Source organism: Cherax quadricarinatus, chromosome 31 (assembly GCF_038502225.1).
Source record: "Cherax quadricarinatus isolate ZL_2023a chromosome 31, ASM3850222v1, whole genome shotgun sequence".
Taxonomy (NCBI): domain Eukaryota; kingdom Metazoa; phylum Arthropoda; class Malacostraca; order Decapoda; family Parastacidae; genus Cherax; species Cherax quadricarinatus.
In genome coordinates this window covers 7,927,141-8,035,511 of record NC_091322.1, presented here as the reverse complement: position 1 = coordinate 8,035,511, position 108,371 = coordinate 7,927,141, and the positions used below count along the sequence as shown (strand labels likewise).

The 108,371-nt window shown below is 41.4% G+C and overlaps 1 protein-coding gene across 13 annotated transcripts; it reads left to right on the top strand.

The window, feature by feature from the left end:
- Positions 1-36,199: 36,199 nt before the first annotated feature.
- Positions 36,200-91,906, top strand: LOC128697715 (histidine protein methyltransferase 1 homolog). 13 transcript variants are annotated; one of them, XM_053789618.2, is made up of 10 exons: positions 36,259-36,340; positions 39,101-39,255; positions 40,979-41,051; positions 45,904-46,043; positions 58,891-59,005; positions 64,985-65,063; positions 68,837-68,918; positions 85,894-86,252; positions 88,128-88,243; positions 91,146-91,906. In XM_053789618.2, the coding sequence occupies exons 3-10, from the start codon at positions 41,009-41,011 to the stop codon at positions 91,187-91,189; spliced, it is 978 nt and encodes a 325-aa protein (XP_053645593.2). In that variant the 5' UTR covers positions 36,259-36,340; positions 39,101-39,255; positions 40,979-41,008; the 3' UTR covers positions 91,190-91,906. The 13 variants fall into 13 exon arrangements, with proteins under 13 accessions (XP_053645568.2, XP_053645593.2, XP_053645585.2 ...); XM_053789610.2 differs by lacking the exon at positions 39,101-39,255 and adding an exon at positions 36,855-37,025 and having other exon boundaries at positions 36,272-36,340; XM_070090170.1 differs by lacking the exon at positions 36,259-36,340 and adding an exon at positions 36,400-36,414.
- Positions 91,907-108,371: the final 16,465 nt, after the last annotated feature.

Here is a 108,371-nt window from a genome sequence, read left to right as displayed (position 1 = left end):
AACTTAAAAGCCTGGAGTGCCAATGTCCACCTCAAGAGGCGACTGTTGGTTCCCTTAAAAGTTTCTAGGTATATCAAAGGTTTGTGGTCCGTTTCTAAAATGAATTCTTTTCCCAGCAAATAAAATTTAAGTTTGGAGATACCCCACACAAGGGCTAAACATTCCTTTTCTATTGTGGAGTCTTGTTTCTGCGGGAAGGAGTTTCCGGCTTAGGAAGCATACAGGGAAGGGAGTACCATCATGGTATTGTAGTAGCACCGCACCTAAGCCAGTATTGGAGGCATCAGTTCTCAAACAAAATGTTTTATTAATGTCTGGAATCTTAAGTATAGGGTCTTTCGCAAAGATACTTTTAATCTCATTAAACTTTTCCCGAGCTACGTCGGAAAGTTCAAGAGGTTCCTTCACAGACTTTTTAAGGAAGTCCGATAAGATGCCTGTAAGATCAGCAAGATTCGGGATAAACCGTGCATAAAAATTTACAGAACCAAGAAAGCTACGCATGAGTTTCTTGGTTTTGGGGAATTTAAATTCTAATAAAGCTTTGATCTTACTGGGGAGAGGCTGCAGAGAGTTATTAGAAAGTATCAGTCCAAGATATCTAATCTTGTTATACCCAAGGAAGCATTTCTTCGGCTTGGCAGTGAGGCCATGTGAGCGTAACCTACGCAAAACTGATGTTAATGTTTGGATATGTTCGCCCCACGTAGATGTCATTACGTAAATGTTAATAAAATAAACTGAAACATTTGGCATATTACCCAAGACCTTTCTCATCAGTCTCACGTAGGTAGCACAGGCAGTTACCAAACCGAAGGGCATAATTCTATACTGCATCAGTCCTTGGTGTGTAGGAAAAGTGGTGTACTGCTTAGAAGAAGGATCTAACATTACTTGATGATATGCCTGTGCAATATCAATCTCTGAAAAGAAGGAAGAGTCATAAAATTTGTGTAGATCGCTATCTATTAAGGGCATAGGCTCAGCATCCCACCGAGTTATAGCATTAAGGCCTCTGAAGTCAATAGCAAGTCTATATGAATTATCCGCCTTCTTAACCATGACTACTGGTGAGCAATATGCAGATACCGAAGGTTCAATGATCTTTAGTTTTAATAATCTGTCTACCTCTCGGTTAAATGCATCCCTAAGGTGAACTGGAAGTGGGTATAATTTCCGTTTGATAGGATTGTCCGTCAATAAGTCAATCTTATGGACTACCGTGGAGGTAACACCTGGAATATCAGTAAAGACGTCTGAAAAGTTACTCACACATTGAAGTAGTTCATGTCTCTTATGGTCATCCAAAGATTCATTAATATTAATGTTGGTTGCGCCCGAGTGGTCAAAAGTCACCAAGTCATGTAGTTCTTCATCATAGTCTAAGTTAGAGGTATCAATTACGCACACCTTACATTCTTCAGTTGTCGTATCAAGTTCGTGTGGAAAAACTAAGTCAAAGTTATTAAGGCAGTTAACCGAATTTCTTCGGTAATATTTTTTAAGGATGTTGATATGATAAAGCTTAGGTTTCCCCTTGACTTCTATGAGGTAGTCAACTTTCCCACAAATTTTTAATACTTTATATGGACCTTTCCATGCTACTAATAATTTATTTGACTTAATCGGCAAAAGTACAAGAACTTCATCCCCTACTTTAAAACTTCTCCTCTGACTTTTGGAATCAAAATATGTTTTGTACTGGTCCATTGACAAGCTTAGGTTTTTCGAAACTATGTCAGAGGTCTCCTCAAGTTTGGATCTAAGGTCAAGGAGAAACTGGTAAGAAGACTGAACCTCAGCATTTACCTCCTCATTAGTCCATAAGTCATGAAGGATGGACAGTGGACCTCTGGCCTGTCTACCATAGAGAAGTTCAAAAGGTGAAAACCCCAAAGAGTCACTGGGAACTTCCCTCATGGCAAACAAAGCACAGGGTAGGTAACGATGCCACTCCTTAGGTTTAAGGGAGCAAAGTTTCCTTAAAATGGACTTGAGAATCGAATGCTGGCGCTCAATCCTCCCATTACAGCTGGGATGATAGGGTGTGGTGAAGAGAGGCTTCACTCCCAGAAGTTGGTATAGATGTTGCATTAAGTCAGATGTGAATTGTGTCCCACAGTCAGACAAAATTTCTCTAGGGATGCCCACTCTTGAGAAGATGGACAAAAGGGCTTCAGCCACCTCTGTAGTAGTTATGGTCTTTAAGGGAACGGCTTCAGGGAAACTCGAAGCATAATCAACTAATGTTAATATATATCTATGTCCCCCAGATGAAAGTGGAGATAAAGGACCAACGATATCAATAGCTACTCTTTCAAAAGGTACCGTAAAGACTGGCATTTTGACCATAGGTACTCGCCTGGTACCTCGGGAGGATGATAGTTGGCAAACTTTACACCATTTACAATAAGTAGTGACATCTGAGGACATTTTTGGCCAAAAATAGGTTTCCCTAATTTTATTTAAAGTTTTACGATGCGAGAAATGTCCGGCCACTGGCAGGTCATGAGCCATTTTAAGAACAGTCTCTCTGCATTGACTTGGAACAACTAAGATGGAATAGTCTGTCTCATCTGAATTTAATTTGAATACTGACTTGTACAAGATACCTTTTATATATTCAAATTTATATGAAAAGTTTTTCCTTTGGATAACTTGATTTTGTTTAGTGGCATTATGGCAATTCTGAAGAGAAGGGCAATTACGTTGCAAATTGACAAAGGAGTCCTTCGATATGTCTAAAGGCTTAAAGTCAGGGAAAATCAAAGGATGGACAGTAGGGGAAGCCTGGGCTTTGGTCTGAGCCCTAGTCAAGACATTTATGGTATCAGAGGTGATATCTTCACTTTCATCTAACAAGTGAACCGGTGATCCTTCTTCCTCGCTTTCGAGAGAAGCATCACTGATTTTTAATCCCACATGAATCTCGCGAGACATTGTCTCACCTGAACTTTCGAGCGGCATCTCTGACTCTACAGGAAGAGGATCTGAAACACTTATGTCCATCTTTGCTGATGAAAGGTCAACCTCTGAAGGAAGAATGGCACCTTTTACATTACCTATTAGTACAGAGCAAGAAGTGATGGGAGCTAGTATGGCTTCAGACCAACCTGTGAACCATTTAGACCTAATGTAACAACGGATGGTAGGAAAAGTGTCTGTACGGCCCAAGTAGTCTGAAAGTATAGCAGAGGAATTAGTTTCTTTAAGATTAGGGAACAGCTTATCAGAAATGACTATACATGTGCATCCAGTGTCTCGTAAAATGGTAGATACATTAAGTCCATTAACTGTTCCTGAACAGAAGGGTGCTTGGTCATTACAGTCTTTAAAACATCTTCCAACTTTTTGGACCTTCTTAGGACAATCTGGACGTTTATGTCCCTTAACACCACACAAATGACAAACAGGAATAAAAGAAATCATTTTACTTTTCACTAGAGGCTTTGATTTCTTAAGGTCTGATGAACCCTTGCCCTTAGGGTTCGATCCCTTTAGGTCTTTATAGGAATTGTGAGCCTCAGCATACAGGTCAGCAGCCTCAGCAACTTCCTCAGCTTTAATCAGGTTATGTTCTCTGATGAATGTTCGTATCTGGTGGGGAAGAGCTGTCGGGAACTGGTCAGCAACCATGAAGTCTCTAAGAGATTCATAACTGTGATCAATTCCTGAACTCTCTATCCAAAAGTCAAACAAACGAAAGAGTGTTACCTGTAGCTGCTGAAAGTTCTGGCCAGGCTGTAAGGTGGCATACCTGAAATCTTTCCTGTAAGAATTTGTGGTTTTTTGATATGCTTTAAGGATCGCCTTCTTCAGTAGGTTATAATTACATATAATATCCTGCGACAAAGTTGCATAGATATTCAAAGCGGTACCAGAAAATAACATTCCTAACCTGGTAGCCCAGGTGTCAGCAGGCCATTCACAGAGGGTAGCAGTATTTTCAAACCTGATAATGTAAGAAGTTATGTCTTAACCCTCTGTGAAGGGAGGTAAATTAGGTGTTGGAATATGTGCACTAGCTGCACGTTGTTCCATTACTCCTTCATCTAATTGCTGTTGTGAGAAAGTTAACTTCTTATTCTCTAATTCAAGGCGAGTTTGTTCGAGCTCACGATCCTTTTCTCTCTCTCTTAACTCATGTTCTCTGTTCTTTGCTCTTTCCTCAAGTTCCCTTAATTTAACCTGTTCCTCACGTATCTTAGCTTGTTCCTCACGTACTCTAGCTCTCTCCTCATGATCAAGTCTATCACGCTCCTTTTTGTCTTCTCTTTCGATTCTCTCTCTCTCCTTTTTCTCTTCTCTTTCCCTTTCTAACTGTCTTTCTTGGATCTTAGCACTAATGAAAGTTTCTAAATTTTTCCCTGTTATTCCTAACTTACTTCCAGCATTCATCCAAAACTGGTATTCATCCATACTTGCAAGAATAACTTAAACTATCAGGGGAAATGAAACGGGTATTAAAGAAAACGGAGGATTCAATTCCTGCTCCGCTCAAACTATAAATAAACCAGAGGGCTCGATCCCTGCTTCACTTAAACAATATGTATTAATGAAAACAAAGGGTTCTATGCCGGCTCCGAGCAAACAGTAAGTAGAATGGGGTCCCTTGACCATCCAATCTTCTCACCAACAAATCAAGAGTGTCCTATGACAGATCCCTTGATATAATGAAGAGCTCAATGAAACAAGTTGTCACTGGAAAATCTCGGGTCCCTAGAGTCTAATCCTCCAAAGTGTTTCAAGCTCACAAGAAAAAGTGGCAGAATTAACTATTATATCCTGCCTGACTTGACTTACAATAAATTGAGACTATAACAATCACCAAATCTTTTAAATACCTGTACCGTAGTCCTACCATAGAGAATGATTACTCATGGCTGGTGGTAACCGTCTGTGGTATGCGGCGTTGAAGTTCCAATGGTAGATTCGAGATGGAGTTGAATCTTGATTCAGTAGAGTTGATCCTGGCAAGGTCGCCACTTGTGAAGGCTTACTCAGCCCTGTAACAACTTCAGACAGTATTACTCAGGCTGGCTCCTCCTCAGGAAAATTAATGAATAGAAAAAGAAATAATAATTCACAAAGATAAACACCAGCATTCATCCAAAACTGGTATTCATCCATACTTGCAAGAATAACTTAAACTATCAGGGGAAATGAAACGGGTATTAAAGAAAACGGAGGATTCAATTCCTGCTCCGCTCAAACTATAAATAAACCAGAGGGCTCGATCCCTGCTTCAATTAAACAATATGTATTAATGAAAACAAAGGGTTCTATGCCGGCTCCGAGCAAACAGTAAGTAGAATGGGGTCCCTTGACCATCCAATCTTCTCACCAACAAATCAAGAGTGTCCTATGACAGATCCCTTGATATAATGAAGAGCTCAATGAAACAAGTTGTCACTGGAAAATCTCGGGTCCCTAGAGTCTAATCCTCCAAAGTGTTTCAAGCTCACAAGAAAAAGTGGCAGAATTAACTATTATATCCTGCCTGACTTGACTTACAATAAATTGAGACTATAACAATCACCAAATCTTTTAAATACCTGTACCGTAGTCCTACCATAGAGAATGATTACTCATGGCTGGTGGTAACCGTCTGTGGTATGCGGCGTTGAAGTTCCAATGGTAGATTCGAGATGGAGTTGAATCTTGATTCAGTAGAGTTGATCCTGGCAAGGTCGCCACTTGTGAAGGCTTACTCAGCCCTGTAACAACTTCAGACAGTATTACTCAGGCTGGCTCCTCCTCAGGAAAATTAATGAATAGAAAAAGAAATAATAATTCACAAAGATAAACACTATTTATTAAATCAAACATAAAACAACAAAACATGAAAGGTATATCCTATTTGAAAGAAAAATGAAAAATGAAATGAATAAAATAACATTTGAACTCAACGCTAATATCTACAAGGGTGTCTGGTGTTGGTGACACTGTTGTTGAAACCGTAGCCATTGCTGATGATAAGGGGGGGGAGGTCGCAGGTGTTGGTGACCATCCACTGGCTAGTTCTTCACAGAGAATCGCCGTGATTATTATCCCGATGACAGGAAAGCAGGTTCATTACCGCTGCAATGCTGTGGAGTTACGTCCTGCACCTTCATACAGGTGCACAGGTAGTTCAATACAAAATGGAGAAGTCTCTGGACGTTAGTCCTTCTCCTGTTCTTCTCGTTGATTGACAGGTGACCCTCACTGTCATCCAAGCTGAAAAGATAGACAGGTTACCCACTGCTTAAATAATCACTCTCCATGGCAGTGTACATTACTCAAAAGACGTGGTGATTATTACAACAGTCAACCTAGAGCAAGACAAAAAGGACTAAGTTTATTATTGGTCAAAAGTGAAGCTTTTAACCAATAAATCCACTAGAATACAAGGGTGGAGGCTCGACCGTTCGTCATTGTAGGAGTGCCAGCAGTCACCGGCTCTTCAACACGCAAGTTATACTTTTGTATCAATCAAATCACATATTACTCGGGTAGATAATTTCCAGTAGATCCTTCATGTGTTAGCTCAAATCACCGACCAGTATGGTTTAAATAAGTGACCCACTGATCAGATCAGATAGACTGGTCCGAACCCTTGACTGGTCCGAACCCTTGACTGGTCCGAACCCTTGACTGGTCCGAACCCTTGACTGGTCCGAACCCTGGACTGGTTTCAAATGGTTTCGTTGTGCACCACCTAGCAGGTTATTAATAGAATATTCAAGAGGTTGCTAGTAGAATTGCAGTAAATCAACCATTCAAATCATTATGAAGCTGTGTGTAGTCTGTGGTCAGTCAAACAAACGGGCTTCCACATGCATAAATTGTCATTTCTGTGGAAATTGGTGTCACGCCCCTTGTGCAGATATCCAAGAACTAGCTACAAGCAGTATTAAAACAGGGAAGTGTTTTTGGGTATGCCCAAATGAGATAAATCTGTGGACTAAAATCACAAGGGTATTAAAAGAGGTCAACATCAAAGCTGCTTTCATAGAAAACCTGGAAGCTTTCTACAACAGATGGGAACATAAAAAGTCCGGGCTGAATGGTACTGCCCTTGATACTGGCCATGTAGTCAGAAACTGTAAGGCTGGAGATGATGTCCTGGTAGTCAGTAAATGGGGGGCTGATAGTGCTGTCCTGGGAGACAGTAATGGGGAAGCTGGAGGTGCTGTCCTGGGAGACAGTAATGGTGAAGCTGGAGGTGCTGTCCTGGGAGACAGTAATGGTGAAGCTGGAGATGCTGTCCTGGGAGACAGTAATGGGGAAGCTGGAGATGCTGTCCTGGGAGACAGTAATGGTGAAGCTGGAGATTTTGTCCAGGTAGTCGGGAATTATACGCAGGAAGGAATACATATAAATGACCCCATAGGGGACAGGAGCCATAGTAGGGAAACAAGTGTAGTCAAAGATAAGATAAAACCAATATTGCAAACTAGAAATACCGCAGGAAATAGCAAACAAGAGGACTCCACTAGCAATAGTGAGGATATATTACCAAAAACAAATGGTGGGAGCTCCATTGTTGGTGCTAGGGAGGATAGAAGTAAGACAGGGAAACATGCACCAACAGGGAATACAGTCACAGAAACCCAAGGCAAACGGAAACCAAGCCTGTGCACATACTATGCACTCGGTATCTGCTGGCATGGGAAATCTGGAAAAACAGATGGGACGTGCAACTATGACCACCCTAGGAAATGCCACGCCCATATGACAACAGGAAAATGCAAACTCCCTTCCTGTAAGCTTTTTCACCCTGAACTGTGTACCTCTTCAGTACAGGAAAGACTGTGCTATAACTTAAATTGCCAGGCATACCATCTAAAGGGGACAAAAAGATACAAAACATCCAGGCCATGGGAAAACCTGGGTAGCCACAGCCACTCAAGAGGGAGAGGTTTTTTAGTGCCAGGAAGGAAAAAAAACTGGCAGGAAATGGCAGAAATCGTACACCAAATCCAGTCATTCCTGGAGTGGAACCACAGTCGATGGCCTCCACTCCAAACCAACAGATACAGATACTAATGCCGGAAAAAAAATCCCCCCCCAGTACCAACAATACCACCAGTCCGATAACATTCTTCTTTGCAAATATACAGGGTCTAAAGCCAGCAACAAACAACAAAATACCTTTCATCCGTGGACTGCTTGCAGAGGCAAAGGCAATGTTCGCGGCTTTCACTGAGACCCACATAAAGGATCATTTGGACAACGAAATATGGATCCCAGGTTACAACCTATACAGATGTGACAGAGTGAACAGGCAAAAGGGGGGGGTTGGCCTGTACATTGCAGAGTCACTTGTTTGCACAGAACTGCTAAATGCCTCAAATGATGTAGTGGAAGTTTTAGCAGTAAAGGTCGAGAACCAAAACCTAGTCATTGTGATAGTCTACAAGCCTCCGGATGCAACATCCCAGCAATTCCAGGAACAGCTGTTAAAAATTGACCACTGTCTGGAAAACCTTCCAGCTCCTGCACCCAACATCTTGCTCCTGGGGGATTTCAACTTAAGGCACCTAAAATGGAGGAATATAGCAAATAATATTGTTGCAGTAATAACACCAGGAGGCAGCTCTGATGAAAACTCACACTCACGCGAGCTTTTAAATCTCTGCACAAAATTCAATTTAAACCAGCAAATAATAGAGCCTACTAGACTGGAGAATACACTAGACCTCATCTTCACTAACAATGATGATCTGATAAGAAATATCACCATATCAAAAACAATATACTCAGATCACAACATAATTGAGGTTCAGTCATGTATGCGCGGAGCCCCAGACCGACATAATGAGATTAGTCACGAGGGAGCATTCACCAAATTCAACTTCAATAACAAAAACATAAAGTGGGACCAAGTAAACCAAGTCCTAACCGATATAAGCTGGGAAGATATACTAAGCAACACAGACCCCAACTTATGCCTAGAACAGATTAACTCGGTGGCACTCGATGTATGCACAAGGCTTATTCCTCTAAGAAAAAGGAGGAGTAGATGTAAAACAGAAAGAGACAGGCGCTCCCTTTACAGGCGACGGAAAAGAATAACAGAGCGGCTAAAAGAGGTCAATATATCTGAAATGCGTAGGGAGACACTGATCAGAGAAATAGCAAGCATCGAACTTAAGCTAAAAGAATCCTTTAGGAGTCAGGAATCGCGGGAAGAACTAAAAGCCATAAATGAAATCGAAAGAAACCCAAAGTATTTCTTCTCCTATGCCAAATCAAAATCGAGAACAACGTCCAGTATTGGGCCCCTACTTAAACAAGATGGGTCCTACACAGATGACAGCAAGGAAATGAGTGAGCTACTCAAGTCCCAATATGACTCAGTTTTTAGCAAGCCGCTAACCAGACTGAGAGTCGAAGATCAAAATGAATTTTTTATGAGAGAGCCACAAAATTTGATTAACACAAGCCTATCCGATGTTATCCTGACGCCAAATGACTTCGAACAGGCGATAAATGACATGCCCATGCACTCTGCCCCAGGGCCAGACTCATGGAACTCTGTGTTCATCAAGAACTGCAAGAAGCCCCTATCACGAGCCTTTTCCATCCTATGGAGAGGGAGCATGGACACGGGGGTCGTCCCACAGTTACTAAAAACAACAGACATAGCCCCACTCCACAAAGGGGGCAGTAAAGAAACAGCAAAGAACTACAGACCAATAGCACTAACATCCCATATCATAAAAATCTTTGAAAGGGTCCTAAGAAGCAAGATCACCACGCATCTAGAAACCCATCAGTTACACAACCCAGGGCAACATGGGTTTAGAACAGGTCGCTCCTGTCTGTCTCAACTATTGGACCACTACGACAAGGTCCTAAATGCACTAGAAGACAAAAAGAATGCAGATGTAATATATACAGACTTTGCAAAAGCCTTCGACAAGTGTGACCATGGTGTAATAGCGCACAAAATGCGTGCTAAAGGAATAACAGGAAAAGTCGGTCGATGGATCTATAATTTCCTCACTAACAGAACACAGAGAGTAGTCGTCAACAGAGTAAAGTCCGAGGCAGCTACGGTGAAAAGCTCCGTTCCACAAGGCACAGTACTCGCTCCCATCTTGTTCCTCATCCTTATATCCGACATAGACAAGGATGTCAGCCACAGCACCGTGTCTTCCTTTGCAGATGACACCCGAATCTGCATGACAGTGTCTTCCATTGCAGACACTGCAAAGCTCCAGGCAGACATCAACCAAATCTTTCAGTGGGCTGCAGAAAACAATATGAAGTTCAACGATGAGAAATTTCAATTACTCAGATATGGTAAACATGAGGAAATTAAATCTTCATCAGAGTACAAAACAAATTCTGGCCACAAAATAGAGCGAAACACCAACGTCAAAGACCTGGGAGTGATCATGTCGGAGGATCTCACCTTCAAGGACCATAACATTGTATCAATCGCATCTGCTAGAAAAATGACAGGATGGATAATGAGAACCTTCAAAACTAGGGAGGCCAAGCCCATGATGACACTCTTCAGGTCACTTGTTCTATCTAGGCTGGAATATTGCTGCACACTAACAGCACCTTTCAAGGCAGGTGAAATTGCCGACCTAGAAAATGTACAGAGAACTTTCACGGCGCGCATAACGGAGATAAAACACCTCAATTATTGGGAGCGTTTGAGGTTCCTAAACCTGTATTCCCTGGAACGCAGGAGGGAGAGATACATGATTATATACACCTGGAAAATCCTAGAGGGACTAGTACCGAACTTGCACACGAAAATCACTCATTACGAAAGCAAAAGACTTGGCAGACGATGCACCATCCCCCCAATGAAAAGCAGGGGTGTCACTAGCACGTTAAGAGACCATACAATAAGTGTCAGGGGCCCGAGACTGTTCAACTGCCTCCCAGCACACATAAGGGGGATTACCAACAGACCCCTGGCAGTCTTCAAGCTGGCACTGGACAAGCACCTAAAGTCAGTTCCGGATCAGCCGGGCTGTGGCTCGTATGTTGGTTTGCGTGCAGCCAGCAGCAACAGCCTGGTTGATCAGGCTCTGATCCACCAGGAGGCCTGGTCTCAGACCGGGCCGAGGGGGCGTTGACCCCCGGAACTCTCTCCAGGTAAACTCCAGTGTTGGGAGCTGTGAGTCGAGTGATTTACTGTTTGACCAGAGCCCCACACATCACCTTTCGAGGGGGGGTGGAAGAGGGAGGGGAAGGGATAGCGGGAGCTAGACTGACCCTACGTTAACAAGCAGCCGGCAATCAAACTATCACTTTCAGGGAGGGGGAGAAAAGGCGGGAAAAACGGGAGCTTGACTTACCCTACCTTAACTAGTAGCCGGTAATGAAACTATCGTTACTATATCTCTACTCCTATCTATTGAACTTTTCCCTCACAGAGCCAAGGACAGCAAAAGGATTAGATGCCGGAGTGGCTATGGGAGGGGTAACAACAGAGGAGGCTGCAGAAGATGGGACCCCAGAAGTGGGGGGATGTTTGGAAACACGAGAGTAAGAAAAACGGGGTAGTCTCCCTTGGAGGCGGAGATGAGTAACTGCCATAGCATAAGGGAGACCTTCTGCCTCTTTGAGGCAACGGATTTCACGTTCATTTAAGTAGACCTGGCAACGGCGGGAGTACGAAGGGTGAGCTTCATTACAATTACGGCAAGATGGAGGTTGACTGCAAGATGTATTAGAATGGTTGTCGGCACCACAGACTGGGCATTCGGCCAAAGATCTGCAATATTTCGCTGGGTGACCAAAACGCCAGCAATTTCTACATTGTTGCAGTGTAGGTATCACCTTTCGAACTTGTAACCGATGTCCCGCAACATATACAGAGGACGGGAGTTCTCGGCTGTCAAAAGTTAAACGACCCACATTGCAAGGGTAACGTCTCCGCCCCCGGGCAGGAAGGACATAAGTGTCTACTTTGAGGATTGGGAGATCCTGGAGTTCCAGCTGTTCAAGAATGTCATTGCCACATGACTGGAAATTCTGTTGGACTATGGTATGGGGCAGAATGACAGTACCACTACAAGAATTGAGAGAAAGATGTTTTTCAATAGTGATAGGAGTAGTATCGATATTCGAAAGGAGAGAAAGATCATGAGCTTGGGTAGCATTCTGGACAGTGACGATGCGCGTACCGCTCTTGAGAGCATGAAATGAAATATCTCTACCAACATGACGCAGGAGCGCTTTGCCAATACTATGGTCAGAAAGGTAGGCAGAAGAAGAAGTCGGTCTTAAAGTAAAGAATTTAGTCCATTGTGTGGTCCGAAACTGAGCATGGAGAGGGAGTGCTTGATGTGTTGGTCTTTTCCGAGTAGAATGGGAAGGTAACGAAGGAGCATCATCAGGAGATTGACGTTGGCGTTTAGGAGTAGGACCGGAGTTGGTCCGGCGTGAAATGGGCGGGCGATTCGAAAATTGCCGTACCATAGAGGGAGAAGCCAGAAGCATAGTCAAAGGAAAGTGGAGGTCAGACAAATCGAAGGAGTCAGTGGAAGCCCCGGTACCTGAAGCGGGTGAGGAAACAGCACCAGCAAGAGGTACAGGGGCATCAGGAGTGTCCGAAGAGTGGTCTAAACACAAGGCAGGGTCAGAATGGGGTGCGGTGTCAAGAAGGGGCCAGGGGGTAGTGGGTTCATGGATTGGGTTCTCCATGGTTAGGTTACTCCTTTGCTTTTTGTTTTTAAGAAAAAAAAAGAAAGAAGAAAAGAAAATAAAAATAAAAAAAAAGAATAAAAAAAAGGGGGGAGCGGGGAGGAATAGTTCCTAGGAGGAATGAAAGGGCCAGAAATCTCCCTCCGCGCCCAGAGGACCTCAGCACCGCTAGTAGCACAGATGCAGCATGGAACCCGTGCCATACCCTACCCTTCATGCCAGTAAACCAGCAATCCGGGATAGCAACCTCACATCTGCCGAGCTACCTCGGTGGACAAAAGAGAGGGCGGCCGGATATCCCCCACAAAGCATACCTCCTTTGGCCACCACCCCCGGAATCTGAAAGGTGGCTTCCAGAGATACACCCGTCGCCCGAAAGACACCCAAAGCTACTCCGGGATACCGGAGAGGGATCGGGACATCCCCAGGCGATCCAGATTCCATGGCAAACTACGCCACCGCCAAGAACCTCAACGGAATGGGATGGACCCCGGTGTCCTTTCCCCTACCTAGGAACTAGCGTGCCTGTGGGAGAAATCCCAAAGGCCAAAAAGAGGAAGGGCAAAAGGGAGGGGTGGGGAGGAGGAGGAATGGAAAAAGGGGAGGATGGGATAGGGGAGGGGAGAATGGGGGGTAATTAGGTTCGGTCTGAGAAAGAAGACCGACAGGTCTAATTCCTCAGACCAAGAGCCTCTTCACCACGCCAAGGAGCCCCCTTGAAGAGGGTGGGATGTTAAAGCTATTGGTCTATAGTTCTTAGCTACTGCTTTGCTGCCACCTTTATGGATTGGGGCTATATCTGTTGTTTTTAGTGACTGTGGAATCTCGCCTGTGTCTAAGCTCCTTCACCATAGCATACTTAGGGCCCGTGAGAGGGGTTTCTTGCAGTTTTTAATGAACACCAAGTTCCACGAGTCTGGGCCTGGGGCTGAGTGCATGGGCATGTCGTCGATGGCTTTCTCAAAGTCTAGTGGAGTTAGAGTTATGTCATAAATCTGGCCTATATTGGCAAGGTTTTGAGGTTTTCATGAAAAAATTGTTTGGATCATCTATCTTTAAACTGGTTAGTGGCTCACTGAACACTGAGTCATACTGCAATTTCAGTATCTCGCTCATTTCTTTGTTGTCGTCAGTGTAGGATCCATCTTGTCTGAGCAGGGGCCCTATACTAGAAGTGGTTTTTGACTTGTTTTTGGCATATGAAAAGAAATATTTCGAATTTCTTTCAATTTCATTAATCACTTTTAGTTCCTCTTGTCTCTCCTGGATCCTGTATGAGTCCTTTAACTTCAGCTCAATATTTTCCACTTCCCTGGTTAGCACTACCTTCCGTGTATCAGATAATCTGGCATTCTTGAGGAGCTCAATTATTCTTCGTCTTCTCCTGTAGAGGGAGCGTCTCTCTCTCTCCAGTTTACTTCTTCTTTTTTTTTGTCTTATATGTGCATAGAGTTTTTACACAGTGTGATATGGACACGGGGTACATCAAAAAGAGATCTGTGTCTTGTGTTATGGTCGTGTGACCTGTTAAGGTTGGTGAGGAGAAGTTTGAATGGAGGGTTTATGTTTGAGTGTAGTGTTCTATGTATGTAGTAGGCACATAAGTAAGTATGGATGTTCTTTACGGTGAGCAGTTTTAGACTTCTGAATATTGGTGGAGTATGCTGTCGGGAGTGGGAATTTGTTATTCTGACTGCAGCTTTTTGCTGGGTTATTAGTGGCCTTAGGTGATTTAGTGTTGTTGAGTCCCATGCACAAATCCCATATGTGAGATAAGGGTAGATGAGTGAATGATAGTGCAAGGAGAGATGATTGTGGAACATAGTACCGTATCTTTGATAGTATGCCTACAGTCTTGGAGATTTTCTTGGAAATTTGTTGTATGTGTCTGGAATTTGAAGCTACTGTCAAGGTGAATTCCTAGGAATTTTCCCACTGTGAGTCTTGTGATGGGTAATCCGTTTAGCATTATGTTAAGTGGAACATCTGCAGCTCTGTTTCCAAACTGAATGAAATAGGTTTTGTCAGTTCTGAGGGTAAGCTTATTAATCATCATCCAGGAAGATATTTATTGCAGTTCGCCATTAACAGTGTTGGCCAATATGACTGGGTTTGGGTGAGAGAAGACATATGTAGTGTCATCTACCTGGAGTTTACCTGGAGAGAGTTTCGGGGGTCAACGCCCCCGCGGCCCGGTCTGTGACCAGGCCTCCTGGTGGATCAGTGCCTGATCAACCAGGCTGTTGCTGCTGGCTGCACGCAAACCAACGTACGAGCCACAGCCCGGCTGATCAGGAACTGACTTTAGGTGCTTGTCCAGTGCCAGCTTGAAGACTGCCAGGGGTCTGTTGGTAATCCCCCTTATGTGTGCTGGGAGGCAGTTGAACAGTCTCGGACCCCTGACACTTATTGTATGGTCTCTTAACGTGCTAGTGACACCCCTGCTTTTCATTGGGGGGATGGTGCATCGTCTGCCAAGTCTTTTGGTTTCGTAGTGAGTGATTTTCGTGTGCAAGTTCGGTACTAGTCCCTCTAGGATTTTCCAGGTGTATATAATCATGTATCTCTCCCGCCTGCGTTCCAGGGAATACAGGTTTAGGAACCTCAAGCGCTCCCAGTAATTGAGGTGTTTTATCTCCGTTATGCGCGCCGTGAAAGTTCTCTGTACATTTTCTAGGTCGGCAATTTCACCTGCCTTGAAAGGTGCTGTTAGAGTGCAGCAATATTCCAGCCTAGATAGAACAAGTGACCTGAAGAGTGTCATCATGGGCTTGGCCTCCCTAGTTTTGAAGGTTCTCATTATCCATCCTGTCATTTTTCTAGCAGATGCGATTGATACAATGTTATGGTCCTTGAAGGTGAGATCCTCCGACATAATCACTCCCAGGTCTTTGACGTTGGTGTTTCGCTCTATTTCGTGGCCAGAATTTGTTTTGTACTCTGATGAAGATTTAATTTCCTCATGTTTACCATATCTGAGTAATTGAAATTTCTCATCGTTGAACTTCATATTGTTTTCTGCAGCCCACTGAAAGATTTGGTTGATGTCCGCCTGGAGCCTTGCAGTGTCTGCAATGGAAGACACTGTCATGCAGATTCGGGTGTCATCTGCAAAGGAAGACACGGTGCTGTGGCTGACATCCTTGTCTATGTCGGATATGAGGATGAGGAACAAGATGGGAGCTAGTACTGTGCCTTGTGGAACAGAGCTTTTCACCGTAGCTGCCTCGGACTTTACTCTGTTGACGACTACTCTCTGTGTTCTGTTAGTGAGGAAATTATAGATCCATCGACCGACTTTTCCTGTTATTCCTTTAGCGCGCATTTTGTGCACTATTACGCCATGGTCACACTTGTCAAAGGCTTTTGCAAAGTCTGTATATATTACATCTGCATTCTTTTTGTCTTCTAGTGCATTTAGGACCTTGTCGTAGTGATCCAGTAGTTGAGACAGACAGGAGCGACCTGTTCTAAACCCATGTTGCCCTGGGTTGTGTAACTGATGGGTTTCTAGATGGGTGGTGATCTTGCTTCTTAGGACCCTTTCAAAGATTTTTATGATATGGGATGTTAGTGCTATTGGTCTGTAGTTCTTTGCTGTTGCTTTACTGCCCCCTTTGTGGAGTGGGGCTATGTCTGTTGTTTTTAGTAACTGAGGGACGACCCCCGTGTCCATGCTCCCTCTCCATAGGATGGAATAGGCTCGTGATAGGGGCTTCTTGCAGTTCTTGATGAACACAGAGTTCCATGAGTCTGGCCCTGGGGCAGAGTGCATGGGCATGTCATTTATCGCCTGTTCGAAGTCATTTGGCGTCAGGATAACATCGGATAGGCTTGTGTTAATCAAATTTTGTGGCTCTCTCATAAAAAATTCATTTTGATCTTCGACTCTCAGTCTGGTTAGCGGCTTGCTAAAAACTGAGTCATATTGGGACTTGAGTAGCTCACTCATTTCCTTGCTGTCATCTGTGTAGGACCCATCTTGTTTAAGTAGGGGCCCAATACTGGGCGTTGTTCTCGATTTTGATTTGGCATAGGAGAAGAAATACTTTGGGTTTCTTTCGATTTCATTTATAGCTTTTAGTTCTTCCCGCGATTCCTGACTCCTAAAGGATTCTTTTAGCTTAAGTTCGATGCTTGCTATTTCTCTGACCAGTGTCTCCCTGCGCATTTCAGATATATTGACCTCTTTTTGCCGCTCTGTTATTCTTTTCCGTCGCCTGTAAAGGGAGCGCCTGTCTCTTTCTATTTTACATCTACTCCTCCTTTTTCTTAGAGGAATAAGCCTTGTGCATACATCGAGTGCCACCGAGTTAATCTGTTCTAGGCATAAGTTTGGGTCTGTGTTGCTTAGTATATCTTCCCAGCTTATATCGGTTAGGACTTGGTTTACTTGGTCCCACTTTATGTTTTTGTTATTGAAGTTGAAATTGGTGAATGCTCCCTCGTGACTAGTCTCATTTTGTCGGTCTGGGGCTCCTCGCATACATGTCTGAACCTCAATTATGTTGTGATCTGAGTATATTGTTTTTGATATGGTGACATTTCTTATCAGATCATCATTGTTAGTGAATATGAGGTCTAGTGTATTCTCCAGTCTAGTAGGCTCTATTATTTGCTGGTTTAAATTGAATTTTGTGCAGAGATTTAAAAGCTCGCGTGAGTGTGAGTTTTCATCAGAGCTGCCTCCTGGTGTTATTACTGCAACAATATTATTTGCTATATTCCTCCATTTTAGGTGCCTTAAGTTGAAATCCCCCAGGAGCAAGATGTTGGGTGCAGGAGCTGGAAGATTTTCCAGACAGTGGTCAATTTTTAACAGCTGTTCCTGGAATTGCTGGGATGTTGCATCCGGAGGCTTGTAGACTACCACAATGACTAGGTTTTGGTTCTCGACCTTTACTGCTAAAACTTCCACTACGTCATTTGAGGCATTAAGCAGTTCTGTGCAAACAAGTGACTCTGCAATGTACAGGCCAACCCCCCCCTTTTGCCTGTTCACTCTGTCACATCTGTATAGGTTGTAACCTGGGATCCATATTTCAATGTCCAAGTGATCCTTTATGTGGGTCTCAGTGAAAGCCGCGAACATTGCCTTTGCCTCTGCAAGCAGTCCACGGATGAAAGGTATTTTGTTGTTTGTTGCTGGCTTTAGACCCTGTATATTTGCAAAGAAGAATGTTATCGGACTGGTGGTATTGTTGGTAAATAATATGGGTTTGGGTAGTTGTGGTGATGCATTCGGTAGGTCACTGATGTAAATGAGATAGAGTGGGCCAAGGACACTTCCTTGTGGAATATATAGCTCTTTCGATCGCTGCAAGATCCGAGAAATGTATCCCCCATATATCTTAATGCACGCAAGAGGTATATTGGTACCTCAAAAGACAGAGATGTGAGTTAACTTCCTTTAGAGACGTAATAATCGTAGCTCAACTCCCCCAAGAAATCCAGGGATTGGAGATCAACACTTTAAAGAGGCCCACGAATTTTTTCTTAATATACTTAAGATGTCTAGCACCTGTAGGTAAACATCCTAAAAAACAGAATCATAGATTAACACTCTTACAAGGGCCAGGAACTGGAACACAACTCAGCCTAATACTAAAAATATGTTGTCGTCTGAACATGGGAAATCCATAGCGGTTGTCAGAATATCTTTTCCCCTTCGGAACGCTTGGTTCGATCAGCTTCAAATTTACAACACTGGTGAGCTATAATTAGAGGTCATGCAACTATTGGAAAGGAGCGGTTCCCTTCGCAATTTTTATAAATCTATCACTGATTTTGGTTTATGTGATAACCTGAGAAAGCCGCTTCTGATTGGCTTCAAGCATAAGGCAGAATTGCAAAACCTCCTCAAGGAACGGGCAGGATTCGAACAAATAGCAAACCAGTCTTAAAAAGTAGCAGGACAGTGCTCTAAATTAGTTCTCACTAATTTACATTTAAATCTGTCGGCAAGAGTAAGATAAGATTTTAAATAAGGAGGGTTAGCCACCCAGGATAACCCCAGAAACGCAGTGCATCATCGATGGACTGTGTCTTATTTCCAGTGGGGCCCTCAATCTTGTCCCCCAGGATGCGACAAACACCAGTCGACTAACACCCTAGTACCTAATTGCTTGCTAGTTCAACAGGTGTAAGGGAACATGCCAAATGTTTCCACAAAAGGCCAGGGATCGAACCACAAACACTCAGCGTGTGAAAATGGTTGCCTACCAAGCCATGAGCCACCCGTACTAGGCCAAGGGCCAACTGTGACTTTTTATTAATTGCATCTACCCAACTCATAATCCTTTGTTATTTTCATGGGTAAATTCGGTATAAATTTTATAAACTAAATTTATGTTAGCTTGAGGTGGAAAACGGGATACGTTGCCAATGAGTTTCGCAAAAGGCATGGTTTAATTTAGGCAAATTTATGGGTTAGGAATTATTCACAATTGGCTAAGCCAGGGTATTTGTCCAGAATGGCTGATAATATGCCACTGTGGATAAAATACTTTGACACTTCTTTAAACATATTTGAGCGAATTGTAAATATCTGAGGTCCAGCGGTAGGACTTATACGACTCCTTGAGCTGTCACGACCCTAAAAAAAAAATCACTGTGAAGAATGAGTCAAAATACAGTATCTGAAGCAATTCACAAATAATCGCTATGGTCTGGAGGCAAAGCTGGACTTTTGTGCAGGTCTGTAGGACTTTTTTTTTCAGTGCCAAACGAGGGAAAGAATTGAGCATTTAAACATGGCTGACCGGCATCCAAACAGCCGCTACTGCCAGACGTACAACTAGCGAAGTGAAATTCTCATCTTTACTGACGTTCATCTGTTGACAGTAGCATCATATCTGTACCACTATCATATCACCTGTACCAGTGCTAACGAGAGGGAAACACAGGAGACATCGTCAAATCAACAGTACAAAACTCCAAGGTTATAGGTCAGATATCCCTCAGTGCCAGTCGTGGGAAAGAAGTGAATAGTTAAACAGTCAAGGTTAATGTTTTAGTAGCTGACCTATATTCAGCTGACCAGTGTACAGTGAGAGAATCATAGCAGAAAACGCCAAATATATCTATAAACTCAAGGAAAGTCAGGTTGTAGGTGGCGTTACTCCCCTCAGTGTTTTAAAAATGGCTGAGTCAGCAGAACAGGTCAGGCAGTCAACAACACCACACAACCCCCGATAAATGGAATTGAGGGGGATTTGGAAGGATAAAACCATGGATTAAATCTTTCTGGTCTACCAGAATGGAAAGGAGTTAGAAGTTAATTGGGGAAGCCAGACTGTGAAGTGAGATGGGAAGGGGAGTGTGTAATAAGGGGTTAACTGTAAGGGTTTTGTGAAGTAAAGGGAAAAGTGAGCAGTGAAGAGGGTTTTGAAGAGGAAATTTTACTAGTAATTCAGTGGTGATTGCTAAAGCAGATACTAAGTGTACTAGGGACTGGAAAAGAGAAATAAATATTATTGTATATGAGTAAAACCTGGAGTTTACCTGGAGAGAGTTCCGAGGGTCAACGCCCCTGCGGCCCGGTCTGTGACCAGGCCTCCTGGTGGATCAGAGCCTGATCAACCAGGCTGTTGCTGCTGGCTGCACGCAAACCAACGTATGAGCCACAGCCCGGCTGATCCGGAACTGACTTTAGGTGCTTGTCCAGTGCCAGCTTGAAGACTGCCAGGGGTCTGGTGGTAATCCCCCTTATGTGTGCTGGGAGGCAGTTGAACAGTCTCGGGCCCCTGACACTTATTGTATGGTCCCTTAACGTGCTAGTGACACCCCTGCTTTTCATTGGGGGAATGGAGCATCGTCTGCCAAGTCTTTTGCTTTCGTAGTGAGTGATTTTCGTGTGCAAGTTCGGTACTAGTCCCTCTAGGATTTTCCAGGTGTATATAATCATGTATCTCTCCCTCCTGCGTTCCAGGGAATACAGGTTTAGGAACCTCAAGCGCTCCCAATAATTGAGGTGTTTTATCTCCATTATGTGCGCCGTGAAAGTTCTCTGTACATTTTCTAGGTCGGCAATTTCACCTGCCTTGAAAGGTGCTGTTAGTGTGCAGCAATATTCCAGCCTAGATAGAACAAGTGACCTGAAGAGTGTCATCATGGGCTTGGCCTCCCTAGTTTTGAAGGTTCTCATTATCCATCCTGTCATTTTTCTAGCAGATGCGATTGATACAATGTTATGGTTCTTGAAGGTGAGATCCTCCGACATGATCACTCCCAGGTCTTTGACGTTGGTGTTTCGCTCTATTTTGTGGCCAGAATTTGTTTTGTACTCTGATGAAGATTTAATTTCCTCATGTTTACCATATCTGAGTAATTGAAATTTCTCATCGTTGAACTTCATATTGTTTTCTGCAGCCCACTGAAAGATTTGGTTGATGTCTGCCTGGAGCTTTGCAGTGTCTGCAATGGAAGACACTGTCATGCAGATTCGGGTGTCATCTGCAAAGGAAGACACGGTGCTGTGGCTGACATCCTTGTCTATGTCGGATATGAGGATGAGGAACAAGATGGGAGAGAGTACTGTGCCTTGTGGAACAGAGCTTTTCACCGTAGCTGCCTCGGACTTTACTCTGTTGACGACTACTCTCTGTGTTCTGTTAGTGAGGAAATTATAGATCCATCGACCGACTTTTCCTGTTATTCCTTTAGCACGCATTTTGTGCGCTATTACGCCATGGTCACACTTGTCGAAGGCTTTTGCAAAGTCTGTATATATTACATCTGCATTCTTTTTGTCTTCTAGTGCATTTAGGACCTTGTCGTAGTGATCCAATAGTTGAGACACACAGGAGCGACCTGTTCTAAACCCATGTTGCCCTGGGTTGTGTAACTGATGGGTTTCTAGATGGGTGGTGATCTTGCTTCTTAGGACCCTTTCAAAGATTTTTATGATATGGGATGTTAGTGCTATTGGTCTGTAGTTCTTTGCTGTTGCTTTACTGCCCCCTTTGTGGAGTGGGGCTATGTCTGTTGTTTTTAGTAACTGTGGGATGACCCCCGTGTCCATGCTCCCTCTCCATAGGATGGAAAAAGCTCGTGATAGGGGCTTCTTGCAGTTCTTGATGAACACAGAGTTCCATGAGTCTGGCCCTGGGGCAGAGTGCATGGGCATGTCATTTATCGCCTGTTCGAAGTTATTTGGTGTCAGGATAACATCGGATAGACATGTGTTAATCAAATTTTGTGGCTCTCTCATAAAAAATTCATTTTGATCTTCGACTCTCAGTCTGGTTAGCGGCTTGCTAAAAACTGAGTCATATTGGGACTTGAGTAGCTCACTCATTTCCTTGCTGTCATCTGTGTAGGACCCATCTTGTTTAAGTAGGGGCCCAATACTGGACGTTGTTCTCGATTTTGATTTGGCATAGGTGAAGAAATACTTTGGGTTTCTTTCGATTTCATTTATGGCTTTTAGTTCTTCCCGCGATTCTTCACTCCTAAAGGATTCTTTTAGCTTAAGTTCGATGCTTGCTATTTCTCTGACCAGTGTCTCTCTACGCATTTCAGATATATTGACCTCTTTTAGCCGCTCTGTTATTCTTTTCCGTCGCCTGTAAAGGGAGCGCCTGTCTCTTTCTGTTTTACATCTACTCCTCCTTTTTCTTAGAGGAATAAGCCTTGTGCATACATCGAGTGCCACCGAGTTAATCTGTTCTAGGCATAAGTTGGGGTCTGTGTTGCTTAGTATATCTTCCCAGCTTATATCGGTTAGGACTTGGTTTACTTGGTCCCACTTTATGTTTTTGTTATTGAAGTTGAATTTGGTGAATGCTCCCTCGTGACTAATCTCATTATGTCAGTCTGGGGCTCCGCGCATACATGACTGAACCTCAATTATGTTGTGATCTGAGTATATTGTTTTTGATATGGTGACATTTCTTATCAGATCATCATTGTTAGTGAAGATGAGGTCTAGTGTATTCTCCAGTCTAGTAGGCTCTATTATTTGCTGGTTTAAATTGAATTTTGTGCAGAGATTTAAAAGCTCACGTGAGTGTGAGTTTTCATCAGAGCTGCCTCCTGGTGTTATTACTGCAACAATATTATTTGCTATATTCCTCCATTTTAGGTGCCTTAAGTTGAAATCCCCCAGGAGCAAGATGTTGGGTGCAGGAGCTGGAAGGTTTTCCAGACAGTGGTCAATTTTTAACAGCTGTTCCTGGAATTGCTGGGATGTTGCATCCGGAGGCTTGTAGACTACCACAATGACTAGGTTTAGGTTCTCGACCTTTACTGCTAAAACTTCCACTACATCATTTGAGGCATTTAGCAGTTCTGTGCAAACAAGTGACTCTGCAATGTACAGTAGAGTGAAAATGGCAGGCATTAGGGGGGTACAGGCTGCCATAATTATATTTATATTTCTTCTTCAATTCCATGAAGAAAGAAATCAGTCATGGGGGCTGGAAAAGGTGAATGGAGTAATAGCGCCCTGGACAGTAAAAGCCCAACAGTTGCCATCCTACCAGAAAAGTAAATGTCACTATCGCCGCAAGGTATGGCAACACCGCATACCCAAACAAAAACAGTGGCACACAGCTCTTATTGTAGCGCTCTTAAGTGGTGATATCCAAATTAATCCAGGACCTCAAACTATTGTGCAGAGGCAAAACAGACAGATAAATGACGGCGATAATGACGGTCTAGTAGCTAGGAATGATAACCTTAACTCCATATGTAATGCATACTGTAGTGATACTGGTCCTGTGGGGAGCAGCAGCAGGATAATACTGCACCACCTCTTGGGGCCCTTAACAACAACAACAGTTTGGTGTGTGTCATGGGCGCCAACACATGGTGTGTGATTCTCTCCTACTATATCCATTTATCAGTGATGCAGATTACATGGTGAGTTTAAATATGTGGCCTGTAGTTATAACTTTTCTCTTGACATATGCAAGACATCACCATCCCTGTAGAAGCCATTATTAGATGTACTAGTCATTATATTTTGTTGTTGCAGAAGTACTATGAAGATTCTATGTTCAATAAAGCCTAGAGATAAGGCCTGTGTTTCTATCACAACAATTTATTGAACATAGAATCCTGGGCTACCTGGTGGTGATCCTGAGCTAGACTACATCACAACATGGAGCGTTTACTGAAACCTGAGAGGCTAGACTGTGACCCCAGCTTATCAACGGCTGCTCAGGAATGGAAGCACTGGTTTAAGACTTTCGAAAACTTCTTGGGAGCCCTTCCTAAAGAAGATCTAGATAAACTAAGTCTGCTCATCAATTTTGTGTCACCTAAGATATATGAGGCTATTTCTGAGTGTAAGAGGTGGCCCGGTGGCCTGGTGGCTAAAGCTCCCGCTTCACACACGGAGGGCCCGGGTTCGATTCCCGGTGGGTGGAAACATTTCGACACGTTTCTTTACACCTGTTGTCCTGTTCACCTAGCAGCAAATAGGTACCTGGGTGTTAGTCGACTGGTGTGGGTCGCATCCTGGGGGACAAGATTAAGGACCCCAATGGAAATAAGTTAGACAGTCCTCGATGACGCACTGACTTTCTTGGGTTATCCTGGGTGGCTAACCCTCCGGGGTTAAAAATCCGAACGAAATCTTATCTTATCTCTTATACCTACGAAGATGCTATCAAAACCCTCAAGTCTCAGTATATTAAACCTACAAATGAAATCTTTGCACGCTATCGCCTTGCAACTCGCCGCCAGCAGATTGATGAATCCTTAGAGGAATACTTTCAAGCACTGAAAATTTTAGGTAAGGACTGTCACTTCCAAGCAGTGACAGCTGCTCAGTATTGTGAAGAGTCCATCAGGGATGCTTTTATCAGTGGCCTGCAATCACCAATAATAAGGCAGCGTTTATTGAAGAATAAAACTCTCGACTCAGCCGCTGCCTTTGACCAGGCAAGAGCTCTAGATTCAGCCCAGAAGAATTCTGAAGTATACAGTACCACTCAGCCTTCTCGAGTGGTAAGTGCTGCAATTCCTGACCAAGACTCTTGCAATGAAGTTACTGTGGAACCTGCCTCAGTGACAGCAGCAGCAGGTACGGTGTGTTTCTTTTGTGGTTTTTCAAGACATCCACGTCCAAAGTGTCCTGCTCGTGAAGCAATGTGCCATAAATGCCACAAGAAAGGTCACTTTGCTAAAGTATGTCGTGCTAATGCATCAACAAGAGCTAGTGCCTCCACACATTCCAGTGATCATGCGACTCTAGCAACAGTGACTTCTGCGGCTACTCCAAATTCACTGTCAAAGGCAGTTGTGAAAGTATTCATCAAAGGAACAGAAGTAGATGGTCTTATTGATAGTGGCAGCTCAGAGAGTTTCGTCAACCTTGACTTAGTTAAACGGCTCTCCTTGACTCTACATCACTCATCAGGTACCGTTTCCATGGCATCAACATCTCTCTCTATTCAGACCTTAGGGTTTTGTAAGGTAAATCTCAGAGTTAATGGAAAGGATTATCAAGATGTACATTTAGCTATTCTGCCACAACTGTGCTCTGATGTTATCCTTGGTCAGGACTTTCAGAAGCTGCATGGTAGTGTCACCTTAACATATGGAGGTGAACTGCCTCCTCTTGTTGTCTGTGGACTTAGCACTTTAAGGGTAGACCCACCAAAGCTGTTTGCAAATCTTACCGCGGATTGCCATCCTATATCAGCTAAGTCACGCCGCTATTCTTATGAGGATCGGATGTTCATTGAGAAAGAAACTCAGAGGCTGCTGAAGGAGGGTATTATAGAACCGAGTGATTCCCCTTGGCGTGCACAGGTTGTTGTTGTTAAAGATGGTTATAGGAAACGGAGACTGGCTATCGATTACTCTGAGACAATCAACAAATTTACACTTCTTGATGAGTACCCTCTACCTCGAATTGACGATACAGTGAACAAAATTGCTCAGTACTATGTGTTTAGCACAACTGATCTACAGAGTGCCTATCATCAAGTCCCTATAAGGAATGAAGATAAACCATACACAGCGTTTCAGGCTAGTGATGGCCTGTATCAGTTTACCAGAGTCCCTTTTGGAGTCACCAATGGGGTAGCCTGCTTCCAACGAATTATGGATTCACTCATTCAGGAAGAGCAACTCATGGGAACTTACGCGTATTTAGATAATGTTACCATTTGTGGCAAGACCCAGGAGGAACATGATGCAAACCTTGATAAGTTTTTGGAAGCCGCCAAGAAGAAAAATATCAGTTACAATGAGGAAAAGTGCACTTTTTCAACTAAAAGGCTTAGCATCCTTGGTTATGTAGTGGAAGGAGGTTCAATATTCCCAGACCCTGAACGACTACGACCTCTACGGGAACTTCCAATGCCTCAAGACAAAAAGTCACTCCGAAGAACTCTTGGTCTCTTTGCTTATTACTCACAATGGATCTACAACTATTCAAGTAAAGTCCGCCCATTGAGTGCTACCACATTTCCTGTGACAAAGGAAGCAGAAGCCGCTTTCCATACTCTCAAACAGGACATTGAAAACTCAGTAGTTCAAGCCATTGATGAGTCCCTACCATTCGAAGTGGAAACGGATGCATCTGACATTGCCATTGCTGCAGTCTTATCTCAGGCAGGACGACCAGTAGCCTTCTTTTCGAGAACTTTTCAAGGATCAGAGAAATGTTATGCTGCTGTAGAAAAGGAAGCCCAGGCCATCATAGAAGCAGTTCGCCACTGGAGGCATTATTTAACTAGTAGACATTTCACCATAAGGACTGACCAACGGTCCGTGATGTATATGTTCGACAAGAAGCACAAAAGTAGGATAAAGAATGACAAGATATTACGCTGGAGGATGGAACTATCGTGTTATGACTTTGATATTCTGTACCGACCGGGTCAAGAGAACATCTCACCTGATGCATTCTCTAGGTCCCACTGTGGAGCAGCATGTCATGATTTGCAATCACTCTCAGCTCTCCACAAGGCTTTGTGTCACCCAGGAGTTACACGCCTGTACCATTTTGTCAAATCAAAGAACATGCCCTACTCAGTGGAAGATGTGCGACAAGTGATCAGAGCATGCAGAGTATGTGCAGAGTGCAAGCCAAACTTTCATCAGCCAGAGAAGACTCATCTCATAAAATCCACCCAGCCTTTCGAAAGATTGAATATAGATTTCAAAGGACCTCTACCAAGCACAAATCAGAATAGGTATTTCCTTAACATAGTAGATGAATATTCAAGGTTTCCCTTTGTATTCCCCTGTGCAAATATGGCTGCTTCAACTGTTATTAGTTGTCTTTCACAGTTGTTCTCTATTTTTGGTATGCCAGCTTATATCCATTCAGACAGGGGATCCTCGTTCATGAGTAACGAACTTCAGGAGTTTTTGGCTAGCAAAGGTATTGCCTGCAGCAGAACAACAAGCTACAACCCTCAAGGCAATGGTCAAGTGGAGCGGTTCAATGGTACTATATGGAAGGCAGTTACAATGACATTGAAGTCGCGCAATCTACCTGTTCAACACTGGCAAACTGTCCTACCTGATGCTCTTCACTCTATTAGATCACTGCTGTGCACAGCTACTAATGCAACCCCTCATGAAAGACTCCTCAACTATTCACGTCGTTCCTCTACGGGAGCCTCTGTGCCCACTTGGTTATGTCATCCTGGACCCGTTCTCCTGAAGAGTCACCGTAGAATGAACAAGACGGATCCTTTAGTGGAAGAGGTAGAGCTCCTGCAAGCTAATCCACATTACGCCCACATTCGCTACCAAAATGGTGAAGAGACTACAGTATCTACAAGACATTTAGCCCCAGTTGAAATCCCTATTAGTGTGGAATCTCAAGATACACCAATAGATGTGAAAGATGCTTCGTTTTCTCCTGGAAAGCCCCTTGAGACTACCCCTATGGAAATAGAGGATTCTGCTCCAGCAGTTAATCAAACCCCGCTGGAAAATATCGAACCTGGTGAAGAGGCTCAAGGGCTACGAAGGTCGGGACGTGTACGTCGCCCACCTAACAGTTTGGGAGATTACTGTCTCTGATATTTTAGAAGGGGGAGATTGTAGTGATACTGGTCCTGTGGGGAGCAGCAGCAGGATAATACTGCACCACCTCTTGGGGCCCTTAACAACAACAACAGTTTGGTGTGTGTCATGGGCGCCAACACATGGTGTGTGATTCTCTCCTACTATATCCATTTATCAGTGATGCAGATTACATGGTGAGTTTAAATATGTGGCCTGTAGTTATAACTTTTCTCTTGACATATGCAAGACATCACCATCCCTGTAGAAGCCATTATTAGATGTACTAGTCATTATATTTTGTTGTTGCAGAAGTACTATGAAGATTCTATGTTCAATAAAGCCTAGAGATAAGGCCTGTGTTTCTATCACAACACATACATAGGTCAATGTGAGACAATACAGCCATTATTATCTCAAACACTACCAAACAGGTGCATACACTGTACTAAAGTACGCATGAAAAACAGAAAAGGCACCTTATGTAAAATGTGTAAGGGGTGGGTGCATGATGGATGTATGTACAATTATAGCAACGGTGCCAGAATTCATTTTGTGTGTAACAAATGCACTTTGGCACAGTTACCCTTTAGCAGTGATGACATTGATTTACCTAATTTTAATACAAATGACCCATTGCCATATATTGATGATTATGATTGTTTTATGAAAACAGGCCTTCACTTTATTCATGTCAATGCAAGATCACTTCTTCCTAAATTGGCAGAGATTAGGATTCTAGCTAACAAAATTAGGGCGGCAGTTATAACCATCTCTGAATCTTGGTTGGATGATACGGTGACTGACGACGAGGTCAAAATAGATGGCTACAATATAAAACGCTTAGATAGGAACAGAAAGGGTGGTGGAGTATGCGCCTACATTAGAAATGACTTAGCTTACAACCCAAGACCTGTTTTAAATAACAATAAACTGGAGATTCTATGGTTTGAAGTGCTGCTTCCTAAGACCAAACCCATCTTAGTAGGAACTAGTTACCGCCCTCCTACCCAGGACCAGTTCTTAGAAGACTTTTCCAGAGTCTTGTCCCGAGTTGAAAACAATTGCGAGACAATAATACTGGGCGACTTCAATGTCTGTTTTCAGCAGCAAAATAACGGGCTATGCAAAAGGTATAAGCAAATTCTAGGATTAAATAGTTACACTCAACTAATTAATACTCCAACCCGGATCACACAGTTCTCAGCCACCCTAATTGACCACATACTTTGTAACCGCGCTGAGAACATTAGTCAGTCAGGCGTCATTACCACAGGTCTTAGTGATCATTTCATGATTTACTGCACCAGGAAAATCACTAGGGATAGGATAGGCCTACACAGGACAATAAAAATGAGGTCAACTAGAAACTACAGTAAACACTGGTAAATAGGCTACACAATTGTGACTGGACAGAGATAACAAGTTGCACGGACGTAAACGATGCCTGGGAAAAATTCAAAACAATGTTCACTACCATCCTTGATAATATTGCACCAGTTAAAGAGGTTAGGATTAAACGAAGAACTGAACCCTGGATGAATACTGAGATATTAGATAATATGAAATTCAGAGACCAGCTGCTAAAAAGATTTAAAGCAAACAGACAGGATATTGCAGCACTAAATGAATTCCAAAGGGTGAGGAACAGAGTACAGAGACTTATAAAAGGAGCAAAGGCAAAGCACTACTGCTCAAAAATTGAAGAGTATAAGCATAACCCCAGAAAGCTCTGGCAACAACTAAAACAGTTGGGGTATAGCCATAAGCCAGTAGATAGGTCTAACATAGTACTCACTATCGATAATGAGGTATGCCACGAAACATCTAAGGTGGCAAATTGCTTTAATTCATACTACACATCTGTTGCATCAACACTAGTAAGTAAACTACCAGCTGCATCAAATACCTTTAACACAGACTCTGATAAGTTTCAAACATACTATACCAATAAAGGGGTAACCCCAAACAGTTGTCAACTAGTAAGTGTATCTCATGACTTTATTCAAAAAGAACTAAGCAGGTTAAACCCAACTAAGAGCACAGGCCCTGATAACATCCCGTCTAAGTTCCTAAAAGATGGTGCTTCTGAACTGTCAATCCCTATTGCTCACATAATAAATCTATCAATCACCACTAATACCGTACCGGAGGGGTTCAAGGAGGCCAGAGTTACTCCTATCTTCAAGAAAAATAGTAGGTCTGATGTAAGCAACTATAGGCCTGTTAGTATACTCAGTATAATGTCTAAAATTCTAGAGAGGGCGGTGTATTCTCAAGTAGTTAAGTACCTTAATGACAACAACATTCTCCATAGCTATCAATCGGGCTTTAGAAGATCCTACTCAACCGACACCTCCCTTATTAATCTGATGGATTACCTGAGAACTGAAATGTCAAAGGGGAACCTCACAGGTATGGTAACCTTAGACCTGCAAAAGGCCTTCGATACTGTCAACCACAATATATTATGTAATAAACTTCAAGCTATTACCTGGACTGTAGACTGGTTTGAGTCCTACCTTAGCAACAGGAGACAAATAGTCAAAATCAACAAAACAGAATCAGAACCCCTGCCGATAACATGTGGAGTTCCCCAAGGTAGTATTCTGGGTCCCTTATTATTCTTATGTTATGTCAATGATATGCCTATCAGTGTCAAGTGCAAACTCCTACTGTATGCAGATGACAGTGCTCTGTTAGTGTCAGGTAAAGACCCACAAGATATTGCTAATGTTTTAACACTGGAACTGGAGTCCTGCAGCAAATGGTTAGTAGACAACAAACTATCATTACACCTAGGGAAAACTGAAGCCATTCTCTTTGGCACGAAACATAAACTGAGAAGGGTAAATAATTTTAATGTTCAATGTAATGGGGAGCCCATCACTTTGGTTTCATCAGTAAAATATTTGGGAATCCCCTTTGACCCATGCATGTCAGGAGAATTGATAGGGAACAGTGTAGTAAAGAAAGCGAATGCCAGACTGAAGTTCCTGTATAGACAAGCACAGTGTCTACCTACTGAGGCTCGCAGGACCCTATGTCTAGCCCTTATACAATGCCATATGGATTACGCTTGCTCTTCTTGGTACTCTTCCTTGACAAAAAGAACTGAAAGATAGACTGCAAATCACCCAGAACAAAATCGTAAGATTCATCCTGGACCTGGGACCAAGAGAACATGTAGGCCAGGATGAATTACAGCAGTTGGATATGCTGAATGTTGAAGACAGAGTAAAACAACTGAAGCTAAATCATGTTTATAAAATTGCTCACAAACAATGTCCAGAATATCTTGCTGTCAATTTTGTCAAGGTTGGGAACCAAAGCAATCATAGTACTAGGGGGAGAGAACACAACTTTGTAGTACCCACAGTCAGTGGCCAGGCTTCAAACACCTTTTATTGTACAGCAATAAAGGAATGGAACAGACTACCCGCACATGTCAAAGCCAGTCATAGCATGAACCAGTTCAAGAAGAGTGCCAAAAGGTGTCTGATAAATGTAGCTACAGAAAGGGAGGGGAATGATTTTCTATTTTTTAGCTAACATACGTGTAAATTTTACCTTATTCCTAGTAATGACCCTCGTATTGTAGATAGTTATGGAAAATTTTCTAGGGTGCTTACCTGTATGTACCTCAACATTATATACATACCAGTAATCTCATTGGGAGACAACCATATTGTTTACCGTAGTCACCCCGTGTAGACATGTGAGAAAACTTAACCACCCCTGGTCACGGCAGGTGGCCCCTTCGACCTCACAATCTTATCCATATCTATCCGAGACCAGTATGGATTGGTTAGCACCCACAAGTACGGTGCTACTAATTAATTGTGGGCTGTATAGATTGTATTAGTTTAGCTGAATGAAGGGGGGGGGGTAGGATACACATGGATACATCCATCAAGGAAAAACATTTGTACATAATCCCACCACTTACCAGATGTTCTCTGGTGGTCACTTGATGTAGCTGGATCACTCATAACCTATCCAATTACAACATACCCAACTGGCCAGCATCAGTCTGTTATAACTAGAAGGGTTACTTAACTGTGGGTGATTGATACTCCTTATTTCCTCCATTCACCATCTCATTTCGATGTCCTGCTACACCGACACGGTTCTCATTCCAGCAGGACGAGGTATCCGTTGGTTTGTCCCGCTTTAGAAGTCGTGACTCAATGAACTTCACTTTCCTCGTCTCGGGAACAACGAGGTCTAACGTGTTCACTCGGAGCAAGGCGACTTGTTTCACTTCACGCATTATCTTAACTTAGCGTTATTATCATTAATTACATTACAATTCACAAGACGATTTAATGTCTTATAATTATTATACACATTAGAGATCACTCCATTAAGATCTGAGACCGATGAGTGATGATTAAACCAAGGGTAATTTTCCCCGGGACACAGTCCATGGTGATGCGCCAGTCACCACCGGTCCTACCCTTATTCACTCATTTTACCACTCTATTACCGTGGTCCCGTAAATCATGTTCCCTCACTCTCCACCAGGAACAGTTACGACACTTCCTATTATGAAATGAGGCCTATATTAATCCTTAGGCCGCCGTGAATGTCAATTTCGTGGTTCCATGCTTTCCCAGCCTCCTCACCACATTCAAAACACTCCCGCCTCCCCCATGGCCCGAGTCCACCTATACCCCCGCACATCCGCGCATGCGCAAAGGGAACTCTTGGTTCTACCCTATTGTCAAATACATTTTTGACTCATATCGACACATTAAACACCTATTAGGCGCTATAGCTTCGGAAAATCAAAAAATTTTCCACAATAGTCTTAATGACCTTGGTGTAGTAGATAGTCTTTTTAGTATGATAATAAGATGTTATCTTCATTGTAGAATAATAAGAAAATATTATAACCTTCATTTTTTTTTATTATTATCACACTGGCCGATTCCCACCAAGGCAGGGTGGCCCGAAAAAGAAAAACTTTCACCATCATTCACTCCATCACTGTCTTGCCAGAAGGGTGCTTTACACTACAGTTTTTAAACTGCAACATTAACACCCCTCCTTCAGAGTGCAGGCACTGTACTTCCCATCTCCAGGACTCAAGTCCGGCCTGCCGGTTTCCCTGAACCCCTTCATAAATGTTACTTTGCTCACACTCCAACAGCACGTCAAGTATTAAAAACCATTTGTCTCCATTCACTCCTATCAAACACGCTCATGCATACCTGCTGGAAGTCCAAGCCCCTCGCACACAAAACCTCCTTTACCCCCTCTCTCCAACCTTTCCTAGGCCGACCCCTACCCCGCCTTCCTTCCACTACAGACTGATACACTCTTGAAGTCATTCTGTTTCGCTCCATTCTCTCTACATGTCCGAACCACCTCAACAACCCTTCCTCAGCCCTCTGGACAACAGTTTTGGTAATCCCGCACCTCCTCCTAACTTCCAAACTACGAATTCTCTGCATTATATTCACACCACACATTGCCCTCAGACATGACATCTCCACTGCCTCCAGCCTTCTCCTCGCTGCAACATTCATCACCCATGCTTCACACCCATATAAGAGCGTTGGTAAAACTATACTCTCATACATTCCCCTCTTTGCCTCCAAGGACAAAGTTCTTTGTCTCCACAGACTCCTAAGTGCACCACTCACTCTTTTTCCCTCATCAATTCTATGATTCACCTCATCTTTCATAGACCCATCCGCTGACACGTCCACTCCCAAATATCTGAATACATTCACCTCCTCCATACTCTCTCCCTCCAATCTGATATTCAATCTTTCATCACCTAATCTTTTTGTTATCCTCATAACCTTACTCTTTCCTGTATTCACCTTTAGTTTTCTTCTTTTGCACACCCTACCAAATTCATCCACCAATCTCTGCAACTTCTCTTCAGAATCTCCCAAGAGCATAGTGTCATCAGCAAAGAGCAGCTGTGACAACTCCCACTTTGTGTGTGATTCTTTATCTTTTAACTCCACGCCTCTTGTCAAGACCCTCGCATTTACTTCTCTTACAACCCCATCTATAAATATATTAAACAACCACGGTGACATCACACATCCTTGTCTAAGGCCTACTTTTACTGGGAAATAATTTCCCTCTTTCCTACATACTCTAACTTGAGCCTCACTATCCTCGTAAAAACTCTTCACTGCTTTCAGTAACCTACCTCCTACACCATACACTTGCAACATCTGCCACATTGCCCCCCTATCCACCCTGTCATACGCCTTTTCCAAATCCATAAATGCCACAAAGACCTCTTTAGCCTTATCTAAATACTGTTCACTTACATGTTTCACTGTAAACACCTGGTCCACACACCCCCTACCTTTCCTAAAGCCTCCTTGTTCATCTGCTATCCTATTCTCCGTCTTACTCTTAATTCTTTCAATAATAACTCTACCATACACTCTCTTTTATCCCCTTTGCCTTTATACAAAGGAACTATGCATGCTCTCTGCCAATCCCTAGGTACCTTACCCTCTTCCATACATTTATTAAATAATTGCACCAACCACTCCAAAACTATATCCCCACCTGCTTTTAACATTTCTATCTTTATCCCATCAATCCCGGCTGCCTTACCCCCTTTCATTTTACCTACTGCCTCACGAATTTCCCCCACACTCACAACTGGCTCTTCCTCACTCCTACAAGATGTTATTCCTCCTTGCCCTATACACGAAATCACAGCTTCCCTATCTTCATCAACATTTAACAATTCCTCAAAATATTCCCTCCATCTTCCCAATACCTCTAACTCTCCATTTAATAACTCTCCTCTCCTATTTTTAACTGACAAATCCATTTGTTCTCTAGGCTTTCTTAACTTGTTAATCTCACTCCAAAACTTTTTCTTATTTTCAACAAAATTTGTTGATAACATCTCACCCACTCTCTCATTTGCTCTCTTTTTACATTGCTTCACCACTCTCTTAACCTCTCTCTTTTTCTCCATATACTCTTCCCTCCTTGCATCACTTCTACTTTGTAAAAACTTCTCATATGCTAACTTTTTCTCCCTTACTACTCTCTTTACATCATTCCACCAATCGCTCCTCTTCCCTCCCGCACCCACTTTCCTGTAACCACAAACTTCTGCTGAACACTCTAACACTACATTTTTAAACCTACCCCATACCTCTTCGACCCCATTGCCTATGCTCTCATTAGCCCATCTATCCTCCAATAGCTGTTTATATCTTACCCTAACTGCCTCCTCTTTTAGTTTATAAACCTTCACCTCTCTCTTCCCTGATGCTTCTATTCTCCTTGTATCCCATCTACCTTTTACTCTCAGTGTAGCTACAACTAGGAAGTGATCTGATATATCTGTGGCCCCTCTATAAACATGTACATCCTGAAGTCTACTCAACAGTCTTTTATCTACCAATACATAATCCAACAAACTACTGTCATTTCGCCCTACATCATATCTTGTATACTTATTTATCCTCTTTTTCTTAAAATATGTATTACCTATAACTAAACCCCTTTCTATACAAAGTTCAATCAAAGGGCTCCCATTATCATTTACACCTGGCACCCCAAACTTACCTACCACACCCTCTCTAAAAGTTTCTCCTACTTTAGCATTCAGGTCCCCTACCACAATTACTCTCTCACTTGGTTCAAAGGCTCCTATACATTCACTTAACATCTCCCAAAATCTCTCTCTCTCCTCTGCATTCCTCTCTTCTCCAGGTGCATACACGCTTATTATGACCCACTTCTCGCATCCAACCTTTACTTTAATCCACATAATTCTTGAATTTACACATTCATATTCTCTTTTCTCCTTCCATAACTGATCATTTAACATTACTGCTACCCCTTCCTTTGCTCTAACTCTCTCAGATACTCCAGATTTAATCCCATTTATTTCCCCCCACTGAAACTCTCCTACCCCCTTCAGCTTTGTTTCGCTTAGGGCCAGGACATCCAACTTCTTTTCATTCATAACATCAGCAATCATCTGTTTCTTGTCATCCGCACTACATCCACGCACATTTAAGCATCCCAGTTTTATAAAGTTTTTCTTCTTCTCTTTTTTAGTAAGTGTCTACAGGAGAAGGGGTTACTAGCCCATTGCTCCCGGCATTTTAGTCGCCTCATACGACACACATGGCTTACGGAGGAAAGATTCTTTTCCACTTCCCCATGGACAATAGAAGAAATAAAGAAGAACAAGAGCTATTTAGAGAAAGGAGAAAAACCTAGATGTATATATATATATATATATATATATATATATATATATATATATATATATATATATATATATATATATATATATATATATATATATGCATGTGCGTGTCTGTGAAGTGTGACCAAAGTGTAAGTAGGAGTAGCAAGATATCCCTGTTATCTAGCGTGTTTAATAATAAGGTAAAAGGACCCCAATGGAAATAAGTCACTCTGTCTGACTTTTTTGGGTTATCCCAGGTTCTCTACACATATGCTGCTATGTATGATAATTCTATGTAACTGTATTTGTGTATACCTGAATAAACTTACTTACTTACTTACTTACCTTGGCGAGATACAGATCTCTCGTTCTACCCCCCTACTCTGAATAATAAATGACGAATTTCCTCCGCTCTCTTCCCGGGAAGACCTCGGGAAGAAGCCGGTTAATGAGTGAGAGTGTCTCTTCCGAGATTTACGCATGAGTCCACCCGACCTACCGTAGGTGAGAAAGATCATTCCAGTTTCAGGGCTCAATACAGCGTCGGTTGTGGCCCTATAAACCCCCAACAAAAAGAAGTATTTGTATACACATTTTTAACAAGACATATATAAACTTTTACAATGATTTTACATCGTAAATTAAGCAGTATTTAATCTGGGATAACCCCATGAAATCAAGCACTCTGGCTTATTTCCATTTGGATCTTTGTGTTACACTTTTACCTAGTTTTTAACCCCGGAGAGTTTGCCACCCAGGATAACCCTAGAAAGGCAGTGCGTCATCGAGGGACTGTCTGTCTTATTTCCACTGAGGTCTCCCCTCAAGGAAGGTTCCTTGATGTTGGTGAGGGGCTCTTGATTTAGGGAATTGGATCTGTGCTCCAGTTCCCCGAATTAAGCCTGAATGCCTTCCACATCCCCCCCAGGCGCTGTATAATCCTCCGGATTTAGCGCTTCCCCCTTGATTATAATAATAATAATAATAATCCACTGAGGTCTTCAATCTTGTCCCCCAGGATGCGACCCACACCAGTCGACTAATACCCAAGTACCTACTTGCTTGCTAGGTGAACGAGACAACAGGTGTAAGGAAACATGTCCAATGTTTCCACCCTTGCCGGGAATCGAATCACAGACACCCATTGTGTGAAGTAAGAGCATTGCCTACCAGGCCACGGGCCACCCTGGTGAGATTAAATTATTTTGATATAATTACACAGTTCTGGGTGATTACAATTCTTATATAGGACCATGTTTAAAATATCTAGGCTAAGATAAAATTTGTCCAGATTTTTAACCCAGAGGGTTAGCCATCCAGGATAACCCAAAAAAGTCAGTGCATCATCGAGGATTGTGTCTTATTTCTATTGGGGTCCTTCAATACTGAGCCCCAGGATGCATCTCCTAACAGTCGTCTAACACCCAGGTACCTAGTTACTGCTAGGTGAACAGGGATGGTAGGTATAAGGAAACATGTCCAGTGTTTCCACCCTTGCCGGGGATTGAACCATGGACACTCAGTGTGCGAGGCGAGTGTGTTGCCAACTGAGCCAGTGACCTATTTTCATTGGGTCCTTGTAATACTTGACTATTATATGACTAGAGGTTATGCACTAGCATACCTAAAGTCCTACCTTAACAACAGACACCAAGATTGTTAAATCATTAAGAGCTGTTAACAGAATGTACAGTAAATTTTTTCTCACAGGGTACAGTTCACTATTATACTTATGAATAAATTTGCCTGCTGAAATCATTCAAGTTAAATCAGTGCTCAATTTAAAATATAAATGGGATAAACTCATCAGACAGTATGTAATGGGACCCTTCATAAGTCCAGAAGCTGTTGGTCAAACCCTTTCCCAACACAGCTAGGTTAGTAATATGTCAAAAAGATAGATTGATATCAGAGTACGTACGAGGGAAAGAAAAGTGAAACTTAAACCCTTCAAACAATTAAGCAGATAAGCAGTGGCCCCAGAAGCTAAAACTCTCCCCTTTCAAACAGCTAATTAGATGAATAGCAGGCTCAGGAATAGTTTATTTGGACATGATATATAATTGTACAAGGAGCACAAAGCACTAAATTATTTTACATTTAGCTACAGTCTTTGTAAGATCATTTTATTATTTGAATATTATAAAATATGAGAGTTTAAGGTATAGGCCAATGAAAAGCAGGGGTGTCACTAGCACGTTAAGAGACCATACAATAAGTGTCAGGGGCCCGAGACTGTTCAACTGCCTCCCAGCATACATAAGGGGGATTACCAACAGACCCCTGGCAGTCTTCAAGCTGGCACTGGACAAGCACCTAAAGTCGGTACCTGACCAGCCGGGCTGTGGCTCGTACATTGGTTTGCGTGCAGCCAGCAGTAACAGCCTGGTTGATCAGGCTCTGATCCACCAGGAGGCCTGGTCACAGACCGGGCCGCAGGGGCGTTGGCCCCCGGAACTCTCTCCAGGTAAATAGGTGAACATGTGCTGCATATTCACAAGTCAAGGTATACAAAATGTAAATCTTTTATGTACACTGGATGTTTTTTTTTTGTTTTTTGTTTTTTTTTTTGCAAATACATGTATAATTTCAAATTTATGATTTTTTATAACTAGTACTCAACAAAATTACCAGCACAAAAAGTACACAAATATTACATTTATTCTGTGAGATTTAGATGTGTAGTATTAAAATTGTTGTGATCATTAAAAATATTTTTGCAATTACAGATCATGTGTATATGGCAAAAGTAGTGAATATCCACAAAACAACCAATTATACTACTGTGTGAAGTAAAACTTTTTATATTATTTTTTACTATCTATTAATATAATATATAATTATATTACTGTATTCAAGTGTGTTTCATGTTAGGACAGCAGTTATTACTTAATTTGTTAAAATCTAAAACTTATTCTTACAAATAACATCTTTTTTTTTTTTCAACAAGTCGGCCGTCTCCCACCGAGGCAGGGTGACCCAAAAAAGAAAGAAAATCCCCAAAAAGAAAATACTGTCATCATCATTCAACACTTTCACCACACTCACACATTATCACTGTTTTTGCAGAGGTGCTCAGAATACAACAGTTTAGAAGCATATATGTATACACAACATATCCCTCCAAACTGCCAATATCCCAAACCCCTCCTTTAAAGTGCAGGCATTGTACTTCCCATTTCCAGGACTCAAGTCCAACTATATGAAAATAACCGGTTTCCCTGAATCCCTTCACTAAATATTACCCTGCTCTCACTCCAACAGATCGTCAGGTCCCAAGTACCATTCGTCTCCATTCACTCCTATCTAACACGCTCACACACGCTTGCTGGAAGTCCAAGCCCCTCGCCCACAAAACCTCCTTTACCCCCTCTCTCCAACCCTTTCGAGGACAACCCCTACCCCGCCTTCCTTCCCCAGTAAGTAAGTAAGTAAGTTTATTCAGGTATACACAAATACAGTTACATAGAATTATCATACATAGCAGCATATGTGTAGAGAACCTAGGATAACCCAAAAAAGTCAGACAGAGTGACTTATTTCCATTGGGGTCCTTTTACCTTATTATTATAATATAAAGGTTATAATATTTTCTTATTATTCTATAATGAAGATAACATCTTATTATCATACTAAAAAGACTATCTACTACATGAGGGTCATTAAGACTATCTACAATACGAGGGTCATTACTAGGAATAAGGTAAAATTTACACGTATGTTAGATAAAAAATAGAAAATATAGATTTATATGCTTTCCATGTCATTCTACTTTGATCCATTCTCTTTAAATGACCAAACCACCTCAACAACCCCTTTTCTGCCCTCTGACTAATACTTTTATTAACTCCACACCTTTTCCTAATTTCTACACTCCGAATTTTCTGCATAATATTTACACCACACATTGCCCTTAGACAGGGCATCTCCACTGCCTCCAACCGTCTTCTCACTGCTGCATTTATCACCCAAGCTTCACAACCATATAAGAGTGTTGGTACTATAATTTCATACATTCCCTTCTTTGCCTCCATAGATAACGTTTTTTGACTCCACATATACCTCAACGCACCACTCACCTTTTTTCCCTCATCAATTCTATGATTAACCTCATCCTTCATAAATCCATCTGCCGACACGTCAACTCCCAAGTATCTGAAAACATTCACTTCTTCCATACTCCTCCCCAATTTGATATCCAATTTTTCTTTATCTAAATCATTTGATATCCTCATCACGTTACTCTTTTCTATATTCATTTTCAACTTTCTACCTTTACGCACAATCCCAAACTCATCCACTAACCTTTGCAATTTTTCTTTAGAATCTCCCATAAGCACAGTATCATCAGCAAAAAGTAACTGTGTCAATTCCCATTTTGTATTTAATTCCCCATAATTTAACCCCACCCCTCTCCCAAACACCCTAGCATTTACTTCTTTTACAACCCCATCTATAAATATATTAAACAACCATGGTGACATTACACATCCCTGTCTAAGACCTACTTTTACTGGGAAGTAGTCTCCCTCTCTTCTACACACCCTAACCTGAGCCTCACTATCCTCATAAAAACTCTTTACAGCATTTAGTAACTTACCACCACCTATTCCATATACTTGCAACATCTGCCACATTGCTCCTCTATCCACTCTATCATATGCCTTTTCTAAATCCATAAATGCAATAAAAACTTCCCTACCTTTATCTAAATAATGTTCACATATATGCTTCAATGTAAACACTTGATCTACACATCCCCTACCCACTCTGAAACCTCCTTGCTCATCCGCAATCCTACATTCTGTCTTACCTCTAATTCTTTCAATTATAACCCTACCGTACACTTTTCCTGGTATACTCAGTAAACTTATTCCTCTATAATTTTTACAATCTCTTTTGTCCCCTTTCCCTTTATATAAAGGGACTATACATGCTCTCCGCCAATCCCTAAAAAAAAAACACTGATGTGTGCAAATGTATATTATCAGTGATATTAAGACTACATCATTTTCTTGTAAAAAGTAAATGGTAATTTTCTATTTTGAATTTCTTTTCATTAGGATTATGTATTATGTGTAGTGTAAAAAATACTCCTTATTCATTAGTGCCTGATAAATGATTGTTTAAAATTTATTTCAGGAATCCCAGGAACTAAGGTTCCTAAACATCATGTTCAAGTTCAATTTCAATGTGGAAACTGAGGATGAAATTGGTAAGGTAACTGCAAATTAGAGATAATGTTCAGTTGTATATACAGTACAGTACAGTGGACCCCGGTTAACGATATTTTTTCATTCCAGAAGTATGTTCAGGTGCCAGTACTGGCTGAATTTGTTCCCATAAGGAATATTGTGAAGTAGATTAGTCCATTTCAGACCCCCAAACATACATGTACAAAAGCACTTACATAAATACACTTACATAATTGGTCGCATTGGGAGGTGATCGTTAAGCGGGGGTCCACTGTATTATTATATTACAGTATACAGTGGAACCTTGGTTCTTGATTGCCCTGGTTTTCGTCAAATTCGGTTTTTAATGACTTTTTCCTTAAAATATTGTCCCAGTTTTTGTTCATCACCTCGGTTTTCGTGTGCTGTACTGAACATGTCCATCTGCCCACACCCACACAAAGCATCCCACGCACGCATTCTGAGTCAGTTTGGCTTTGTTTCTTATCAAGTGAGCATTACCCTGCGCATTCATACGAAACATTTTGTAATAATCCATTGTTTTTTGTGCTTGCTTATTGAGTGCGACTGCTAAATAAGCCACCATGGTGCCAAAGAAAGTTGAGAGTGCAAGCCCTTCGATAAAGTAGGCGAGAAATTATTCTTGGGTCCTCCAGCATCACTAGTAATCCTCTTGGTTTCTATAGTTAATATCCAGATACAAGTGGGCAATGACAATAACCAGAATTAATTGATAAATATTTGAATGCATGAAGTAGGCGATGCTTCCAGAAAACAACTCCAGGTGGTAGTGGGAGAGAGGGAAGCTGTTTTTTTTTTCTTTATTATTATTAACACATCAGCTGTTTCCCACCAAGGCAGGGTGGCCCGAAAAACAAAAACTTTCATCATCATTCACTCCAGTACTGTCTTGCCAGAGGGGTGCTTTACACAGTACTGTCTTGCCAGAGGGGTGCTTTACACTACAGTTATAAAACTGCAACATTAACACCCCTACTTCAGAGTGCAGACACTGTACTTCCCATCTCCAGGACTCAAGTCCGGCCTGCCAGTTTCCCTGAATCCCTTCATAAATGTTACTTTGCTTATGCTCCAACAGCACATCAAGTATTAAAAACCATTTGTCTCCATTCACTCCTATCAAATACGCTCACGCATGCTTGCTGGAAGTCCAAGCCCCTCGTACAAAAAAACCTCCTTTACCCCCTTCCTCCAACCCTTCCTAGGCCGACCCCTACCCCGCCTTCCCTCCACTGTACATCCCAAAAAGGCTCGACCCTTAGCCCCAGCTTGGGTTGTATTTGAAAAATTTCAAGGCATGCAGAACCCAGATTTTTTTTGTTATTTGATTTCCACATTATATCAAAATTTTTGGTTGCATTTTTTAATTCTTACAACAAAATAATTATGTAAAGTTCCATTTTAAAAAGGTTTACTGTACATTACACAGTGTAGCGTTCATTATTGTTGTTTCCTTGTATAAAAGGTAATGTATAACCTTTAGAAAACTTGCTTCACTTTTATTCTAAGAAACCGTAGATTTTTTCCTGCCCTGGCTTTTGGCTTTTATACCTATACCTATTATTAATCCCTGAGTATACTTAAATCTTGCCCAGAATGCTGTGCATAATATGGGCTTTGTAAAAATATTGCCATTTAAATACTGTGTACGTTGTTCTAAACCTATGGCCATCGTGGTTTTTAAATCAAGATTTGAAGTGAAACATTCCAAGCTTATGCATAGTGTTTGCTCATATTTATTAAACATCAGTCATTCTATTATACCCATTTTCTCCTTAAAACCCTTTCAGGGTCCGTCCCGTAGATCTACGGCTTTTCGGTGAGTGTCCAAACCGTAGATCTACGCCAAAATTCTAGCGCCGTCAAATTTAGCGCGAAAGCGCTCATAGGCCTACATGTGAGAGAATGGGTCTGCGCCGTGGGTGTGCGCCATAAACAAAAAATCTAGGCGCCTGCATAGCATTGTGGGAACGCCGGCTCAGTCACCCTTGTTCACCATGCCTCGTCGCAAGTCAGCTCTCACTCCCCGGAAAATTGGGACTCTCCTCTTCCTGTCTGATAGTTCTGACACTGATGGAAGTGGAAATGAAGACGAATTCTACGGCTTTGATAAGTTAGTGACCGAAAATAATGACCAGGATATCGATAATAGTGCAGAAAACCCCAACGATCCTCAATCTTCTACCTCTGGTGTGGGCACTCGTGACTCACGGTCGGGTGTTCCTAAACGTAAGAGAAAACTAATATTTTCCCATGGCCTGGCCTCTGACTTCAGTAATGACGATGATTCTGACGTGGATTGTGATTTTATTGCGCTCGACGATCATTCGAGTAGTGATAGTGAGGAAACATATTCACCAGTGAAGCGTCGGTATGTTCGCCGCCGCATGTGCTCGGGTAGTGTACCCTATGCTGTGCCCAGGGGACGGAGTACATCCCGGAGTACATCCCAGAGTACATCCCGTGGCCCTACACCCGTTTTAGGTAGTGATAGTGAGGATGATGTGGCTACACTTGGCATGGATGGGCCACAGGCATCAGTGGATGGTGTTAGTGGTGCTGGTGGTGGTAGTGGCACCGCCATGCGTGACTCACTGTGCCACGCGGGGACCCACGCTGCTGACTCGTCAGTTCAAGGACAAAGTGGAGCGTCACCCACCAGCCCGCCACAACCACCCGTACAACCAGCCTATGATGTCCAGTATCCACCAGCAAACCGTATCTGGGATTGGCAGCAAAATCCCAATTTTGTTCCCAGCCCTCACCACTTTGATGACTCTCAAAGTGGAATTCTACCTACCTGTCCCCTTGGAACCACGGCCAATGAACTGGAATTCTTTGAATTATTCTTTGACCAGCCATTGATGGAAATTATTGTCAGGGAAAGTAATAAGTATTTTCAGTACACCATGGCAAATACGATCTTATCACCACAGTCAAGACTACACAGGTGGAAAGAGACGACTGTTGCAGAAATGTATTTGCTTTTTGCAACAATAATGCTTATGCCTCACGTCTATAAGCATAATATAAAAGCATACTGGTCCACAGATCGGCTAATTTGTACCCCATCCTTCAGTGAAATAATACCAGTGAACAGGTTTATCTTACTGTTACGTATGTTGCACTTTCTGACAAAACCAGGCCTGACAGAAGTGACAGGTTATACAAGATTAGAAATGTTTTCATGTATCTCAAACAAAAGTTCAGAATATACTTTTATCCATTCAAGAATCTTGTAATTGACGAGTCTTTGATTTTGTTCAAAGGTAGACTGTCATTCAAGCAGTATATACCGAGCAAGAGGAACCGCTTTGGTATAAAATTGTTTGTACTCTGTGATTGTGACAGTGGCCTGGTGTTGGATATTGTTGTATACACGGGTAGTAAAACATTGAAAGATACCAAGATGTTATTGGGTATCTCAGGTGACGTAGTGAGAAACATGATGGCACCTTATCTTGGTAAGGGCCATACATTATATACCGATAACTGGTACACAAGCCCATTACTCAGTGATTTCATGCGAGTGAACAAGACAGATGTGTGTGGCACAGTGCATTCTAATCGTAAACATATGCCCAGGCTCAACGCAGGTGTTCGTGGTGATGACGTGCAGGTGTTTACTGCCAATGACATCATGGCATTACGGTGGCATGACAAACGAGATGTCACATTGTTGACAACCATTCACCGTAATGAAATGCAAGACAGTGGCAAAGTTGATCGAGTGACTAATGAACGTATTCGAAAACCAGTGTCAGTGATTGATTATACACAAAACATGCGCTTGGTTGACAAGTGTGACATGCAGATTGGTTTTGTTGACTGTGTTCGTAAGAGTTACAAGTGGTACATGAAACTTTTCTTCCATCTCATGGACATTTCAATGCTGAATGCATATAATATGTACCAAATAAAGACTGGTAACAGACCACCGTATGGTGAATTTTGTTTGTCTGTTGTCAGACAACTCATAATGAAGTACCAGGTAACAACACCTGCAATACAACATGGTCCTCGAATTCATCACAATATACCCAAGCGTTTGAGGAGAGAAGGTGATCATTTCATAATACAGCTTCCTTCAACTCAAAAGAAATTTGCTCAGAAGAGATGCATTGTCTGTGCACAAACAAAACGACGGCAACAAAGACGCAAAGACACTCGGTTTATGTGTGAGGAATGTAAGGTGCCTCTGTGCATGGTGCCTTGTTTCAAGGAGTTCCACAAGCTCCAGCAGTTCTAAAACCATGTCCAGTGATTGTAAATATGTAAATATATGATAGAACATTAGTATTATACAATATTTGTGCATGTTTATTGTAATAAACAACAGTGGTAAACAATAATATGATAATAACTTTAGTGCGGTTATTGTGTTCAATACAGTGAGTATATATATATATCAATTATATACAGTATTGGTCTCTCAGGCCCCAAATGTTAGTAGGAATAGAAAAAAATTGGAAAAGAAAAGAAAAAACAACTAAAACAACAAAATAATATAATACGCGTATGTGGAATTCGTCGATGTTGCCGCCACCACATCATTTTCTATAAACTTCTTGGCACTGTATCTCGGTAAGTAATGATCAGATTCTAATTTTTTTTGTTTTATTACCTTCACAAAAATATGCTCTTTAATTCTGTAAGAAAAAATAATTTTTTTTTTTTTTTTTCAAAATTTCTTGGACACTGGTGCGTGACTTCAGATTTTGGCCTTGGACCCTGAAAGGGTTAATAAGTAGTTCATTCCTGTGCTGTAACTTATATACATCATTGCAAGAAATTATACTATAATCTTAAAGCATAAATGATAGCCCACATTAATGTGTGTTATATTTGCAGAGTCTTCATCTGTTTCCTCAGAACAAGTGATAAACTCAAAACAATGGCTACCTGCACAAAAACATGAAGTTAACTCCAAACATATCCAATCTTTGTCTTTAGACACTGTTGTTGAAGAAGTCACAATAGGACAAACCAAAGTAAGCCTAATTTAAAATAATGTTTGTAGTACAGTGGACCCCCGGTTAACGAACTTTTTTCATTCCAGTAGTATGTTCAGGTGCCAGTACTGACTGAATTTTTTCCCATAAGGAATATTGTGAAGTAGATTAGTCCATTTCAGACCCCCAAACATACACGTACAAACGCACTTACATAAATACACTTACATAATTGGTCGCATTTGGAGGTGATCGTTAAGCGGGGGTCCACTGTATTTCATTTTTTGAGCTTATAATTTACTGATTAAACATTATATTATTACTGACTTAAAGCTTTCAACACTTATGTTCATAGCAACATCAAGATCTTCCACCTCACCTTCAACAGTATGTAGATAACATTCTCATGCTTCAGCTTCATATCATTCCAGACCATGGAGCTGAACTCTTATCTAGGCTGAGGGACTGACCACCTCAAACTACTACTCCAAGGCTGATGGACTGATTGCATCATCTTTACATCACCATTACTCCTACTGCCTACAATACATTTTCCTCTGTATTTAACTTATGAAGCCTACTGCATAGACAAAACATTTCAACAATAAAGATACCCAATTGTTGCACATATCTCAATCAACTCATTGGTATTTTATACCATTTTCAACATGCAATTAATCATATGCAACATTTTAATTCTTTTTTAGGTGATTGCACATTTTTTTCTACACATTGGCTGTCTCCTACTAAATTAAGGCAACCCAAAGATGGAAAACACTTTCACAAATTATTGTTAGCTAAAAGGCTGATTGACTTCAATCCTCTATGGAAAAACTGGCAGTAAAAAAAATATACCCTTTTATTAACCCTTTGAGGGTCGACAGGCCCTCTCTGAGACTCGTTCTCAGGGTCGGCCAAATTTAAAAAAAAATAAAAAACTTTTCTTATGAAAAGATAGAGAATCTTTTCCCGATCATAATGACACCAAAAGTATGAAATTTGATGGAAAACTTACGGAATTATGCTCTCGGCAATGTTTACGCATCGGCGATTTTGCCCACTTTGAGCCCCATTTTTGGCTAATTCCACTGTACTAGTCGACAAAAAACATGAATATTTCGCTAGAACTCCATTTTTTCTATCAAATGAGTGCAAGAAACCACCCACTTACCAATTTCAACTATCCAGTACAGTGGTCAGAATTTAGCAATTTTGCCAATTTCACACAAATTTCAAAAGATGTCAATTTTTGAATAGGGTCCAGAATAAACAAGAAAGACATTCCTGGCACTAAAATGACATTTCCTCCGTTCATTAGTCACGTCTCAAGGCCCCTCTTACATTCTTTTGCTTTCCACTTTGAATTTTTATGCTCACAAAAAATAGAAGATTTACTGTTATGCAGACTACTGCATTAGTGTAAAAAATGGTATAAATAATATTGGCGCTCTTGCGAAAGAATATTAGACTCACCAGTTGACGTGCATTGGACGCTTGGCATGATTTGTTTACTTTTGAACTTTGGTAAAAATCGAACATTTCTGCTACTTTGAGCTCAATTTCAAGGTACTTTTCATTGTAAAAGCAGTCAAAATCATCTCAATTTCTGTAATATGTCTTCCATTCTATAAAATGAGACCAAGAAAACTAGAATACAACAATAAATACCATACAAAAATACAGTGAACCCCCGCATAACGTTGGCATCGCATAGCGTTAAATCCGCATAGCGATACATTTTATCGCAAAAATTTTGCCTCGCATAGCGCTAAAAAATTCGCTCAATGCTATTCGTCCGAGACACGTCCATGCGGCCTGAGCCAGCCTCACATGTTCTGCCAGTGGCATTGTTTACAAGCCAGCCTCTGCGGTAACATTCAAGCATACGCTCGAAACATTTCGTATTATTACAGCCTTTTTATAATGATTTCACCTGAAAAATAAGTGACCATGGGCCCCAAGAAAGCTTCTAGTGCCAACCCTACAGGAATAAGGGTGAGAATTACTATGGAGATGAAGAAAGAGATCATTGCTAAGTATGAAAGTGGAGTGCGTGTCTCCGAGCTGGCCCGGTTGTATAGTAAACCCCAATCAACCATCGCTACTATTGTGTCCAAGAGAACGGCAATCAAGGAAGCTGTTCTTGCCAAAGGTTTAACTGTGCTTTCAAAACAGAGATCACAAGTGATAGAAGATGTTGAGAGACGAAAAACAGATAGCAGGAGATAGCATCTCTCAAGAGATCATAAGTGTAATAAAGTTGGTAGAATTACCGACAATATGTAAAGTAAAAGGACACAAGTGCAACTAATGTGACATTCATTGTGGCAACGTTTCGCTCTCCAGGAGCTTTATCAAGCCATTACAAACAATACATGGACACAGAGGGTATATAAAGGCTCAGAGTGAGGTGTAATACTAGTGAGGTACCATTTCGATGTTCACTAGTGGTAGTAGTAGTAGTAGTAGTGGTAGTGACAAAAGTAATACAATATGGTAGAGCAATTAATTCGTACATGAGTAAAAGGATATAAAATCTATTACTTGGGTAACATAAAAATAGGTTGGACAAATATAGACTGGAATGAGGAAGCTTGTTTCAGTGTTCACTCTCTGTGCTGTGTGTAGTATAACAGGAGAGACTATGTGATGGCAGGGTTTACTGTTTTCAGGAGGATTCTTGCTAAGACTTCGGAGATGGTGAAGCTGCCGTTGTTTTGTTTAATTGTATTCGAAACAGCGATCAGTGCTGATTCGAGGCACTTGCGTCTGCGGAAATTAGTTTCTTTGATCACTAATTGGGCGTCTCTGAATTTCATGAGATGATTGGTGGAATTTCGGTGTTGTACACAGGCGTTGTTCAAGTTATCGTTCCTACATGCGTAAATGTGTTCATTGAGGTGGGTGTCGAGGTTTCTGGCTGTTTCACCTACGTAAATCTTGTCACAGCCTCCACAGGGTATAGTGTAAACTCCTGCATTGACTGGTTTGTGGTGCTTGGATTTTGTCCTGGTTATATCCTTTATTGAAGTGCTAGAAGCGATGGCAACTCTGGTGTTAGCTTGTGAAAGTACTTTTGAGACGTTCAGTGCAACCTGACTGTTGGGAAAAATTATAACTTTGCTGGGAGTGGTGTTGATGCATGGAGAATTTATGATCTGAAGAGCTCTTTTCTTGCAGTCTTTGATGAAAAAAGAAGGAAAATGTAACTCTGTGAATGTTTGGTGAATGTATGTACACTCCTCGTCAAGAAACTCAGGACTACAAATTCGGTATGCTCTTAAGAAAAACCCGATGATGATGCCTCTTTTGGTCTTGGTATCTTGACTGGAATAGAAGTGTGTGAGATCATTTTTATTGGTGGGTTTCCGATAAACTTGAAATCTTAGGTTGTTGTCTACTTTGTGAATGAGGACGTCGAGGAAAGGTAGCTTGTCATTGGACTCTTCTTCTAGTGTAAACTGGATCGCCGGTTCAACTGCGTTGAGCCTTGCCTGAAGATCCCGTACATCAAAACGTTTTGGAGTTATTACGAGGACATCGTCCACGTAACGTAACCAAGTGACGCTTGAAGGGATGATGTTGGCGAGGTGTTCAGACTCTAGGTGTTCCATGTATAAGTTGGCTAGGACGGCAATTATGGGGGACCCCATTCCCATGCCGTAGGTTTGTTTGTAGAGCTTGTTATTGAAAGAAAAACAGTTGAAATTAACACAGAGTTCAATTAAGTCAACAAAATCTCCGGGAGGTAGAGGAAGATTAAGGTCCTGATTGACTTTACGTCGTAAAACCTCGATGGCTTTTTTGGTAGGTACTTTTGTGAAGAGGGAAGTCACATCCAAACTGCTTAGTTTCTTGTTACGGATGGAGAGGTTACGGATGCGGTTGAGAAGGTCACCTGAGTGTTTAAGATGAGCGGGGCTGATGGTCCCCAGAAGGCAGGAAAGATGTTTGGCAAGAACTCCGGCTAGCTTGTGTGGAGCACTGCCTATTCCTGACGTGATTGGTCTGAGAGGAATATTGTGTTTATGGGTCTTGGGTAAACCATACATGTGTGCTGGTTTAGGGTTGCTTGGTAACAAGTACAGAAGTTTCTTCCCTTCTCTAGTGCGTTTGAGTATTTGTCTGGTTTTGTATAGAAAATCTTTGGTGAGCGTCTCCCACTGTTGAGTGCTGATGGGTTCGTATGTAGATTGATCATTCAAAAGGTCCATCATTTTAGTGTTGTAGTCACTGGTGTTGAGGATGACGACTCCACCTCCTTTGTCGGCGGTGGTGACGATAATGTTGGGGTCGTTGGCGAGGTTCTTAAGGGCAGTGATGTATCGTCTAGGAAGATTAGAAGAAGAAGGTTCACATAAAGCTGCAGTGAGAAGGCCCTGCATATAACCCTTCTGGAAGTTGCTGTCACTGTGTCTATGGTTCCTGGTAACTAGATTGAGTTGATAGTTAGGTTTGCATATGTTGGTGGTAAATTTGAGTCCCAGACTCAGTGCTTGTTTTTCGTAGCCAAACATCTTTCCTGCCTTCTGGGGACCATCAGCCCCGCTCATCTTAAACACTCAGGTGACCTTCTCAACCACATCCGTAACCTCTCCATCCGTAACAAGAAACTAAGCAGTTTGGATGTGACTTCCCTCTTCACAAAAGTACCTACCAAAAAAGCCATCGAGGTTCTACGACGTAAAGTCAATCAGGACCTTAATCTTCCTCTACCTCCCGGAGATTTTGTTTACTTAATTGAACTCTGTGTTAATTTCAACTGTTTTTCTTTCAATAACAAGCTCTACAAACAAACCTACGGCATGGGAATGGGGTCCCCCATAAGTGCCGTCCTAGCCAACTTATACATGGAACACCTAGAGTCCGAACACTTCGCCAACATCATCCCTTCAAGCGTCACTTGGTTACGTTACGTGGACGATGTCCTCGTAATAACTCCAAAACGTTTTGATGTACGGGATCTTCAGGCAAGGCTCAACGCAGTTGAACCGGCGATCCAGTTTACACTAGAAGAAGAGTCCAATGACAAGCTACCTTTCCTCGACGTCCTCATTCACAAAGTAGACAACAACCTAAGATTTCAAGTTTATCGGAAACCCACCAATAAAAATGATCTCACACACTTCTATTCCAGTCAAGATACCAAGACCAAAAGAGGCATCATCATCGGGTTTTTCCTAAGAGCATACCGAATTTGTAGTCCTGAGTTTCTTGACGAGGAGTGTACATACATTCACCAAACATTCACAGAGTTACATTTTCCTTCTTTTTTCATCAAAGACTGCAAGAAAAGAGCTCTTCAGATCATAAATTCTCCACGCATCAACACCACTCCCAGCAAAGTTATAATTCTTCCCAACAGTCAGGTTGCACTGAACGTCTCAAAAGTACTTTCACAAGCTAACACCAGAGTTGCCATCGCTTCTAGCACTTCAATAAAGGATATAACCAGGACAAAATCCAAGCACCACGAACCAGTCAATGCAGGAGTTTACACTATACCCTGTGGAGGCTGTGACAAGATTTACGTAGGTGAAACAGCCAGAAACCTCGACACCCGCCTCAATGAACACATTTACGCATGTAGGAATGATAACTTGAACAACGCCTGTGTACAACACCGAAATTCCACCAATCATCTCATGAAATTCAGAGACGCCCAATTAGTGATCAAAGAAACTAATTTCCGCAGACGCAAGTGCCTCAAATCAGCACTGATCGCTGTTTCGAATACAATTAAACAAAACAACGGCAGCTTCACCATCTCCGAAGTCTTAGCAAGAATCCTCCTGAAAACAGTAAACCCTGCCATCACATAGTCTCTCCTGTTATACTACACACAGCACAGAGAGTGAACACTGAAACAAGCTTCCTCATTCCAGTCTATATTTGTCCAACCTATTTTTATGTTACCCAAGTAATAGATTTTATATCCTTTTACTCATGTACGAATTAATTGCTCTACCATATTGTATTACTTTTGTCACTACCACTACTACTACTACTACCACTAGTGAACATCGAAATGGTACCTCACTAGTATTACACCTCACTCTGAGCCTTTATATACCCTCTGTGTCCATGTATTGTTTGTAATGGCTTGATAAAGCTCCTGGAGAGCGAAACATTGCCACAATAAATGTCATATTAGTTGCACTTGTGTCCTTTTACTTTACAGATCATAAGTGAAAAGGCTAGGAAGTTGCACGAGGATTTAATTAGAAAAATGCCTGCAACTAGTGATGATGTGAGTGAATTTAAGGCCAGCAAAGGTTGGTTTGAGAGATTTAAGAGGCGTTGTGGCATACATAGTGTGATAAGGCATGGTGAGGCTGCCAGTTCGGACCACAAAGCAGCTGAAAAATATGTGCAGGAATTCAAGGAGTACATAAACAGTGAAGGACTGAAACCTGAACAAGTGTTTAATTGTGACGAAACAGGCCTGTTTTGGAAGAAAATGCCAAGCAGGACCTACATTACTGAGGAGGAAAAGGCACTCCCAGGACATAAGCCTATGAAAGACAGGCTTACTCTTCTCATGTGTGCCAATGCTAGTGGTGATTGCAAAGTGAAGCCTTTATTAGTGTATCACTCTGAAACTCCCAGACTGTTCAGGCAAAAGAATATCCTCAAGGCTAATTTGTGTGTGCTGTGGAGGGCAAACAATAAGGCATGGGTCACTAGGGACTTTTTCTATGACTGGTTACACCAAGCATTTGCCCCCACTGTGAAAAATTACCTAACTGAAAAGAAATTAGACCTTAAGTGCCTCCTGGTGTTAGACAATGCCCCTGGTCATCCTACAGACTTGGCAGAGCGACTTTGTGGGGACATGAGCTTCATTTAGGTGAAGTTTTTGCCTCCTAATACCACTCCTCTCCTGCAGCCCATGGACCAGCAGGTTATTGCAAACTTCAAAAAAATGTACACAAAAGCTCTGTTTGAAAGGTGCTTTGTAGTGACCTCAGAAACTCAATTGACTCTAAGAGAGTTTTGGAGAGATCACTTTAATATCCTCAATTGTGTAAACCTTACCTATAAGGCTTGGGATAAAGTGACTAAGAGGACCTTGAACTCTGCTTGGAAGAAACTGTGGCCAGAATGTGTAGACCAAAGGGATTTTGAATGATTTGAGGCTAACCCTGAGAATCCTATGCCAGTTGAGGAATCAATTGTGGCATTGGGGAAGTCCTTGGGGTTGGAGGTTAGTGGGGAGGATGTGGAAGAGTTGGTGGAGGAGGACAATGAAGAACTAACCACTGATGAGCTACTAGATCAACTTCAACAGCAAGAGGCCACACCTGAGGAAATTGCTTCGGAAGAGGGGAGAGAGAAATTGAAGAAGTTGCCTACTTCAAATTAAGGAAATGTGTGCAAAGTGGCTTGAAGTGCAAACCTTTTTTGATGACAATCACCCTCACACAGCTATTGCAAGCTGTGCTGGTGACTATTACACTAACACTGTTGTGAAACACTTTAGGAAAGTCATAAAGGAACGAGAGGTACAGGCCACTGTGGACAGATATTTTGTGTGACAGAAGTCCAGTGACTCTGAAGCTGGTCCTAGTGGCATTAAAAGAAGAAGGGAAGCAACCTCGGAAAAGGACTTGACACCTCAAGTCCTAATGGAAGGGGATTCCCCTTCTAAACACTAAAACCATCCAGTCTCCCCTCCTCCCATCCCATCAATCATCACCACATCTTCAATAAAGGTAAGTGTCATGTAACTGTGCATGTTTTCTTAAGTTTGTGTGTATTAAAATTAATATTTCATGTGGTAAATTTTTTTTTTTTTCATACTTTTGGGTGTCTTGCACGGATTAATTTGATTTCCATTGTTTCTTATGGGGAAAATTCATTCGCATAACGATAATTTCGCATAACAATGAGCTCTCAGGAACGGATTAATATCGTTATGCGGGGGTCCACTGTACAGTGCAAAGTCACTGTTTTATTCCAAAAAAACGGTCAAAGTTTTTTTTTTCTCATTATGCACTGTGTGCTGCAGGATTTTTTTTATACTGTGCACATTGACCACATAGACCCATTCTTTCATACGTAGGCCTACCAGCTTTCTCCCACTAGATTTGAGGGCGCTAGAATTTAGGCGTACTAGTACGTCAAAAACCCTGGGTTGTAAGCCGTACTAGTACAGCCGAAACCCTCAGAGGGTTAAATGATAGTTCTTTTTCTTGCCAGTAGCACTTTATGGTTTCTTATAATTCACCACATCATCCTTCCAATAAATCGAATATTCCCTCTTTTGATTTTTTGGCTGTCACTTATACTGAAGGTGGGAAGTATGGTGCCTGCACTCTGAAGGAGGAGTGTTGATGTTGCAGTTGTTTAACTGTAGTGTAGATGCACCTCTGGCGAGACATTGATGGAGTGAATGATGATGAAAATGTATCTTCCTTTTCAGGTCACCCTGCCTTGGTAGGAAATGACAGGGTGAGCATGATGACAGATATATGAAAAGTTACCCCTTCTCCTGTATAAATTACTAAATTTAAAAAGAGAAACTTTTGTTTTTGTTTTTGTGTCACCCTGCCTCAGTGGAATATGGCCAGTTCGTTGAAAAAAAAATGAAAAGTTATAATACAGGTCTTGAAATGTTGGCAGAAAAAATATAAATAGATTCATTCAGATTGGTTACAATATCTTTTAATGCACAATAACAAATACAGGTTGAGTATCCCTTATCTGAAATGCTTGGGGCCAGAAGCATCTCAGATTTTAAAAATTTTCGGATTCTATAATATATGTAATGAGATACCTTGGGGATTGAACCCAAATTTAAACATGAAATCCATTTATATTTCATGTATAGCTTATACACAATATTTTGAATTACAAAAATAATTTTTTTAATAAAAGCAGCACAGCAGCATTGGCAAAATACTTGCATCAGCTGTCAGAAGAAAAAACGGCAAGCTTTTAGTCTCCACCTACAATGCCATATTTTTATTAAAACACTGTTACCCATAGGGGTATCTGCAGGCCTTTTTGACATTTTCAACACTACCTTTACACCACAGAGCAGAGAATAAGCACAAAACACATGGTAATTACAGTGAATGCACATAGGTCTGGTGTTGATTGTTGATAACAAACTGATACCAACAGAGCTTCAGAGCCCTACCCAGGGTATGTGAGGTCATGTGTCACAACTGTCTGGGTATACAGAGACATGCACAACACCAACTGAAATTTTTCCATTTGTGGCATCATGTCAGAGCTCGAAAAAAGTTTAGGATTGCAGAGCTTTTCAGATTTCGAAATTTCAGATAAAGGATACTCAACCAGTACAATGAAACATCACCAGCTGTTTGTATCTATTAAATTTTTGTTTTTCAAATAGTTCAGTGTCAGTTTCTTACAATTAGGTGCTTTAGACAGTGCATAACTCACAACAGATTATAATAATTATTATTGTTACCATTATTTTAATTATTATTATTATATGTATTTGGAAACTAAGAGTTACATCAATGTGGGTTATACAGTGTAATTATAGATTGGAGTGTATGGGTAGTGAAAAGTGGAGGCAAGAATTAGTGAAGGTGTACAATTAATGTCATAGGTTAGTTTTTGTTAAAAAGTCTCAAGAGGGAGTCTGCATTTTAAAGGTGGCACTTTCAGTGAGGAAGGCACTCAAGAGTTGTGCATCAAGGCATTGAAGATGTCTGTAATGAATTCTGCTTGCAGAGAGGTGCTGGGCATCTCATGAAAGGTATCAAGTTTAGCAATAGAAAACTTGAAACCATGGGAGGTATCCCAGTTATCAGCATGATCAATAGTGTGTTGAAGAGTGGTCACTAAGAATCGAAAGTGTGGCCCTACACAAGTGATGACAAAATCTACACATAAAGACCAGACACTTGTGAGAAGGACTGAAGTAAATTTGTTAATAGCTATGCCTAGCACAAAATCTGGGAAAGGCTGTTATTCAAGTGAACATTAGATTGTCTCTCCTATGGAAAATATTTAAGGTAAGGCAGCTGTCTGCCTCATAGGCCAAACATGGGACAAACTAACTCCATGTAGTGTCATAAGCTTTTTCTAGGTCAAAAGAGATCACAGTAACTGAATTGTCTGCAAAGGCATTTCGAATGTAAAGTTTTTTTTTTTTATTATCACACCGGCCGATTCCCACCAAGGCAGGGTGGCCCGAAAAAGAAAAACTTTCACCATCATTCACTCCATCACTGTCTTGCCAGAAGGGTGCTTTACACTACAGTTTTTAAACTGCAACATTAACACCCCTCCTTCAGAGTGCAGGCACTGTACTTCCCATCTCCAGGACTCAAGTCCGGCCTGCCGGTTTCCCTGAATCCCTTCATAAATGTTACTTTGCTCACACTCCAACAGCACGTCAAGTATCAAAAACCACCTGTCTCCACTCACTCCTATCAAACACGCTCACGCATGCCTGCTGGAAGTCCAAGCCCCTCGCACACAAAACCTCCTTTACCCCCTCCCTCCAACCCTTCCTAGGCCGACCCCTACCCCGCCTTCCTTCCACTACAGACTGATACACTCTTGAAGTCATTCTGTTTCGCTCCATTCTCTCTACATGTCCGAACCACCTCAACAACCCTTCCTCAGCCCTCTGGACAACAGTTTTGGTAATCCCGCACCTCCTCCTAACTTCCAAACTACGAATTCTCTGCATTATATTCACACCACACATTGCCCTCAGACATGACATCTCCACTGCCTCCAGCCTTCTCCTCGCTGCAACATTCATCACCCACGCTTCACACCCATATAAGAGCGTTGGTAAAACTATACTCTCATACATTCCCCTCTTTGCCTCCAAGGACAAAGTTCTTTGTCTCCACAGACTCCTAAGTGCACCACTCACTCTTTTTCCCTCATCAATTCTATGATTCACCTCATCTTTCATAGACCCATCCGCTGACACGTCCACTCCCAAATATCTGAATACGTTCACCTCCTCCATACTCTCTCCCTCCAATCTGATATTCAATCTTTCATCACCTAATCTTTTTGTTATCCTCATAACCTTACTCTTTCCTGTATTCACCTTTAATTTTCTTCTTTTGCACACCCTACCAAATTCATCCACCAATCTCTGCAACTTCTCTTCAGAATCTCCCAAGAGCACAGTGTCATCAGCAAAGAGCAGCTGTGACAACTCCCACTTTGTGTGTGATTCTTTATCTTTTAACTCCACGCCTCTTGCCAAGACCCTCGCATTTACTTCTCTTACAACCCCATCTATAAATATATTAAAGTATTGTGTAAAGTATTGTGAATTAAATTGGAGAAAGGGGTCTGTGGTGGAATGACCATTTCTAAAACTGAATGGAAACTATATTAGAACAAAGCTGATAGTGGTCTCTTTTTTTTTTCCCCACCTTCTGTCTAAATGTTCAGTTTTACAAAAGGGATAAATCTTCCCATTAATAAGGTCAGATGGAGCAAGGGAGGATTGGGGGTTATTTGAATTAGTTTCAAGGAAGGAAACAGAAGGTCCAGTTTCTTGGATCAAGAGTCCCTTCACTGTGCAAGGGACCTTCCCTTGAAGGAAAAGCACCCTGAAGCAACTGGAGGCTTCTGGTTAATGATGAAATGAAAATTGTTTTGTATATACAGTCATTCCTCGGCATCAGTGGGAGATTGGTTCTAGAACCCCCCACAGATATCAAAATCTGTGGATGCTTAAGTCCTGCATTCCCTTCCCATGTTGAGTGTCCCAGGGTAGGTGTGGTGGTGAAGGGTATAGTGCTTGGTTCTTTCTCCTCCATCTGGCAGTGAGGCTCAGAGTTCCATTCATACATGTCTAGTACCATACATTGGCCACACACCACCCACACCAACTGCTCAATCAGCTTTTCCCTTATCTGTGGCTAGATGCCCTTGCTGCACACCCATACAGCCCACAAACCCCACCCAGACCATGCACCCCTACAATTCCCCCAGTTACATGCCTTCAACCATATGTACATCCAACCCATGCCTTCCTCCTCCCACCCCTATAATTCCCCCACAGCTACATGTCTTTGCCCACACCATTCCAACCAGCAACTGCCACCTAAACAACTCTCCATGGCCACACTATCTAACCAACAACCTACCCTTACACAATTCCTCCCACAGCCACATGCCTATACTTACACCATTCCCCTACTATCTCAAGACCACACCTTGCCTAGTCCCACACTATTTCCCCATGACCTCTCATTCATACCTCATCCAATCTTTCACCCTAACATGCAGTCCACATACCTAATCACTTAGTTGCACACCCCACTCATTATGGCCTACACCAACCCCACACACTCACCCACTCAGTCATTCATTATCCAGTCACCACCCACATCAGGCCACTGACCACACCTATTAAGAACTATCAAGAAAATGGAAGAAAACTCAGATGGCTGTTTTTACATGTATGCAGCCATCCCTTGGTGTCACCTACACATCATTTCACTTGTGTGGATTTGTTGTAGTGCTTGGCATGTGACAAATTCAAATTTTGCTTTTTGCAACTTTCTGGATTTTTTTTTTTTTTTTTTCAAATATTTTTGATTCGTGATTGGTTGAATCCATGAATGCAGAACCCGTGGATACAGAGGGCCGACTGTATTGACGAAAACAGGAAGATAGCATCACCAAAACATGAAAATATAACATCTTCCACAGGTGTCCCTCTTCCTGTTATTTATCACAAACTTCTTTTTTTTTTTTACAATTTTTAGCATTAGTAACAAAGACACGTTTTCCAACCACATTACACTATTTTAATATTGATGACTGTAAAAATGCTAAAAATTCTGCAACAAGCTAAAGTAATAATACTGATATAAGCTAAAGTAAGGGAACTGTTCTATTAAATCAAACATTTGTTTTGCAGGTTAAATATTTGCATATGACGGATGCTATACAAAACCTACAGAAAGCAGGAGTTTCTAGCAATATTTCACCAGCATTTGAAGATCACACTGACCTTGTACCTGCAGTTTATGAAGGTTAGAACACTTCTTTGACTGTACCTCACTGACTGAGGTCCAGTATTTTATTTTTAACATATAACCTGTATTTGCATCTCATAGTGCATTCAAGGCTTCATTATCCAAAAATTAACTGACCTACTTGTGATCAATTCAAAATACAGTGGACCTTCGGTTATCGGCTGTAATCCATTCCAGAAGGTCGGCCTAAATCCAAAAAGGCCGAAAACCGTAATAACATTTCCCATTTCGGTGGGAGACGGCCAACTTGTTGAAAAAAAAAAAAAAATTAATCCACTCCAGACACCCAAAAATATTAACAAAAAATAAATTTTTTAAAGATTAACTATAATCTTTAAAAAATGTATATTTTGTTAATATTTTTGGGTGTCTGAAATGGATTAATTGGATTTACATTAATTCTTATTGAAAATGTTATTTTGGTGTTCGGCATTTTTGGATTTAGGCCGACCTGGAATGGATTACGGCCAATAACCAAGGGTCCACTGTAGTTTTGTACACACAAAACAATGAGAAAGAAAAAATACTTTCATCATCATTCAACACTTTCACCACACTCACACATTATCACTGCTTTTGCAGAGGTGCCCAGAATACAACAGTTTAGAAGCATATACGTATAAAGATACACAACATATCCCTCCAAACTGCCAATATCCCAAACCACTCCTTTAAAGTGCAGGCATTGTACTTCCCATTTCCAGGACTCAAGTCCGACTATATGAAAATAACCGGTTTCCCTGAATCCCTTCACTAAATATTACCCTGCTCACTCTCCAACAGATCGTCAGGTCCCAAGTATCATTCGTCTCCATTCACTCCTATCTAACACGCTCATGCACGCTTGCTGGAAGTCCAAGCCCCTCGCCCACAAAACCTCCTTTACCCCCTCTTTCCAACCCTTTCGAGGACGACCCCTACCCCTCTTTCCTTCCCCTATAGATTTATATGCTTTCCATGTCATTCTACTTTGATCCATTCTCTCTAAATGACCAAACCACCTCAACAACCCCTCTTCTGCCCTCTGACTAATGCTTTTATTAACTCCACACCTTCTCCTAATTTCCACACTCCGAATTTTCTGCATAATATTTCAACCACACATTGCCCTTAGACAGGACATCTCCACTGCCTCCAACCGTCTCCTCGCTGCTGCATTTACCACCCAAGCTTCACATCCATACAAGAGTGTTGGTACTACTATACTTTCATACATTCCCTTCTTTGCCTCCATAGATAACGTTTTTTGACTCCACATATACCTCAACGCACCACTCACCTTTTTTCCCTCATCAATTCTATGATTAACCTCATCCTTCATAAATCTATCCACCAACACGTCAACTCCCAAGTATCTGAAAACATTCACTTCTTCCATACTCCTCCTCCCCAATTTGATATCCAATTTTTCTTTATCTAAATCATTTGATACCCTCATCACCTTACTCTTTTCTATGTTCACTTTCAACTTTCTACCTTTACACACATTCTCAAACTCATCCACTAACCTTTGCAATTTTTCTTTAGAATCTCCCATAAGCACAGTATCATCAGCAAAAAGTAACTGTGTCAATTCCCATTTTGAATTTTATTCCCCGTAATTTAATCCTACCCCTCTCCCGAACACCCTAGCATTTACTTCTTTTACAACCCCATCTATAAATATATTAAACAACCATGGTGACATTACACATCCCTGTCTAAGACCTACTTTTACCGGGAAGTATTCTCCCTCTCTTCTACACACCCTAACCTGAGCCTCACTATCCTCATAAAAGCTCTTTACAGCATTTAGTAACTTACCACCTATTCCATAAACTTGCAACATCTGCCACATTGCTCCTCTATCCACTCTATCATATGCCTTTTCTAAATCCATAAATGCAATAAAAACTTCCCTACCTTTATCTAAATACTGTTCACATATATGCTTCAATGTAAACACTTGATCTACACATCCCCTACCCACTCTGAAGCCTCCTTGCTCATCCGCAATTCTACATTCTGTCTTACCTCTAATTCTTTCAATTATAACCCTACCGTATACTTTTCCTGGTATACTCAGTAAACTTATTCCTCTATAATTTTTACAATCTCTTTTGTCCCCTTTCCCTTTATATAAAGGGACTATACATGCTCTCCGCCAATCCCTAGGTACCTTCCCCTCTTTCATACATTTATTAAACAAAAGTACCAACCACTCCAACACTATATCCCCCCCCCCCCTGCTTTTAACATTTCTGTCATGATCCCATCAGTTCCAGCTGCTTTACCCCCTTTCATTCTACGTAATGCCTCACGTACCTCCACCACACTTACATTCTGCTCTTCTTCACTCCTAAAAGATGGTATACCTCCCTGGCCAGTGCATGAAATTACCGCCTCCCTTTCTTCCTCAACATTTAAAAGTTCCTCAAAATATTCTCGCCATCTACCTAATACCTCCCTCTCCCCATCTACTAACTCCCCTACTCTGTTTTTAATGGACAAATCCATACTTTCCCTAGGCTTTCTTAACTTGTTTAACTCACTCCAAAATTTTTTCTTATTTTCATTAAAATTTCTTGACAGTGCCTCTCCCACTCTTTCATCTGCTCTCCTTTTGCACTCTCTCACCACTCTCTTCGCCTTTCTTTTACTCTCCATATACTCTGCTCTTCTTATAACACTTCTGCTTTGTAAAAACCTCTCGTAAGCTACCTTTTTCTCTTTTATCACACCCTTTACTTCATCATTCCACCAATCACTCCTCTTTCCTCCTGTCCCCACCCTCCTATAACCACAAACTTCTGCCCCACATTCTAATACTGCATTTTTAAAACTATTCCAACCCTCTTCAACCCCCCCACTACTCATCTTTGCACTAGCCCACCTTTCTGCCAATAGTAGCTTATATCTCGCCCGAACTTCCTCCTCCCTTAGTTTATACACTTTCACCTCCCTCTTACTTGTTGTTGCCACCTTCCTCTTTTCCCATCTACCTCTTACTCTAACTGTAGCTACAACTAAATAATGATCTGATATAAAACACTAAATGAACATTACATACCTTTATTAAAGACTCCTGTTGGCATATGGAAGGTGAGGAGGAGAGTTTGTTTGCAAGGGGAATCCCCCTCCATAAGGACTTCAGGTATCAAATCCCTCTCTGGGGTTACTTCCCTTCTTTGTTTTTTACTGGCACTAGGACCAGCTTGAGAGTCACTGCACCCCTGTCACACAAAAAATGTCCAGAGAGGTATGTTTCTGGCATCTCTTTAAGATTTGCCTGAAGTGGGACAAGGTTTTGTCACTAAACATGTTGTAAAGTAAAAGGACACAAGTGCAACTAATGTGACATTTTATTGTGGTAACGTTTCGCTCTCCAGGAGCTTTATCAAGCCATTACAAACAATACATGGACACAGAGGGTATATATAGGCTCAGAGTGAGGTGCAATACTAGTGGTAGTAGTAGTAGTAGTAGTAGTAGTAGTAGTAGTGACAAAAGTTGTAGTAGTAGTAGTAGTAATACAATATGGTAGAGCAATTAATTCGTACATGAGTAAAAGGATATAAAGGCTATTACTTGGGTAACATAAAAATAGGTTGGACAAATATAGACTGGATAGAGGCAGCCTGTTTCAGTGTTCACTCTCTGTAATGTGCTTTGTGTAGTATAACAGGAGAGACTATGTGATGGCAGGGTTTACTGTTTTCAGGAGGATTCTTGCTAAGACTTCAGAGATGGTGAAGCTGCCGTTGTTTTGTTTAATTGTATTCGAAACAGCGATCAGTGCTGATTCGAGGCACTTGCGTCTGCGAAAATTAGTTTCTTTGATCACTAATTGGGCGTCCCTGAATTTCATGAGATGATTGGTGGAATTTCGGTGTTGTACACAGGCGTTGTTCAAGTTATCGTTCCTACATGCGTAAATGTGTTCATTGAGGTGGGTGTCGAGGTTTCTTGCTGTTTCACCTACGTAAATCTTGTCACAGCCTCCACAGGGTATAGTGTAAACTCCTGCGTTGACTGGTTCGTGGTGCTTTGATTTTGTCCTGGTTAGATCCTTTATTGAAGTGTTAGAAGCGATGACGACTCTGGTGTTAGCTTGTGAAAGGTCTTTAGAAACGTTCAGTGCAACCTGGCTGTTGGGAAGAATTATAACTTTGTTGGGAGTGGTGTTGGTGCGTGGAGAATTAATGATCTGAAGAGGCTGTGACAAGATTTACGTAGGTGAAACAGCGAGAAACCTTGACACCCGCCTCAGTGAACACATTTACGCATGTAGGAACGATAACTCGAACAACGCCTGTGTACAACACCGAAATTCCACCAATCATCTTATGAAATTCAGGGACGCCCAATTAGTGATCAAAGAAACTAATTTCCGCAGACCCAAGTGCCTCGAATCAGCACTGATCGCTGTTTCGAATACAATTAAACAAAACAACGGCAGCTTCACCATCTCTGAAGTCTTAGCAAGAATCCTCCTGAAAACAGTAAACTCTGCCATCACATAGTCTCTCCTGTTATACTACAGCCATCTAGACCCTTTCTTGCTCCTCTCATATCAATGATCTATTAAATGCCAGTCAACAAACGCAAATCAGTATTCCTTGCTAACAATACTTTTCTTCTCAAATTCTGACCCTACTGATTTAAACACAACAGTAAATAATGACTTTAAAAAATCCACACTGCATAAGTCATCAAAAACATATTAAACCCTAGCTTTTGACAACACACTCCACCTTATTCAAAAATCTTTAAACTTATTAAGCATAACTGTTCATACATTCTGTTATTCAGTGTATTATATATCTTATATATCCTTCCTCCTCACACAGTTTTATAATATTATAGGTTTTTTCCTATCAAGGCCATCAAGTGAACACCTTTCTTTGTTTTTTTAATTCACACATTTCTTGTTTTATTTAACTGTGCTGACTTATTTCTCTTTTTTTTTTCACTGTTGTATTGAAGATTCCTCATTGCACAAACCCTTATCTTCACTTCATTGTCTCAGATTGACCAAACAAATGTACCAACTCCATGAAGTGCAACATCTTTCAGCATCTAATTTACCTTCAGTTTTTTCATAACAGGCATAGTTTCACACTTAATCATCATTTTTCCTTCATCAGCATTACCTGCACTGTGTCTGGAAGCCATGATAAATATCCAAAAATGAGATTGGGTGATGAAAAGAAAAAACTGAGTGATATGCACCTAGCTAAAATTGCACGGTACTCATCCAATTACATTGACCTATGTGAAAAGATGTTTATTTACATCACCTCAAGCTCCCTCACACCTTTTTCCACAGCAATATGACAAGAGAGTTACCTAATGCATATTGGGAGGTCTAAGGCCTTCCTGCTCCAGTGTACCACCAATAGAAATGAATTCCACTCCCATGTGCCTTAATGGAAATGGGCACACTTTTATTGCAAATGAAAGCCTAAATTTAAATTGCATAATACATACTGAAAGCACAAGTTATGATCACATGACTTAAAATTTTCTACTGTATGTACAACTTACACAGAATTACAATTTCTACAGTAAGTTCTGTGCAAGCCCTTGTCTCTTACATGAATCATATCAAATATTTATTTGCAAAACAACTAAAAGCACATTGTAGGTGATGCATTGACAAAATAAAAAGTGGGCCCACTGTGAATAAATAACAGAACCAGGCAATACCACACTTGTTATAGAGCCAAGATATTGTCCTAGGTAAATCATTCTCAAAGGGAGAACTACCCCCTAAACATTTCTTAATAAAAACTGCTCCGTCAGCACAAACTGTACTCCCAGTTACTAGTGAGATGGCCTACACAAGTTCACTCAGTGGTTGGCAGTGAATGAGCTATTTATAATGTTTTGTCATTCTTAATGCACATTTTACACTAAGTTTAAAATTGGAAGTGGAAACATAGCCAAGGCAATTTTTTCTTAAGATGTGCTTCTTTTTTTTTCTATATTAAACAGGTGGATTAAAAGTGTGGGAATGTACTTGGGATCTTCTTCAATTTCTTGCAGATTCTGATATCAAGTTGAAGGGAAACAGGTAAATTTTAATAGTATGTACTGTACTTAGTCATAAATCATTTTAATCCATTACATTTCTTCAATGTTGGAAGTCATTGCACATAATCTCAAAATGCTATAAAGCTTTGCCATATGTATGAACCTTTTCTTATAAAATTTAACTTATTTTCCTTATCAGATGGCTGGTTTTGCACGTACTTTCCATTTAACTCGTGTATATGTTACTTTACTTTTTTAAAATATCCATGTTTTTTACATGCTTGCAAAGTGTAATAGATTGTGGCTTCATTTGTTTATTCTCTATAAAATTTTGGTTTCCAGATTTTGAATTTTATTTCACCTGATCAGTTCTTTATACATTTTTTTTGCATTTAGACTTATGGTGGAACCCCTGATTTTGGCCGTAATCCGTTCCAGAAGGTCGGCCTAAATCCAAAAAGGCCGAAAACCAAAGTAATATTTCCCATAAGAATTACTGTAAATACAATTAATCCATTCCAAACACCCAAAAATATTAACAAAAAATACATTTTTTAAAGATTAACTATAGTTTTACATACACAAAACAATGAGAAGGAATTATAAAGCAATAATTTTACTAATAAATGAACATTACATACCTTTATTAAAGACTCTTGTTGGCATATTGAAGAAGGCAAGGAGGGAAGAGGAGAGCTTATAGTTTGGAAGGGAAATCCCCCCCCTCCATAAGGACCTCAGGTATCAAGTCCCTCTCTGGGGTTACTTCACTTCTTTGTTTTTTACTGGCACTAGGACTAGCTTGAGAATCACTGTACCCCTGTCAGACAAAAAAATGTCCAGAGAGGTCTGTTTCTGGCGTCTCTAAGATTTGCCTGAAGTGGGACAAGGTTTTGTCACTGAAAATGTTGCAGATATGGCTTGTTTCAGCTTAGTCAGGGTGATATTTTTCCACAAAACTTTGCACCTCCCTCCACTTTGCACAAATTCCCTTAATCACTGAAGAAAGCACATTCTCTCCTCTCTCTTCCTGATCTAAAGCAAGTTCCTCAGCTGTGGTCTGTTGCTGTTGCAGATGAAGGTCTTACAACTCTTCAGTGGTTAGCTCTTCCCTGTGGTCCTCCACCAACTCTTCCACATCCTCGCCACTCAACTTCAACCCCATGGAATTCCCCAAAGCCACAATAGATTCCACAACAGGCAAAGGGTTGACAGGGTCAGGGTCAGGGTCAGGGTCAGCCTCAAGCCCTTCAAAATCCTTGTCGAGGACACATTCTGGCCACAATTTTCTTCAAGCAGAGTTCAAAATCCTGGAAGTCACTCCCTGTCAAGCCTTACCTATAAGGCTTATGCAATGGAGGATATTGAAGTGATTCCTCCAGAACTCTCTTAGGGTCAAGTCAGTGTCCAAGGTCACTTCAAAGCACCTTTGAAACATTGCTTTTGAATAGAGTTTTTTGAAGCTAAAAATGACCTGCTGGTCCATGGGCTGGATGAGAGGAGTGGTGTTAGGAGGCAAGAACTTCACTGTTATAAAGCTTAACTCCATAGACAAGTGGTCTACCAAGTTTGGAGGATGAGCAGAAGCACTGTCCAGTACCAGGAGCCACTTGAGTGGCAATTTATTTTTCTGGAGCTATTTTTTCACACTTGGGCCAAACACTTCACGGACCCAGTCAATGAAAATTTGCCTTGTGGCCCATGCATTATTATTAGCTTTCCACAACACATACAATTTACTCTTGACGACATTGTTTTTCTTGAACACTCTGGGATTTTCAGTGATACACCAGTAAAAGCTTCACTTTGAAATCCTCACTAGCATTACCACAGAACAAAAGAGTAAGCCTATCCTTCATAGGCTTGTGTCCTGGCAGTGCATTTTCCTCCTGCGTGATGTAGGTCCTCTTCGGCATTTTCTTCCAAAAGAGGCCTGTTTCATCACAATTAAACACTTGCTTGGGGACGAATCCTTCGGCCTCTACATACTCCTTGAATTCATGCACGAATTCTTCAGCCACACGTTTGTCTGAACTTCCAGCTTCACCATGCCTTAGAACACTGTGTATGCCACTACGCTTCTTGAATCTGTCGACCCAGCCTCTGCTGGCCTTAAATTCACTAACAGCAGCACTTGTTCCAGGCATTTTCTTTATGAGATTCGCATGTAACTGCCTCGCCGTTTCACAGATGATCAACTCCACAACACTATCTCCCGTTAATTGTTTCTCGTTGATCCACACCAACAATAACCTCTCCACATCTTTGATAATTCATGATCTTTGTTTCGTTAGCATATTTACCCCTTTTGCAACATTAGCTTCCTTGATTTCTACTTTCTTTGCCATGATGGAAGTGATTGTTGATTTGGATTACCCATGCATCCTAGCAAGCTCCAAGACATGTGCACCACTCTCGTACTTTGCTGTAATTTCTTTCTTGAATTCTATTGTGTTTCTCACTTTATTTACCAAAGGGCTGGCACTAGGAACTCTCTTTGGGTGCATGGTGGCTTATTTCACAGTTGCACTCAATAAATAACCACAAAAAACAATGGATTATAACGAAATGCTGGGATGAATGCGCAGAGTCTTGCTCACTCACCCAGACACACAGCCAGACTGACTCACGAACGTTCAGAGAGGCTGGCAGACGCGTTCAGTATGGCCGATTTCTGAGTCACCAGCCGAAATCCAGGACAGATTTTTGGCCAAAAAAGCAGCCGAATTCGAATCACTGATATCCGGGGTTCCACTGTATATATAAACAAATTCCATTAAATTATTGTGCTATGAAAACAAAAAAGCACAGTCTGTTAATATCTGAAGCCCCCAACTACTCAACCTGCTACTAGCAGATATCAGAAATAATGCCAGAACAAGAGTAGAACTATTCAAGAGAAAACTGGATCACTACCTCTGCAGTGTGCCATATCAACTAGGCTGTGATTCATATGTTGGTTGGAAGGCCAGCAACAGCCTTGTTGACCAAGCAGTCAACAGGAGTGTAGCAGGCAGGGAGGGAGTGTATCAGAGGCATGGAGTGTAGCAAGGAGGCAGGGAGTGAGGCAGGCAGGCGGTGAGTGAAGCAGGCAGGCAGTGAATGAAGCAGGCAGGCATAGAGGCAAGGAGTGTAGCAGGCATGCAGGGAGTGTAACAGGAAGGCAGGGAGTGTAGCAGGCATGCAGGGAGTATAGCAGGCAGGGAGTGTAGCAGGGAGGCAGGGAATGTAGTAGGCAGGCAGGGAGTGAAGCAGGCAGGCAGTGAGTGTAGCATGCAGACATAGAGGCAAGGAGTGTAGCAATATGCAGGGAGTGTACCAGGAAGGCAGGGAGTGTAGCAGGCATGCAGGGAGTGTAGCAGGCAGGCAGGCAGGGAGTGGACAGTTTTTTTGTACAACAGGGGTGCAGCGACTCTCAAGCTCCTCGCCTTCTTCCATATGCCAACAAGAGTCTTCATTAAACATACGTAATGTTCATTTATTAGTAAAATTAGTGCTTTATATTTCTTTCTCATTCTTTTATGTATGTAAAACTATAGTTAATCTCTAAAAATGTATTTTTTGTTAATATTTTTGGGCATCTGGAACGGATTAATTGTTTTTACATTAATTCTTATGGGAAATGTTATTTTGGTTTTCAGCCATTTCGGTTTTAGGCCAACCTTCTGGAACGGATTGCAGCTGATAACCGAGGGTCCACTGTATAGCTTATGTGTTGCTGTGCTATGTAAGTTATTATAAAGAATAGTTGGAATAAGACATCATTCAAGCATTCATCACACTAACTCAAGATCTTTATCTTTTATATTACAGAGTCTTGGAGTTGGGCTGTGGTACTGCTCTACCAGCTTTGTATTGTGCTCTACAGGGTGCACACATCACTCTTCAGGATTATGTAAATCTTGCATTATTTTACTTCTTTTCATTCTGCTTATATCTACCTGGTGGTAGTAGCAGTAGTAGTGTTACTTTGTTTATAGGATTTTTTTATGGAAACTCCTTCATATACTAGAGTTTTAATGTATGTGTTTATTATTCATGCCTTTTAGCCCTTTTATCATGTGGATGGTTCCTAGCTAGTGTAAAATATCCAAGAAAAATTAAAACACTTTTATAAGCTTTTGTACTACAGAGGAACCTCGGTTTTCATAGGATTCGGTTTTTGACGACTTTTTTCATTGAAATTTTGTCCCATTTTTCATACATCCGCTCAGTTTTCATAGAGTTGACAGTGGTCCACCGTACCAAACGTGTCCACCTGTCCGCACCCACGCAAAGTATCCCACACGTTCTGACTCAGTCTGACTTTGCTTCTCGTTGAGCGAGCATTACCCCATGTGTTCATCCGAAACATTTCGTAATAATCCATTGTTTTTTGTGCTTGTTTGAGTGCGACTGCTAAATAAACCACCATGGGGCCAAAGAAAGTTCTGAGTGCCAGCCCTTGTATAAAGAAGGCAAGAAACACGATAGAATTCAAAAAAGAACTCGTAGCAAAGTACAAAAGTGGCATACGTGTGTCCGCTGATCTCGCCAGGATGTATGGGAAGTCCACATCAATGTTCAATGACAATGCCTTGTCCCACTGTAGGCAAATCTTAAAGAGATGCCAGAAACAGACCTCTCTGGACAGATTTTTTGTGCGACAGGGGTCCAGTGACTCTCAAGCTGGTTCTAGTACCAGTAAAAGACAACGATGGGAAGTAACCCCAGATAGGGCCTCGATACCTGAAGTCCTTATGGAGGGGGATTCCCCTTCCAAACAGTAACCTCTCTTCCTCCCTCTCCCTTCCTCACCATCTTCCATATGCCAACAAAAGTCTTCAGTAAAGGTAAAAGTGATGTTAAATGTTCATTTATCCATTTCATTAGTCATTTATATTTATTTCTCATTGTTTTCTGTATGTAAAACTATATTCTCTAAAAAATGTATTTTTGGCTAATATTTTTGGGTGTGTGGAATGGATTAATTGGATTTACATTATTTCTTATGGGAAATATTGCTTCAGTTTTCGTACAATTCGGTTTCATCAGACTTTCTGGAACGAATTAATCATGAAAACTGAGGTTGCACTGTACTTTCTTAGGAGATCATAAGGGTGTTACCCTTGGTGCTTAATTTTCTTAAAACCATTATAAGATAAAAATAAATTATTGGCAGTTTGGAGGGATATGTTGTGTATCATTATACGTATATGCTTCTAAGCTGTTGTATTCTGAGCACCTCTGCAAAAGCAGTGATAATGTGCGAGTGTGGTGAAAGTGTTGAATGATGATGAAAGTATTTTCTTTTTGGGGATTTTCTTTCTTTTTTGGGTCACCCTGCCTCGGTGGGAGACGGCCGACTTGTTGAAAAAAAAAAAAAAAATTAAAATATTCTTGAAATGTGTTATATAATACTTTATAGAACTTTGACTCAGCATACATATGTCAGATGGAAACAAAAGTATTCCAAATATAATTAGAGTATAATTTTTAATTTTATATGCACATTAAAACCCTCTCATAACATGGAGTCTACATTCATGAAAATTGATGCCTAGTGAAAATTAGTAGTACAGCCTTTCCTCACTTAGCCCTTTCAGGGTTGATGCCATATTAGTACGGCTTGCACGCCAGGGTTGGTGCCATACTAGTACGCATAAATTCTAGCGCCTTCAAATCTAGCGAAAGCTGGTAGGCCTACATATGAAAGAATGGGTCTATGTGGTCAGTGTGCGCAGTATTAAAAAAATCCTGCAGCACACAGTGCATAATGAGGAAAAAAAAACTCCGACCGTGTTTTTGGTTTAAAACAGCGACTTTGCAGTGTATTTTCATATGATATTTATGGTTGTATTCTAATTTTCTTGGCCTCATTTTATAGAATGGAAAACATATTATGGAAATTGAGATGGTTTTGATTGGTTTCACAATGAAAAGTACCTTGAAATTGAGCTCAAAGTAGCAGAAATGTTTGATTTTTGCCAAAGTTCAAAGGTAAACAAATCATGCCACACGTCCAATACACGTCAACTGGCGAGTCTGATATTCTTTCACAAGTGCGCTGATATTATTTATACCATTTCTACATGAATGCAGTAGTCTGCATAACATAAATCTTCTATTTTTTGTGAGAATAAAAATTCAAAGTAGAAAGCAAAAGAAATGTAACAGAGGCCTGGGGACATGAGTAATGAACAGAGGAAATGTTATCTTAGTGCCAGGAATGTCTGTCTTGTTTATTCTGGACCCTATTTGGAAATTGGCATCTTTTGAAATTTGTGTGAAATTGGCTGAATTGCCAATTTCTGACCACATTATTGGATAGTTAAAATCGGTAAATGGATGGTTTCTTGTACTCATTCGATAGAAAAAATGGAGTTCTAGTGAAATAGGTATGATTTTTGTCCACTGGTACATTGGAATTGGCCAAAAATAAGGCTCAAAATGGGCGAAATCGCCGATTCGTAAACATCGTCGAGACCACTAACTTTGCAAGAGCATAATTCCGCAAGTTTTCCTTCACATTTCTTAATTTTGGTGTCATTATGATCGGGAAAAGATTCTCTATCATTTCATAAGAAAAAATAATTTTTTTTTTTCGAAAAATTTCCGACCTTGAGAACAAGTTTAGGAGAGGGCCTGCCAACCCTAAAAGGGTTAATGACGGAGTTCTGTTCTTAAGACCACGTTAGTAAATGAATTTATCACTAAGTGATGAGCATAATGTAATGGTAGTGGGTTTGTGTCAACCATCTTTGATATTGTTTTAATGTCATCTTTGTACCATTTATGTATAACATTTCTGGTATATTTTTCAATGTTTAAACAGTAGTGTACTATATATTGTATTAAACACAACAGAAAATGTTACATGCTATGCACCTGAAGGGTAACTATAGATCACTCTTATCCTATGCAAAGAGTGAAAAAAGTGCAATTTTCTCAAAAAAAAATTTTTTCCCAAGTAATCAGCTATGAGTGCATTTCCTAGAATATCTCGGAAGTAAGTTATTGACCTATTTCATGTTGCATTACCATTACTAATGAACAGATTGAAAGGGTTTTCACAGCAAATGTAAAACTGAATGTTTTAATTTCGGGTTGTGAAATTTTTGTAGTAGTATCAGTAAGGGGTGATTCCTCGATTAGCGACGAATTCGTTTAGCAGCATGGTCTTAGGAACAGAACTCTGTCAGTAAGTGAGAAGAGGCTGTATTAGCAGAACGCCATAACGCAAAACGCCCTAAAGCAGGGCCCTACTGTATTATAATTTGTGTAACTGTATTTATGTTTACCTGTACCTAAATAAACTTAGTAATTTGAAAAACTAAGCAATGTAAGAACAGAGGGAAATGTGTGTAAGTTTATTGTTGAACATTGTTCATTATGAGTAGTTGGCCATTTAAGTCATCTATACAAAAAAACATTTTGCTGGCACTTCTGAATTTAAGAAACTTTTAAGCTCAGGATTGGGATTTAGCAGATCTAGAATAAATGCCTGTACAGGTCTCCCTCAACATTCGCGTTTTCAACTTTCGCGGGCTTCACACATTCACGAATTCCCAACTGCCAAATTCCCAGCCTCCAAATTCCCAGCCGCCAAATAATATTTAAGTTTCCCGCCACCTGAGAGTCCCTACTACCCTCCCTCCGAACCCCGCAACTGGCAGCCAGCCCTCCCACCAGTGTGGTGAGTGTTTTGTTTGTTCATTATTTGCTATTAAACTACAGTACAAATAATGTAAACCCATTCATGACTGCATATTGGGATGGCTATTCGGACAGGTATTGGACGGTGACATCATGTGTTTACTCTCAAACACAGCAAAGAATCAAACATTTCTGCTACTGCTAATAATAACAATAGTAATACAGTGGACCCCCGCATAACGATTACCTCCGAATGCGACCAATTATGTAAGTGTATTTATGTAAGTGCGTTTGTACGTGTATGTTTGGGGGTCTGAAATGGACTAATCTACTTCACAATATTTCTTATGGGAACAAATTCGGTCAGTACTGGCACCTGAACATACTTCTGGAGTGAAAAAATATCGTTAACCGGGGGTCCACTGTAATAATAATAATAATAATAATAATAATAATAATAATAAATACGATAGAGTTGAAGCAGGAAATTGTACAAAAATACAAGGGAGTGGTTGACACATCGTCAGTGTGGCTTTGTTTATGCTGGAGTGAGCATTAGTCTCCGTGCTCTTCCAAACATTTCACAATAATTCATTGTGTTTGGTGCTTGTAGATTGAGTGCGACTGGAGTGGTAGAGGCAGTGGTTGAGGAAGCGGTTGAGGCAGTGTGTGGGGCAGCGGTTGAGGCAGTGGTTGAGGCAGTGGGTGAGGCAGTGGGCAAGGCAGAGGTTGAGGCAGTGGGTGAGGCAATGGGTGAGGCAGCGGTTAAGGCAGTGGGTGAGGCAGCGGTTGAGGCAGTGGTATTTAATAACATACATGTTGTTAATAATAATAATACATGTTATTAATAATACATATTATTATTATTTATAACATGTTATTACTACCACTGCCTCAACTGCTGCCTCTACCATTGCCTAAACTGCTGCCTCTACCAGTGCCTCAACCGCTGCCTCACCCACTGCCTCACCCAGTGCCTCACACACTGCCTCACCCGCTGCCTCAACCACTGTTTCAACCATTGCCTCAACCGCTGCCTCAACCACTGCCTCACCCACTGCCTCAACCACTGCCTCACCCACTGCCTCAACCACTGCCTCACCCACTGCCTCAACCGCTGCCTCACCCACTGCCTCACCCGCTGCCTCACCCACTGCCTCAACCGCTTCCTCAACCACTGCCTCTACCACTCCAGTCGCACTCAATCTTCAAGCACCAAACACAATGAATTATTGTGAAATGTTTGGAAGAGCACGGAAACTAATGCTCACTCCAGCATAAACAAAGCCACACTGACGATGTGTCAACCACTCCCTCGTATTTTTGTACAATTTCCTGCTTCAATTCTATCGTATTTATTATTATTATTATTATTATTATTATTATTATTATTATTATTATTATTATTATTATTATTATTACTATTGTTATTATTAGCAGTAGTAGAAATGTTTGATTCTTTGCTGTGTTCAAGAGTAAACACATGATGTCACCGTCCAATACATGTCTGAATAGCCATTCCAATATGCAGTCATGAATGGGTTTACATTATTTATACTGTAGTTTAAAAGCAAATAATGAACAAACAAAACACTCGCCACACTGGTGGGAGGGCTGGATGCCAGTTGCGGGGGTCGGAGGGAGGGTAGTAGGGACTCGCAGTGGTTGAGGAAGTGGTGGAGGCATTCATGGAGGCAGTGGTGGAGGCAGTGGCATTTAATAACATACATGTTATTAAACCATAACATGTATGTATTTAGTACAATTTACGACATTTTCATGTATTTTATAATTGTTCATGGTTCAACAAGTTAAGGAAGCAGTATTGTATTATATTTCCCTACAATATTTTGGGGCACCAAACATTCGCGATTTTTCAACATTCACGAGGCTCTTGATCCCCTAACCCTCGCGAATGTTGAGGGAGACCTGTATACTGCCACTTTTTTTAGCACTGTTTCACATAAATATAGCACATAGTAGCTCATTTTAGGCAAGAGTCTTGCAAAGTCTGAGAAAGCATTAAGTGTGTGAGTGACATCATTACAGTGGACCCCCGCATAACGATTTTAATCCGTGCAAGAGGGGTAATTGTTATGCGAAATAATCGGTATGTGAATGAATTTTCCCCATAAGAAATAATGGAAATAAAATTAATCCGTGCAAGACACCCAAAAGTATGAAAAAAAAAATTTTTTACCACATGAAATGTTAATTTTAATACACACAAACTGAAAAAGGCATGCACACTTACATGACACTTACTTTTATTGAAGATCTGGTGATGATTGATGGGATGGGAGGAGGGGAGAGAGAGTGTTAGTGTTTAGAAGGGGAATCCTCTTCCATTAAGACTTGAGGTGTCAAGTCCTTTTCTGGGGTTACTTCCCTTCTTCTTTTAATGCCACTAGGACCAGCTTCAGAGTCACTGGACTTCTTTCGCACAACATATCTGTCCATAGTGGCCTGTACCTCTCGTTCCTTTATGACTTCCCTAAAGTGTTTCACAACATTGTCAGTGTACAGGTTGCCAACACGGCTTGCAATAGCTGTGTGAGGGTGATTTTCATCCATGAAGGTTTACACTTCAAGCCACTTTGCACAGATTTCTTTAAGCTTTGTAGTAGGCAACTTCTTCAATTTCTCTCTCCCCTCCTCTGAACCAGTTTCCTCAGGTCTGGCCTCTTGCTCTTGAAGTTGATCTATCAGCTCATCAGTGGTTAGTTCTTCATTGTCCTCCTCCACCAACTCTTCCACATCCTCCCCACTAACCTCCAACCCCAAGGACTTTCCCAATGCCACAATGGATTCCTCAAGTGGCATAATCCTCTCAGGGTTAGCCTCAAACCCTTCAAAATCCCTTTTGTCTACACATTCTGGCCACAGATTCTTCCAAGCAGAGTTCAAGGTCTTCTTAGTCACTCCCTCCCAAGCCTTACCTATAAGGTTTACACAATTGAGGATATTAAAGTGCTCTCTCCAAAACTCTCTTAGAGTCAGTTGAGTTTCTGAGGTCACTACAAAGCACCTTTCAAACAGAGCTTTTGTGTACAGTTTTTTGAAGTTTGCAATAACCTGCTGGTCCATGGGCTGCAGGAGAGGAGTGGTATTAGGAGGCAAAAACTTCACCTTAATGAAGCTCATGTCCCCATAAAGTCGCTCTGCCACGTCTGTAGGATGACGAAGGGCATTGTCTAACACCAGGAGGCACTTAAGTTCTAATTTCTTTTCAGTTAGGTAATCTTTCACATTGGGGGCAAATGCATGGTGTAACCAGTTATAGAAAAAGTCCCTAGTGACCCATGCCTTACTGTTTGCCCTCCACAGCACACACAAATTATCCTTGAGGACATTCTTTTCCCTGAACGCTCTGGGAGTTTCAGAGTGATACACTGATAAAGGCTTAACTTTGCAATCACCACTAGCATTGGCACACATCAACAAAGTAAGCCTGTCTTTCATAGGCTTATGTCCTGGGAGTGCCTTTTCCTCCTGAGTAATGTAGGTCCTGCTTGGCATTTTCTTCCAGAACAGGCCTGTTTCATCACAATTAAACACTTGTTCAGGTTTCAGTCCTTCACTGTCTATGTACTCCTTGAATTCCTGCACATATTTTTCAGCCGCTTTGTGGTCCGAACTGGCAGCCTCACCATGCCTTATCACACTATGGATGCCACTACGCTTCTTAAATCTCTCAAACCAACCTTTGCTGGCCTTAAATTCACTCACATCATCACTAGTTGCAGGCATTTTTTTAATTAAATTCTCATGCAACTTCCTAGCCTTTTCACATATGATCGCTTGAGAGACGCTATCTCCTGCTAGCTGTTTTTCATTTATCCACACCAATAAGAGTCTCTCAACATCTTCCATCACTTGCGATCTTTGTTTCGAAAACACAGTTAAACCTTTGGCAAGAACAGCTTCCTTGATTGTCTTTCTGGTGCCCACAATAGTAGCGATGGTTGATTGGGGTTTCTTGTACAACTTGACTAGGTCAGCGATACGCACTCCACTTTCATACTTATCAATGATCTCTTTCTTCATTTCTATTGGAATTCTCACCCTTATTGGTGTACGGTTGGCACTAGAAGCTTTCTTGGGGCCCATGGTCACTTATTTTCCAGAAACAGCACCGAAAACACTGTAATAATACGAAATATTCCGATTGTATGCTTGGATGTTACCGCGGAGGCTGGCTGGTAAACAATGGCACGGGCGGCACATGTGAGGCTGGCTGAGGGCGCACATTGGACGCGTCTCAGACGAAAATCGGTGAGTGGGTTTTTAATCGGTATGCGCGGCAAAATTTTTGCGATTAAAGCAAGCGGTATGCGGATTAATCGCTATGTGATGCCATCGTTATGCGGGGGTCCACTGTATTTCGTAAACAATACAACATAACTATTTACATAGCATTAACATTGTACAATGGACCCTCGGTTATCAGCCATTCCAGATATGTATTGGCCAATTCGGTTATCGCCCGGTTTTTTCGCCAAAATTTTATCCCAGTTATCAGTTGTTATTTCGGTTATCAGCCGTATTGGGCACGTCTACCCATACCAAAGTACAAAAGTGAAGGAGGAAGAGAGAGGGGAGAATGTGTCTTCTTCAGTGATTCTACGATATGTACAATACTTAAGCCTCAGGAGTCGACAAAGGCTGTAGCGCCAGCCAGCAATAAAGTGTAGCGTTAACAGTGTAGCAAGTAAGTTAAGCGATTAAGAGATAGAAAAAGGACAACAAGAAACTGACTCCTCCAATGTTGTTGGAGGTATATAGGGCCACTGACAATATATGCCGCCCTGCCCATCTTCCACCACCCAAAACCAATGCCAGCATCTCCTCCAAGGTACAGTAAGTGTAAATATTTCTTATTCATAAATTAAAGTGTAAATATTTCTTATTTATAAATTACATACATTGTTTCAGTGTGAATAGTGGTGGTAGCAGAGCCGCCACCATCACCACTACATTAAAATTAATATTTCATGTGGTAAAATTTTTTTTTTTCATACTTTGGGGTGTCAGGAATGGATTAATTTGATTTCCATTACAGTATTTCTTATGGGGAAAATTAATTCGGCTAACAATAATTTCGCCTAACGCTGAGCTCTCAGAAACGGATTAATAACGTTAGGCGAGGGTCCACTGTACAGTGGACCCCCGCATAGCGACCTTAATCCGTGCAAGAGGGCTATCTGTTATGCGAAATGTTCGGTATGCGAATGAATTTTCCCCATAAGAAATAATGGAAATAAAATTAATCCGTGCAAGACACCCAAAAGTATGAAAAAAAAAATTTTTACCACATGAAATGTTAATTTTAATACACACAAACTGAAAAAGGCATGCGCAATTACATGACACTTACTTTTATTGAAGATCTGGTGATGATTGATGGGATGGGAGGAGGGGAGAGAGAGTGTTAGTGTTTAGAAGGGGAATCCCCTTCCATTAAGACTTGAGGTGTCGAGTCCTTTTCTGGGGTTACTTCCCTTCTTCTTTTAATGCCACTAGGACCAGCTTCAGAGTCACTGGACTTCTTTCGCACAACATATCTGTCCATAGTGGCCTGTACCTCTCGTTCCTTTATGACTTCCCTAAAGTGTTTCACAACATTGTCAGTGTACAGGTTGCCAACACGGCTTGCAATAGCTGTGTGAGGGTGATTTTCATCAAAAAAGGTTTGCACTTCAAGCCATTTTGCACACATTTCCTTAATCTTTGTAGTAGGCAATTCCTTCAATTTCTCTCTCCCCTCCTTTGAACCAGTTTCCTCAGGTCTGGCCTCTTGCTCTTGAAGTTGATCTATCAGCTCATCAGTGGTTAGTTCTTCATTGTCGTCCTCCACCAACTCTTCCACATCCTCCCCACTAACCTCCAACCCCAAGGACTTCCCCAATGCCACAATTGATTCCTCAACTGGCATACTCCTCTCAGGGTTAGCCTCAAACCCTTCAAAATCCCTTTTGTCTACACATTCTGGCCACAGTTTCTTCCAAGCAGAGTTCAAGGTCTTCTTAGTCACTCCCTCCCAAGCCTTACCTATAAGGTTTATACAATTGAGGATATTAAAGTGATCTCTCCAAAAGTCTCTTAGAGTCAGTTGAGTTTCTGAGGTCACTACAAAGCACCTTTCAAACAGAGCTTTTGTGTACAGTTTTTTGAAGTTTGCAATAACCTGCTGCTCCATGGGCTGCAGGAGAGGAGTGGTATTAGGAGGCAAAAACTTGATGTTAATGAATTTCATGTCCCCATAAAGTCGCTCTGCCACGTCTGTAGGATGACCAGGGGCATTGTCTAACACCAGGAGGCACTTAAGTTCTAATTTCTTTTCAGTTAGGTAATCTTTCACATTGGGGGCAAATGCATGGTGTAACCAGTCATAGAAAAAGTCCCTAGTGACCCATGCCTTACTGTTTGCCCTCCACAGCACACACAAATTTTCCTTGAGGACATTCTTTTGCCTGAACGGTCTGGGAGTTTCAGAGTGATACACTAATAAAGGCTTCACTTTGCAATCACCAGTAGCATTGGAACACATCAACAAAGTAAGCCTGTCTTTCATAGGCTTATGTCCTGGGAGTGCCTTTTCCTCCTGAGTAATGTAGGTCCTGCTTGGCATTTTCTTCCAAAACAGGCCTGTTTCATCACAATTAAACACTTGTTCAGGTTTCAGTCCTTCAGTTTCTATGCACTCCTTGAATTCCTGCACATATTTTTCAGCCGCTTTGTGGTCCGAACTGGCAGCCTCACCATGCCTTATCACACTATGTATGCCACTACGCTTCTTAAATCTCTCAAACCAACCTTTGCTGGCCTTAAATTCACTCACATCATCACTAGTTGCAGGCCTTTTTTTAATTAAATCCTCATGCAACTTCCTAGCCTTTTCGCTTATGATCGCTTGAGAAACGCTATCTCCTGCTAGCTGTTTTTCATTTATCCACACCAATAAGAGTCTCTCAACATCTTCCATCACTTGCGATCTCTGTTTCGAAAACACAGTTAAACCTTTGGCAAGAACAGCTTCCTTGATTGCCTTTCTGTTGCCCACAATAGTAGAGATGGTTGATTTGGGTTTCTTGTACAACCTGACCAGGTCGGTGATACGCACTCCACTTTCATACTTATCAATGATCTCTTTCTTCATCTCTATTGGAATTCTAACCCTTATTGCTGTAGGGTTGGAACTAGAAGCTTTCTTGGGGCCCATGGTCACTTATTTTCCAGATAAAGCACCGAAAACACTGTAATAATACGAAATATTCCGATTGTATGCTTGGATGTTACCGCGGAGGCTGGCTGGTAAACAATGCCACCGGCGGAACATATGAGGCTGGCTCAGGCCGCACATTTGACGCGTCTCGGACGAAGGGCGCTTAGCGGGTTTTTGGGCGGTATGCGAGGCAAAATTTTAGCGATCAAAGCGTCCGGTATGCGGATTGTACGTTATGCAAGGCGTCCGGTATGCGGGGGTCCACTGTATATGTAAGGATTATGCTGTCAGTGGCCCTTATAAACCCAACAACAACACCACCACCAACAGTCCTCACATACATAATGACATATGTTACTCATTCTAGAGTATATATCATGTTTGTGTTATTAATATTGTTTATTATGTCATATTAGATAAATTGTGATAGATAAACAAGCCGTGGAGTTGATAATAGCATCATATTTAAGCATTTTGTCCTGTCTCCAAACAATAAACTCGCCTCCCTTTCCACTCCTTGCCGTTTTGCATACGCCAAGACTCTTCAGTACAGTAAAGGTAAAAGTGATTTAAATGTTCATTTATCTATTTCATTAGTCATTTTATTTAGTTCTCATTGTTTTGTGTATGTAAAACTATAGTTAATCTTGAAAAAAATGTATTTTTTGTTAATATTTTTGGGTGTCTGAAATGATTACATAATTGGATTTACATTAATTCTTATGGGAAATATTATTTCGGTTTTCAGCCATTTCGGTTATAGGCCAACCTTCTGGAATGGATTACAGCTGATAACCAAGGGTCCACTGTATTAGGTATTATAAATAATCTAGAGATGATTAAAAGTATACGGGAGGATGTGCGTAGGCTATATGCAAATACTACACCATTTTATATAAGGGACTTCAGCATCTGCGGTATCTGCAGGGGGTTCGGGAACCAATCCCCCACAGAGACCAAGGGACAACTGTATTGGGAAAACAGTGACATTCCAGAGACCATCAAATTTGTGAAACAGTTATTTTTTTAATATTTTATTTTTATTTTTATTAAAACATCAGCTGTTTCCCACCAAGACAGGGTGACCCAAAAAAGAAAAAACATTTTCATCACTCATTCCATCCCTGTCTTGTTAAAGGCACGCCTACACTACAGTTTAAAAACTGTAACATATCTCCACCCCTTCTAGAGAGCAAAGGAACTGTACTTCCCACTTCCAGGACTCAAATCTGTCTAACCGTTTTCCCTGACTCCAGTGGTAGGTGCAGCAAACCGAAAAGTTAGCTTCACTAACCTCTAATCCACTAACTCTAAACCGCTAAACTGCTGAAAAATTAGCCGAAGCTAACGCTAAATGCTAACTTTTTCACATGAATTTAGATTCAGTTTAGTTTTTTGGTCTTTTACTTTTACTTTTAAGATTTTCAGAACAGACCTGGAGAGCTTCCTAATAAGATATAGAATGCCAAGATCATATGATGATCAAGTGCCAACTAATAATGAGGTTAATGTATTGTGAACACGTTAGAAAGACAAAAATCTTAGTAAATTTCAGGACTATTATTTTAATAAATGTTTAACGTGGTTAATATTGAAAAAAATGAAAACCTGCACAGTACCACCACAGAAATTGTAAACATAAAGGTTTTAATGAGACGAGATTGCCCCAAAATAAAGAAAATTCTGATAAAAAGTGAAATTTTGTTTATTTTTTAGGCTAATGGAAAGGACAGTGTTGCATACAGTACTCATCTTTAATATTTGAGTATAAGTACCACTGTTGTAAAGTAATGAAGTAAAACTACTTGAGTACTGTACTTAAGTAACTTTTTTCGGTATTTACTTTTTAAAAAGTACTGAAATTGCTCACTACTTATATTTTACTTAAGTACTGAAGTCTGTTATTACTTTTACTTCACTGCAGTCTGATAACGATGCATTATTCGTTACATCATCAGTAATTTTTGAAAAGTAAACACCGAGAAAAGTTACTCAGGTACAGTACTCAGGTAGTTTTACTTTGTTACTTTACAACACTGCTAAAGGTACTGTACTTCTAAACTGTCATAACTTGCAATACCCACAAAAATTAAGAAAAAATCCCTTGACTTGAGGACAAAATAGTTATCCATGTGGGGCCATGGGTTCTACGACTCCTGGCCCTCAGCCTGAGCAGCGTCTGCTTCAACCACAGCAGCTCCAGACTCCTCAACAACACCCTCAGGCAGAACAGAAACATCTCCTCTGCTCGAAACAATAAGTGACAATGCACCCCGGTGATCGCAGACACTGTAAGACTATAACAGTGCTGCTCAGATGCTGCTGCATTGACAAGTCACATTTAAAATGGTATACAATACCGACAGGTTGTTAGGTAAGACACATATGCAACAGTTAGACAACTTTATTCCGAAACGTTTCGCCTACACAGTAGGCTTCTTCAGTCGAATACAGAAAGTAGGCAGGAACAGTAGAGATGTGAAGACGATGTAATCAGTCCATCACCCTTGAAGTCGTAGAATTTGAGGTTGTCAGTCCCTCGGCCTGGAGAAGTTCAGTTCCATAGTCAGGAACTATCTGAAGATCAAGCGACAGTGCGGAGTCTTAAATACTGTCGGAAGGAGAGGTGCAGAGTAGTAGTAGTAGTAGTGAGAATGTAGCCACTGAGAGGTCATGTCCCTCTCAGATCCAACACTTCTCACTTGAAAAGCTTGTCCAAGGTGTTTTCTGTACCAAGATGCCATGTGTTGCAGTGTCTGACAAAATGAACATCAAAATGGTATACAATACCGACAGGTTATTAGGTAAGACACATATGCAACAGTTTCGGAATAAAGTTGTCTAACTGTTGCATATGTGTCTTACCTAACAACCTGTCGGTATTGTATACCATTTTGATGTTCATCTTGTCAGACACTGCAACACATGGCATCTTGGTACAGAAAACACCTTGGACAAGCTTTTCAAGTGAGAAGTGTTGGATCTGAGAGGGACATGACCTCTCAGTGGCTACATTCTCACTACTACTACTACTACTCTGCACCTCTCCTTCCGACAGTATTTAAGTCTCCGCACTGTCGCTTGATCTTCAGATAGTTCCTGACTATGGAACTGAACTTCTCCAGGCCGAGGGACTGACAACCTCAAATTCTACGACTTCAAGGGTGATGGACTGATTACATCGTCTTCACATCTCTACTGTTCCTGCCTACTTTCTGTATTCGACTGAAGAAGCCTACTGTGTAGGCGAAACGTTTCGGAATAAAGTTGTCTAACTGTTGCATATGTGTCTTACCTAACAAGTCACATTTACACGTAGTCAGCCAATAGCATGCTTACTGACTGTTGGAGAAATGCCCACAACAGACAAGAACAAACACATTGCTTTCCAACTACCAATAATGTGTGAATATTTTTTTTTAGTGGGTTCAAAGTTAGTGGAACTTTATTTAGCGGAAACTAATTGGTCTGCTAACGGTTTCCAAAGTTAGCGGAAACGTTAAAAGTTAGTTCCGTTAATTAGCGGAACTGTGCCCACCACTGCCTGAATCCCTTCATTAATGTTACTTTGCTTACACTCCAACAGCACATCAAATCATAAAAATCATTTACCTCCACTCATTCCTACACAAGATGCTCATGCACACTTGCTGGAAGTCTAATCCCCTATCACACAAAACCTCCTTTACCCCCCCTCCAATCTTTCTAAGGATGACCCCCTACCCCTCATTTATTCCACTACAGATTTATACACCTTTCTTCTCTAAATGTCTGAACTACCTTACTAACCCCTCTTCAGCCTCTGGATAATACTTTTAGAAATCCCGCACCTTCTAATCTTCAGGCTACAGATTCTCTGCATAACATTCACACCACATATTGCTATTAGACAGTGTCTCCACTGCTTCCAGCCTCCTTCTTGTTGCAACATTCACCACCCATGCTTCACACCCATATAAGAGCACTGGTACTACTATACTCTCATGCATTCCCCTCTTTGTTTCCACAGATAACATTCTTTGTCTCCACAGACTTCTCAGTGCACTACTCACCTTTTGTCCCTCATCAATTCTCAGGTTCGCCTCGTCTTTCATAGACCCATCTGCTGACAAGTCCACTCCCATATATCTGAATTCATTCACTTCCTCCATCCTCCCTTCCTCTAATCTCATATCCAGTCTTTCACTACCAAAATTTTTCATTTTCCTTATCACCTCTTTCCTATGTTCATTTTTAATTTCCTTCTTTTACATACCCCTCACAAACTTGTCTAATGACTTCTCTTCAGAAAAAAAAAAGAAACATGGTATGGAATCTCCCATAAGTACAGTGTCATCAGCAAAAAGCAACTGTGACAACTACCACTTTGTGTTCGATTCTTTATCTTTTAATCTCACAGCTCTTGCTTACATCCAAGCATTCACTTCTCTTACAACCCTATTTATAAATATATTGAACAGCCATGGTGACATCACACATTCCTGTCGAAGGCCTACTTTTACTGTGAAATAATCTCCTCTCCTACATACTCTCACCTGAGCCTCACTATCCTCATAAAAAACTCTTAACTGCTTTCAGTAACCTACCACCTATTCCATACACTTGCAACATCTGCCACATTGCTCCCCTATCCACCCTATCATATGCCTTTTCCAAATCCATAAATGCAATTAAAAGTTATTTACCTTTATCTAAATACTCTTCACTTATATGCTTCACTGTAAATGCTTGGCCTCCACATCCCCTACCCTTTCTAAACCTTTGGGGGTCGGCAGGTCCTCTCAGAGACTTGTTCTCAGGGTCGGCCAAATTTCCAAAAAAATAATATTTTTTGAAAAGATAGAGAATCTTTTCCCGATCATAATGACACCAAAAGTATGAAATTTAATGGAAAACTTACTGAATTAGGCTCTCGTGAAATTAGCGGTCTCGACAATGTTTACGCATCAGCGATTTTGCCCACTTTGAGTCCTATTTTCAGCCAATTCCAGTGTACTAGTCGACAAAAGTCATAACTATTTCACTCGAACTCCATTTTTTCTATCGAATGAGTACAAGAAACAATCCATTTACCGATTTCAACTATCCAATAAAGTGGTCAGAATTTAGCAATTTTGCCAATTTCACACAAATTTCAAAAGATGCCAATTTCCGAATAGGGTCCAGAATAAACAAGAAAGACATTCCTGGCACGAAAATAACAAGTTCTCAGTTCATTAGTCACATCCCCAGGCCTCTCTTATATTTCTTTGGCTTTCCACTTTGAATTTTTACTCTTACAAAAAAAAATAAGATTTACTGTTATGCAGACTACTGAATTAGTGTAGAAATGGTATAAATAATATCAGCGCACTTGTGAAAGAATATTAGACTCACCAGTTGATGTGTATTGCACGCTTGGCATGATTTGTTTACTTTTGAACTTTGGTAAAAATCGGACATTTCTGCTACTTTGAGCTCAATTTCAAGGTACTTTTCATTTTAAAACCAGTCAAAATCATCTCAATTTCTGTAACATGTCTTCCATTCTATAAATGAGACCAAGAAAACTAGAATACAACAATAAATACCATACGAAAATACAGTGCAAAGTCGCTGTTTTAATCCAAAAACACTGTCAAAGTTTTTTTTTCTCATTACGCACTGTGTGCTGCAGGATTTTTTTTATACTGCGCACACTGACCACATAGACCCATTCTTTCATATGTAGTCCTACCAGCTTTCTCTCACTAGATTTGAGGGCGCTTGAATTTAGGCGTACTAGTACGTCAAAAACCCTGGGTCATAAGCCATACTAGTACGTCCGAAACCCCCAAAGGGTTAATCTATGAGCCTGCTCTTGAATCTTTCAATGATAACTCTACTGTACACCTTACCAGGTATACTCAGCAGGCTAAATTTCAAATATATATCATCAGTGAGTGTTAAAAACTTTGCTTTAAATAATAGTTTGTAGTTTAAGGTGAAAAATCAAAACAGTAAAGAGAACACATTTATTTTTATTTTTCAGAATGAAGAGGTCATTAATTTCATCACTATACCAAATGTCATACTGAACCTAGCAGACTACCCCTTTGTTAATAATGTAAATATTACCACAGACAATATCAGACCTTCAAATGACATAATTACAGAAATTACATCAAAAACCTCTTTTTACTCTGGCGACTGGAGTGAGTTTGACAAATTGTTGTCAAATATCAACTATGAACAGGTCAGCAATAATAACCCTGACAATGATAAAACAAGCAGAAGCTGTCAAGAGTATAAATTTGACATAATTTTGACATCAGAGACTATCTACAATCCAGAGTGTCATCAGAGGTTGCTCACCCTTATGACTAATTGCTTGAAACAAGATGGTGTTATGTATCCTTTTGTAGGTCTGAGAAAGTAAAATGCTTCTAATAAGAGTGCCCTGAATTTTCTTTTGTAAATGAAGTATAATTTGCCACTTTTATTAAGATGTACTGATTAAAGGTTAACATATTCCTAACAGGAATAAAAATAGACAAACACATAGCAGAACAAATTTTTGCAATTCACTCTTAGGGGGAGCTTTTGCAAGTTCTGCAAGTTTTGCAAAGCTCTCCTTACAGCAAAGCATCCCAATTAGGGCTTGTTCTGCTACAGGTTTCTTTATCCTCATTTATTAAAATAGATTATGTAGCAGAGCTGCTCTTAATTTTATATTAATGCAATACTCTGCATGCCAATATGCCTCTTTATTTTACCATCTTTCAGCTATTGCTTTACCTTTACAAATGTTTCCACTAACTTGGTCAGACATTTTCTTGTACTTAGTCTTCATTATTCCAGTTTTTTTAACCTTTTTTCTCAGTAAATATTTGCCAACAGTTTATTACATTCAGTGATTTATAGTTAGATCTTATCATTGCTTTAGATGTTGGAAACCTGCTGAGTATGTTTCTCATTTGACAAGGTTAAAAGTCAAAAATGTACTGCTTGCTTTCAAAAGATCATATTTTTTTCTTTCTGCATAATGCATTAAAACAGTTTGCTGAATATAGGCTCTATATCTTATATATTATGATATAAAAGAGTGTAGTAATATTTCAGCAGTTACCCCTTAGTGATAAAAAGATAATACTGTACCTAGTGTTTCATACTGAGGGGATTATCAATTTTGACTGCAGATATTAAATTTTTTCCTAAACTAGAATACAGTGGAACCTCGGCTTACAAGTGCTCCACCACACTAGTTTTTCAGGATACAAGCAGTCGCTCGGTCGATTTTTTGTTTCTGGATACGAGCAAAAATTCAGGATGCGAGCTCCCCCCTCAAACAACTTTTTTTAGACCTCCAGATCTTACAAAAATAAAAGTGAATACGTATATAATTGTAGTTAATTGTCGTGATGTATTATGTTGTTTTTACTGCTTAAGACTATAATTGCAACAGAAATAATGATATTTCTTACCTTAAATTGTGGGTGCTGGTGTTTGTCGATGATTGTGAAGAGAGTGGAGAGTTATGCTGTGGCCTTACTGGGCTGAGGTGGATGGTAGAGGTTCTGGTACTGAAGTCGATGGTTGTACTGGAGAGTGCATAAATTCTGTAATGGATTTCTGTTCTGTTTTACCCTGCAGTACATTATACAACTGACGGTAAGGCATCAGCTGCTCTAGACACCATTTCAGGGTCCTCTTCAGTGAAAAAGTCTAACTTTAAGTCATTCATTCAGTCAAGTCATTCAGTCAGTCAGTCAGTCAAGTCAGTCAGTCGTTTAGTCAAGTCAGTAAGTCAGTCAGTCAGTCAAGTCAGCAAGTCAGTCAAGTCAGTAAGCCAGTCAAGTCAGTCAGTCAGTAAAGTCAGTAAATCAGTCAGTCAAGTCAGTAAGTCAGTCAATTAAGTCAGTAAGTCATATTAGATGAATTGTGATAGATAAATAAGCCATAGAGTTGATATTAGCTACATCATATTGAAGTATTTTTGTCCTGCCTCCCAAAGCAGGAATTCAACTGGAACGGATTAATGGCATTTTAGTTAATTTAAATGAGGAAAATTGACTCAGCATATGAGCAGATCGATTAAACTCGTAAGCCGGGTTCCACTGTACATATTTGAAAAATTAATTAGGAGTTAATTAGCTTTGTAGATACAGGTTGTACATGATTAAAAGAGGCATATTTACTGCAATATCTCTGATTATGTTATATATTATTACTGTATATTAGTCTGTTTATCTTTACAGTCAAGAAAATTCCTTAACTTTCCATAAGCCTTTTAGCTGCCAAGAGTTATTATTTTGGTGTTGGTGGAAGTACGTTACAGTTCGCTGATCTTGTGAAGAGCCAAGGCAAACTGGACCTTAAGACACACATCATGAACAGTGAAGGTACTTAAGTCTTGTCTCACTTAATTTTTTTAATTCATGTTTCTCCTCTTCCTCTCTCCCTCCCTCTCCCTCTCTTTTTTTAACATAGAGTTTTACAAGGTCAAGTTAAGGGTTCCTAACTTTATTTACCAGCTAGGAGCTGTTACCTACATGAGCTTATTTCAAAGCCTTTTCATTGTTATGAAGTTAGCCATCTGTGGGCCAGCAATTTTATTTGGTCAACTGACTTTATTTCAATGATGTTGTCATGCTGTACAAACATGTTCTAGACTCGAGTCATCCTAATAATAAATGATGTCAGATGAAGTGATGTTCTTCAGAAGAGTACAGCCAGAGTGTAGTTGCTGCTTGCTGCCTCTGTTGTGTAGAAATTCACTTTTCGCTATCTGCTGGGTAGAGCCAAGTGTGGTACTTTGACAATATTTGCCTTGTTCATAACAGTAAGACCACTCACATCCCTGCAGTATTGAAGTCTCTGTCACAGTGAGAGATCTGTCCAGGTGAGAGATGAGTTGTCTTGCTTTGTTCTCTGTTCTATCAAGAAATAACAGATAATATGGGGGCAAGCAGTCCAAGAAAGTGGAGCATACTCAAGGTGTGAGCATACTTCTGCCTCATACAGAATCTTGCAACCTCTACTCTCAAGCAAGTGCGAGGTACGTCTAAGTGATGTAAGCTTCCTGGCCGCTTTACTTGGAAGATTTAAAATGTGGTTTTTCATAGTCAGTTTGGAGTCAGATTTTTACCCCAGTGATATCAACTTCATCCTTGGGTACCAACAATCTCCTGTTCATTCTTACCACTGCCCCATCATTACTGCCATGGGTCCTAGAGACATCATCATTTGTGTTTTCTCAGGAGCAAATGTTACCTGCTGTTGTTTTCCCCAGTCTGATATAGCTATAAATTGGTGATTGTTGTAACTTAGAGCAGCTGACATTTTCTCTCTTGGATAAGTATACATATGTCAGAGTACAGTTGTCTACATATGCCTGGAATTGTGGGACGAGTTGAAGGTCATTAAAGTAAACATTCCATAACAATGGCCCAAGTACACTTCCCTGTGGAACACTTGCACCACAGTGTCTTGTTGATTCTGTCCCATTGAGAACTGCTCTTAGAGATCTACCTTGAAAGTAATCACTGAGGAGGCATAGTACAGAGACGGTGACTCCTAGTGCTTGCAGTTTTGCCAAGAGTACTTGGTGCCATACTCGGCTGAAAGCACCAGCAATGTCCATTGCTACTACACAGCTGACCTTGGATTCATCCAGTGACTGGTGCCACATAGTGGAAAGGTTCAACAGCAGATCAGCAGCTGAGTGACGTCTCTGAAGCCATATTAACAATTACAAAGAAGCAAATGGTAGTAGGAAAACACTGTCATCTGCCATGAGATTATTGTCTCAAGAATCTTGCCAGTGATTGACAGTAGTGACACTGGTCTGTAGTTGCTGATTTCTACTCTGCTCTTCTTTTTGTCAACAGGGACTACATTTGCCTCTTTCCACAGAGTAGGCCATTTACACGGTACTAGGCAGTGCTGATAGATGCAAGTTAGAGGTGACGCTAGCTGGTCTACACATCTACTCAGAAATCTTGGGCTTACCTTATCTGGACCCACAGCCTTTTCTTGGTCCAACAATTCAAGGAGAAGATACAATTCATCCTGCCTTATTGTCACCACTGCCAGTTTTGACATCAGGAGTATCTTGCTGGATCAGGAACCTACATTTTGGCAGCAAAGTGTTCGGCAAAGAGGTCGGCTTTCTCCTGACTAGCAGTATAGACAGTCCCATCCTGTCAGTTTTAAGGTGGAATAATTTCATCAGGTGAATAATCATGTCAGTTCTTGACCAAGGACCACCAGGCTTTGGAGCTTACTCTACCTGATGTCTGTTTTCTTTTTTGTTAGCCTCCCATCTAGAGATGGCCCACTTTTGGACTTATTCCATTTGGTGTTGGAGGCACATTGTAATTCACCAATCTTGTGAAGGGCCAAGGCAGACCATAAGACACAGACATCATGAACAGTGAAGCCTGCACAGCCTTGCCTGTGCAGGTTCCTATTGTAGAGAGTGGGATGCCTCTTATACCTTCTCCAAGCCTTCTACTTAGAAGTAGCAGCCTCTAAGTAACTAAAGCCCAACCAAGGCTGATATGAAGGCTTCATCACATTCTGCCAGTGAGGGATGTGTTTCTCTTGGAGATTAAGATTGTGTTCAGTGAAGGCATTCATGTTGAAGAGCATTCCAATCAGAGGCAGCAGGCTCAGAGCAGTGGGCCAGCTAGTTTTCTCTTTTACACAGCCAGGTTGTACATGCAGATTCTTCACCACATTTTGTTGGAATATTCAGTGTTGTAAAGACAGCCTTGTGGTCAGATGATCTAACATAGCCAAGGGGATGGAAAGTGACTATGCCTTCAGGTAAATCATTCACTACTGGGCGAGTGTGAGTATGGAAGTCAAAGTTTCTCATGTCAAATACTATAAGAAGTTCATCAGAATCCCTCTGTATCAGAGGTTGGTTGAGGTCACCAACAGCTATAATATGTTGACATTTATGCTGAAGCAGAAGGAAGTCCACATTTTCACCAGGAAATTAATGGGGTCTGTTGCCACTGAGGTCTGTACATTGCACACACACTGTACAGGGCTCCCTCCCTCCCTCTCTTTCTCTCTCTCTCTCCCCACTCATTCCCTTTATCCTCCTTTCTCTCTGCCTTTACCCTCCCTCTCTCCACTTTCTCTACTTTCTCTCTCTCCTCCCATCACTATATCTATATCTGTGTTTTTTACCTGTATGCAGTATTCACTACATACTGTACTATAATTTTACGTACCCATACATTACTTTAATCAACAAGTGTTTACTGCCATCTGAATAACTTTTCTTTCCAGGTGTCAAGAGGGAAATTTTAGAAATGAAATTCAGGAGAGAATAATAAATACAAGGTAAAATTCAAGAATGTATATTTCATAATATCCTTAATCATTACATATTGTTAAAAGCCATCACATGAACAATTAGCCCTTAATAAAAATCTTTTGTAATCTAGATAAAAAAAAATGCTAGTCTCATTGTCGATTTTCATTTTTCACTCCACTTGGTGACAGTCCCTTTATGTACTGATGGGAAATAGCTATTGTGGCCATGGTGGATGGGTTCCAACTCCCTCAGGGTGGCTATAACATATGGACGCCAAATTAAATGCTGATCTGTGCATTTTTGTGCACTGTGACCTGTAAACTCCTTGTTGCCTCTTGCCTGTAAAATGAGTTTGATAGTGGAGCTGTGGCTCTCCAGTGGAAGCACTCATCTTTTGCAACAGAATAGAGGTCAGATGGGAGATTCAGTGCTGGAACCACTGAATGCATTAGCTGGTCTTTCATCACTGTGCACTATTTGATGAGCCGTGCATTAGGCTAGGGCCAAGTGAGCATCAGAGGGCATGCACCTTTGGGGATCTGAAGGTAAATGATTATTTTTATAAATATTGCAAATAATATATCTGCACTGTCCCTGGCAATGGCTCTGGCTTCTCTTAATTCGCAAAGGCAGTTTGCGATACTTGACAGCATTCTTCTTGCCCTATAATCAAGACTACTGCTATTTCAAATTATGTACCTGATGGAGAACAAAAAGATGACTCGTTAATGTTGTTATAAGTTTCATTCTCCTAAATGTGGGTTATTTGTGCATACTGATACTTATTGATCTCACTATAATCATAAGAAGACTTCACATTGGGTTTCATTATCTCTACATGAGGTATATGGTCTGTAATACCTGGTCAAAATTTCAAACCATAGACAGCAAGCCTTTTACTTTTCTCAGACACACTCATCTTATTACATGATATGGAGCTGTTATTCTTCCTTATTCAGTTAATTTATCCATCACTGAGCATTCACTGAGTGAACTGCAGTTGCATAAGCTATCCATCCTCGAAACAGACACTTATGTTGTCCATCTTGCACAAGGACAGCACAAATACTCAAGTACTTTTGCAAACTTAATATATGAAGTCCATGAGCTCCCCTTAACCAAGTATATTTAGCAGTAAATGCTTAAGAGTAATGGAGCTCTTATCCACTCTAACAGTGCTGTTGTTTCAGACACCCTGTTAAATACATACTGTTGGTCAAATGCAGAATCCCCTATTTATGCCTCCCCAACTCATGATAGCAAATCTTGTAAACTGTCTACCAATCATTGTCTGAAATGTACTGGGACTCATTCTGCCTATTTCTCTGAGTGCTGTGTATTCCGGGGGTCAACACCCCCATGGCCTGGTCCATGACTAGGCCTCGCAGTGGATCTGGGCCTGAATAACCAGGCTGTTACTGCCAACCCCATGCAAACCAATGTATGAACCACAGTCTGGCTGTACATAACAAATTTGAAGGGTTCTCCTCAGAAACAACTACCTCAGGTTTCTTATTTCATATAGGCCAAATAATCTTTTCTTGCTCTTCAAAGTGACAGTCAATTTGACATTACAGCCTCTCCTCACTTAACAACGGAGTCTCGTTCCTAAGACCACATCAGTAAATGAATTTGTCGCTAAGTGAGGAGCATACTATAATGGTAGTAGGTTTGTATCAACCATCTTTGATATTGCTTTAATATCACCTTTGCACCATTTATAACATTTCTGGTATATTTTTAAATGTGAGAGAGCGTATGGGTAGGTGGGTGAATACGAAAAGGTGGATGAGTAGGTGGGTGAATGTGAGAGGGTTGGGCAGCTGTGTGTGAGTTTACTGTAGTGTGTGTGCAGATAGTGGAGACAGATGAAGGGTGCTGCGCCTCAGACAGTTAATGTGCATGTCGTGGATGGGAACATCCCTCCTGGGGTCCTATGGACCAACACCCACCCACCTACCTCCCTGTTTTACTAACATCATCCCTCCACCCAACCTCTCCCACCACCCAACCATTACCACATTGCAGATCATAAATCTACAGTACAGATCTTCGACAAACTCTACAAAAAAAAAAAAACTTTTTATACATGTAGGAAGGGAGGCAATGAGAAATGGAGGGGCAATGAAGGTACACAGCCAACAATCTTGGTGGCCCTCTTTAGCTCTCAGTCAATCCCATGACCCCCCGCCCCCGCTTCATCCAACCTTGCTGCCCCCACAGCCAGGACTGGGGAATACCTCATTGGTTTGGTAGGTATCCACCCACCGACCCTCCTCACGCCTGACAACCACTCACAAGCTCACACGCCATAAATGTATGTGAATAAATGTTTTACAAAACCAACAAGTTGATAAATGAGAAACTTGTGCAGCATAAATAAATATTTACTCAATAAACTTAAGCTCTTTATATATGCATAAAGTTACAGACACAAAGTATGAATGCATATGGTTAAAACAATGATCCAAAATAAAAAAAAAAATTTTAAAGTCATCCAATGCTTCCGATTACCCAATCAATTTTTTTGTGTGGAATTGTTGAAATCTTTCGCTCTAGCTCTTTCAGATATACCTGAATTAACCCCACTTAATCCTTCCAATTAAAATTCTTCCATCCAACTTCCTTTCTTGATAAAAGAGACACTTGAGCAACACTTCGGTACCTTTATTCTGGCAGTGCTTCACTAATCAGTGGCTTAATCAGTCCAGTAGAGAAAAACGGGGAAGATGAGGGGTTTTAGGTAACCAGTTCATTAGCTTGGAGATGACGTATTCAGTCCATCAGTCTTGACAGAAGTACAACACGTGCACGGAGAAGGGGTTTATATACAGGAGGAAGGTGAACCAAAGCCATTAATAATAATATCTTTATTTCTACAAGTACATGTACAACATATACAGGCCTAGCTGACATCAGTGGCATACTACTATACAGAAAGCCCCTTGTTATGCAGAGCATTTCAGGCAAGTCAGGTCAATTTTGTCCCGGAAAGCGACCCACACCAGTTGACTAACACCCAGGTGCCTATTTTTACTGATGAGTGAACATGGACAACCGGTGTAAGGAAACACACCCAGTGTTGCTACCCTTGGCAGGAATCGAACCTAGACCCTTCAGCATGTGAAGCGAGAGCTTTGCCACCAGACCACGAGCCATTGGAGGCAATGTCACTGGTGGAGAAAATCAATTGGTAGATGTAGGTCATGCCAATTGCTTAGACAACCACTGAAGAAATCTCTATCAAGAGCCCAAGATAATGCTGTGTCAGACAAGTATTATAATACTATATAAATGATTTAGAAAATTGGTAAGTTGATAAATGAGACACTTGAACAACACTTAAAGATTAAAAATTATTTATTTCAGCATGATACAATGTTTGTACAGAGATGTGTGACATTTAAGGGTTATGCAGGAAGTCCCTTAGTATGCAGAGCATTTTGGTATCTTTATTCCAGAAATATTTTGCCAGCCAGTGGCCGGTGTCCCATAGCTTGATTGCTAGCGCACTCGACTCACACTGAGGTCCAGAGGTCGATCCCTGGTACAGGTGGAAACATTAGGACATGTTTCCTAATGTTTCCACCCATTACCTAATGTTTCCATAGGTGCCTGGTTGTTAGTCGACTGGTGAAAGTCGTATCCTGGGGACAAAACTGACCTAATTTGCCCGAAATGCTCTGCATAACAAGGGGCATTCAAAATAGTACTGTAGTGTCATTGATGTCAGCTAGGTCTATATACCTTGTACATGTACTTGTAGAAATAAAGATTATTATTATTATATAGTACTGAGAAATAAATATACACTACCTAGGAATAAAGATACCTAAATGTTGCTGAAGTGTCTCATTTATCTACTTGCCATTTCTAAACTACGTATTTATACAATAATTCCCGTCTGACTCAGCAACATCTTAGGATCTTGATACAAAGATTTCTTCAGTGTTTGCCTAACCTATTGGCATGACCTATTTCCACCAATGGATTTTCTCCAATGATGCTGCCTCCAACTGCTTTGCTTCACCTGCCTCCCATATATAAGCCTTCTTTGTGCATATGCTGTACCACAGAGCCAGCAGTCACCTTAATCACTTCATATCTCCCGGTCCCCTTTCAGGATCAGATCACATTCTTATCACCATTCACATTTCTTCAAATCCCATACATCAACTCCACTCCAGCATACTCATAAGCAGACTGGGACATGTCCAAAGAACACCTTGACCACACTGACCTCTTACACAACTATAACAACAGACCAGTTTCAGACACAAAACTTGAATGCACAAGCTGCCGAAAAAAGCAGTGCCCAAAAAGTCAGTACAAGGTATGCTGTTCCTTTTGCCCATCTGAAAGGATTAAGTGACTGCTCCTATGCTACCATCAACATTTTAACACCAACCAAAACAGACTCAACCTAGTACGCTGAGATCTCTCCATATTGCAAATGCATATCATCCAGTCTGGATGAGAACCACAGCAGGCACTGGCAATCACTCATTCACACTGCAGACGAACACTGCATTAAGGATCCCAAGACTTTCTGGAATTTCATCCGGATGATCAGAGAACCCCCAGAGACACAATTCCAACACATCAAACATAATAACAGACAAGTCTCTGGCCCAGCAGAGGCTGTACACATTTTCAAGGACATATGGGAAAATATATTTCACCCACACCCACAGTACTTCAATACACAGAGCATAGAACACTGGATCACAGAACACAGTCACATCATCACTCCCAACCCAGTCATTACATTAACACTCTCTCCTCACATTCTCTTAGCTCACCTTTCACACAACACAATGTCATGCACCTGGAGCTTCTGGACTTTCCCACACAATACTTCAACACCTTCCGCACACTGTTTCTTCTGGCTACTTTCCAACTCTGTTTAAGTCTGCTGTGGCTACCTTGATTCCCAAGCACGGCAAAGACTTGACTGACCCTAAGAACTACAGGCCCATAAGCGTGCTAGAAATCCTAGAGAACACTTGAAAGACGTTAACATATGACTTTGCATCTACCTTGAGACAAATCACTTACTAAATTACTGACAGTTTGACTTTAGACAACACCACTCTACACAAGACATTTCAAACATCATCCTGAACTCCGTATATACAAATAAGGCCTGTGGAAAATTTTTACATAATTTTCCTAAATGTAGAACATATAAATGAATAATGTAATAACTGTGTATTAAAATGTGATGCTGTTTGGACCCTTTGAGAAATTTCAAGTGAAGGGGGTGTGGAACAGCCAGGGGAGTGATGCAGCAGGGAGTAAATTGGTAATTTGTGGGCATTGGTGGTTGTGGAAAATTCTGTTAATAATCCGGCGTCTTCAGAGCCAAACTGGGAGGTTTCGGCCTGAATTTGTAATTAGGAACCCGTTTTAATGTCCCCTGTTGAAGAATTGGGACAGGAAATTTACAGGACCTCAAGAATTACATGTGAATGGCAGAAGATAAGGGATACGACCATCACTGACAGGGAAGTACGCCAGTAGTCCTTGCATTTAGATCTCTAGCTGGCCAGTGTAGGGTCTAGGTGTCAGGTAAGTGTTGCGGTGTGATCCATCTACGGTAATTAAGTGGTAAGTGGTAATACAAATTTCTTTTGTGTACCCAGCAAATCTAATCATATACAGTCCACAACGTAATAATTCAGGTAATATCCTGTAAACCTCATGCAGGTAATTTACTCACATAATAATATTAATTCATAAGACCCAAGACTGTGCTACTGCCCTTGTTGCCAAGGGCATGGAGAAGGCTTTCAACATGGTCTGGCACAACTTCTTAAAGTACAAGCTCTGTAATTCTTTTGACCTTCCAGTTAACATGACTAAATTACTATGTAACTTCCTTGATGGACACACTATGCATATAAAGTTCAGGCATAACTTTTCTGACTAGTTCACCCTTCAGGCAGGAGTCACACAAGGCTCAGTCCTCCTACACTCTACACTCTTTACAAATGACTTACCTGACCCTATACACCCAAACTTTATCACCATCGCATATGTTGACGACATTACACAACTCAATACTCACGAAAACACAAGATTCCTAGCACACACAACACAACATGAGGTAAACAGGATCAGGGCTTGGAATTATGGCGAATAAAAACCAGTGCCAACATATTAAAATAACCTACTTCCATCATAGAAGAGGCATTCCTGCTCTGGTCAAACTCAGAACCACTGTCTCATGAACACCTATACCACACACTTCATCCACAGGAGTGCTTGGAGTCAGCAGTGACTGCAGGCTGCGTATGAAAACTCACATCACTTCTAATTTAGCTGTGGGGAGAATTGCACTCTCTCGGCTTTATAGGCTGAGAGGTGCACGTCCCTCCACAAAACTCCACCTGTACACTGCTCTTATCGGGCCACTTACCACATACACTCCTCTTGCCTTAACTCTGGCTGAAAAGACTAGCACACTAAAGCTGATTCCAAAATCGGGCACTGCGCTTGGTGCTGGACGCGAGATGGCAGGACTTTGCCATGAGCGAATCACTCCACCTCTGAACGTCTTCTGGAAAACACTTAAGTGACAGACAGCTTCTTGACAGACTTGAGACATACCATAACTATTGGATTTCCATGACGATGTTATAAGATGCCCTCACACTCTTCAAAACCTCTTCAGAGCTCTTTATAATCCTGTTCCTCTACCACTTTACACTTAATCTTTATTATGCCACTTTTCTTGCTCTTTTAATGTCATTGATGGTCTAAAGCAACTACCATCCTTTCCTTCAGTATGTTCCAGCCTTACTATTTGAATACCATAGCCATGGGCACGAGTCTTTGTGTAGTTCAGTTGAGGAACCTTGTCTAGAGTCGTTTGGGGCCACCTCACCATCCGATCTTTTTTGCCGACCTTGCCCAACCAGTCTTAAAGAGGGGAGTTTAGGAGCCTTACAATGCCTTTGCCGTTGGGTTTAGCCCCGGACTTTCTTTGTAGTTCTTTCATCTCTCCAACTATTCTTCAACTATCACCACTTCCCCTCACCCCTAGTGGGTCTTTACCCGTGAGCCCTCCTAGTTCTATGCTGTACCTGCGGGTCATCATATGACTAAGACCCACGTCAGGAAACTCTTGTCCTGTTTCCTGACAAACATTATACACACATGATGTACCTCTATCAAGACTGATGGACTGAACACGACTCCAAGCTGAAGAACTGATTACCTCAAACTCCTCATCTTTCACCATTTTTTTCTCTGTATTGGACTGATGAAGCCCACTGGCTTACAAAATGTTTCCTGAATAAAGATACCTTAGTGTTGCTAAGGTATCTTTATATGTAGCAGGACCTCCCCACTACATATAAAGCAGAAAATAGCAAAAGCATTAACCCAGTTCTTACATTCAACCACAAAACTGGGCAACATTACATATTGTCGGTAATTCTACCAACTTTATTACACAAACAGTATAACAGGATATTAACTCAGCAGAAGCAAGATAAACCTGGACAACGATTTCAGTAAGCAACCCAAGGTGACAGGCTAACTGACACAAGACATCACCTAGCCAACACACAAGTCAAAACATGCAATTCTTGCAGTCATCGGGAAGAGAATCCTCTAAGTAAACTGCACGTATATCGAAGAATACTGAAAGCCCACCAGGGACACAATTAATGTCACTGAATTTATTGGGTAATCCTTAGTGTAATTCTACATAATTTACTGGTTTTAGTTAACTACTATTATTGGGAAGAACTCTGGCATCAGTTTACATTTTGCAATGCATACCAGTGCTGTATGACCCTTGTGGTTTTAGCGCTTAGTTATGATTAAAATAATTTACAATGCATACAACCTATGATCACGGCATAAGCATTTCAACGTCCCACCCTACTGATCAAGGCAAAGCTTGAGCCTCGAATCAAGGAAAAAAAAAAGAATCTACGGCTTCATGGATTAAAAAAATAAATGTATCACCAGGTGTCAATGCACTTCATCTGATTTTTCTATACATTTATTCAACCGCTCCAGTGTCATATGTCAACTCTCCTACTTGGCAGCGTCATTTGATTTTACCTTTTCCATAACTATTAAGTGATAAATTTGCGGACTTATTTATACCTTATTTGTATACCCACCTCTAATATAATCCCGAAGAAAGAGCTGAATATAAAACAAGTTGCTGTATAGCCCTTGTGGCTTAGCGCTTCTTTTTGATTATAATAATATAAAACAAGTTAATGTACATGATATAATATCCTGACATTTTTCTCGTTTAAGATAAAAAAAAAAGAGGAAAAGACTAGGTTCTCTTCTTAAGAAACTAATACAATACAGTACAGTAACCAAATACTAAATGTATACCAGAAGTAGCGCTTATACATCGGATAGCAATATACTTGTATATTTAAAAAAATGACAGTAAATCACATGCATACCCATTTGGATGCAGGGAACCCTAACCTCATGAGAATTAGCCAAACAGAAGGAGGGGTTGAGATGTACTGGTTTTCAGTTCAATATGTTGTACTGTAAGGATGAGTTAGTTTAATATGTTTATTATGCACCCCATACTCATCCTGTGGGTGGTAGTCAAAAGATTACAGAGGTACGTAATGGGTCCAGGGACTGGGCCCCCAAAGTTTTGATAGCTGAACTAGGTACAAAGGTAATGAATTCTGTAAGAATGGTTACTTACGGCGCTACTAGCGGTGTCGAGTCCTCTTGGGCGCGGAGGGAGATTTCTGGCCCTTTCATCCCTCCTAGGAACTATCCCTCCCCGGTCCCCCCTTTTTTTTTCTTTTTTTTATTTTTATTTTCTTTTCTTCTTTCTTTTTTTTTCTTAAAAACAAAAAGAAAGAAGTAACCTAACCATGGCAGCCCTAGTCCATGAACCTGGTACCCCCGGGCCCCTTCTTGATACCGCACCCCGTTCTGACCCCGCCTCGTCTTTGGACCACTCTTCAGACATTCCTCATGCCTCTGTACCTATTGCCGGTGCTGTTTCCTCACCCGCTTCAGGTACTGAGGCCTCGACTGACTCCTTCGATTTATCAGACCTTCGCTCTCCTCTGACTATGCTTCCGGCCTCTCCCTCTACGGTGCGGCAATTTTCAAATCGCCGACCCGTTCCACGTCGGACCAACTCTGGTCCCACGCCTAAACGTCAACGACAATTACCTGCTGATGATACTTCTCCACCTTCACCTTCTCGTTCTTCTCAGAAACGATCGACACGTCCTTCACTACCTTTCCACGCTCAGTTTCAGACTGAACAGTGGACTAAATTCTTCACTTTACGACCAACTTCCTCTACTGCCTATCTTTCTGACCATAGTATTGGCAAGGCACTCCTACGCCATGTTGGTAAAGATATTTCTTTTCATGCTCTTAAGAGCGGTACGCGCATCATTACCGTACAGAATGCTACCCAGGCTCGTGAGCTCTCTCGTCTTACCCATATAGATACTGTTCCTGTCACCCTTGAAAAACATCATTCCCTCAATTCTTGTAGTGGTACCGTTATTCTGCCCCATACCATAGTTCAACAAAATTTCCAGACATGTGGCACCGACATTCTAGAACAGCTGGAACTCCAAGATCTCCCAATCCTCAAGGTAGACACTTACGTTCTTCCTGCCCGTGGGCGGAGACGATACCCTAGCAATGTGGCTCGTTTAACTTTTGACAGCCGAGAACTCCCATCCTCCGTTTATATAGCAGGACATCGGTTACAAGTTCGAAAGGTGATCCCTACACCACAACAGTGTAGAAATTGCTGGCGATTTGGCCATCCAGCGAAATATTGCAGATCTATCGCCGAATGCCCAGTCTGTGGTGCCGATGACCATTCTAATACGTCTTGCAATCGATCTCCCTCTTGCCTTAACTGTCATGAGGCTCACCCTTCGTACTCTCGCCGTTGTCAGGTCTATTTAAACGAGCGGGAAATCCGTTACCTCAAAGAGACAGAAGGTCTCCCTTATGCCATGGCAGTTTCTCATCTCCGCCTCCAAGGGAGACTCCCACGTGTTTCTTATTCCCGTGTTTCAAAACGTCCCCCCACTTCTGGTATCCCATCTTCTACACCCACCTCTGTGGTTACCTCTCCCATAATCACTCCTGTATCTAATCCTTTTGCTGTCCTCGGCTCAGACGTCCCTACTTCAACGCCTCAGTCTAATCTCGCTTCTTCGAGTTCTCTCTTACAAGCCTCAGTATCGACGAGACCTCGTACGACACCTCTTCCCAATCGTCCCTCTACTTCTCAAAAGTCAAAAAAAGGTCCGGTAACACCTCCTACCCATCTTCCACCTCCTCATTTTACCCTCCCTGTCTCTGTCCCTAGTTCTTCCCCTCTCACTGGCTCAGTTACAAGTGCAGAGGTTCACCCTCCTCCTCGTAATGTACCTTCCTCCCCTGTTCCCTCCCAAGTTTCTTCCTCTTCTGCCACCTCCCAGGTTCCTGTCTCTTCTGTCCCCTGCCACGCTTCTCCAGTTCCCTCCACCCTTTCGCCCCCCCCTACCTTGGTACAGTCCAATACAGTTCCAATCTTTACTCATCCTCCCCCTACCATTCCCAATATTGTCTCCCATACGACATCTCTGAATTCCGAAACACTTGAAGCAATCTCTGAATATATTGCAGAGACCAAACCATCAATGGACACTGATCCACCTTCCGCTCTTCCTCTCTCCTCTGCTCCATCTGCGCAACTCCTTTCTTCACAGCGCACCGTTCCTTCGCTGCTTGAACATTTTCCACTGCCTCCGCATGTGGACTTTTCTAACCCTTCTAGTCAGTAGGAACCCTTACCTGCGGATTTCAAGTATCTTTATCATTGCCAATCATGGCCTTTTTACAGTGGAATATACGCGGCCTCAGGGGTAATCGGGGTGAGCTTCAGATGTTACTCTCCCAGTTTGCCCCTGTTGGTGTTTGCTTACAGGAACCAAAATTACACTCTGCTGTTATTTCTCACATCTCAGGCTATAATTTATTGTATTCTTCAGATCCTTTTCCTGATGGGACCTTTAATGAAAGTGCCCTTCTTCTCCGCACTGATATTCCGTACCATCAGCTATTTGTTCATACTTCGCTGCATTACACAGCAGCCTGTATCCACTTACATAGGTGGTATACGCTCTGTTCTTTATATCTCTCTCCTTCTCGGGCATTATCTATTCCGGATTTTGCCTTCCTTGTTTCGTCATTACCGCCACCGATTCTGTTACTTGGTGATTTTAATGCCCACCATTTCCTCTGGGGAGGGTCTCACTGTGATTCCCGTGGAATTCAGTTAGAGGCTTTTCTTGCCACCCACCCCCTCCATGTTTTAAATACAGGTACTCACACCCATTTTGATCCTCGGACTCATACTCTCTCTTGCATCGATCTCTCAGTTTGCTCTTCCTCCGCCGCATTAGACTTTACTTGGTCTGTTCTCCCGGACTTACATGACAGTGATCATTTCCCAATCATTCTTACTTCCCCTTCATATTCGCCACCTCTTCGCACCCCACGCTGGCAATTTAATCGGGCAAATTGGAACCTTTACTCACACCTGACTGTTTTTAAAGAGGTTCCTTCTTCGTCCTCCATCGATGAGCTTTTACACCTCTTCTCGTCCTCCGTTTTCACCGCAGCTTCTCATTCTATACCCCAAACTTCGGGCAGGCATTCTCAGAAATGCGTGCCTTGGTGGTCTCCTGCTTGTGCTCGTGCAGTACGTTTGAAACGCGCTGCATGGGGCAGGTACCGGTACAATAGAACCACAGAGCGACTCCTTGATTTTAAACAGAAGCGTGCGATCACTCGCCGTGTCATCCGTGACGCTAAACGCACTTGCTGGCGAGATTATGTCTCCACCATCACCTCTGCTTCCTCTATGAGTGCAGTCTGGAAAAAAGTACGAAAACTGAGTGGTAAATATTCTCCTGACCCGGCTCCTGTTCTGCGGGTTGCCGGTGTTGATATAGCAAACCCACTAGATGTTGCCAATGAAATTGGCAATCATCTGGTCCGTATTTCTCAGGGACTCCATCTATGCCCCTCATTTCTTTCCTCAAAGTCTGCCAGAGAGTTAGCACCCTTGGACTTTTCTTCTCTCAGAGAAGAACAGTATAATGTGCCTTTTACACTTCAAGAACTGGAGGCAACACTCTCAGCTTGTCGATCATCGGCAGCTGGGCCCGACGACATTCATATTCGTATGCTACAACATTTACATCAGTCAGCCCTTGCAGTCCTATTACACCTTTACAATCTTATTTGGTCACAAGGAGTTCTTCCACAGCTGTGGAAATCCGCCATTGTTCTCCCTTTCCGCAAACCAGGCACTACGGGACATGAAACCTCCCACTATCGTCCCATTGCTCTTACCAGTGCAGTTTGCAAAGTAATGGAACGTCTAGTAAATAGACGTTTAGTGTGGTATTTAGAGACACACAACAGTCTCTCCACTCGTCAATATGGCTTTCGTAAGGGACGTTCTACCATAGACCCCTTACTGCGCTTGGATACGTATGTTCGTAATGCCTTTGCGAATAACCACTCAGTTATTGCCATATTTTTTGACCTTGAGAAGGCATATGACACAACTTGGAGGTATAATATTTTAGCCCAAGCCCACTCCTTAGGCCTTCGAGGCAATCTACCATCCTTCCTTAAGAACTTTTTAACTGACAGGCATTTCCGTGTTCGGGTTAATAATGTGCTCTCCCCGGACTTTGTCCAAGCTGAAGGTGTCCCCCAGGGATGTGTTCTGAGCACAACACTTTTTCTCCTTGCTATTAATGATTTGGCCTCTAGTCTTCCATCAAATATTTGGTCATCACTCTATGTTGATGACTTCGCTATTGCCTGTGCAGGCGCTGACTGTCACCTCCTTACAGTTTCTCTCCAGCATGCAGTCGACCGTGTTTCCAATTGGGCCACCACACATGGGTTTAAATTTTCCAGCACTAAAACCCACCAAATCACTTTCACTAGACGCTCTGTCATCTCTGATCATCCTTTGTACCTCTATGGCTCACGTATCCCTGAACGTGATACAGTCAAGTTTCTGGGCCTCCTCTTTGATCGTAGGTTATCCTGGAAACCTCACATTACCTCTCTGAAGGCAACTTGTCACAGCCGGCTGAACCTTCTTAAAACCCTTGCTCATCTTTCGTGGGGAGCTGATCGTCGAACCCTCCTTCACCTACATTCCACCCTTATTTTATCGAAACTTGATTATGGTGACCAGATCTATTCAGCGGCATCTCCTGCTACTCTCTCTAGCCTTAACCCCATTCATCACCAAGGATTACGTTTATGCCTTGGTGCTTTTCGCTCTTCCCCTGTCGAAAGCCTCTATGCAGAAGCGAACGTTCCATCCTTATCCGATCGCCGTGATGCCCATTGCCTGCGCTACTATGTACGCTCTCATGATCTCCGCAATCCTTCCATTTATAGAATGGTCACTGATATTAGTAGACATTCTTTATTTGTTCGCCGCCCCTGCTTACTCCGTCCCTTCTCTCTTCGCCTTCATTCGCTCTTGTCTTCTCTTCAACTACCACCTTTCTATGTACATGTAGCATCTCACTTTTCCCTACCCCCCTGGGAGGTCCCAGCTGTTCGAGTCTGTTCTTTCTCCCTCCCTTGCTCGAAAGCCCAACTGTCTACGGTCGCTTCCCGCTCTCTTTTTCTTGACCACTTTCACTCTCATTCTCATGCCATTGCTGTGTACACAGATGGCTCTAAGTCTTCTGACGGCGTAGGATTCGCAGCAGTGTTTCCGGACAGCGTCGTACAAGGGCATTTACTATCTTCAGCTAGTATTTTTACTGCTGAATTATATGCCATCCTTACAGCACTTATCCGTATTGCATCTATGCCTGTGTCATCATTTGTGGTTGTCTCAGACTCCCTTAGTGCTTTACAGGCTATACAAAAATTTGATACACCTCACCCCTTAGTCCTCCGTATCCAACTTTGGCTACGCCGCATCTTTACTAAGCATAAAGATATTGTTTTTTGTTGGGTCCCTGGTCATGTTGACGTACAGGGCAATGAACAGGCAGACACTGCTGCGCGGTCAGCAGTACATGACCTACCAGTTTCTTACAGAGGTATTCCATGTACGGACTATTTTGCTGTAATATCTTCCCACCTTCACACCCGTTGGCAACAACGTTGGTCTACTATGCTCGGCAACAAACTTCAGTCTATTAAACCGAGTATAGGTTACTGGCCGTCTTCTTATCACCAGTGTCGAGGTTGGGAGACTACTCTCTCCCGTCTTCGCATTGGCCATACTCGTCTTACTCATGGATATCTCATGGAGAGGCGTCTTGCTCCTCTCTGTGAGAATTGCCAAGCTCCATTATCAGTCAGCCACATTCTGTTGGACTGCCCACTTTATCAACGAGCACGCAGAATTTACCTCTGTCGTCGTCTTCGCCCCGCTGCTCTCTCTTTACCTTCCCTTCTCGCTGATGGACCCACCTTTCATCCGGACTCTCTTATTGACTTTTTGACAACGACTGACTTACTTCACAAATTCTGATACTTTCAGCCCTTTCTACTTGTATCTCTTGCTACCCTCTACCCCCGTACTATCCCCTGCCCCGCTGTTTTCTGTAACCTGCTGATCATCCCCCCTCCCTCCTGCCATCCAATTCCCTCGCTTCCTTCCCTACCCTGCAGCGCTGTATAGCCCTTGTGGCTTAGCGCTTCTTTTTGATTATAATAATAATAATACTTACGTTTATACGTGGCTACAATCATGAACAAATTATAGTGTAATGAGCAATTCACACTTCCATACCCGGTCACAACTGTAATGAGTTATTGGTGCAAATAGTGATTGTAAGGAGAACGTTGAATTTTCGTTTTCTTCAAACCCCTGCACAGAAGCCCTCCAAACTTTCCTCAGCACTGGTGAACACTCCTCCAGATGGATCGAAAAAACTGGAACCGACCTCCGCATGAATCAGATACTTGATCTATGTCAAGTAAAGTAACAGCGGCACTTCTCCGCTCCATGGGATATTACCCCATTCCAAACTACCATTCCTCCATTTCCCCCCCAAACTACTTCTTAAATCACAACCAAAACTTCGCCTTGAAGCCAAACATGATGCTTTAAGCTGTACTGATAACTTAGCCACACAGCACACACTCTCGCAAATTATTTACGTTGATGGTTCTGTTCACCAATCCTTTGATGTTGGTGAGGGGCTCTTGATTTAGGGAATTGGATCTGTGCTCCAGTTCCCCAAATTAAGCCTGAATGCCTTCCACATCCCCCCCAGGCGCTGTATAATCCTCCGGGTTTAGCGCTTCCCCCTTGATTATAATAATAATAATAATAATGTTCACCAATCCACTGGTGTAGCTGGTAGTGTTGCTGTTGTCGTACAGTGATGGCTCTCTTAAAGAAATTGGAACACGCATCAATAATTGGGTCTCTACCCTTCAGACAGAACTGTTTGTCATACCCCTTGCACTGAAATGCATCTATGTATCTAAGATCGACAGTTTAATTGTAACTGATTATCTGTCATCCATAAATGCTCTCAACTCATTAAGTATAAATTGTGGCATGCTTGTGTCAGAAGCCAGACATAGGTATGGTAAGATTGTGGACAGTGGAGTCAGAGTGCACATGCTGTGGATTCCATCTCACATTGGTCTTCACATGCATGATAGAACTGATAAATTGGCTAAGTTGTATGCTTTCAAAGATGGAGTCGATTGCAATCTTGGCTTGTCAGGTAATAGTTTGAGAACAATAATACGAAAAGAACTTCAACTGAACCTTTATTGACTTAAGACTGGGGGAGATTGACACCAGTCAGTCCATCTATCATCATTCTATCATGCAGGAGGAGCCACATGTCTATGGTGCATCCAACAAAATAAGCAGACTCTTGGATGTAACTACCGCCCGGCTCCGGCTGGGTTACAAGTATCTTTGGCAGGTTAAATCACCACCACCAGATGTAGACCAAACGAAATGTATTATTATTATTATTATTATAATCAAAAAGAAGCGCTAAGCCACAAGGGCTATACAGCAAACGAAATGTAAACTTTGCCAGGTGGACTATTGTCACACCTTGCGTCATTATGTACTAGAGTGCGATAAAATTAATGAATTTAGAGACAACTCACTCAGAAATGTTCAAGAAATGGCAAAGTATTTTATCCACAGTGGTATATTACAGACCATTCTGGAGAAACACCCTGACTTTGCTAGCTGTAAATAAAGCATTACCACATGTGTGCGTGTGTGTGTGTACGTACTCACCTAGTTGAGGTTGCAGGGGTCGAGTCCAAGCTCCTCTGTGTGTGTTAGTTACCATTCTGTCCTAGGCACATGTCGATTAGTGTGTGTGTGTGTGTGTGTGTGTGTGTGTGTGTGTGTGTGTGTGTGTGTGTGTGTGTGTGTGTGACTCAACAATCAATATTTGCACCAGTAACTCATTACAGTTGTGACCAGGTGTGGAAGTGTGAATTGCTCATCACTCTATAATTTGTTCATGATTGTAGCCATGTATAAACGTAAGTAACCAATCTTACAGGATTCATTCCCTTTGTAACTTGTGAGTTCATTACCTTTGTACCTAGTTCAGCTATCAAAACTTTGGGGGCCCAGTCCCTGGACCCATTACGTACCTCTGTAATCTGTAAATATCTTTGTAACTTGTCATGATTGTGACCAGACCTACCTGGAGTTCATTACCTTTGTAAATTGTGAGTTCATTACCTTTGTAAATTGTGAGTTCATTACTCTGTAACTTGCTCAGCTATCAAAACTTTGGAGTCCAGTCCCTGGACCAATTATGTACCTCTGTAATCTTTTGACTACCGCCCACAGGATGGGTATGGGGTGCATAATAAACATTAAACTAAACTGTCAAGGTGTATACTTAAGAATTTCCCCCCGTCTTTCACTGTGTGTGTAGTTAAAAGATTCTATCCTAATTTCAGCGTTTAGTATACTTGGATATAACATTAGGCAGTGTTTACTTGCAAATATACAAAAATTCTAATTTCGTGTACCGAAATGTCAGTACAGTAGGTCTAGAAGCGGCTTATCCAAAAAAAGAAACCAAGTATGCACATTCTAGATGAGTTTGTAACATGATTTTTTTTTCAATTTTAGAACCATAGAACTTTTTTATCATTATTTTAATCTTATCTCT

What these genes read in the sequence shown, in the direction of transcription:
- LOC128697715 (XM_053789650.2), top strand. Translation starts at nt 38,009, where the DNA reads ATGAAAAGCAGGGGTGTCACTAGCACGTTAAGAGACCATACAATAAGT. An exon ending in GGAAACTGAGGATGAAATTG is followed by an intron (nt 41,052 to 45,903) that starts GTAAGGTAACTG and finishes TTATATTTGCAG; the next exon opens with AGTCTTCATCTGTTTCCTCA. An exon ending in ATCAAGTTGAAGGGAAACAG is followed by an intron (nt 65,064 to 68,836) that starts GTAAATTTTAAT and finishes TTTATATTACAG; the next exon opens with AGTCTTGGAGTTGGGCTGTG.